At 39.7% G+C, this 144,179-nt stretch overlaps 3 long non-coding RNA genes across 6 annotated transcripts; 1 reads left to right on the forward strand and 2 right to left on the reverse strand.

Moving 5' to 3' along the window:
• Window positions 1-20,005: 20,005 nt before the first annotated feature.
• Window positions 20,006-36,178, reverse strand: LOC123619087 (uncharacterized). Its single transcript, XR_006727625.2, has 3 exons — window positions 35,803-36,178; window positions 24,385-25,658; window positions 20,006-23,390 (listed from the first exon to the last, which is right to left on the reverse strand). It is a non-coding gene; the product is annotated as an uncharacterized LOC123619087 (long non-coding RNA).
• A 14,270-nt stretch (window positions 36,179-50,448) lies between these two features.
• LOC123619077 (uncharacterized) lies at window positions 50,449-116,930 on the forward strand. Of its 2 annotated transcripts, XR_006727612.2 has the most exons (7): window positions 50,449-50,739; window positions 51,204-54,079; window positions 55,745-55,842; window positions 99,134-99,238; window positions 100,656-100,690; window positions 113,922-114,049; window positions 116,724-116,930. It is a non-coding gene; the product is annotated as an uncharacterized LOC123619077 (long non-coding RNA). The 2 variants fall into 2 exon arrangements; XR_006727611.2 differs by lacking the exon at window positions 55,745-55,842.
• On the reverse strand, window positions 54,086-64,831 carry LOC123619076 (uncharacterized). Of its 3 annotated transcripts, none has more exons than XR_012502638.1 (3): window positions 59,131-64,831; window positions 58,803-58,998; window positions 54,086-58,124 (listed from the first exon to the last, which is right to left on the reverse strand). It is a non-coding gene; the product is annotated as an uncharacterized LOC123619076 (long non-coding RNA). The 3 variants fall into 3 exon arrangements; XR_012502636.1 differs by having other exon boundaries at window positions 54,086-58,127; XR_012502637.1 differs by having other exon boundaries at window positions 54,086-57,464; window positions 58,007-58,998.
• Window positions 116,931-144,179: the final 27,249 nt, after the last annotated feature.

The raw sequence follows: 144,179 nt of genomic DNA on the forward strand, positions 1-144,179 counted from the left end.
TCTATCACTCACTTCTAGTCACACCCTGATCTGTTCATTTCTAGGTGCTAAAAATGCATCACTGGGGCATTTTAATACCTGGATAGCAGGGTTTATTTGGAGGGTTTTTTTTGGTTTGATTTTTGCTATTGATATTTTTATATTTCATTGTTATTTAAAATACTGCCTAGGGAGGGGCATGGAGGACAAGTGATAGACTTGCTGTAGAAGTCTGAAGTCTAAAATATTTTTCTGGGGAAGGATAGAGCTCAGTGGTAGAGCACGAGCTTAACATGCATGAGGTCTGGGGTTGAATCCCCAGTACCTCCATTAAAATAAATAAATAAACAAACAAGCCTAATTACCTCCCCTCAATTCAATAACAACTTTAAAAAAAATAAATAATAATAAAAATAATAAAATAAAATAAAATAAATAAAAAATAAATAAAATAAACTATTTTTCTCAGAACTTGCAAAGTTCCACCTGCAGCTGGTGGCTTTTGTTCATCCAGGTCAGGCTCACCTGAGCCGCGCCAGGTCGCCCTCCGCCATCCAACCCCGCGGCGTGTGTGAGCAGCATTCTTGCTGTTCACCAAAGCGGAACTGGAGTTTCTCTTTCCCAGAGTTCTTCTCACTCTCCGTGGCCAGCAGAGCCGCCTTTCTGGATTATGTTGTACACTTTTCCTTGAGAGATAGATGATCTGTTCTTTGATTAGACACCCTGACCTTTTCCGGGGGTTGATCATTGATCTTGATCTGGGCTGGATAGAATGCTCTTGACTCTGAAAAGTTCCTCTCCTGCCAACACCACGGGGAAATTCAATGTCTGTGTCCGCGCAGCGGCCGCAGCAAAATTTCTCCTCAATTAGGATTTCTCTCGTTATTATTTTACTTTTATTAGGCAAGCGGCAGCCTCTGCTTTCCAGCTCTGCCTTTTAGTTACAGTAGTCAATTTTTCAGTGTAACTGGCTGTAATTGTTGGCTTGGAAATTGAACTTTCGTGGGGCTTAGCCATGGTGTGTTCCCACGAAGGGTCTTCTTCATACCTCGCAGACAGATGGGTAATAATGCCATACATTAATACCTCCACATCGGTTTATGTGTGTTTGACCACAGTGCAAGCATAATTATTTTTGCCCAGTAAAAGCTATTAGAGATCTATTTGGTAGGTTTTAAGATCAATAGCTCCTGTGATATTTTTGTAGCAGCCACAGAATAATCAATTGAAGGTCATATAAAGTAAATTACCATCCTCCTATAATGATTCTTTTTTTTCTGGATGAGAGTTGGGTTTTATTATTTCATCAGGAGCCTCTCACGACGCATGCTCTGTCTGTTCAGCAAAGGGAGAGAAAAGTTGAGAGCGTGTTTTGGACATCGTATTAATATCCATTACTCGAATTTATGTTATTGGATGATTGAATGAGTGGGTTCACCCTGGAATTCCTTCAAAAGCCTTTCTTATGGACTCGGTGACGCAGTTAATAACAGTGGGGAGCAAATGGACGGCTTTTGCTGCACGGTGGACGGAGTCACTTTGCAAAAGTCAATCTTTGTAGCTGTCTCTTTAAAGCAAATTTAGAGTTGGTTAAATGTGTTATATCGACAGCGTGACTGAGCTTCTCTCTTCAAACCCTTCTGGGAGAGTGACTGGGGAAAAAAACAGGAGATGGAATCAGGAATGCTGAATACTAATACACTGTCCAGCGGTAGCTCAAGGTGCGACTGAGGTCAAGGTGGAGGGGGCACCTGCTTTCCTGGGGGGCCTCTCCCACCCCCGAGATGCCTAACCTGGATTTTAGACTTGCGGTGCGAGCCGGAGCAATGGCTGAAACTCTATAAAAGATTGCAATTTGCCAACCGGAGGCATGGAATCCCCCAACTGTCTTAAAGGGACCCATTTTTAGAGTTTAGCCTTTCTTTTTGTGGGTGCAATCAGTTGTGCACTGAAAAGCTGCAGCCACAGTTGGATAACCGTGGGCACAACAGGCCACGAGAGGCCTCTTTGCTCCAAATTTTGTACCTGCAACTAATTGCACTTACACAAAATGGGAGTGTTGTAGGAGCTTTTTTAAAAATTGGGGCCAGTAAATTCTCCATGGAGGGAATAGGCAAGGAGAGAGACAATTCCTCACTTTCTTAAAGACAAAGGCAAATAGAGACATCCTTTTCTTCACACACTCCATCTGGTCTGTAGGGTATGGTTTGGGAGCCAAATACCAGGTACCACAACTGCCCTGGTCATTTGGGAAACTAGCTGGGAATGTGGGACATTTTGCAAAAGTACCAGAAATAAATAATCTGTTGAAAAGTACAGTCAGAGGCATATTGGTGAGTTGGAGACCACAACTTTGGTGATGGATTAATGAACTGTTTTAGAATAAATGACAAAAGGCTTTTTTTTGTCCGTTCAAAGAAATGGTTGTATTGCTATTTTCTTTTGCTTTCGGGACAGGTAATGCAGAATTTAAGATTAGTCGTGTCTCTAGATTTTGATCAATTGGTAAATCAGAAGGCATTTTTAAATTTCTACAAATATAGTATATTCGTGTACTTATACATGTATAAATGCATTTATACAAATTATACCTGCTTGTCTTTATATACATATGTGTATGTTTGCACATATATATACACATGTATTTCCTATATACACATATTTTATTTACTTTCTTTACACAAGTACATATACATATACTTCATATACAAGTACATATATTATTTGTTATTTTTATATTGAGCCCCAGGAAAGGGCATTCCCAAGTTCCAGTGACTGAACCTTTGTGGGGGAGCGTCTTGTGGATCTATGTCTCAGGGACCTCGCCCGGCCATCTCTTCTGTGCAATGTAATGACAAGCCAGCTAAGCTTGAAACCAAGATCTTGTTTTCCACTTTTTGCTGATGACCATAAATTAAGCACATATTCTGGAAACTAGAAATCAAGTACAGATCACGTTGGAAATTTCAGACACTCTTCCTACAGAAATAGTTTGAAATGTAATTTCATCTGAATGATCATTTTAATGACCAAACAAACCAGGAACAGGTCTTAGTGGTCCTGACCGTTCCCAGGAAGTTGAGGAGGAACAGTATAGTAGTAGTAGTTAAAAAGTAACAAAATCCAAGATACCACGGAGACTACTCTTGAAGTAAGATAATTAAGGGCCAGGAATGTTCCCTTGTCCCTTTCAATATACCTATTGTCTTCTTATCCCAACTCGGGTGTAAATCACATTTCAGTAGTTTTTCCCATAGAATAATGTCAGAAGGAATTGTTAGGTTTTCCCAGAAGTTTATTTTTTAAAAATTGGCTCTTAATGTCAATATAAAATCCAGCCACAGAGCACTGAGTGAATTTTGATACCAATAATGGCATTTATTTTCACCTAGGAGTGTTGGTCTGGGAATTTAGTCTTCAAGAGCAGAGTTGCCACCAGAAATACAAATTAACCCTCGAGCAGCGTGTTCGGGGCCACCCAATGTGCACCCAGATTGGAACATTCCAGATTGTAGAGCATGCCCTTCATCTTTCCCCATCTCACTTGTCATGACGCCTCATAAAATGAAGCCTCCACCATGGCCCTTTGGAAAATCAAACCTTGCATCTGCCTTTGGTCCTACATTTCAAAAGAGGACGGAACTTGGAGAGGATTCAGAGAAAAGGAATCCAAATGATTTGTGATAAAATATTAAGATGCGTATAGAGAATTGCTTGTTCTACAGAGAAGGAAGGTGGAAGCTGATGAGGGTATGAAATGATCTATGGGGAAACTGCAGGACTGTTTTCCTTCTGAGGTGACAGTAATAACAATCTGGGAAATGGACTTAAGTGAGGAACAGTTCCATCCATACAGAAAAACATCCTCTGAACCATTGAAAGTTAAAAAAAAATTAGCTTTAATAAACAACACAGAGAAGCTACAAAATATCAATCTTTGGAAGTAAAAAAAGACCTTATGCAAATGAGGCATTAAATAAATAAACAACTGTTACTGGAACAGCTGATTGATGATGATAATGGTGACGATCGTGGGTATCACTTCCATCCATGTTTCTGCAAGAACCTCCCTTTCTCTAGTCTCTCTTAGTACCTGCCTTTCCAAACCCCAATCCTCAATTAACTCAACCATCTACCTTCTCCACATCTGTGTCAGGAGCATCCTTTGGCTAATGTGGGCTGGCCATGCCTGGCTCAACTTGGTTTTACTCTAAGAATAAAATCCCAAGCCTCAGATGGGCTTTTACCACTGCCCTGAGGCTCTATTGAGTTTCCCCGCCAAGTTGGATCTCCAAGATGAGAAATAATTCCATGCTTTCTCCTTTCTCCTAGAACTTTCAGTTTCAGCAGAGCTTGCTTCAGAGGTCACTGGGGAAATAGATGCCATCAGGGGAGAATCTCTCATTTCTTACATAATTTTTTTAAACTGAAGTATAGTCAGCTCATAATGTTGCATCCATGTCTAGTATACAGCATAAAGTTTCAATTAGACATATACATACGTATATTCCTTTTTATATTCTTTTTCATTATAGATGACTACAAGATATTGAATATAGTTCCCTGTGCTAGTGGTAGAAATGTGTTGTTGATCTGTTTCATATAGAGTAGTTAGTATCTGCAAATCTTTGAACTCCCAGAAACAGACTCCCAGTTCATTTCTTACATAATTTTAAATATTAAAGCTCACCTATATCTGCCGTGTCTCATCTTCTCCCTTCAAAATTGCAACCCATGAAAGTTGCCTTCTGTTTTCAAAGGGCAGCCTTTTTACCTAGGTTCTGAATCATCCCTTTCAAGGCTTTTGTGGACCTGGGTCCTCTGCTCCCCTGCATTCATCACTTCTTTACTGGATCAGTTTACAAACTCAACAGTGGTTGACCTGAAACAAATAGACCACCAGATAGTTCTCCAGCATAGATGGGTTTATTCAGGATCAGCAGAGAATTGCAATTCGAGGTCTGCAACCATGGCGAGCCACATGCAAGTCCCCACACAGCAAAAGAAGAAGACTTTTATGGAGAGAAGGAAGGTGGGAGGGCTGTAATAAACAGAGTCCCTGGCTTTTCCTTCTTTGCCAGGAGCAAGAGGAGTCATTCTTCTTCCTGTTGGGCTCTGTTATCATCACAGGGCAGGAGGGTGCCCCCTTCTGGTCACCTGACTATTTAATTGAGGTTTCTATTTATTAATTTTTTTGCACAGTGAAAACACCTAAGCAAAAAAGCTAGCAAACAAACTAGCAAAAATCAAGCCCTTATCTTTGGCAAAGGATGATGGTTGATCTCCAGTATCCATTGATTAAAAACCTTGTGCTTCTAGCTGAGCCCATAAACACCTGAAATAGACAGCATCCTCCAGTTACTTGCACCTAGGCATGGCCATATGAATGAGCAAGCAGATGCAGGAAGCAACCTCAGAATGGGAGGACCTGAGCTTTTCATCACTTCCTCCCATGCTGCTTGACGTAGCTATACGGTTGAAGGATCTGGGCCCCTGATGTTTGGGGAGATGCCATTGCAGCCCAGAACTTCTTACTGCCTAATGTAATGGGGGAGAAAAACAGACATCTATCCAGTTTAAGTTGCTGTCGTGGGGTTTTCTATCATTTGGAGCCAAAATGATTGAAGCATTATGCTGTACACTAGAAATTGACACAACATTGTAAATTGACTGTACTTCAATAAATAAATATATATATATTTAAAAAAACACTAAACTTAACAAATACACTAATATTCCTTTGATCCCTCATTTCCCTAAAACAAATGCCATACCCTCATCTCCCCTTCACGTCCAAGTACTTTGAATCATCTATATATACAACTTCTGCATCCTCACTCCCGTCACACCTGCCTCGACGGATTCCGGGATAGCTTCTACCATCATCTTTACAGAAACTCCTTTGTTAGGCTCACGGACCTCCACTTTGCCAATCCTCGTCTTACTCAGAGAGTTGTCCACTCTCTCTTTCTTCAGAGTCTCTTTTTCATAAGATTCTGCATTATCACACTCTGCTGCGTTTTCCTCCACCTTCTGGTCATACTTCTCAGTCTCCTTTGCAAACCTATATTTGGGTTGCCTTCTCCATCACTCCTCCTTTTGTTTCATAGGCATTTCAAATTTAATGTGTCCAAAATGGAACTCTTGATTCTCCACTCCCCAAGTCTGCTCCTACCTCAATCTTTCTCATCTTAGTAAATTCACTAACTAGAATGTGGGTGTCATCTTTGATTCCTCCTCTCTCTACCTCTCTTCAAAACCCAAGTTGCAAAGCAGCTATGGTTGGATCTCTCTCAAGCATAAAAATTACTTGTGTCTGTGTCTGTCCATCTTTACTTGGGTCTTCCTGCCGTATTCAATCTCAGATGAATCTTAAAAAAAAAAAAAAAAAAAAAGAAGCTTACTGTTCTGTTGTCCAAATTTTGCAGTGCATTAATATTACACTAAGAACAGAATCTAAGCTGGTAACACGGATCACATGGCCCTATACAACATCATACCCTCTCACAGGGACTTCATTTTAGTTCTTCAGAGAGACCAAAGTTTACTCTACCTCAGGACCTTTGCACAAGCTGGTCCTAACTACCAGTCTCTCCCATCAGTGGTTCTTTGGTTGGCTCCATCTCCCCCTTCAGGTTTCCTATTAAATGTTATTGCCTCAGCAAACCCCTCCCTGGCCACCTTATTTAAGGAAACACCTATGCACACTAATTATTTATCACTCTTCCTTCTTTAAATCCTTTAGAGCAATAATCATTATTTTTAACTAATACTTTCTGGGGTTTATTGGCCCAATTAATTTTTAAAGATTTTTTTTAAACAGCTTTATGGAAGTATCATTTTTATACTATGGAATTCACCTATTTTAAGCATAAATTCAATGTTTTATATTTTAAGTAAACTTAAAGAGTTGTACAACCATCACCATAATTCAATTTTAGGACATTGCTCTCATGGCCATTTGAAGTCATTCCTCATTCCCACCGCAGTCTCACACAACCACTAATCTGTTTTCTGCCTCTGTAGAATTACCTTTTGTGAATGTTTCATATAAATGGGCTCATAGAACATGCGATCCTTTGTGTCATCCAGCATCATGTTTTCAAAGTCCATTCCTATGTGTTATGACACATACCAGCACTTCATTCCCTTTTTAATGCCAAATACTATTTCATTGTATGGATCTACCACAGTTTGGTTTCCTAGTCACCGGTTGATAGTCATTTAGATTGTTTCTAATTTTGAGCTATTTGTATAACGCAGTATAGTACTTTTTCCTTTTAATAAAACATTGATAACTTGTTAACTGTATGCCTCCTCTCTGAGGCTGTAAGACCTAGAGCAGTGGCTTTGCCTGCCCTGTGGCCACTGTGTGCCTGGTACCCAGAAGATGCCCGCCACAGAGCAGATGCTCAGAATGCACCTGTCTCAATGAGTGAATGCTAATGAACTCCATGTTGATTTTCAAAAATCTCTTAAAGATCAGAGGTCAATTCAGATGATTGGAGAGGATGGGAGAAGGGTGAGTGTCTAATTTTTGGATAGCGTCAGCTCTGGGGGACATAATCTTCGAGATCTGCCTTCCCGTCTCCTGGTTGTACCTCTTATGATGATGCTACGTGTCTGTTTAATTGAAACAAGGATATTTTAAACATGTTGCCGACCTGCCCTGAGTGTCAACTTTTGCAAAGAAAAGCAATTCTCATTACTTCTTTATGAAACCATTAAACAAAATTAGAGAATCTGCAAGTCCACCGAGAGCTGTGGTGATTGTAGCCTGATCCCCAGGGAAGAAAATAGCCAGGAAAAAATGGAGAAGCTGAGGAAAGCAGGCCTCAGCTGGAGCCAGAGAGAAGCCAGAATCAGGCACATGAAGTAATCTAGCAGGTGCCCTAAAGGGTCCTGGGTCCTAAGAGCCAAGAGGATCAGAGAGGGAGGGTTGAGCTATTTTCTCCCCATGGAGACAGAACCAACTCAGTTTTACTGAATAAGTTAACCAGAACTCTAAAAAGAATGTGGCAAATAAATGCATATTCTGTATTTATTGGAGGGAAATAAAACAAAGCAACCCCAAACAATGCAAGTGAACTAGATTTTTTTAAAGTAAATATCATATATAAATAAAAAGTAAGCGAATGAAAAAATTACCTGTAAGATAACACAAACCTGGCTGACCTCAGCCTTTCCTGCTGAAACGCTGAGCATAACAGAAAAGCATCTACTTTTAGGGGAAATTGACTGTAACTCATCTATATTGTCACTAATCAAGTTTCCTCTAGTATATAACAGCTTCACAGGTACATTTTCAAGTATTTTGAAAAATGATCATCCATGGATTAGGATTTTTGAAAATAAATTCACACATACAGGCCAACAGAGAGATGAACCAAAAAGAAGAAATCAGGAAAGGGAATTTCATGGCACTTAAGAGCCCCATCCTCACTTTGGCAAACTGTATTCCAATTTTAGAAACACAAACGAGGAAACTAGTTTAGAGGATGATTATGTGTTGAGGGGTCTGTTTTGCCATCAGAGGCAAGGATGGTTCTGCATGGCTGTCCTCAGCTACTCCGCTCGAAGACACCTTCCTAGAATCGGGAAGTGCGTTTTATGTGTGTAACTGGGTTACTTGCGTTTGGTTACTTCTTAGAACAGTAACTGATGAAGTTCTGTCGCAGCCCTAGTTACAGATGACACCACTGTTTACATTTTTAGGACATGAACTATGCCCTCCTTGCTACCTCTGCTTCCCAGAACCAGGGATACACAGAACAGCAAAATGATAGACATTTAATTTCCAAGGAAATAGCCAGATGAATTTTTGGCATCATCAAATTTCACACTGAATGACCTGAGTCACCAGTTTCTGTTTTTAACTGAGCACCAGGTATTATAATAATCCTAAGAGTGGCAGGTAGATGCTGTCATGAAGCCTTATTTTTATCTCCAGTTGCTTAGTTATAAAAAGGGCTATATTTTGTTTTTATCTTTCAGTATAAATGTATGTATATGTAGGTGCACGTACAGAAAAAACAAAAGCAGTGCAAAAAAATACACTACATTTTGGGGTCCACTTTTTTGTTTGTTTTTCTTTTTCTTTTCAACTTGTAAACTCACTTTCCCCCTCGTCTCTCTGTATGCCCATCAGCCTTCTCCTCCACAGGGAAATAATGTGAATCACCCAGCAATAATCCTTCCATATGTCTTCAAGCACATACATGTTTATACAAATACGCTCCTATGATCCTCTGTGGGTGATATAGAGGGTACGTGTGTGTGTGTGTGTGTGAATGAGTCCTTGTTTTTCCAAAATGGGCTACACTTCCTACATAAGGATTTTCCTACCAGCAATTCTGCGTGGAATTTTGTCTGAGTCAATTGACAAGGTGCTAATTTTTTTTTCTTTTGCATTATACTCCATGGAGTGGATGTACTGAGCTTGAATGTTTTTTCTTTTTTTTTAACCCCTATGAAGAGTGTATATATATATATATATATATATATAAATTTTACATACTGCATAAAAGAGGAAAGTTTTTATTTCTTGGGGTAGACTTTTAAGAATAGGACCGACAAGTGGAAGGATCTATGTGCTTTTAATTTAAAATATACTATCACTGCTTTCCTTAAACACAAAAAGTCTTCACATTTTTACAAACTGTGTATGAATGTACACTTTTCCACATATTCCTGTCTGTAGTAGATAATATAGCTTTTTAAAAAAACGTTTGCCAGCTTGATGACTATGAAGTGATACTTTGCTATTTTGTTAGTTTCGTTGTCCTGCTGCGAAGTGACTTCGACCATCTCTGTATCTGCCCGGTGCCCACCTGGATGGGCTCAGCCTCTGTCTTCTCCCCGCACATGCTCATGCTTCTATTGGGCTGTTTGTCTCTATCTTGACAGTTTCAAAGCGCTCTTGGTATGTATTCCTATTAACCCTTTTTCTCTATTACCTTTGTAATTAAAAGCAGCTTTGTTTCAGAAAGAGGGGCCGAAGATAAAAGGATCTGAAATTCATTCAAAGATGAAAATGCTTAAAAGTTTCTCTCTTGGAAAGATTTGCATTTTAATTGGTATCAAGCCTGAAGAGAGGGAAGATCGTAGAGATGCTTGTAATCATCAAGGAAAGGGTATAAATCAAACCGCCCTGCTGGCTTGATTCACGCTTCTCCCACGAATGTTTAGTTCACACGCACCATGGTTATCCTGCATACACGATCAGGCCCAAAAGCTGAGTAGGCGTTCTGTCCAGGCTGACAGTGGAGAAGGGTCAAAGGCCAAATGCCAGGGGAAGTAGTGTGTAGAGACCTTAACTTTCACGTCTCAGGTGACCATAGTGGACCGTTGGTTTTGCTTTGTTTTGTTCCAATGTTTTAATTGCAGTAAACTACATGTCGCATAAAATTTTAAGGATAGGGTTCAGTTCAGTGGGATTATGTCCATTCATATTGTTGTGCAATCATCACATCATCATCTATCTCCAGAAGTTTTTCATCTTCCCAAACTGAAACTCTGTCCCCATTAAATACTAACGCCCCATTCCCTCCTCCCCCAGCCCCTGGCAACCACCATTCTGCTTTCTGTTTCCATCAGTTTGACTACCCTAAGTACTTCATATAAATGGAATCACACAGCATTTGTCTTCTCTTGTGTGACTGGCTTATTTCACTTAGCATAGTGCCCTCAAAGTTTATCCATGTTGCCACATAAGTCAGAAACTTCTTCCTTTTCAAGGCTGAATAATATTCCATTATAAATAAATGCCACACTTTGTTTATCCATTCATGCATGCATCGATGAACTCTTGGGTTGCTTCCGTGTTTCAGTTATTGTGAATAATGCTGCCATGAACATGAGTGTACACATATCTCCTTAAAACCTTGTTTTCAATTCTTTTGAGTATATATCCAGAAATGGAGTTGCTGGATCATGTGACTATTCTAGTTTTAATTTTTTGAGAAACTGCCATAATGTTTTTCACAGTGATGATGCCATTTTACATTCCTATCAACAGTACACGAGGGCTCCAATTTCTCCACATCTTTGTCAATACGTGTCATTTTCTGGTCTTTTTTTTTTAATATGCTAGTCATCTTCATGGCTGTGAGGTAGTATCCTATTCTGGTTTTGATTTAATTTCCCTAACGATTATATATGCTGAGTATCTTTTCATGTACTTATTGGCCATTTGTGTATCTTCTTTGGAAGGACCTTGGGTTTTGAGGTTGCCCCAGGCTTGATTCTGTACAGGAAGAGGATATGCAGTTCTTCTAGGCACAGAGAAAACAAGTTCTCCAGTATCTTCTGAGCACCCAGAATGTCTAGAAGAAGAGTGGTGATGTTTATCTGCACAAGTTAGAGGTGACAGAGGCAGCCTGATGTCGTGCGGCACCCTCCCCTCCTCCCACCGACTGAATGAAACAGACAAGGACAACGACAGCGGTCCCTGGGCAAATCCTCTCCTCCGTCTCCGTATCATGTGGCCATGGATTCCCAACGTGCGTACTAGTGTGGGCTCCACCACTGGCTGCTTGTATAAACCTGGACAACGTAGACGTGATGCTCTCCTTACAGGATGAGCCTTGATTTGCTTTTCTGTAAAATTAGGAAAATAACCTCCAGGAGCTGCTTGAGCTTTACAGGCCCAAGAGCTGGATGTATATGAAGCTGCTTTGAAATTTATTCCAAACAGTAGAGAAATGGGACTGCTTTGGCAGCTTTTTCAGAGAAAGTCTGATTTCATTCTGTGAGCTGGTAAACCCTGAAGAGTCACCATTCAGTTCCCTTTTTAGAGGGAGGGTAAGATGGCGACTTGAGGCTGGTTCTTCATAAATCTTTATAGATTATTAAAACTTCCTCTTCAGTGAAGACATCCAAGAGACTTAGCCACATGGTAGGATGTCCTACTGCAAGATACGATTCACCACCTAAGGTATTCTGTCATGGCATCTGCTTTCCCCTATTCAAAATTTCAAAAAGCATGGATGAGCTACTGGCCAGTGAAGACATGCCTACATGCGTGAAGATCAGCCTTTTATAGATGAGAATTGAGGCCCCGGGGGTGTGGACAGGCAGGCAGAGCCCACGCCAGACCTGCTAAATATGGCCCACATTCTTCTCTTTACCGCCTCCTCATGGCAGCCAGATGCTTTGTGAACCCAGAGACATTATCTCCACCATTTACATCACATTTAAAAAAAAAGAAAAAGCTTGGAGAATATAAGTAGTAGACATAAAATCTGTTGGTAGGCAAAATATGTTATGAATCACGGCATTTCTCTGCAGAATTTGAGCCAGGAGGCTATTTTGATTTGAACAAGTAATAGAATTCAGGCCAAAATGGCTTCCAGATTTGAACTTCCAAAAAAACAGAGACAGTCCACCACATGGCTTGGCTGACAACAGACAGGGCGATCCCCACGCCTAGGATGAAATGAAACTTCTAGGAAGAATCAAGATCAGCTAGTAACTTTTATCTCTGGAGGGCATGGGAGGAAGAGAGATGAAATAGTGATCATGACAGCATTGTGATCTGTGAGTCATCAAACAATCCCTTTCTCTATGTTCTGTAGATTCTATTGCAGCTGCATAAACTGCACTAGACCCGAGGACAGCCTCCGTACACACACACACACACACACATACACACACACACACACACACACATACACACACACACACACAAACACACATACACACACACACACATACACACACACACATACACACACACACACACATACACACACACATACACACACACACACACATACACACACACACATACATACACACACACATACACACACACACACACACACACATACACACACACACACACACACACACACACACACACAGGATAGAACCGGGGGCCACTTGAAAGGCAAAGTGGTCGTAAACCAGTGTGTTGGAATTTCATCAATATGACATCACTCCCAATGTGACATGGGAGAGCCCACCCTCCATTTCCTCTCCCTCCCTCCCTCACACTCGCCCCCTTTCCTCTTAAAGAGATGATGAAGCTGCCCGCGCAGCCCAGAAGGATAATAAAAATCTGTATCCCTGAAGCTGAATTCAGCCCATTGAACTGCACAAACAGCAATAACCAAAACAAAGCTAGCAGGAAACGTTTGCACACAGCATCTGTTATGATCACATAACCACGAGACAGCTGTTTAATCCCAACTGTTAACATAAGATCATTTGTGTGTTTGAAAAGCAGTCCCATTTGGATTTCCCCCTTTATTTATTTATTTTCTAGCTTTTTCCAAGAGAGAGGCTTTCTCAGCTGGAGGATGCAATTTGTGTCTCTGGGTTTTTCCACTTTCACCCTGGGCTTCCGAAGGAGAGGGGTGGCGTGGTTTTTTTCTAACTGTAAATACTCCGAGGGGAGAGAGGACGGCTGTGTGGTCTCCTCGCTGAGCAGGGCACGGCCCTTTCTCAGCCTTTGGGACCTGCCTTTTGCTCCCCCGGAACATTTATAAACCATTCTGGTCAGATTATGGGAAAAAGGCTCTCACATGAAACGCGTCTGGTGGTCTCAGCCAAATTCTAGTGAGACTTGAGTTTTCTCAGCACCACCCAGGATTGGAACCAATTCCTGAGAAGTTCAGTTCCCAAACCCAATCATTAGGCTCACGATTGCTTTGAAAGGGTCAGGGAAGGAGGTCAGCAGTTTGGGTGGCCTGTCTGAGTGCCACCACTTTGGGCTCCTAAGCAGGACACCTCGATGGCTTGTGACGGTGAGTTTTAAGGTCATACTTTTTCTGTTTTTCCATTTTCATCAAACCTCACAGCCTGAAGGCTCCCCAAATTCTCAGGAGAGAAGATGCATGCTTCATTGTTGAATTGTAGCCAGCCTGTCACCGAAGTGGTTGATGCCAGTTGCAAGCAAGCCAGAGCTGACCACGTGGTCCTGGGGTGAGGGGAGTGGGCCACACAAACATGGATGAGAATGAAGGTTGAAAACTGCCTGAAATTAGCAGTACACAGATCTTTCTTCACTGCCTTCTTTAACCATTTCATTCCAGCGAATCCTCTTCCACTTTGATCCCAACATGATAATAACGCAGGTGGTACCAAGTTTATCTTTCTGAGAAAGCTGAAAGCTAAATTCCTTCTAAAATTTTGAATGCATGGCTTAAATCTGCTTTTTAGGTCAAGTTCATTTCTAGGTCATACAAACCTTGGGGATGGAAGGGACTTTTGACTCCTGTCTCATTTCCTTTTCTTTTTTTCTTCCCATCATTTGAATTTTATGCCTGATGTTGAATTGAACTGAATTGTCAGCTTTTTTGAGTTACAATCAACAAACAGAAGTTACATACATTGAAGGAATACAGCTTCGTATTTTGATACACGGTATTCATTGTGAAGCGATCACCATATGCAAATGGACATTTTTGGTTTTAACTTGTGAAAAATATAAGTTTGGCTAAGAGGAATTTACATCTTTTTGAAAGGAAAAATATCACAAAAACAATTTTTGAATGACTTCTGAACTTCGGAAATCAGAGGTCTCATTCTCTCATGTTGTCCCACAATGTCCGTCCCTGTCCCCTCAAAGAAAAGTGATGGAGACTTCTGCAGTGGTCAGTTTTCTGAGATGCAGTAGGAAAAACAAAAAGGGTCAGTGACGGCAGCATCAAAAAATAGTGACCCTCAATGTTGGAAAAAATTAAATATTTAGGTCAGTCGAGGTGGTGATTTATTCTCATACTTAGATAAAATACTTTTACCTTTAGCTTGACATTCTTTATCAGGCACACACACAAAGTGTGCATCCAGCTGCACGGGGTGGGAGGAAGCTACAGATTTTGAGCCTCCGTCTTAATGTGCAACTTCCCCTACATGAGACAAAATCACCAACATCGTTAATGGGAGAAAATCCTTTATCGACTGATTCATTTCCATGCTTTGTTTCTGCAGCTAGACGGGATATCCTGTAAGGTGGCGAAAAGGGAGGGAAATTTAGTTCTATCCGTTTCTGATTTGCCATTATTACTATTGTTATTTCTACTCTCAAAATGGTATTTTATTTATCTCCTGATTTTCATATATAACATGTATTTGGGGAGTTTTTTCTTTTTTTTCCTTCTCTCCTTTCCCATTCTACCCTAGTTAAAAAATTCCTCTTGGCAGGATTTGGAAGAGTTTATCTTTGCTCCATAAAGAAGTCATTAAATTTAGGAACATTGAAACAGTTATTTTGTACCCCAATTTACTGAATAAAAGCTCTGGTTTATTTTATTTGCTTTAAGTATGGGACCAGTTGGGGAAATAGTTTTGATTGCCTTTAGAAGACGAGGAGCTACCAGGGTGGAGAGAGAAATTCCACTGTCTGAGCAAACGGACAGAAGTTATAAGTATTTCTTAGATGCTCATTAGTCAGCAAAAACCAGGAAATCAATATCCTACTGTTTTGAGGTCACTTCCAGTTACTGCTTTCACAGGAAACAGAAATGAGAGGGAGATGATCTGAGAAAAACTGGAGTCCCTGTTGGACCGTAACTGTTTCACACACCACAAACACCTCACCGGGACGGGACACTTACCCCTGGGGGAAAGAACCAGATAAAGCCGCGGCTGCTCCCAGGAACGTCTGAAACCAGCTGCATTTACTTCTGAAACTTCAGTCTAACACTCAAACTTTTCCGAAAGTATTTTTCTGGGTTATGATTAGGTTTTCTTGCACTCTTGTTAAGTACAGAGTGCTACTTTGCGAGGCAGTAGAGGATTTTCCCATTCCATACACTTCAATGTTCTACAAAACCTAAGACAGATCTTGGCAAGCAACTATTCACAAAATCATGATTTTTACCAGGAAGCACGTTTGAAATGAGGACAGGTAGACAGTAGATTGCTTGACATCGGGGGAGAAATAAACCAATTCTAAATTAACCAAAAGCTTCATTTGGCAAGGTGGATCCTTCCTATGTTAAGTTTTCTTCCTTTTTTGTAGAATGTGACTCCCGGAGTGGCAGCCTTTTCTCAAGTTGTTCATCTGGAATATAAGAAATAAATAAACTAAAAAAAAAAAAAAGAGTAAACAGACAATGGAAGCAGAGGTAAGGATGTGGGCAGTGTGCCAGTAGGAAGTCGTCCTGAGCAGAGCAATCCATCCACTCCTAGAATTTCTCTGTCCGCCTCACCTCCCTCCTGTCCATCCATCTCTCTGTTCTCCCTGGTCTGTGCCCCCATGGTCTACCCAGTTGTGCCACGCCGAGTTCCAGCTTTGCTTTTTCTAATCTACATTTCCCTTCAAGATCAGATCACGGGTCAAAGAGAATTTCTGCTTGCCCATCATCTCCTCCTCTGATTACTGCATATGACATCAATGTTCCTCCGGATTCTTAATAAGGAGATCTACCTAAGAACTTACCCCACATCTTTTCATGTAAGACACAGGGGAAAACTTAGAAGCACCCTCAGAATTTACCTCCCACATATCCTTTGGGAGGCTTGTATCTCAGTTAAGTCTTGGGGGAAAAAGATATTTGCAATCTCTTCTAAATTGTTGAGCGGAAGCCCCTCTTTATTCCCTCTACAAACCACCTCCGTATTCCCTTCCCAACAAAATGCACATACTATGGAGGTAACTGGAGTCTCTGTCCAAGACTGGCTCCTTCCCACAACGGGGAAGGAGCCTTGTATATCTGATCGGACACAACTTGGCACAATATGAAGTGTAGAGGCCAATTCACCTGTTAGAAATATTCCAGGGAACATTGAAATTTGTGTTTTAAATTTGTTAACTAGTTTGTTTGCTGCTGTTTGTTTTTTTTCTTTTTTCTTTTTTTTTTTAAATGAAATTGATAGACTTGATTGGTGATTGGGGCATTAAAAACATAAAGATTTTTTTTGACAGTTGAGTCAAAGCACATTTAATATAAAAAAGGTCTTTTCATTGAGCAAAAAAATACTTCCAGAAAAATAGACTGATGAAGCATTTTATACAACCGAAAAAGAAAACTCAGGCCAGACAATTCCTGATTCTTCATCTTCTCAAACAACTAAAGTGGTAAATTGGGGCGATTATCCCAAACACCTTTCCTTAATTATAGGGAGTTTTCTAGGTAAGCAGCTTCTGGACCTAAAATTTTACAATAATTACCTTAATTGGCACTTTGTTTTGCATGTGAAGACACATCATGGTCACTTATAATTTTGTATCCGAACTCTGTAACCAAACGCATTTAAAAACAGTAATTGATCCAAATGATATTTTAATCCCGCAGCTAACTTTACTTTTTCATCTTACATTTAAAAATGTTTTTTCCCAATTTCTTAGAATGAGCGTGCATTACATTTATAATTTAAAACAAATGGGCATATCAAAAATGATATGAAAAGAGAATACCTTGAATTAATTCTCAGGGTCTCTCGATGTGTGGTCCGGGACAGGAGGGTGTTGCATGCAGCCATCTTTGGGAAACACAACTTGTCACTGAGCCCTTCTGGCTACATGTGGTACCTGACCACTTCCTCTCTTTAAAAACCACATGCTGGTTTTAGGAGCCTTTTCTAGTTCAACACATTCCAAGATCTTATTCAAATGTGTAGGGTTGGTTTCTGTGAACGGGATGCTCACGTAACAGTGAGAGCTGGTCCCTGGTCTGTCCCCTGGGACTGCTTCTCTCCACCTACCAGGCGGCCAGCCTGGTTCTCCTTCCTGTCCTCCCTCGCATGTCTTTAAAGGAAACCAAAAGCAAGAAGAGCAACTCCTCCAAATTACTGTAATTAAGGCAGGCCCTCAGCATCGCCTAGCTCTGGGTTAGGCTTGGCATTATTTCCAGGCTAAAATCACATCTGAAAGATGAAAGTCCTGATCCTCATTTTGCACATGAGTAAAACTGAGGCTCGAACAAGGTCCTCTGTGCCCGAGGTCACATCGTCCAAGGTCACATAGCCCAGAAATGCAGATGTGATGTTTGAATACAGGTCTGCCTGCCTCCCAGACCATCACGTTTGCTGCTCACGTCCCATAAAATCAGTGATGCCGCTGGAATTGCGACCAGAAGGATCCCAGTGAGAACTCAGCTTCCCTGCAGCCCTCCGAAGTAATAAGACTGAAGCTCAACAAACTCTCTCTGGCGCTCATTATTTAAAAAACGAACAACGAAACCTTGAGATCTGGCCAGGCCGGAGAAAAACAGAAACATTTCAAAAATGATTTTCTTCCAGAACTCACTGTGAGGTGGAGCCTTGTACTGTACGTTGTTGTTTTTAGGCAACGGGAAGGAAAACCTAATGGCTGAGATGTTTTTTGGCCAAATGGTTTACATATACCTTTCCATATGCTTCTCACATCAAACCTGTGGAGTCAGTTCCCACTTTAAAGAGAAGGATCAGACGGCTTAAGTCACTTACGCCGGGTCACGTGCTGAGAAGCCACAGACTGAGATTCCAACCCAAGTCCTTCACTCTCTCTTCAGCGTAGTTTCCCAACTTAGCCTATTGTTATTTGGGGCAGGATAATTCTTTGTTGCGTGGGAGTGGGGAGGAGGGCCACCACATGCCGTCGGCATCCCTCTAACCAAATTATGGCAACCAAAAAGAACTGAAAGTGTCTCCAGACACTGCCAAATGTCCCTCGGGACGCAAAAATCACCCCAGTTGAGAACCACTGTTCTCATATTTACGTACATACAAACTGATGCATGAAGAGAAAGAAAAATATTTAAGTGGGCTGGTCTGTGAAACTGATTACATTTCAGGATGATTTTCTGTTGTTGTTGCTCTTGGAGTGAATTAGAGTTTTGAACAATAAAACCCTGAATTTTAAGAGAACGCCACAGTGTCCTCAGTTGAGTTATCCCAGAATATCTCCTAGAATAAGGGGAAAACATGGTAGCTAGGAGATTTCTGATTAGTTAGGTTAAATTGGATAGGAGTTCATGAAAATTCAAAATTTTTCCTCCTAGTTGTCTATCTAACTACAATGAGGAAGGAGTTTTTCATATTTGCCCAATGGGGTCTTCAAGCACTGAATAGAGGCAGTCTTTGGAGAGATTTTGACATATATTTCCCATTTTGGGGTTGAGAAATCAACCACAGAAGACAGACACACTTGGAAAGGCCACAACAGCTGAGCCTATAAAAATATCACCATTGCTCAGCCTAAGGAGATAGCTGATATCCAAGGAGACTCACATCTCACAAAATGGTACGTGGCAGCTTCCTACTCCAAATGAGATGGATGTTTCTAAAGAAAGAGAATATGACCCATAGCCAAGGTGAAAGAAAGCAGAAGCAAATAAAACATGACCTTCAGAACTCTGCAAAAGAGTGTCTCCACCCCACATTATACCCCACTGCCCGATGAGACCTGCTCCCCCCAAGTCAGTCAGAACTGCTGCCTGTATCTTGGCAAAGACTTTGGAGTGCCCGTGTGGTCTTTAAGCATTTCATATCTCCGTGTGGCTGGACTTGTCCATATCAGGCAGGGCTGTGACAGTAAAGAGCCATTCACGTTTCCCCCTGTGACCAATCCCATCAACACTCACATACTGGAAAGACGCCATAAATACTGTTCACTCATTTTGTAGCGTGGAATAAAAGGTCTTTCCAGGAAGTTATTATCAACGGTCTGTAAAGAAAGGGGTCAGAGCTTTGCTTCCTCCCCTAGCTGTGGGAGTCACCCCAGCCTGGCTGGGACAAGTGAAGGGGTTGTGCAAGAAGGAAGCCCTACCCAGTCTGGGGGGGTGGGGGGGCCCAGGGTCCCCCCTCATGACCTGACCAAGATATCTCCATTATCACCAGGTCCTGCAGAAAGTGTACTTGCCGGAAACCCAGGGAAAGGGAGGGAGCGGAGACAAAACTGTTCACCTGCAGAGAAATGTCACAGTGTCCTTCAAACCCAGAACTGGAAGTTCTCAAAACCCCTCCCCACAAAGGAAGACTGCTTCCCCTCTCCCTGGAATGGCCCAGCCTTGTCCCGCCCCTCCCTCCCCCCCTCCCCTCCCCCCTCCCCTCCCCCCACCACCCAGAGCACCAAGACTCCCATTCTGGAAACTTGCTGGCTGAAGAAAAGTTACCTTGGCACTTGTCTTAAGTATTGACTATCTGTCTTGAGGGTGAGGGCTGTAAATTCTCTCGCCTAAGATCCAAGTCGATTTGTTATCAAATCAGGCATTGAGAAGCTGATTCATTGCTATTCAGCGCTTTGCTGATTTATATGCAGAATGTAAAACAGATGCCTTATGTGATACATATTTATGGTGAGTGCTGTTCTAGGAAGATTTATTGCGGATCCCTTTGTCGGGGTTTGCACGAGCAGAGCCATGATTGCTTGTGTTTCCTCTCAGCTGCCAATGCCAAACTCATTAAAAAGAGGTGTGACTATTAATATACATTGTAATCCTGACAGGCTCTAATTTATAACACCCTGGCCGGTTGGAGTATTCTCCTGACTTGAGAGGTGGTGTCTGCATTTCCTTTTCTGGAGCTAAATGGTACAAATAGAGACATATCTTCTCCCTTGGTCCCTCTCTCCTCTCTCTCTCTCTCTCTCTCTCTCAGTTTCTCCCCCTCTCTCTCCCTCTCGCATATCTCTTTGTCTTTTCCAGGCATCTAAGTCAAGTCACAATGTGCTGGAAAAAAAGCCAAATTCTATGTGATCTTTTTTTTTTTCCTTCCAGGTCAAATACGCCAAGGGTTTAGAACAGTGCAGAGCTGTGCTTTAATGCCCTGTAAGCACGTGTTCTTGTCCCCGCTGGCATGCCATCTCTCTAGGCTGAGCTTACAAGGAAGAAGTTTGGAACAGATCACATCAAGCATGCTTGGCAGTGGTCGTGTCCGACTTGAGGCCCCAGAGTTGAGCAGTATAGGTTGTTCTGTGCCTGAGAACTGGAAATCCACTGCCCAAAGGGGACCATCAGGGAGAGACATGTGACTGATAGCATTAATCAGGTGAAGGATGGAGGAAGATACAGTGTTAACTGACAGAGCTGGCAGGGGATCCCAGGCCAATGAGAAACTCTGCACCTGGGAAGCGATTTGACCAGTGGGCTTGGATGGGAGTAGAGTAATGACACGAGACAAACAGCGCCTGGGAAAACAGCTTTTCTTCATCCTAAATTTGAGATAAGTAGTTCCTAGAGAGAGAGAAACAGTGTGTGTAGCCACAGCATTTATCTGAGTGTTGGTCGCCCCTGAAAAGCAACTTAAAGAGATGCTGGGGAAAGTCACCATTTATGAATGTGTTTTTAATGATTCCATGAAAGAAGTTTTGGCTCAAATCGATTGGCTATCAAATCTCAAAAAGCTAGACAGATAGAAATAAGACAATTGGACTACCATCTTCCCCCACGCTCTATAAGCAGGGCTGGGGACATGGTGAGGGGAGTGAAGGCACCAAAAAAATGGATAATCAAGATAAATAATATTTGAATGCAATACGCTCAGAATCAAAATTAATGCAAAAATCCATAAGGAACAAAATATCAAAATGTAAAATAAAGACAAGATCGGTATTACTGAGTTTCCTGTTGCCTCGGGGTCCCATGTGGCTGGTGAAAATCACTGCTGCTCCTTTAGTAATATTTATATTATATTTGTCTAGTAGTATTTATTATTATTTAAAATTGATAGGCCTCACTTACCTCCCCCTCAATCCCAGCTGAGGTGAAGAAAACTTCTTTTAGCTTTCTGTGGCCTGAGCCTAGTCCCTTTCACTTTGTAGGAAACCATTCCAGAATGGATGAGGGCGATGGTGATGGTGATGTGTGGAAAACCCAAGAATGACTTCAAAATGAGGCCACCCTTTACATCTCTTAAAATCCACATAGCCAAGTGTCACCAAAGCATTTCTAAATTGCAGTGGATTTTCTTTGGTAACCAATGAATGGGAATTCAAAAAGATGATGAATTGGGGGAGGGTGTAGCTCAGTGGTAGAGCACATGCTTAGCATGCACGAGGTCCTTGGTTCAATCCCCAGGATGGCCATTAAAATAAGCAAACAAATAAATAAATAAACCTAATTACCTCCCCCCCAAAAAAAGAAAAAAATAAAATAATGGTTTCTTTACGTCCCATTAATTTGTCCAGGCCATCCTGTATTTCTAGAAAGTATCCCTGTGGAAATCACTGAGACATGTTGAATGACTGAAAATGAAATACATATATAATCTGTATGTCATGGACATTTAAAAAAAAGATGTCATCCAAATTCCATGCATCACCTTTGGCCAGAGTTCTAGAAACAGCCACATCAGTGACACCAGGAGACCAATGTCATTTTGGGTTGTTTTCAGACTAAATTCTGCAAGGAGGAGAAAGAAAGTCTGCAATCCTAACACACCACAAAATGTTCTAGGCTTCCTAATATACAAAAAAGAAAAAGAAAAAAAATTGGCATCTGAGATGTCCTAGTATGAATAATTTTTGCCTGTGTGAACAGGGCTGAAAATTTCTTTTTCTAATTAAACTCCCATGAGACCCAAGCCGCCTTGGAGCTAGTCTTAGTCAGAGAACGCTTTTCTCCTCTCCTCCTCCTCTGCCTCCTCCCCTTCCAGTTTGTAGAGAGCTTCCCAGAACCCTACTCAAAATCTCAGCGATGTCAGCAGCCTCTTTCAAACCACATGGAGAGGGTGGGGAGCTGTACAGCAGGAGAAGTGATAAGAAGCGAGCGCTTCCCCGGCTCCCACAGGGTCACGTGCTTCCCTAGAGCAGTTTTTCAAGAACGGAATTAAATTGACATGGTTGTAACCCAGCTGACATGCTTCGCAATAAGAAAAGCCATCCAGTATATTAATTTTTGTTTTGGACCATTCTTTTTGAGTAAAGTGTTTGCCTATCACGGTGAAATAAATAAAATGATAGTCAGGATGCTTCTTCAAAAATGCTATTGATTGTTTGACATCAAAACAGACCCAGCATTATTTCCTGGAGAAAAAAAAAAAATCTTGACTTCACGTCCTTTGAATTCCAGTCCATACACCTTTACAAACCAGGTACTAAACCTGCAGAACCAGTCTGAAAAAAGAAGCGTATCCGAAGGCTCCCCCAACTGCCCAGATACAGCCTGGTGGCAAAAGGGCTCAGGAAAACATGTAGCTGTGACGAGCAGTCAGATATGGGTAAGGAGAAAACCTCTCTCTTTGTCCGAAGGGGTGATCACATGTTGACAGCTGGAATTTACATGGCTCCTTATTCAACAAACTAGCGCCTTCCCTGCATTCCAACATCAGCAGCACAATAGTGGCACAGAAGAAAACTGACACATTACACACGGTCCAGCTGTCCCGTCCACTCTCCGTGGACGCCTCCGCCTCCTCCTCCTCAGTCTTCTCCATCTCTCTCCAACATGAGCTTTCCTTTGTGCAAGACCTAAGCATACAGGCGCGGGGAACGGTCCCTATATTACGAGTGCTTGATGTCACGTTGCTTTCATACGCTCGCCCGCCTGCAGGACATAAACTCTGCATTAAAGATGAAAAATAAATAACCAAACAAAACAAAGCCAGGACAGCATAAAAAACCCGAACAAATCCCTTCGACTTTGTCGTCAGCTCCAAAGGAGCTGGGTGTGATCAGTGTTTCCCAAACCGAAAATCTTGTGCATATCTCAAACGCCCTTTTTTACCTTGGGTGAACGTGGCTTTCTTTATGAACTTGAACACTGAGGAAATGTGACCTGTGGAGTAGCCAGTGCTATAATTAGAATGGTTTTTATTGCCTTTTGTACAAGAATAGTCATCTGAGAAGAAAGGTCAGCTTCAACAATATCTGACAATACACAATGCTTTTTTGGAATATACATGTTTATGTATATATATATATATGTGTGTATGTATATGTGTATGTGTGTGTATATGTATATATATATGTATATATTTCTGATTATTTTGCAACACCATACACTCCTTAGTTAAAAGCTGCCATTAAGAGGACTCAGAATTTTTCCAGGAAGGATTCCGTAATGGAAAAAATGCCTGTTTATAAGTGGTGGAGCTTATTATCCAGGCAAGCACAGCAAAGTGCATGAAAGGTACATGGAATGATCCCGTGGTTTGTAAAACAGTCCATTCAGAATAGTTTTCCTGGGAAAATCCACGTTTTACTGATTATGAAGAAACTCATTAATACTTCCCGCACTACACAAAATCCTTAAAATATGGGAAATTGGGGGGTGGGGGAAGGCTTTATGTATTATGAAGCAGTCATTAAACTTTAATCTCTACCACTAGGGGGCAGAATGAAGTTCTTTTCTAAACTGACGGCTAGGCAATCAACCATCACATCATTGTAACATTGAAGGCACTTCAAAAAGACTCAGATGTTTAACTGTTGTGCTAGTGATCATACATTCATATTGGGCTGCAGGCCAAAAGAGAGAAGAAAAAAAAAAAAAAAGCCAGAGATTTGCAGCTGAAAAGCTATAAAGTGGTGAATTTTACCTTAGAGCAAAACCATCTTCAGTGACAAATTTCAAAGGCCATATGTATGCGATTTTTATGAAAAGCAGACGACCCTAAATTTCTTTGTTTAACTGGAAGCGATCTTCCTCGCAGAACAAGCAGGTTCTTTTCGGCAGTTTCCCTTGTTTATTGCGCTGTTACAAATTTCACTTCCCTTTCTAGTCCTACAATCAGGATTCTAGAAATGCTGTTTAATGCCAAAGGGTATTTCATTAACACTGCCACCTCCAGCGTCTTCAAGGGTATCACCTCAGGCACAACATTGCTGATGGAGAACGTTTAGAGTATTCTGATAAAATAGGTTTTTTTTTTTTTTCCTTTTTCCCTTTTAAATGAAACCCTCCAACCCAACCTTTATTCCAGGCTAAGAGCTCAAACTTCCCAATTAGATTTTGCCCATACAGGATATTAGGAGTACTTCCCCCAAGTGGTTAAAACACTGGAAGTGATCAATCATTAGGATTATGAGCATTATTTCTCACAAATATAGAACTTCGATTCCTAGGACCTGTTCAGAGCATTTGCTTTTTAGACTTGATAGCCAGTTACTTCTAAGACACTCTGGAATATTTACACACCAAAACATAATCCATGGCGGGTTTTCTAAGTTAATAAATGGAAGGAATAGATTCAGGGTGACGGGGCCAAGTCCACCTGTCAGCTAGACACTCAGAGAGTTTGCAAATTCCAATTCCAATACATTTTGTTGTTTTTGAAAAGAAGCGAATGCAGTGCACTTCTTCTTTTCACTAAATTGCGGTCCCAGGAAAGTTGGAAAGGCCCCAGGTGAAGTGTTGGGTTTGGCGTCTCCCCTGCCCCCACCTTGTTTCCAAAGCACGAGACAGTTTTGTAAATAGAGATAGTGCCGAGAGGAATTCCATCTTCCTTTTTCCATCAGGAGTGTTACTTGATACGTATCAATATTTCCTGTCAGCTCCAACAAAGCAAAATCTTGGGCCTTCTGGTCTCTTTAGATGGCTAAATATCGTTTGCTTAAGTCAGCGCGTTCCAGACCTTTTATGTGGCCTGACAGTTGACTGGGAGAAGGCCCACTAACTTTCTTAAAGTGTGCAGTCATCCGTTTGGCGGCCGGCTCCGGGAGTTCCACATGAAATCCTCTTTAGATAAATTCATACTCGCCCAGGGTGATTAGCTTTCCAGCTTGGCTTGTCTTTAAAAGCAGGACCTTCGTGATCAATGTGGGGTCGACGTTGTCTTCGACGCCTTCAGTATTTCTACTGCAGGTTCCAAAGCTGGTGAAGAAAGATACAAGCAAAAAAAAAAAAAAAAAAAAGAAAGAAAGAAAAGAAAAGCAACTTTTTTTTCCCTCCCCAAAGATGACAGGCTGAAATTGACAACCTAATCCTTCAGGCTTGTCTTACTTACTGAAAGGCTCAAATAATGTCAAAAGAACCATCTGATAACAGTCTTCATGCCAAACCTAACAGCTTTATTGCAACAAGAAACTTTCACATTAAATTTCCATGTGTTTTCTCTCCACACTCTTTCTTAACTTCCCTGCCCACCCTCCCTGTGCGTGCATGTGTGCGTGTGTGTGTGTGCGTGTGTGTGTGTGTGTGTGTGTGTGTGTTTCCCCCCACCCCCCAAAGAAAGATAAGGCTTCTCTGCTTCAAAAACCAAGTAGAAACTGCTACAGAGGGCCAGCTGGGATAAAGTCAAATTAGTGGATTATTATTACCTTGGGGACATTGGAAATCGAGTTTGTTATTGGCACTTCCTGTTTCTGTGGGAGTCGTTAATAGCTAAAATTTAAAGGGTGTTGGCCAATCAACAGAATGTTATTTTCTTAAGTGGATAACTGCTATTTGTCTTTTTCTGCTTTGCTCCTGCTGCCACACTACCTGCCACCAGGTTTACCTCTAATTCTAAACTCCCACTTAATTAGAAATAAAGCCAGGCTTCACAGAAGCATAAAGAACGTTTTTCTTCAAATCTAGACTCTCCGACTAAGAGGGCAGGTGGGTGGGTTAGGAGGCTCCGTCTGACTAAGAAATCTTTTAAGAAAATGGTATCAAGTTGTTAAGCATACTTGAAAATACGATAAATACAGGCACTGTAATGTAAATAAGAGCAGCTCATTCTTTGCGTATTCTTTGGATGTTATGGAGAGAATGTTTGCAGTAAAATACAGATCCTTCTGTGCTTACACTTTGTGACATTCTTGCTGGGACAGTCTTACATTTGGAAGCTAAGGGATGCGTTTAAGAATTTTAAAGTCCATGTTTTTTTGTTTGTGTTTCAGTTAAGGATGGGCTTACTTCTCCATGTTCTGAAACCATTTTAAAGAAAAACAAAAACACATATACACACACACAAAAACAGACAAGAATCTTGCAGGGAACTCAGAGTAAAAACAAAAAAAAAAAATTTTTTTCTGTTAAGTAAAATATTTCCCTAAGGTAAGTTACTTTTCCAAGGGAGTTACAGTACATCTCAGTTGAATACATCATACAGTTGAATAGCACCGTTTTTACTAGTCCGATTGATGTTTAGGAAAAAACAGTCTTGAAAATTAGCCTATTGTATAATTATGTGTCTGACTGGAAAAGCAAAGTGTCTCAGTTAAAAATATGGTTTTTTTTTAAAAAAAAAAAAGACTTCACCATTTCCTTCCAAACATTTGTTAATTTAATTGTGTTTACTCTTGGATCTGCATTCTTGGTCAGGTGACTAGACTGATAAAGGACAGACAGGGTTCTAGATTTCCACCTAAAGAAACTCTTATCCAGAGGTTAATCTGCTGGTAACCTTACCTACAAATATATGAGTTAAAAAAATTGGTATTTTTTACTAAGAGCTCTCACAGCATATTCCCTGACTACTTTTGAAAACTGTATCCACAATTTACATCACATCTCTAATAAACTCTGCACGGGGAGCTGCAGAACCTTCCAACAGATTCTGCCCAGTTTGCGTATTTTCTGCATTTCTATATTTAAAACAAATTCCCTACTCACCCACCCCCTCGTTGAATTCAGGGAAACACAAACAACTCATAAGCTTTGCACTGAAACCAGTTTGTTTTGCTTTCCTGCCTAGAATTGCTTTTGAAATTGTTCAGCAGTAAAGAAAAGGCTGTTGGTATTAACTTTAAACGCCAGCTACAAGCATATTGACTTCTTATTTATTCTAGGTTTTATTTTACCCCAAATCAAGGGACAATATATTTATTTATAATGGGTCTATGTCGTATACGGTATGTGAAATATCATATAAGTGATATAAACATATATGATATAAACTCATACGTATATATGAACTAAACCCATTATAAAAAGAACTTAAATTATGCAAAAACTAAAAATTCCAACTTTGGTGTTATGCTATGTCCATTTTGCAGATGGGGAAACTGAGATGAGATTACCGATCATGTGCATTAATATCAAAATCTGCTAGAAGCCTGGGAGTTTTTAACATCAGGAAACATACAAAAATGCCATCATTCCCAGCAAACCGATCCAGGCTGTTTTGTCAAAGGTGTGCCTGGGAGGTAGGGGCTGGAAAAGATAAATGCAAATTAAATCCAGTGGGGTTGGGGTGGAGGGGCATCTCTTCTTGAGGAGCAGGGTGGGAGGGAAATAGTCGTGCCCAAGTGTGTTCCTGTTTTTACAGAAACCCCTTCCGAGGCACCGAACTTGCCTGCTGCTCTGGAGAAACAAGGCGAATTATTTCAGCTCTCTCGGGCTTGGAGAGTGTGTTTGCAGGAGCATGCTCATAGCTGCAGTAATAAACATCTCCAGCTGCAAAAGCTCGGCTAAACAGGCCTGGGCACAAGGGTCCGAATTCCTTTCCTTTGACCATCTGAGATTTCCCCTGCAAAAGGCGAGTCGGGGAGCCGGCCCTGGAAGGGTCCCCGGGCCCCGAGCAGCCCTGCGCTGCTTCCCCAGAAACACGCGCCCTCCCCCCAGCCCGCCTCTCCACTTTTGTTTTATTTACGAATATGTTGCCAGAATTCCAATGAGTTATCTATTCTGTGGCCCCGTCCATTTTCCCACCGAGGCCTTGTCGCCGGCTGACTCAGGGTCCAGTCGCAACAGTGAGAAGAAAAGACGAGAGCCAAAGAATTCTTTTCAACTTTTTTTTTTTAGGTTTCACTCATTTCTCTCTCTGCCTCCCCGCCTGCCTCCTCCTCTCCCTGACTCCCTCCCCCCCGCCAGCCTCCTCCTGCTCCTTTACCCCTTTCTGTTACAAGATCGCTCAAATTGAAGCCCAGGAGGGTCCTATAGGGAATGCATAGGGTCCCTGGGAGAAAAAAGCCCCCAACAAGCTATACACCAGATGTATAACGTTATATGGTCAAACTGGCAAACACAAAAGCCCAAAAAACAAAAGGCGTGAATTAGGGAGAGGCATTCAAAGGCGTGTTTTCAAAACAGCCCGGCCAAGAGCCTGGTTCCCCCTCCTGAGACTAAATGCTTGAAAGAAAAGGTGCTAAAGAAAGAAAGGAAAAGAAAGAAAAAAAAAAAAGCCCATTTTTTCTAATTAGCTGAGGCCTAACAGGCACTGAATTTCGCAACTAGTTTTCATCAAGGGGGTTGTGGCTGGTGCAACTGAAAAAAATATGCTTTTGAAATCTGTGATGGGGGCCTTCCTTCCCTTCACTCCTCCTAGGGCTCTTTTTTTTTTCTCCCTGTCCCTGGCTTTTTGGGTTCTGCCTGGCTTCCTCCATCCACCCCATTTTTCACACCCCTCCCCCAAAGTACAAATATTATTTAGGTTTAAAAAGAGAGCACAAGGGAAAGCCACAATGGTGCTCAGGCTCGCCTTTCTGTCTCTTTGGCAGGGGGCTCTCCGTGCCAGAAACAGTCCCTCTGAGTTGCTATGAACCTCTGTCCAAAGCACGGCCAGCAGCAGAGGAGGGAAAGGTGTCTCTGCAGACCCAGGAGGGGCTGGGTGTGTGTGTGTGTGTGTGTGTGTGTGTGTGTTTTCCGTAAATGCTGGGATTAAGGTGAAAACCTCTCCATCACTGTGAATTTAAGATACTGGGAGGATGCTCTGTCGCTGTGACTTTTTCCCAGTGCAACCAGGCAGGTTTCAAGGCAGCTAGGTGCTATCCCCCAGCCAAGAGTTTGCCCCGGCACCTTGCCAAAGGACACGGGCAGACGATCTGCATTTTTTTCAAATTCTTCCTGAAAGGGGACAAAACGGTGTCATGGCCAGGGACTGAGGGGTCCTCGGCTGCCTGATAAATTACGAACTTGCATTCTTCAATGTCATTTCTCATAAGAAAACACAACAGAACTCGTGGGCCAGAGCTGGTGGGCAGCCTGAGTTTTGCAGGGAGGCAACTTTAATTGCCACGCTGTCTGGCTCGGATGCCTGTGGTCCTGCATGGTGTGTTTTAATAACAAACGCTTGTTTTAATGAATTAGCCTTATTAGGGGCTCCTCATCTTCCTTCATAAAGAGCAGAGCTATTCTGAACTTCTCAATGCAACAGTCTCTGGATATGTTCACACTGAAGGGAGCGTGTGGGATTGCATACCCTCCCCTGTATTTTCATGAGGCATATATATATATATATATATATTTTTTTTTTTCGTGGCAGAAGAGTGAGGGGCAGAAAGGTAAGAAAACTACTGAGCTTGCATGTATGGGCCCTAGACAAACCCCAGACCATCAAAGATGCTTGCAAAATTACTGTGCTAAAAAATGTATTTGCATTTACAGCTGAACAACCAGGATTTTAGTTCGGTCACCTCCTGCTTTTTTTTTTTTTTTTTTTTTTTTGATAAACCCGTGGCCTTGGCTAAAACAGATTCATTAGCTTTGATTAACCTTCTTTAACTAGAGTTAAAAACCCGCTGTAGACAGCTGGGCTACCAACGCAGCTTTAAGATACTTTATCATGTTTAAGACCCAATTACTGTTGCACTGAGTAAGAATAAAACATCACAGTAAACTGTGGAACAAACAGCCACCCTCACGTGCTTGGCAAATAATCATTAATTTATAACAGCAAGTTTCTCATTTCTGTGGTTTTTCTGATGGCTGCACTTAATTCAAGTTGAATACTCTGGAAAGTGATCCTGATGTAAGAAACCAGTTCCCCTGACCCCACTGGCTGTTGACTTATTTTTTTTTTTCCCTTGTCTTACACCTTGAGTTTGGAGTCTCAGAAGGCTCTTTTATAGAGTTTAAACTAAAATAGGAAAAGGGGGAACTAAAGCTAAAATGGAATCTGTGAATCTAAGTCTGGGTGAGAGAGAGGATTAAAGTGTGATGGAAATTCAGAATTTTAGAACAAGTTGTCGATAACTGGAAACACTTTGAATTAGAAAATTTAAATATTAGAGAAACACAGCCTTTGGAAAATCAGCTTTAAGTTATTTAAAAAGTGTTCTTTATACGACACCCACAAACTTTCTAAGAGCTACGGCAAGGTCCATTTTGTGCATGTGGTCTAGAAAGAAACAGAGCGAGAGAGTAACTCTGGCACACAGTGAGTTAATTTTGGACAGGATTTGACTGAAACGGGAATAATGAACAGTGAGATACTGCAGCTTTCAGGCAAAACAGAGTAACAACAATTAAAAAAAGAGAGAGAGGGAAGAGAGGGGGGAAAACAATCTCCAGTCAGTTAACTAACAAGAGCAGTCCAGTGTTTGAAACAGATAAAACAGAGGCCACCAGGAACGATGCCGTGACCGCTGCATCCCGGCTTTGTGCCTGGATGCGGAAAGCGGACAACATTTGTGAGCCAACTGTCTGTGGGTTTCTTCTCATCTGCTTTAAAATATTTGGTTGTGCCGTATTTCCATAATAACCACAACCACACTCTCCCCTCTGAAAACCCCCCACAACAACAGATGTGTGTTCTAAAAGGAAATGGAGACACTGATATAATCAGACACTAGTTAGAGTGCTTTCATACTAAATTCTCCAGCAAATTCACAACAACAACAAAAAAAAAAAAAACACCGCTCAACCACTGATGGAATTAATCTCAGATCCTTGATTATTTGAAGTTCTAGAAGTTTGCATTTTGCATTTTGTTTTTGAATGTATAGTGCTTTATTTATCAAACCGTGGTGTAATTTTCCCTTCAGTTTGAGGATGTGATTGTGAAACAAATAAATTGAAACTTACGGGCCAGTTCTCTCCAAATTTAGTTCCATTATCACTTTAAGAATGCACAGTACTTGATGATACAAAAGGGGTGTCTGTAGCTGGTTATTTAGTTGCTAAATCAGCAATATGTTGGTTCTTTTATTGTTGGGGGTGTGTGTGTGTGTCAGTCTTTCTGTCTGTCTGTGAATATATGACAGCAATACATCTTCCAGATATTTAAGATCTTCTATTTTAAAGTGAGAAAGTAAGAAAGAAGTCTTGCAAAGACTTAAATAAAAAACAATAAAACATTTTAAATAAGGGCATACTTTAAAATAAGTTGGAAAGGGAAAGTAGTGGATTTTTTAAGTATCATATTTTATCAAGAGTACACCTTGATCATAGCTGTGACTTTCTGGTATGTCTCAATTGCATTTAAAGTATATTATGTATCACACATAATACTGGATATTTTAGATCATAAAAGAACGTGAAGTACCTTTGATTGTTTCTGGCAGTAAATAATTTTGGCCACAGTGCAGTAGCCCCTGGGTTTGACTTGGAATAGTTTAATTTAAACTTCTTCCTCCAAACATACTCTTAGAAATATGTCCACACAACTAAACTACAGTTGGGAGAGGAAAGTCGAATTGAGGATCTCTTTGGCTTCTTGCTTCTATAGCTTTCTAACCTTAGAAGCTGGAAACACTTAACCCCAACCTACAGGTCCAGGCCTGAAATGACTCTGGAAATCATCCTGACCTGGGGCAGGGGGGGAATTCAGGGAGCTGTAGACCAGAAGTTCATCAGTCAAGCATGAAGTCCCCTTGGCCACTGGACAGTCTAGTCCTGATTTCTAGAGGCCAGGCTGCAGGCTTATCCCACAGGACAAGCCTTTCACTCTTAGCCTAGTTTAATATACTCCCTCCTGCCCAAGGGCCCAAACTCAACTCATTACCTTGCTTTCTAGATGATGCAGTAAGTCCTCCTGGAGTCTAGCCTGCGTCCCATGCTTAGAGTTCCAAGAAGCTTTGCTGTTCTTACTCGATGCTGTTTGCTGTCTGTCTTGGACCTCTCTCCACACCTGTTCCTAGGCAGCCCTGAAGCCCTCCTTTGCCCTCCTGCTTTGACACAACTCCTTTTGGACCTTTCTAGAGGTCTAAATTGTTTAAAGACCTGCTTCCTCCTAGATCGGCCTCTGATGCTCTGTCAGAACCTGGTTCCAGCCAATTCTGCCCTGGCTGGCCTCTCTCATAACTTTCGGAACTGGGGCGAACTCCTAGCACAGAACATAAAGGAAGATGGAAAGGCAGCATCTGGGATCATCAGTTGTCTCCTTACACACATCCCTTGTCCTAATGACCTCCAGATCCCTGAGGATCTCCTAGATCCTTAGTCCTTCTGTAACTATCCAGTCTCCACTTTGAACACCAGTCATCATGTCCAAAAACTGTGGGAATTTGTCTGCATTCCCAATGTACAATCCCAATGCCAGCCCTGCAGAAAATTTGTATAATCTGTGGCCTCAAACCAGAAGCATCAGCGCACTTTGCACAAATGCAGTAGCTGCCTGCAGCAGTCAGAGAGAGAGAGGTCGGCAGGCGGGCCAATTTCATAAGGAGGCAGTCCCCCGAGTCTGGGGGTTGAGAGTTCATCAGAGGAGGGGGAGAAGCCTATCCTTGGGACTTCTCTGTATAATCAAAGAGATAAGATGCTCAGCATGTGCCCTGTGAAACAGACCATAATGGGTTCCTAACCTGCTGCCTCTTCATTCTTAATGTGGATCAGGCCTTGGAGTTTAGGTAGCAGGCAGTGACATGATAAGACTCACCAAGACGGTGTCAGTGTCTACCTGCCAGAGTAATCGCCTTCTAACAATTGCCCTTTGAACACATCCAGGTGTCACCTTGGATAACTGACAGCTGAGTCATGATGGGAGTGGTGATTTGAATAGAATAGCATCTCCTGGCAAATTTTCATCTTAGAACTTCTAGATCGATGGTTTCCAAGCCTGACTACAATTAGAATCACTTGAGAAATACACACACACGCACACACACAAAGACCAACAAACAAAAATACGTACACGGCCAAGTTCCCCTCACTAACGGGTCCGGTTGAATCGGTCTGAGGTTGGGATCGCTATGGAAACGTGATTGAGAGAGATTCGGGGATTATTAATATTTCTACAAAGCTGAGAGCGGTATTTTACATCTTCAGCCAGCCAAATACGAGCCCAGCTATTGCTCTGCTGAACAACGTAAATCCCAAAAGGATCATCTACTTTCATCACCCCCTAAACTCACTTGTCCGTGCTTTCCCCACCAGTCAGCTGGCAGATGACCTCAGAGTCCCGCCCACCTCCACACGCCCATCTCTCAGGACCCACACTGTATAATTAAGGCACGGGTACAACTTGGTGGGCCTTTAAGGCAAAGGACCCTTTTCTTAAGTCCCAGCTAACCCTTGACTAACTGTCTCCCTGATGTATCCAAATCTGGCTCTTTTCTTTCCAGATCACCGGAGCCCGATTTGTTCCCGGAACACTGCAATCCATCCTGCCCCTCTCCTGTTCCTGTACGGCCTGCCTCTGTTCCTTGAGAAGCTGCGGGAATGTTCGGCTGTAGACACTGCTAGTTATTAGGCCCAGAGTTAGAGGTTAGGAAGTTTTCTGTGAGATGCCAGCTTCAGAAAATATTTCCTGGTCGGGGATCTTCATATGTTTCTTTCCCAATTGCAACATCCCCTGGGGAACAGACCAGCTTTGTCTTCTCTGCGATCAGATTCAACTCCAGTCTGGTGGAACCCTTGACTTCTAGGTCTTGGTAAGTCAGGAAGGCAAGAAAAGCCTTCTTATTCATTAGTGAGCTGTAGATATGATAGTGAAACCTCCCAAGAACTGACAAATTTTCCACTAATTAGCTGTTTAGTATTCCTCCACCCCCTGCAAGTCATTCCCCAATGAGAAGGACAGCCAGCCCTCTGCTTTCAGCAAATTGAGTCTATAGGTCTATAAGAGCCTGAGATTTCTTATAAATTCATAGACTCTGACAATATCTAATAGTGCATGGCACCCTGCCATTTAGATAACACTTTCCATGCATTATCTCATTTAATCTTCACGGAAAGTGGCCGACTCACGACTGATGTACGTAAAAATAAGGAGGGAGGCACAGCACTTAACTACGTAGCATCGTTGAGAGGATGAAATAAGGTGACGTTTAGTGAGGTACCACACACAAGCTCTGTAGACATCTTTTTCATCTTCTCCAGAATGTGCCTGTGGCTTCTATAGAGCCAATCCACACAAAATCGTTGCCACATTATTTATTCTCCTCTCTCTTGGTATGAATAGGGCACAAAGTAGGAAGCTCGGCCAGGTGACCCTTAAGATCTCTCCTAGTCCTTTGTTAGGACTTTTTAAAATCAATGACCTAAGCATAAATTAGAACATTTCTAAATTATTTTTCCCCTGGGAGATTGTATGTTTTTAACTACCTCACAGATCAAAAAATGAACAAACAAACAAAAATGTAATTTGATGCTAGACCTCAGTACAGGGTAGCATTCAAGGGTTCTTCCCTTTGGTTTCAGGTTTTCAGGTGGTTTTCCTGAGCAGGTACACAATCACTGTTCTAGTCCTGGATGTAAATAGTGTACCTTTAAGGTAACCTGTGGTCCATTGTTATTTTGTCTTCTAGAAGAGCATATGAGATCACACGGGTTCATTAAGGTTTCCAAAATTTCTTACGCTCAATGGCTTTTTCACAAAAATGAAGAATTCCAGACTTGCTAACCGGAATTGTGCAACTCCTAACTGCTATGCAGGGAAAAGTGGCCCCTGTGAATGTATGAACACAGTCCACTATGAAGGAAGGGACATACCAATTTCTGGTGTCACCCCAGGACCACATCAGAGAGAGATACAGCCTCACTCCTGCCACCAAAGTTTAAAGTACCAGACTCTTTACTAACTGTAGGCAATTAGTAAGATTCGTCTGAACAGTCATTCATTCATTTAACAAACAGGTAAGCAGCAACCATCATGTGCCCTGTGTTATTTTAGGTGCTGTGGGCACCAAAGGGAATGAAATAGTAAAAAAAAATAAAAATAAAAGTAAAATAAAAAAAAAATTCCTGTTCTTAATGTGAATTTCTAAATTGAATCACTGAGTCTCCCTGTTTTAAGACCTGGAGATGGTGAAATTTTTCAAGAACTAAGGTAGGTGAGAAAAACAGTTTATGATTTTCTGATAGTATCCAAATTCACGATGCTGTTTATATTAGAGTGATGACAGTAAAAATGAATCAAAGGATAAATTTGTACCTCGGAAATCCCGTCGCCAGGACTGATGGTCAGCTCTGGAGTCTGCATGCAGAGACAGCTGTGTACAGACGACAGAGGTAGGACCAGCACGATGTGTATTCAGACACACAGCAGAGAAAGGTCATGCAGGCCCTCTCTGATCTCCCTTTAGTGCCTGGGGAGAAACACCAAGGTTATGGAAGTCAACTTCCAACAGTTCCCCTGGTCTTCTGTTCCATTCCCTAATTTTTGTGAAATGGCATTTAACATTTTGCTTTTGCTTAAAGTCAGGAGATTTTTGGTTGTGCTTTGGTTAATTTTTTTCTAAAATAAGTCTGGCTTTGATCCGGTCAATAAAAGTTGACCACAGAGCAGACAAAAATAAGCGTCTGAAGGTATGGTATGTTTCTCAGACTCTAGAAGTGACTTGAATTAGATTCAAGAAGGCAATGTACTCTTTCTTGTCCTGATATAAACCAACAAATAAACAATTCTAAAAGCCCAGTTCTACAGACATGAGACATCTGGATACTTAAAAAAGGAATCCACATACTTGGCAACGGGTCCAAACTTGGGATCCAAATCTTCTGAAGTTCACACATCACCATTGTGTCAAAATGCTATCCTGTCATGATGTGTCTCCATAATGTCATGTCAACATTGTCTGTTCTGCAGAACATCTCCTTAAAAAGTTGACGACCTAAGAGGAAATGTAGTTTTTATCCCATAAGGCCCCAGAATTTGATCTTATTTGTTCATTATGCACAGAAGGTACTCTATGTAATACGCGGTTCATGATGAGAATGCTTGAAAAGGTCATTGGCTTAGTTCAAATAAACAAAACACATTCTCTATAACATTCTGGCATGCTAGGCAGAGATTTAGAGCAGTGAGAAGACTGTAGAGTGTAATGAAAAAATCAGAAGGCCAGTTTCGTGAGGTTTAGGGTAAGACTATTTTTAGTATACTGAAAAATTGCTGGGGAGAAGGGAGTGGTGTGTAAAATAAAATAAATAAAAACTGGTCACAGAGGTCCAGTTTTCAAATAGGGAGTGATTAATTATTTTAAAAGAAAGTCCCCTTTAAGTCAGCGGTACCCTTTTTCTGTCTAATGGGTAGAAACCCCTGCCATCCTGAGAACTTGGCCCTACTTTTCTCAGTGCAGAGTTTTCCATCACTTCAGTCTTGATGGTAACAGAAGGAGAGAAGAGGCTTTTAATACTTTAGGGAAATTTCCAAAACCCTCATGCTGAGGGAGGAAAAGCACTTAAAATGATCTTTAAGATGTTTTCTTATTTAAAAAGAAAAGTCCTTAAGAATTGTATTCAATAGATTTGTGTTTTATGTTTTTGAAAGACCTACTATGCACTGGGCTCTTTACATATATTTTTAATTAATCCTCCCAATAATTCTAAATCTATATTAAACATAGTATATTCTGCTATAATTATGTGAAAAGCTGGCAGGGGTTAAATAGCTCCCCCGAAGTCAGAATTAAGCCCCAGAACATCCTTTTCTTCAAAGCTCAGTCTTTTGACTACCCATAATGCTTCTTGATAAAGAATGAAAGCGAGGCATCCAGAGATCCCCCCACCCCAAGAAGAATTTCAGACCTTGTAACTGACAACCGACCGAATGGGGACATTAAATTATTTTTCAAGTATGGCTTCACCAGGTGCTGAGTTCATGGACTCGGCAAAGAAATCAGATGTGAAAGGAAAGACTGGGCATGTTTGCAGTGGACTTTAGCTATAGAACTCCTTGAAAAGCTGATGGTTTTCCAGGGCTGGCTGCAAGATTTATGGGGAAGGTCTTGCCTTAAGGACTTGTGAAAGTTCCCTGCAGATATGATAGCACGCTGAGCCAGGAAACCTGCTGCATTCTGTACCCCGTCAAAGGAAAGCCACTGATAAGACTTCATATCACAGTGCGCTGCTTGCTTGCAGTAAGAAGTCAGGCTAGGGTGAGCCTTGGAGACCAAATCAGGGCTCAGAAGGACACACAGTGAGATGTCTTTTCTGGCCTGGAAGAACCGTCCAGCAGGGTGGCTCAGGGGACTGCTTTCAAATGTACACTCCCCTGTGTACATTAGCAGTCAAGGACCTGGGGAATAAAAATGCCAAAGTGAAGATTCCAAGGGTAAGAATAACACCCAGCAGTGACATTATCATTCCAAGCCTCTGTGTATTTATGGTTTTATCTGTGGTTGCAAATGGTGTTCTGAGTGCAAGATGGGTCACAGCTTCCACCGTGGGTGCACAAATCTTACACAAATGTCTGTGGCATCTAATAGAAGTGAAGACTAAGGAAAAAAGAAATCAAAAAAACCTCTCCTGAAGCCTACTGATTACAACTAGACAAAACATCAAGTGAAATGCCAGCTTCAAAGTTTAAAAAGAATGAGTAGTAAGTTTCCAACCTATCTATGATATGGAATAAAAATAACATAAATGTATCAATAGTGAATGTTGATCTATGTTGTATTAATTGGCCTTGACCAAAGATTTTTGCCACATAATACATTGGAGAAAAGCAAACAAATAAACCACTAACAACAATAAAGAAAAAATAAAAGGAAGCTAGAAACACACACACACACATGCATGCACACACCCCAAGTAAAATAATATTTAAAATTTGGGGGAAATATAATTAGACTTACTAAAAAAGTGTTCATGTAGTGGCCTATTACTTTCATAATATGAAGTTGATCTGATGTGTTGAACAACGTAAGGTTTATTTTATTTTCTTAAGCCTTCTCAAATAATGTCAACTTGAAACATACTTGGCTGTGTATAAGATACACATGACATTGACCAGATCAAATATACATTTGGTCATACATTTGCATGTACCATCATGCAGAAGCATATGTTCACTTGTTTCTATTGATGATGCAATTTATAAAATGTTGCCACACCTCTTGTCCCAATGATCTACTCATAAAACATATGAAGTGCTTCTTGTCCAACTTCTCTAGGCAGATTCCAAAAGTATACTGTGTCAACAATGTTCAGTTTGTACCACAGTTAAAAACCTTAGGAGACTATCAAAATGAATCACCTGCATGTGAGTAACTGTTCTCACCATCTTTGTATCCTGGGGTCATGCCTGCCCCATGCAGACCCATGGGTTCCACTAGAGAGCTCCTAAGATAGTGGGTTTGCCATTAGAGAACATGATGATTTATAGGCATCAAGGTGATACTATATGCAGTACCTATCCTGGCATCTGGGAAGCATTCTGCAGGCCCCCCATCTCCCATGCCTTGAGCATCATGGGCCTCATTGAAACCCCTGTGAGGTTTGTTGAAGGATCATGTACATAAGGTGCTCCAATTACGACGGTAGGAGGTGGTGGGCTCAGGACTTGAACCCAGGTCTTGGATCCCGGAATTGAACCTAGGTCTGTTTTATGTTCTCGATGTTAGAAGAGTAAATCCTTCCTTCTATTCAGTGAAGATTTCCAGTCTGCCCATGATTCTTGTGTGCAGGCATTTGAATTAAGAATGGGATAGCATAGAGGGACACACAAAAAATTTAACTATGTGATGTCACTTTGTCATTATCATTTCTCTTCTGCTTTTTAAGCCTGAATTACATTACCCCAAAGAAATAAATGAAATTCAATCAGCTTTTACTACCACTCATTTACTACGTGCAAGGAGCAGCTGCAAAAAAAAAAAAAAAAAAAAAAAAAGTGGCAATCACGAGCTAGTCTACCTGTTTATTGGTTTCAGTCTTGAGCATGTCGTGGTTCCTGAACTTCTTCTGCTTTAATGTGGAAAGAGCAACGAGCTCTCGGGTTGGGGCACTTGTTTTCCAATTTATAACAAGTGGGATCCCAGATGAGAACACCTTAATATTCCTTTTGGAACTGGGTAGCCCTTCTGTTCTTGAGAAGCAATTACATTTTCTTTCTGTGATTTACATGATGGAGAGTGTGTGCATTTTAGCAATTTTGGCCAGTTCATACCAATCCAAAGAGATTTCAGTTGATTTGACTTTCCGCAGTTCATCCTTATCACGAAGACAAATAGCACGGACCCAGAGGTACCAGTCCCGTTTTGCGCTGATGACACAGCACCCACATTTTCCAGAAAATCAGGCTAAAGACATTTTTCAGTCTTACTCCATTTCATCTCCAGTTATGTAGATCCAGCCTGAATGTGCCTAAACCAAATGAGGTGTGATTTCCCTCCCAATAGGGCACAGCGCTTTAAATAACTATAAAGAACGGAGAAAAGTGTGATTTTTGTTTCTAAATCCAGAAAGAAAAAAAAATAATAAGGCAGTAGAGGTGCCTTTCAAATCACTTCTAAAATTGGAGAGTCAGCTGGACAATTCCATGCAGACAGTACTTGATCAACTGTCCAATTTCTTCTGCTGTTTACCATCTAAAAGAATGAATCAATTAAACACTAAGTTAACATAGCTCATGAGGACTGTTTTATAAAAATAATTGTGAACTTTGGAAAATGGACATGCCTAATGAGTATTTATACTATAAAGTTCATATTTGGACACTGTCAGTTTTGTGTTTTTTTTTTCAGTAATTTGAAACATTTAACTTAAACTTCATTTCTCATTTCTGCCCAAACCAGAAAAAATTAAAAATATGATGAAGGCGCAGGAGATTTCCAGCTCACATTTCCGATCTCCAGAGGTTTGAAAAACTTCATCTATCTATTTGAATGTCTTGGTCATGATCCAAACTGAACTTGAACTTTAGATATTTGAGAGTGACCCACCACTGTTTTAAATTGGCCACAGAGAGCCCAATGGACCATTACCTCATTGTTTATTCTTGTAAATTATAAATATTTTTAAAATCCCAAGTTATGAAGTTAGAAGGGACATTTTCTATCTGTCAGCCACTGTCACTTTTTTCTCTCCTGTTTTGGGTGTCGGCCATGTATCTAAAAGTTGAGTTGGTAAAACAATCAGTCGTATTGACAGGATGATGTACTTGACTTAAACCACATTTCTCAGCCCCTTCAGTTCTCAGGAGACAACAGGAAATGTACTTAGCAAATCTCGATGCTAAAGATCTCATTGTTCCAATTATTTAGTTACAGTTTAAGTCAAATCATGACTTCATATGCCCAGTGAAATAAAACATAATGGTCTCAAGGTATGATGGAAAGACAACTAGCATATACATGTCTTCCTCTCTTCCTCTTAGGATATTATTGTTACAGCATAACAATATGACTGGGCTTAATTCCATATATATTATATGCATAAATACTATGGAAGGAGGAGACATATTAAAGTCCTGAAAACAAACAAAATGAAGACATGGCATGTTGTAGTTCCTAAGCTTACTGACTATGTAGCTCAGATTTCTTGGAGCATCTTATAGTAGTAGAGTTGCTTGGGAAAAAATAACCAATGAAGAGGGGATGGTAGGATGCTACAAATTGTAGGGTACCAGATGGATCTTCTGGGGGAGGGCAGCAGGGGATAAAATTAAGAAATTAGGAAGTGAGAGGCCTGAGGAAAAGAAGCAAGGCTTTGAGTTAGAAATAACTAGGTGGAGATAGAAGGGACGTATGAGGGCCAGCAGAGACATGCACTGAAGGAATGAATACTATGGTGTGTAAGCCAGGCGACTACTGTCTTCTCAAGAAATCAGCAGTGAGATATTGTTCAAAGTTTAAGGGAAGCTACTGAGGTATAGGGATGTATTTTGGACTCTACTATGGAACTGTGAGCAAGAAGTAACTGGATGTAATGCCAGTGGAACTATTAGTAAAGCCAGTATCAACATCTGGGATGAGCAGGTAGCTTGAGAGGTGGGATGCAGAAACACAGAGGGTGGTAAGTCCAGGCTGAGAACAAGCACAGGAGTGTAGGAAAACAATAAGGATGCGAGAAACTTGGGGGCCTGACTATGTCTGAATATGGGATGAGGCAAGTGGCAAGTGAAGACAGCCCAGAAAACTAGAAATTGGAGAACAGAGATCTGAATAAGAAATTTGTTCTGTAGCAATGGGGATGGGAAGGAGAAAGGAGATTGTGGTCTGACAGCAGAAGCTCTGAGAGACTGTAGAGGTGGAACAGTTCTGAGAGACATTCATTCACACACTGGGGATGTCCAACATGCCCAAAGGCATAGATAGATAGATAGATAGATAGATAGATAGATAGATAGATAGATAGATAGATAGATATCATGTTATGGTAAGAAATGCATCAGGCACCAGAGAGAGAAAAGTTAATAGGAACGTCCATCATTCACATAGAGACTGGTGGTAGACACAAGGATAGAGAATTTAAATCCAGTGCAGTAAAGAATTTCATAGAGGTATGTTCAGGCTGTAGTTCCTTTGCTTTTACTGCCCGGCCATCATCAGCAAGGTCCATACCTTTCCTGTCTCATGGTTACACCTTCCCCTTCTTCAAACCTACTTCTTCTAGCAAAGCCTTTCTGACAATCCCAACATGGATTTCTTTCTTCTTCTTAGTGACTTAGCCTGTAAGGGTTGGAATCATGCCTTGCTGATTGACTACTCCATTTAGAAATGTCTTTTCCATTAGTAATTTTTTCATAATGATAATAGATACATCCAACTACTTAATAATGCTAAGTCCTTGGATGAACATCATCCCATGGGTTTTCATAACTGCTCTGTGAAATACCCAAAGCAGGTAGGATTGTCTCTACTCTTCATCCAAGAACACAGTGATCTTAGACTGGTTGACACAAAGTTCTGTAATTGATGTGTGAAGACTCAAGAATTCAAGCTAGGTGTGTGAATCCAATACAGAGCTCTTGCCAATTGTTTCTCATGCACTGTGGCAGGGATATGAGATGCCTTAGGGATTGAGGGCACCTGGGATAATCAATTGCCCCAATGCCCAAGTGAACAAATACTTACATTTTTAAGTGCTTGAGTCATTGAAAATATATGCATTTCTCAAAGCATAGACTTATTTAGAAGCATGCATGTCATCTAGAATAAGATAAAAATAGAACAAGGAAGTATGAAATTACAGCCATCAGTCCTGGTTCTCCACCATTTCCTCCACAATCCACATTATTTGACTTTTCTATATTCTATTTTCAAGCAGACAGAAAGTTTCATCTTAACATCAGAGGTAGCAAGGATAAGAACCATAGGAAACAAAACATTCTACAGGATAGCCAAGCTTGGGTGCAGGAAGAGGGAGCTGGAAGTGGACAAAGGAAACTCTACTCCACCTGTATTTCAAGTATGCAAACTTAGAACTTCTTGCCACTCAGACTTAGGAGACACACCATCTCTACCGTTTTTTGGTTTTTGTTTGTTTGTTTGTTTTTCAGTGCAATATACACTAAGTGCAATGTGACCGATCATAAGAATCTAAGAAGAGAAAGAACAACACCTAAGCTGTTTCTAGGCTGCCTCATGACAGAGATTCACCAGGGAAGGAAGACAGGAAGCTACTATTGCCTTAACCTGTTGGTGAAAAACCACAGGGTCATCCTGGATACTTTAAAATCAAGCAAGCTCCGTTCTAGAAGAAACAGATCTTGCCATGTCATAGTTGCCACCGGTTACCTTTGGTTTCGATTTTTAACTCAGTTTTTTTTTTTTAACTCAGTTTTGACAAGCAGAGTAGCTCTATGCATGTCTGCTGGCTGTTTAAGACCCTCTAACCCTGCCTCTGAAGGGTCTCTCTGTCCTGGACCAGATTTGCAGAGATCCAACTAAAAATCACAAACAGCTGGTAAAGTTCAATTATCTCTTTACCAAGTGTTAGAAAGCACATAAAATTTAAATTTCTTCAATCACTAGGCACTCAGAACATTTAAAAGAATCAAATGACAAGAGCCCTGACCTTCAGCATAAGCAGGGGGAGTGGGTGGGGAGGGGAGGGGAGGGAGGGAGCTGCTGGAGATCATGTGACCAATGCAGTGATGGTAAAACATCCACCACCAGGTAAACGAAAGGTTCAGATCTTATCTTTGGGAACTTCATATATTTATGAGTGTTTATTTCATCAAGCCATTACTAGGGACAGAAAAAAGGGAGCTTTTTATGGGTTGAAAAATTCCCACAAGACTCACAAAGTCAGAAATTAGAGATGGAAAGACCATGCTGGGTTACGCGGGGCTAGTTCCTCTTGGCTTGGTCTCCCTGTCTCATCTCCTGCCTGAGTTTTATCCAAACTCGTCTGACTCAAGCAGAGGGAATTCTCCCTCTTCCCTTGAGGTGTTATTTCCCAGCTGGAATATTTTTTCTAATAGCCAATCTGAATTGTTGTCTCATGAATTCATCACAAAATCATGAGATCTAAAAATTCCTTAAACAGTATTCATTTTTTTTCTTTAAATGGAAACATTCAAAAGCTCTGTCAAAAACCTGGGTAACACAGGACAGTGAATAAATAAATAAAATCAAGGCATGTTGTTCTCTCCTGAAGTCCACCAGTGAGAAAGAATTCAGATCTTATTGAGAAGGTGTTATAATGATAAAAATTCACCATCCAAAAGGGGAATAAGGTAAACTTCTTATGGGCACTGGAAACCCCAAAGGAGATCCTCTCTTTAAACTTCCATGATTGGACCATCTGGTGTTCTCAAGAGCATCTTAGTTCTGTTAAGCACCAACAGCTGGAAATGAAGTACAACCAGATCTATTTACACAAGACCTACATGCCGCAAAACCTTACAATCTGAAATGCCCAGAGTCTTCCCGGGATGAACGCAAGAAATCTTGCTAAATAAAAATACCTTTCCTTTAGTACTCTACACCTGTCTCAGATATGATTTTAAAACAACACTAATGCTTTTTTTTTTTTTTTTTTTTACAATTTGAATAATAATGTTTCCTCCTTGAGATAGACTAAAAGGTAAAAGCAATTGGAAAAGTCTTTTAAAAAGGGACTGTTGCTTCGGCTGTTCTAATTATGAAATTTTCAATGGTGGGGTCTTCATTCGGGGTTTTGAAAGCCCGTTAGAAGTTTACCATTTCTCCCTTCTGATGCTGAGTTTTCATCACTTAACACTTTGCTAATGTGATCTGCCTCACTTCTCAGTGCTAGACTTCAGGACAGTGTTAACATGTTTTGATTTCACATATTAACTAACTGTTGTTTCATGGGGGCATTTTGAATCCTTAGGATCTAGGCTTTTGACAAGGTCTTTGAGTTTTCTACTTTTATAAATGAATGCTAGTAGAAAGCTGTACATATTATTTGAGCTCTTCCCTCCCAGAGAAAGTGAGCCCCATGAGTATGTCTCCTAGAGGCTATTACTCAATCAGGAGAAAGATGAAAGATACGAAGAAAATCCACTCGCAACTATTCCATCGTGCGAGGATGGTGTGGACTCTGGGGAGCCGATTATTTAACAGGTAGCAGGAAACAGTAGCTTGGGAACACCAGGGGCTGCAAACCCAGGACCCATGGGACCTTCCAGAGAGACAGATAGCATTTTAACAAAGAAATATAAAAACGAATCCAAATTGTGATGTGAGAGGTTGTCAAGAGATGAGCTGCCATAGAGAACCGACAAGAAGAATGAGAAGGGGGTGAATGCTTCAAGTAGGAAAGTGAGAAAAAGGTCTCAGACGAAGTCCCAACATGAGAAGGATCTAGGCAAGGTGGGTGTGGAGGAGGGACAGTGCAGTCAGTACCTGTACACAAGTCTTGCGGCCGGAAGAACATGGAGGAACTTCCCGTGAAATGGTCAGAAGGTTTTGTGGCCGAAGCCCAGGAAGGGAGGACATGAGAGTGGAGAGTGAGCAAGGGACCCGCACTGGGCTGAGCCTAAAGGACCGATCAGCAGGGCCTGGCCATGGAAGGGAGAAGGGGGTACCAAGGAAGCCCTGCAGGTGTGAGGCTCAAGCAGATGGTGCGTGAAACGGAGGAGCCAGGAGAGACCAGAACAGTGTGTGGGACCTGGGGTTGGGAAGAGTGGAGATGTCCCGTTCAGACCTCTTAAGGCCAAATATAATGTTTTATGAGACATCCACGGCCCTCCTCCTTCACTCCCTCCCAGTTTCGTTGTGCAAGATAGGATGGGGACAAAAACAAATAAGATTCAGTTTCTGGCTTTAAAAAAAACACAATCTCCAGGAGGTGGGTGAGGACACAAACCAGTAGACTAACAAGCACCGTGGTCAAATGGTGAAAACTGGGTGTGAAAGGACCCCACGAACAAGGAGGGAACAGCCACGTTCTCTGGCCTAAGGACTGAAGGGGTTCATGGAAGTAGGAAGGTATGTCTCGATAGCCACTGGAGGGTATAAATCCTGGTATGGGGTTGAGAAAATGGGAAGACTCATTCAATCAGCTGGAAGTGTAGGTGAAAAGACTTGAAGGGGTACAAGAAAAGAACAAGATCAGGACAGTGAAGTAGTTCTGAGGGACCAAACACCGGTGTAGACTACTGAGAAGCCTTGAATGCCATGCTTAGGAGTTTGGTCCTAATCCTGTAAACAAAGGGTTACCCCAATGTGTTCTTTAGGACAGCTACTCTGGCAGCAGCCAGGAGGAAGGCGTGGCTTGGTGGGAGACAAGAGGCAAGATCCATTCACCAGGGGCCAATCTGGGGAAGCCAATCCCTGAACCGTGAGGATGATTCCAGAAGCCATGATACGAACTCCCAGGATCGTGGGCTGTGGTTCCATACTATCTCCATCCTACTCAAGCCAGTGACAGCTGGGACATGCTGTCCTCATGTAGCTATGTAACGCAGAGCTACATGAAGAAGCAACAAGGATGGCTATCTTATGAGTCAACAGTAACTCTGGGCTTAGAAAACAGACTCCCAGCTCCCATTTTCACTTATTGTGTCATAAACCCACTTCTGAAAATTCAGACTCCCCAAAATAAATAGACCAAACACTCTACGAACCTTTATCTCCAGACTAAACCTGCTAACAGAGTCTCGTATTATAGAAGATGATGAATGTGCATTTTCCTAGTAGTCATGCTAACATTCCTCAAATATAAAATACTGTCGCTGTTATAAACTAAAAGAAGCATTTACAGTTTCCTGGAGTTTTTTCTTTTTTTTTTTTTTTTTGAAAGTGCATCAGCAATTACATTTGAATTATAAAGTCAGCTGAGATGTGGGGCCAGACTGAATTCCAAGGCTGAGACAGAGCGGTACATTAAAGGGGCTGGAGCTGGCCAAGCCTGGAAGGAACGGTTCTCGAAAAGGACAAGTTGAGCAAGCTGTTGACAATGACCTTACGACTGAGTATTGTTCTGAGATCCGCTTAAAGAGAAAAAGAAAAGATTCCACAAACCCTAAATCATTTATTAGTTTAGGATATGACTGATTCAGTTCCCAGCCCAGAAACAGAAGTTCAAATTCTGACTCTCTGGGACGTCTGCATTCAAGCAGAGTTCAGTTCCAAGACCAGCAGCGGATCCAAGGAAGGAACAAGATGAATTCCATTGTTACTACAAATTTCAGGGGGGATTACTTCAAAAAGGAAAGAAAGAACACACTGGGGAAAGGAAACTGAAATCAATACACCTGTGGTGATGGATTCAATTGGAAGAAGAAGAAAAGCTCATCGGTGTATCAACAACAAATTCCCTTGCTTTAGGATGATATTTGGAGAGAGCATAAATCTTATGGACGACTCCTATAGTCACAGCCCTGCATTTGGGTTGCTTTATCCAGGAGAAATGATAGATTTTTTCTCCCTGTGAGTTTCTCTTTTGATCCACAACAAACACAGGAAAAACAGCAGCCAACGAAAGGATTGTTAGTTCCTTAAACCAGCTGTATCCGACAGGGGGAGAGCAAAATAATAAGATTGTGAAGGTGGCTTATTTGATGTTCTTGCCATTATTATGTAAATGAACTAAAAGTCTTGTTAATTTTTTAAAACTTATGGCCCCAGCCCACAGCGGAATCTTTCATATTTTGGTTTCAAACTTTGATTTGGAATCCAAGCAACTCTAACAACGACCTGCAGGAACAAATACTGATTTGACCAAAAAATTGCTCCCAACTGTCTTCCTCAGGAGCTCTGCTCGTTTGCTTTAGTAGGTTAAAAACTGTCAGATTTGATGAAGAAATTACAGGTAGCAGATGAGCTCATCCCTTGCACAAGCCCATGAAAACAGCATGACTGGTCGTGTGTGGATTCCGTTTCTTTTAACAGGAAGTCAGGACACTTCTTTAAGCCATGGCTTCACTAGATTCTGGGCGGGAGAGATTGTCAAACTACCTAGAAATCAAGGCTTGCCAATTGAGACAGTTTTGTTTTTTTTTTTTAAATGGAAACTTTTATTTAAGCAGAGGTTCAACCTAGAGAATGTGAAAAAAAGTTGTACCTTTTTTGTAAACAGGCACCCCCTCGCACAAAGCTTCCTGGTATGTGGCATGAGCACCTGGATTCCCCAAAGATGGCTTTGCTCTTCTTGGACTCAATTTGGGAGGTAACTGGGGCAACGTTTGGTGAAAGTTTTATAAAATAGGTCACCTACCACAAGTGAAAGGAGAGAAGTGGCTCAGAGGGTAGCCGGGAGCAAGGATGGATCACGATTCCGACAGGATAGGACTTAGTGATTGTTACACAAGGAAACTGTGTCCAAAGACCCTTTCAAAGGGCTCAAGAAAGAAGTCTTTGTTGGTGCGAGCGATTGAATCTGCCTCCGTTACCTTCTTTTACACATCAGGGTATCCCGTGACACACCCCGCACACCGTTTAAGGGAGGGGGGTGTCATATGACACAACCTAACAAACACAAAGATGTGGGGTTGGTGTCCTGTTCCCAACTCCTGCCCTACTTGGTATGTGGTATCACATACCGCACATCACAGCACACCCCGTTCTCGGCACGGCGGGCGCCCAGGCGTGAGCCTCCAGTTGAATCAATTAGGTACAGTTCTTCGACCAGCTTCAAATCAGCTTCTGTTATTTTTGTTAAGCCGACCTCTATGGCCCCCAGATCTGTGTGTTTATTACCTGATTTCGCTTTTCTCAGCGACACATGAGCCTGGGAAAGTGGGTCCTCCCCAAGCACTTTAATTCTATGCTCTGTCTTTAAGTGAAAAGTCATTTTCCAAACACCCTCCCAATTAGATTGTATAAATGTCTATTTAATAAGGTTATTTTAAAAGCAGAGCGTGATTTTTTTTTTTTTCTGGAAACCAAGTTGAAAAGTGTGTATGTGTTGAACCAAAGGTGTGTCTCGAGATGGGCTTCACACTGTACTGCTTGCAGTTTCCATATTTATTCTCGGAAGAGCAATGATCAGTGGTTAATGATCGACCGTTAATATTGATGTAACCTCTCATTTACTTGTTGGATTACTATTTTGGATGATTTTTTCTCTTCTCTAGCCCCCTCACAGAGTCAGAACATTTAGCCCATTGTTTTGATTAATCATTTTTACGTAAATCGTTTTACGTATGATTAATCGTATTGTGTTGATTAATCGTAAGGAAAGCTAGAGGCCTCATCGTTTTACAAATGCGACGATTTAGTGAGGAGCTCTAGAACCTGTCTCTGAAATCAGACAGCAAGTTGCCTCAGAAGCAGTTAGGATATGCTTTTAAGGAGCCGACTGACCCAATCAAAAACAAAGCATTGGCTTCTTAAGGTAGCTCATAAACTTAGCCTCGGCAATGCCAAGTAATAAAATAATTATCACACAAGAATTTTTATATAATTTCCCACAGAACAACATTTTGAAACAGAATATTTAGGCATTAGTTAAGCAAAACTGCAAGGCAGGGTTCTCACCCCAGGGTCAATCCTGGCCCCAGGGATATTTGACAGCATCTGAAGATATTTTCAGTTGGGACAACTGCGGAGGGGAGACTAGTCCTGGCGCGTGTGTAGTGGGTAGAGTCTAGACTCTCCGGCAAGCATCCTGCAAAAATGCACAGGACACCCCCCGACACACAACAAAGAATTCATTATCTGACCCAACGGGTCGGTCGTGCCAAGGGTGACAAACCCTGTGTTAGCACATTTCAACGGTATTTTCACATTGAAAAGTTAAAAGCCAAAAACTGAAGAGTGAGATATTTAGCAGAGTCAGGCAATTAGTCCTTTAAAGTATTTATTAAAATTTTGACAGTTACCTAACTGGTATCTAGGATACCTCATGTTAAGATTATTTTAGAAGCAAATAATTGTTTATAAAGATTCAGCAAGGGACCCTTCCTGTGGGTCTGTTATTACACGAAGATTTCAGAGGGAGATTGATGGAGGAAAAACTTATCTTGTATTAGAAATTCTGCTCTGACAATAAACTTCCTAAGAATGCAAGTTTTGTTTCTTCTGGAAGATCCTTCAGTTTTTTTTTTTTTCCCCCTAAACTCTTTTTGCCTTTTTATCACAGATGACTTGTAAATAAGTCTGGGGTAAAATGCAGCAGAATTGAGCCACGGAAAGGCATTTCTTTAAGGGTGATCACAAGAATCATTCTTCATTCCGATTCATCCTCTTCCCTTGCAGACTGGAAGCAGTTACAGGGATAAGAGAAAAGCTTAGTCCCAACTCCTCTCACAGTTTGGATTCTTTTTTTAATTTTTTTTTCAGAAGGCCAAAAAGGATATTAATTAAAGCCAGTTACGAGCTGTATTCAGACTTCCCATATTTTTATCCCATTCCAGGAAAAGTTTCTCTCCGAAGACATTTGGTCCAGAGATGGAATGAAAGAATGAAAGACATTTTATTTTCTCTCCTAGATGTTGGCAGTACTTCACTCCTACATGTCTGAGGTTGTTTTCATCTTGCAAAGTACTTTGATATTTGCGAATGTGGCTCCGTGGCTTAAAACAAGAGCAGTGATAAGTCAGACTAATTATTCAGCTTGTATATTAGTGCTTGACAAGAGAGGAAAGAACTTTTTCTTCCTTGATGATGGCTGTAAAAATTAAGAAACCCAGGAGGAACTGAGAGAGCTGTGTTCTTGAGAGCAGACTCCTTTCTTCCACCTAAATCATCACGAATATTCTGCAGCACAGAGATGCTCACCCTTTGGACTTCAGGTCAGAGCAAGCAAATGCAGACTAGGCCTGGTGTCTTCTGTTCGCTTCCCAGCCCTTGAGGGTCTCACTCTCTGGGGCATTGGCCACAAGTCTGAAATAAGATGAGGGCCATCTCCCTCTTTCTGCAATTACTAGTCAAGATGAAATTCTACTAAACTAGACATTCTTGTGATAATTTAGCATGGTCATTATCAGGTCTCACGGAAGCTTGTAATTGAAATTGGGGTGGGGGGAGGCCATCCCATTTCATCTGTTTGAATTTCCGTTGACTATTTGGAAGTTCAGCGAGATTAAACATGATGTCCTGGGGTATAAACCAAGTATGTATGAAGGTATCTGGCCTACAGAATAAAACAATGATGTTCATGTAGGGATGGGGGTAAATAGGCAAGTCATTTACATTTTATTAAATCTACAGTTGCTTTGACATTGATCTGGAGTAACAAGTATGTACTTCTCTTCAGTTCATTCCTTGGAATGGAGCTATTTCCTTTGAAAACTGAATGGGAGACCCTCGAGAGGAAACAGCATGAGGAGGACCATCTGGAAGGGCAGGAAAGAAGATCTGGGGGAAGCTGTCAAAGATCCTCTGGAGATGAGCTTCCTCATTGCAAGTCAACCTCCCGCTTCCAAAGTGTTCAGATTCAGCAATGCAGTGTCCCCCCTCTTCGCCCCCAACCCCCATCCCCATCCCCATCGCCCAGAGGTGCTCTTCTCTTTAGGAAGGTTGGGGGATGAATCAATCAGACCTGAGCAAAGCTGGGACCTCAGCCTGAGACCAGCTCTCCCACTCCCCTGCCATATCAAACCTCTGCTCTGCCAGGAAAGAAACCCCATACGGTCATTCCTCCATCACTGATCCTCTTCAGAAGAGATTACATCCAATTTGGTGACTAAGCAGCGGATATCCAGGTGAGTTTTACTTTCTAATGAATTTCTGCCCAGATTCAGAATATCACATTACACCTTTGCCAAACACTAATACAAATGGCCGGCAAGAAAATGGGCATTCGGGACAACTGCCCCACAAATCCTGTGCCTCAGAGAAAGAGAAGATAATCTGTCATGGATCTACCACACGAATACCTGTCACTCACGCCATCCAGCTGTGACAGTGTTCCCGTGATAGGATTAACAGATGTGCTGGTTGGAATTTAGCCTGTCTCTCTCTCATTCTTAGGTATTTCTAGTTGGGTATTTCCTGTTTTGTTCTCAAGAATGAATAACCCCCTCCTTGGATTATCCTTGATATCCTTCATATAGCAACATGAAAGATGGGTCTCCGAATTTCAATGAAAATCCCAAATGATGACTTTTAGTTTTTTCAACTTTCTCTATTTTCAAAAATCATTCAACAAAGCAACTCATGAGTACGCATACAGGCAGACTGGAGACGCACGATTTCTTTCTCCATGTTTTATTTAGAAGTGGTAAAACAAAAAAGAAAACAGAAAAATAAAAGAGTAGCGAAGTTGAGTGGAAAAAAAGTTAATCACTGGGTAATATTCATTGATTGGAAACTCAGTTCTGCAGGGAAAGAAAAGCAACTGAACCTTCGGAGTGTCAGGTGTTCATTTAACTAACCCCCAATGGAGATTAAATACAAATGAGGAGAGGAAGAACTGGTAGGCGCCAGATGTGGCTGGAAGCTAAGTTTGTTTCTATTTTACTGGAAAGACTGAACTCTCTGCTTTCATGCTGCTACTTCGAGTTGGTTGCAAGTACCATAAGGTCACGTGACAGTCTTGACATCTACGCATTCTACTTCGAAGGATGCATCTCGTAACCCATCTGAGTCCTAACAGAAGGAATCGTATTGAGACCAGGGTCTCTGGGAGCCAGATGTCAACTTTCAACGTATTCTCCAATCACCGGGGGCTTTGTTAAAAGGAAGGTTCTGATTCAGGAGGTCTAGGATGGGGCCCAAGGTTCTGCATGTCTAGCAAGTTCCCAGCTGAGTTCTGGGCTGTTGACCCAGAGCCTACATCTTACGCGGCAGGGGGAACTGTTACTACCTAGAAAGAGGTTTAGGATAAGGGGCCAGACCTTTATTATTAAAAGTAAAACTTGGCTTTCCTAGAGCAGTTCCTACTGTGGATTTCAAAACCATTTAAAATCACTTATACTTAGCGGCTACTATACGCTTCTGGGTGTCCTTCTTCATCAGCAAACTTGGGGTTCTCTATCCACACATAGATCCACTGAAGTCCTCAGCTGTTTCGTTTGGACAGGCTGGTGGCAAAGTCTGAGCTTGTACACAAAGGGCTTATCATCCACAGGGACCTTCCTCTGAGAGCTGTTTTCCCGTCCGGCCCCAGGGTCTGGCCAAAGGGAAGGGAAAGGGCTGAAGAAAGAAGTGGTGGTGCCAGCAAGTGGTAGGGGCCGCGCTTCAAGACTGTGAGTCCGTCTCTCTCTCTCTCACACCAACACACACACACACACACACTCCTGGCTGAAGATCAGATTCCTAATTTCATCACTGCCCTTCAATAAGGATAGAGTAAGTAGTTTGATAAATCTATTGGTTTTGTACACAAAAGCTGCTGGATAAGCAGAGGCTAAGTTATTGCCTATAAAAAAAAAAAATAAATAACAAGGAATTTCTGTACAGGACAATGCCCTTTTCACGTCCTACTGCGAAGTCTGCTGTGTGTCTGTGTGCCCGTGACGGCGAGGCATAGGTCCCACCAGCGTGGGGTTAGGCATATGAAATCAGTGTTAGGCACAGGAGTGCCACGTCTCACAGAACAGATAAAAATCAGGGTGGCTGTCAGCCCTGCACGTTGAGACGAAGAGGCACCTTCGGTGACTTCCTTCGGGGAAGGTTTGTTTTGTGCTGGTGAACTGCTCCCCCTGGTGGATTAGCAATTGATAGGTTTGTGATCCCATCCGGCAGGGAACAAATATGCTTGGGAGAAAGAAACCTGGCTGTTTCAGGTATACAGACAGACCCTCCAGGAAAACAGCTGACTTTCAGAGCACCACAAATAAGCTGAACGCCTCGCGTGGCTGGCCCCTGATGGATTTGGGGTTTCGCTGTCCTGAAAAGTACAAGGGGTTTGCCCCCCCACTCTGTCTGCCTCCCCACATGCATTCTCCTTACTATGACGGTTGTGCTGATTTGAGAGATGCTGAAAACTCTAAGTTCTGCATTTTTTTTCCTCCTCCTTAAAAGAGAATTCTGGACATAGCAAACAACATAGAGCCAGGAGAACATTTTGTTGCGAAATCATTTGTTTCCCTCACTTCCTGTCTGCTTAACTCCCTTCTCTGAGGTGGTCATGTTGATTGTGGTTTATTTATGCCCAGATCCCTTGTTCTACGTGCTCTCAAGATCAAGGTAAGTTCTATGGTTTTCCAATGATCATCTTTCTCCCAATATTATATATTTCGATGGCAAGATAGTTTATGTTGTTGTTTTCTTTAAAGAGGCTTTCTGTGTGCCCCGCCAGGCACAGACAGATTTGGCAGGTCAGGCAGAGATGAAAATCTACTTCAATTCTCTTACTCTTTCGAACATTCTGCAACGAGACACCCTGCAGTCTCAGTCCAAACAGTTTATAAGCTAAATAAGGAGGTATTTTAAATATTTATTTAACAAGACATATTTTAAATAACCTACATATGTAAATAGAGCGTTCTTAGCCTGTCCATTATTGTCAGGTCGATTCTCATGTTCTGATATATAATTAATTACCGGTTTATTCCTCTGTAAACCGAAGCAGGGAATAAATCAGAGATGCCAGGTCACTGATGTCAGCAAAAATCGTAATACCCTCTTGTCACGGGGTCCGTGAAAAGGGAATGGAGACTGGGTAGAATGTGTGGAAGTGTGTACCAAAGTGTATCCAAATGGCACGTTTCTGTCCCAGTTTTGGTTGCTCTTTCTTGATGTCTTGACTTTTTTTCTGTGCTCTACCAGTGGGCATGGAATGCTTATATCTTAGTTTAAAACAAACTCAGAAAGTGTATGCAGTGTGATCTATGCATTTTACAAGGTAGAGTTAACTAAAGTAAATGCGTGCCATGAGCATTTTAAGCAGCGTTATTATATTTAGAAATGAGAACAACACAAATACAACAGTTTTGATAATTTCTAGGTAGTCAAAAGTATGACTATTTTAATGGTTCAGCAAAATCCATACATCCATTTTTAAGTTTTGGGGAAGAAAATACACACATACTTTTTTTCCCCTTTCCACTTATGAGGATCTGTCTTTTACATTTTTCCACAGAAAACTCTAAAAGATGAAAGTGTTGCATTTCAAATTTGTCATGAGTGTAGACAGCTCTCTCTAGGGAAGAAAAATTAGACAAAAAACATGGCATCTTTGTAGATTTACTTTCTGATGATGTCAAATGAGTAATCATCTCAAGTACCACAGCAAATTTTTGGTCTGGGTCAGTGATGAGACAAGCATGTTTCATTTAAACATAATTCACAAGGCTTACCAACAACCCAACTCAAAGTTCCGATTCCCAGTTCAGTGAGCTAGCCTGCCAACATAATTCTAGCCAGTGATTAGCAATATTAATTATCTTGGCCCGTAGCCAAAACATCTGGAAAATTTAGTGTGGAAAATCATTTAAAATAATTCGCTCCTGCCATCATGACAAACCAGCCCATTGGCTAATTGACCTTTTCACTATCACCCGGTTGTTCGGCCACACTTTAAACCATTCTGTATCAAATTTGCATCGGATCCTCTTTGCCATTCTTCATTGGGAAGAAGCATTAAATCCTTGGGAAAATAAACGTCTGAAACAACAAAGTAGACCAAATTTTGTGGTTGACATGATCATCAGATACATTCATAGACGCAGAGTCCATATCTTCATTTATGGTATCATTTTGCTGCCAGGGATGAGCGCCCTTTTTATAGTTAATGGAATAGGTCCAGTGAGATGTAAATTCGTCTTAGCAGCTTCTGAACCAAGTGTTGTTCAGCAGTTACATAATGAGGGAAATTAAAAGGTAAAAATTCCTGGTTCGCCTGTCCTCCAGGTCCCCTTATGAGATGTGCAGCCTCGTGAGATGCCGGGGGCAACGATGACTTCCATGCACAGACAGGACTCAGGGAATTGCTTCTTCAGGGATTTGAGGTGAATTTGTAGATCCACCATAACTAACACATTAGTCTTTTAAAATAAAAATGTTAATTAAGTTTAAGCCTCCACATGGTATGGAAAAAGAGTCTTCTCCTAAAGATGAATGGTGGCAGTGAGATACTCAGACTTCTTAGCAAATATTACTGAGTGATGCCTCTGTTTTTACCCTAGTAAATCAGATGCTCATTTAAAAAATTCTGCTGAAGGTGGAGAACACATACTTTTCTTTACTACACCTGTTATTTACTGATAGTACCCTGGAAATTATATATAAAACAAACATAAGACCTAAAAGGTGGAGAGAAAAGTTAGACTGACCTGGGACCTCAGGACCCTAGGAGGGACACAATGGTGAATTCCTTGATTTTTGTGTTTCCTCATATATGTCTGAGCTGAGAAAGCCAACAACTCAAAAATATTAATAGGGCTAGAAACATCTCAGTTCTATTATACTTATACTAAAAAAAAAATACACAGTAGCTAAGACATGGAAACAACCTAAATGTCCATTTAAGAGAGAACTGGATAAAAAGGTTGTGGCATATTTATACAATGGAATACTACACAGCCATAAAAAATAATAATGCCATTTGAAGCAACAAGGATGGACCTGGAGATGGTCATTCTAAGTGAAGTTAGCCAGAAAGAGAAAGAAAAATACCGTATGGTATCACTCATATTTGGAACCTAAAAAAAAAAAAAAAAAAAGACACAAATGAACAAATTTATGAAACAGAAACAGACTCACAGACATAGAAAATAAACTTACGGTTACCAGAGGGGAAACAGGGTGGGAAGGGATAAATTGGGAGCTCAAGATGTGCAAATACTAACTACTATATATAAATTAGATAAACAACAAGTTGATACCATATAGCGCAGGGAACTATTTTCAATATCTTGTGGTAACCTATAATAAAAAAGAATATGAAAAGGAATATATGTATGTGTGTGTATGCCTGAAACATTATGCTGTACACCAGAAATTGACACATTGTAACTGACTATACATCAATAAGGAAAAAAATTGACTGTGACATTTGAATCTTATATAAGCTTAGATGTATAGTCAGCCTCTCTGAGCTTACCTCCCTTTCGGTTAACTGAACATAATGATACCTGTCTATTTTCTTTCACTAGCTGTAGTCAAGATGTAATGAAAGCAGAATACGAATTTTAAAAGTACTTCCTAACTCTTCAATTTCTACAAGAAAAGTTCTAACATTTGTCAGAGGCTAACTGTATGCCAGGCTTTATGTTAAGTCAAATGTGTTCCTTACTTTATATCTTTATATCAAAGTATGTCTTGTGTGACATTTAAAGAACCACTAGAGAGAAATTCTTATTTTTCATCATATCTTTCTCAGACATTCAAGAATGTTCAAGTCCAGAGTCTACACTCCCAGGACCCTCTAACTCCCCTTTCCTTAAACACACCAAACCAAACTTTCCATCTTGGCCTCACACGCTCCTTTCCCTTCCTTGTTTAGCTGCCACCAACACACAGCCTCTCTGCTCTGCATTTCTTTCTTGGCATTACCTCCATCTCATAGAATCAGTTCACGGGGCTTGGCCTTTTATGCCTCATAGCACTCCCCTGATGGTGTACCTGGGGACTGGAGGAAAACAGAAGAATTTGTAGCTGATGCGTTGATGAATTTTATCACATTTCACTGAATATCACCATTGCATGATGCTATCTTGTGGGCTCCACCTTCAACGCATAGCTCACATCTGACCATATAGTTTGTCACTATATCCAATAAAACCCTCCTAGTCCAATACGACCCCGGACTAGTCCTAGTCTAGTCTTTTTCTATCTTCAGGTCAAGGGCAATAGCCTCCTATTTAGTGTCCCTGCTTCCACACTTGCCCTCCACAGTCATTTCTCAGAGACCAGTAGAAGAGAATGTACATGTAAGACCATGCTGTTTCTGCACTGCGATTTCCCATGCCACTCAGAGTTGAAACAAAAGCCCCTAGCTGGGTTTGATACCACATTTCTTAGCTCAACATTGAATACCCTAGAGAGTTTTTTTTAAAAGCATCAATGGCTGGCCCCCGACCTCCAAGGTTCTACATGATCTAAGGTGGTACCCAGGCTGCAGCCTTCGCATCCTCTCCCTCCCTCACTTGATTTAAATAACTCCAGTGTTACCTTCTCTGACAACTCTAAGCTTCACTCTATTTTCTTTCTCTTCTTCACTTTTCTTCCCAGTACTCTTCACCATCTGCCTTTGTCCCCATTGGCGGATGTGTTTATGGTCTTTCTTCCCCTACTAGAAGACAGAGCTATGAGGTCAGAGAGACTTTACCTATCGTTTATCACTCCACTCCCAGAGACTATAAAAGTGCCTGGCACATAGGAGGCATCAAATAAATAATTTTTAAAATACATTGAATGGATGATGACGAGTTGAGGAAGAGTTTTCACACATTCAGGGAAAGTGGATTGAGAGTGACAATGTGCAACCAGAAATGGCCCAGGAAAGAGGAGGAGGTGGTGAAAAAATTAAAGGACAAGCGTATTGTTCCTTAAGATGGGGAGCCTTAACAATTTTAAACAACTTTCACGGCCCGATTTGTATTTCAGGAACCTCACTCTTATTACATTTTGTGGGGTGAATTCATCCAAACTAGAAATAGCTGTTAGGAGACTCTTCTGATCATAGTGAGACAAGTCCAAAGATATGATACCCTTGAACATGGTAGTGGTGGCAATTATGCCACACGTGGGTTTGTTTCATCTAACTGAGTGACAGACACAACTACAGAATGCTGAATGGCCCCTTGGATTTTAGCCTTTAAAATTCACTACCATTTCCTTGCAAAAGCTTACCTTTGTCTCTCGGGCTCTCTCTCTATTCTGGTTAAACAAATAGAAATTAAGGCAGGCTTAACGAATACAAAGTTAACACATCTCCAGAAACCAAGCAGAGATCATTTAAGCCCACCTGGGTCCTTTTTAGCTGAAGTGTCCTTTCCCACATGTGGTGCGAGTGATCCTGTTGTGTCTTCCTTCATAGCCATGCCTCACAGGTCATTCTCCACCTTTATTGTCCTTGGGTGAAAAAAATGCTGCAAAACCTCTGTGTCTGTTTTAAATTTCTTTATCCATTTGTGCTCCATTGCCTTATACTCTGTTTGAAGCTGGAAATAGAACGAAGGTATGACCTTAGCACAAACTCTAGTCATTAATTTTATTCCTTCCCCCACCCCCAACTGAAAAAAACCCACAATAAATAAGAGATGTTTCATCAAGAAGAGAATCTCCAAACAGACCTCAGCCTCTTACGCTTCCATCTTCTCTAAACTTGCAAACATACTATTAAGTCAAGCCCTTCCCCTCCTCCAATATTACTTTGGTTAAAGAAGTAAATCTAATTAAAGGAGCATGGGAATTGGAAGCTGTTTTGTGTGTTAGGGAAGCTTGGATCTGTATCACTTCCTCCAGTGACTGGGCTTACAAGATGGAAAATTCCTTCGACTGCTGGGCAAAGTACTCTCAATGCTGTTGAAACATCTGGTTTTCTTTGTGTAAAATCTCTTCCACGAGGTGGGCTAAGATTTTTATTCTAATTGAATTTGTAGTTAATTCCAGATAAAGATGAGTTTCTTTTCGCTGATGTTGCTCAAACCAGGGGTCCCTGCTCAGCCAGGCGAAGCCCGTTCTTACTCAAAATTAATCAGAAGAAGTGGTGAGTTGTTGGGCTCAGGGGAGCCTCCACTTGTTTATATTTTTAGGACTGAACGACAATTTCTGATGCGCTGGGTCCCTGACTTGGTCTTTTGAATCCCCTGTGATGGAGATTGAAGGGCAGATGCCTGTGTCTTAAAGGCAGTGTTGTGAACCAATTAAGCAAGGGCATGAATGGACTTTGATTTGAAGATGGCTTACCACCCTCCCTGCCAATGTTGATCCGATCCATTAGGATCCTAAACAATTTTCTTATGATCCTAAACCATCTAAAAGAAATTATGGAGTCAAGCTTTCCTATATTTGTTGCAATATTTTATTTGTTAAACAAATTAATACATGGATGAACGGAAGGAAGAATACAATACAGAACACACGAGTCTCCCAAGGTCTTTGCCACCTGTTTGATAGCCTTCTGCTTTTAACAGTGACCCTTTGGTGCCAATGTTTTTCTACGAGTTCATCTTTTGGATATTCTGAAATAAGGAAGATTTTGAATTGCAATTAGTTTCCTTTTTCAACTGTGATAAGTGAATGGACCCTTATCTTCTCTGTCTCCTATAGAATTTTATTTAGGATGGTACAATAGAAATTAAAACCAGGACCCAGAACTAGAAGCCAGAATAAGAAGCAAACTTTGGCCCTCTACAGCTCATCAGGTAACCTGGATTCTATCCCTGTCCCCGCTTCAGGGTCACTTAACAAAGCCGGCTTCCCTTTTTTTTTCCAGAGGCTTTGGACCTAGAAAAGGGCACTCCTTTTTCTCTCCAGAAGTGGAGAGCAATGTCAATCAAATGCCACGAGCACAGACCTTAAAGTAGCCTTGACATTTTCAAAGTGGCCATTACTGATTAACCCTTGCTAAGCTTTTCCCATTCTTATCACATTTACGACCAAAGTCTAGATTTCAACCCTTCCCCTTGGAGGGCTCTGCCCTCATTCTTCCGGCGGAGTCAGTTGTCTTGTATGTGGACCTCTTATTACCCAGAATGTGAATCTATCTACCAGGGCACTTTTTTATCCACTGCTGACACTTATACACACACTCTCTCCAAAGACTTCTGCTGTTTATCTGAGCAATTCAAAGTTAGAAGAAAGATGACTAATTTATTCCTAAAATTCAGTAGACAGTCAATCAATGATTTTTTTTTTTTTTTTTTTTTTTAAGTAATGAACTCAAATAGTTTTAGAAGACTTAATGGGGGAAATATGCATTTCTCTTATCTGGCCAAAGTTGCAAGCCATCATACGCAATAATGAGAAATGTTGGCTGTGCTAGGCCAAATTAAATACAGGAAGAAGAGAGAGTGCTGTCTCGGAATATGGGGAGGTTGACTCCATTTTTCTCTAATATAAATAATATTGCAATGAACAATCACAGAACTAAATTTTTGAGTGCATCTCTGGTTACATCTGCTATGTTTACTTTATGCTAATGAACTACTGGGCCAAAGGATATTTGCCCATATTCTTTTTAACATTGAGTTTTTCCATATTCTGGTTAACATTGCCTATTGTAATTAAGTACATTAAAAATTAAAGTGAAAGTAACATCTTTTTGTTTTATGTTTTCTATAAATATATATCAAGATTACATATATAAATATTAGATATGTGTATATGTAAGTTTGTATAATACTGGGGAGAATAATTGGCCCCAATTCTTCATCTTATTTATATCCACACTCTCTGCTATATACTTCTGAAGTATTTTTACAGAAGGTAAAGGGTGCTTCCCCTCTCTTAACTTTGGGCTTCACAGTGTAACTTTCTTTGAGACATGTGGCATTAGAAGATACGACGTAAGAGGGACTTAAAATGAGATTTTGTGGCTGATCGTGTTTTCTTGTATTTATGCCATTCTTAAAAGAGTTCACATGGCCCACCTATCCATGAACACATCAAAAATACATATGCATATGGAACAGTTCTCACTGAAAGCTAAGTGGAAACTGGTGGAAAGACTCCTTTACAACCAAGGTTGTAAGAAAGATCTACACAGAATAGGACAGGAAAGAAAGAGAAGCAATCAGATTGGGACCTTGGGTTGGGGGGAGGGGGACTCAGAGGAAAAGGAGGATTACATAAGCAGAGTTTCAGCCGGGGGAGTAAGCAGTTTGAGAGACTTACTGGGTGCCCCCACCCTGGGGTCCAACATATGGAAGACAAGCCCCCTTGGCTGGTTGGACGGCTGCTGGGACTAAGAAGAGAATGATGGGAAACCTAGGCTCCACTGGTGAGGAACACACGCATGTTAACTTTCCCCAACGCGAAGCAGAGAGAGCAGACTGAGAGTGCTCTGGTGGTTGCCTGGTTTCCCACGACCTCCCAGTGCAAGCCCCTGCCTGAGCCACGCAAATGCTGCCCCATCTACTCCACATTCCAGTTCTGCATGGGGCCTAAAGCTGCCATGACCAAGGAGAGAGCTTGGCCATAGGATGCAGAGGTGACTCAGACCTGGGGAGGCACCTGAGTGGGGCAAGGGTGGCCACTGGTGGCACTCAGGCAGTGCATCAGAAGCATCCTGGAACTCTGATGACAGCTGGTCCACCACAGCCCACAACCCAGTTCACAGCCCACGGACTCCAGCTGGCTCCACAACAGGGTGAATGTGGCAGAAGCTGGGGGAGTGATCAGCTGCGAGGGGCGAAGAGGACTGGAACGTGAGGCTGTGATTGAGCAGGCAAAGGCAGCAGTTGCTGGCACCTGCCCAGACAGTGCAATGGAGGAAGCTCAGACCTCTCTCTCTAGCTGAAAAGCTGCAGACCACACTGCATCATGAGCTGACAGTGTGCAAGGGCTCCTCTTGCTTCAGCACTTCTCCCCTCTGGGTCGTGGTTCCCAGTGCTGGGAGAGGGGAATCACACACTTAAAGGGAACAGAGACAGCTTGGAACCAACCCTCAGGGCTTCTGCATCAGCAACTAGGGATCTGCCGCCACCCCTGATGGGTTCATGACAGCCGCTGAGCATAAGAGAAGACGTCCTTCAGCCTTAGCCTCTCCTTCACCAGCCCTGCCTCCTGACAAGGTGATAGCTACGAGCACACCCTGAGGAAAAACATGACTTGTATCCAGGTCAAACCTAGCTCTACATCCAAAGGCACTGGGCAATAGCATTCTGCATAGGGATGCTCCCATTTAAGGACACTCCTAAACTACAGTGATACTTAACTGATTCACTTAAATTCATAGAGATAGAGAAAGCTAAGCAAAATGAGAAAGCAAAGAAACTGGTCTCAACTGAAAGAGTGAGAGAAAGCTTACATCAATGCACAAATTATCCAGACAGGAAGTCAGTAAGTCCACAGTGGTCTTAAATAATACAATAACTATTGGACTTAATAGATATCCACAAGACATTATATCCAAAAACACCATAATACACGTTCAAGCGCACATGAAATGTTTTCTAGGCTAGATCACATGCTAGAACATTAAACAAGCCTCAACAAATTTAAAAGGCTGGAAATTATACCAACCATTTTTTTCTGATCGCAACAGTTTTCTATCATTTATTTATCACAGCTAGGAATTAATTACAGAAAGAAAAATGGGAAAACAGAAACACGTGGAGACTAACTAGCATGCTTCTGAAAAATTAATGGGTCAATGAAGAAATGGAAAGATATCCTGTGTTCTTGGAGTGGAAGAATTAATATTGTTAAAATGTTCAAACTTCTCAAAGCAATCTACATTGAAAAGAAGTGAAAGGGTACAGCTTTGTCTTTTACCTAATTTTAGTGGGAAAGCTTTGATATTCTCACCATTAAGTATGATGTTAAATGTAGGTTTTATGTAAATTATCAGGTTGAGAAAATTTTCCTTTATTCCTAGTTTACTGAAAGTCCCTAATCATGAATGGCTGTTGAATTTTGCCAAAAGCTTTTTCTGCATTTATTTATATGATCATGTGATTTTTCTTTCTAGCCTGTTGATATGATAGATTACAAAACTGATTTTCTGTGTTGAGCTAGTCTTGCATATATAGATTCAATTCCAATTAGTTGTGGTATATAATTCTTTTTATACTTTTTTGGATTCAATCTGGTAATATTTTGCTGAATTTTGCATCTGTGTTCTGCTGTTTCCTTCAAATGTATTTTTCTGACTTTGGTATTAGGGTAATACTGGTCTCATAGAGTGAATTAGAAAGTATAAACTCAGCTCCTATCCTCTGATGAGACTGTAGAAAACTGGTAAAATTTCTTCCTTAATTGGTCAAATTCACCAGTGAACACATCTTGGCACAGTGTTTTCTGTTTTGGAAAGTTATTAATTATCAATTCAATTTCTTTAATAGATGTAGGTCAGATCACCTATTTCTTCTTGAGTGAGTTTTGGTATATTGTGTCTTTTAAGGAATTTATCCATTTAAACTAGATTATCAAACCACTGAGTTTTCAGTTTTCATCATCCATAAATTTATTGGGTTAAGATTCTTATTTAGGAGAACTCTGCTTAACTGAAAAAAATATATAAAACATGATTTGGGTAATTAAGCTGTTATCATGTGGTCATATTTGTGCAATTAAGTTTTCATATTAGATTTTTATCATCTTGTAAGGAGGGCGAGCACAGAGAATGGGAAATGGAACTGTCAAAAATGATGGTGTATGGTAAAAAATTCAGAGCTTGGTATATTAGGCAGTAGGGCCAGTCTGGGGTTGACTTGGGGAATAAAAAGTAACTAGATACCAAGAAGAAGATAGGAAAGGATAAAGCATTAAGAAGATTGGTCCAGCAGGTACTGAAGTCAGGCTTCACTCTTGTGGACGCTGTGGTAGCAAGAAAATGGACTTTTTGAGTTTAAAGTAGAGTGGGTTTCCCAATGGATCTTGAGCAAGTCATAACTTCTCCGGCATTTGTATCCTCATGGGGATATTAATATTACCAATACAGACATCAAGGGGTTGATGAGAAATTCAGATAAGAAAGTATGTTAAGTGATATTCTAAGTCTGATACTGTAAACATCATTCAGTAATATTTTGACGGGATCTATGAAATGAAACAAGAGAGGACAAAGAAAATGTGTATAGATTAACAGTGACTGAATTAGGAAAATCAAATTCCATGAGTTTATCTTCTGACTTCTACTTCCTGATGTAAGGGAAAGCAAAACCTCTGTTATATTTAAGTCCTCATGACACATTTTTGCATGAGGAAGATTATAAACTTGTAATTGAGTCATCGAGTTCTTAGCTTGAGGGAGCCCATCCCACGCACCTGCAATTCCCATTGGCTAACAGAGACCATCCCTTCTTTCTCTTTGATGCGGCAAATTCCCAAGAGCCATGGGTGATTTAGAGACTTCTCTGGAGAAAAACTACTCCTTGAGTAGGAAAGAAGCGTTAATGTTTTTAAATATCCTCTAGCTCCTTAGATTTAGGGAACAACAATTACAACGGCAACAGAATAATTCTAAGTAAAAGAGAATTAAATAAGAATTTCCAAACAGTTTCTTTGTGAAACCAGATGGTAACTGATCATGGATATTTTCTAAATGAGGCATCGGGAGGGACAAATGAGTGGGAATCGATAATCCAGCACTGCCTGTATTCAACCTAGCATCACATTTAGCAGCAAATACAGGGCAGTTAAAAGTCCAGGCAGTCATTACTTCATCTTTACAGATATCTATTTCTTTAAAGGGCTTTCCTTTTGTTATTTTTGACTTTAAAAAGTTAGTGTTTTTCTTTTGAAATAATTGAAGGGAAAGGAAGTCTAAAGAGAGGCTGAGTGACATCCAATATTCCCTAATGCCCTCTTGTTGCTTTAGGTGATTGGTATAGTTAATGAAGGAGGGTCCTGGGTCTATCATCGACCAGGGCCTGACCTGGGGGCGGGAAGGAGTGAGCTGTAACCTGACCGTGCCCAGGTGCGTGCCTGCAGGTCACACACTGGGAAAGCCTGTGGCCCCAGCAATCCTTTCCCAAGTCTGGCCATGCCTTTAACTGTTTCAGGTCTTCTCAAATGTCCACATTCTCTCAAGCTTAGACGATGTCAACATGCTTTGCTCTGGATTAAGATTTTCAAGTTGGAAAAGGAAGTGCATAAGGTTAAGGATCTTATTTAAGGTTGTAAATTCCATGGCAAAGAATAAAACACATCTCTTTGACTGCTAGTCACTCCGCTATATGCACAACACAGTCCATTTACCATGCATACTCTTACTAATCTACACTTACTTGTTGCATAAAAAGAAATGTTTTCTTTTTCCAGAGCATGGTATCATTTTTTTCTTCCTTCCTTCCTTGTTCCCTTTCTCCTTCCTTCCCTCTTTCCCTCCTTTCTTTTTTTCTTTTCTTTCCTTCTTTCTTTTTCTTTCCTTCTCTTTTTCTTTCTCCTTTCTTCTCTCTTTTCTTTTTTTTCCACCATCTATTCATCCACCTGTGTGCCTAACACAGGTAAACCAGTCTTTGTTTTTACTATGTTCCAGAAAACCTGGCCCTTGTGCATCCAGCATGTAGTGCTGAGGATAAAACAATGGCAGATGAACTGTGTCTCTGTGAATTTTCCTGTCCTACAACAGCTGTTTATTGATAGAAAGATCGAACGACTGAATGGATGGGGGAGTCTCCAAATCCATGTATACACACAGAATTTGTGGGAAATTCAAGTGTCTTCTCTATGGACAATCTTATTATTAATTATCCATAAGTCACAAGATATAATGCTTATTGAAAAAACACATAAAAAAACAAATCTTACTTTACATCGACAGAGAATGTGCCATTTTTGGAAAAAAAAAAAGAAAGAAATACCTGCATCTGATTATTTAAGTGGTTTACATATTAAAATTTTTATTTGTAATTCTGTTGATGAAAAGCATTCTGGAACTCATAACACATTTGCCTGAGTTTTTAAATAGAGTCAGCTGACCTTATATTAAAGATGGTTTTCATTCTGAGGTTAATAACCTAGCTCTTTTCCACCCTGTACCTTAAATCCATGGACTGTACTGAGTGACATCTTTTTAAAATGTCATGTGAATGCCCTTAGGAGCCATTAAGGTATAAATACTCATTTAGCCGAAGTCTGCTTGATCTCCAATGAACTGCCCTATGCTAGCACAATCAGAAAAAATCTGGGTTATGTGGTGGCCAGATGTTCTAGCTCCTTTTGTTGAGGGGGTGGGTGTAGATAGAGTGAATGTGGACGTTTGGATCACAAAGCTTGAATTGCAAATTAACCTCCTGCGAATGAAATCTGGGCAAGTTAATTAACTCTTATGACCCTCAATTCATATGTAAAGTGAGAATGAGAAGGAACACTTAACAAAATTGCTGACAACAGGTAAATGCACTCATAAAGGAAATGATCTAGCTTAGCACCTGGAGTCAGTAGGTGCTCAATAAATGAATTCCTTGCCCTTCCCTTTTCTGATGTCAGAACAACTGCTGTTCAGCATCAGCAGAGCTTCCATTCCTGTCATCCCTTCTGCTGCATTCTGCTGTCCTGTTTCTCCCACTGCCTTTCTTTTATCTTTTCTCCTTTCCTGTTGATGGTTGCTTCTGTTTGTCCAGCAAAGAATATTTTCTATAGAAAATAGTGGCCAATTAGAATGTTTTGCTCCTTCTGACCAGTGAACTGATTAACTGGTGCTCCGGATTCTTTCGGCTATGTTTCTGCAAAGGATCTATTTTGACCACCAGGAACGCTTTTGTTATCCTCTCACTCAAAACCCCCACCACTCCCAAACACCTGTACCTGCTCTGTTATTTCAGGATGACATTTTTCCAGATACTGACATCATTAGTTTTTGCCTGCCCACCATCTATTCTTTACTAATCTGGTAGCAGCACCTTGATTTTTCTTTAAAGAAATACCCAGCCATATTGTATACAGTCCAGGAGTAGGGAAGAATCAGTGTCGGTTCTTCCTGCCCAAGAAGTGGGCAGTGGCTACACTCACAGGATTCTCTGTCCCAGAAATTTGAATTTTAGCATAGAGAATGTGTATAGAAAAAGAGAGCTGATTCTTCTGTGGGAAGCACCCAAAAGAGACTGTTTTTCCATTCTTGGGCCATTGACTGACATATCATGGATGTCCTTTCCTACTTTGCTTTGATGGTATTTCAAGAATCTAGTTCTAGTATCTATTGGGTTTTTCATATGCCCTAGTTCTGTCATCTCAAATGAATCCTGACTGCACCAACCAATCAAATAAACATCCCCTTCGTGGCTCAACTTCAGCTCCATGCTCACTTCTGTTCTGTAAATACGACCTGGACGTCATCTACCCTGCATGATATTCACTATGATATTCACTTCAACGAGTCCTAAGCTGATGAAATTTTGCCACTTCATGTTACTCCTAAGCATTGAAAACAGTGATTTAGTCTTTTTACTGGGATTTTGTCTAATGAAATCAGTAATATGTCAATAGAAACCCCTCAATCCCAATGAAAACATCCTATGCGATTATCAGAGTGGATGGGGTGCAAAGTCATGGGATGGAGAAGAGAATTAGCCGTGAGAAGCACGGATACACGCACTACTATGTGTGTCTAGTAACGGCAGGTGTAAGAGGGTGGATTGGGTTCATTGAAAGCATAATCCTTCTCCTGCTCCTGTAAGTAAACATTTAAAAATACAATTAAAAGAGAGAGAGTTAATGTATTGATCCAAGTGTTGGCAAACTAGCCCACAAGCCAAATTTGACCATCTCAATGCATTTACGGATTGCCTATGGCCACTTTTGCACCCCAATGGAGGAAGTGAGTGATCATGGCAGAGACCACATGGCTTGCTGTGTAAAAAAATATTTACTGTATCTGGTAAGATTTTACTTCTATGAGGAACACAAAACACAAAACAAACAAGCATAAAAATACAGAAATAGAGAACAAAACAGGTGGTTGCCAGAAGGGAGAGAGGTGGGGGGGGGGATGAGTGAAATAAGCAAGGGAGATTAAGAGGGGCACACTTTTAGGTATAAAATGAGTAAGATACAAAGATGTAATGTACAGCACAGGGAAGAGGGCCAATGTTCTACAATAACTTTAAATAGAATATACCTACAAAATGTTGAATCACTATGCTGTACACCTGCAACTCATATAATATTGCAAATCAATTATATTTCAATTAAAAAAAGGTATGTTTGCAGCAACTTTCATCACTTGCAAGCATGAGGTCTAGGAATAACAACCAATTCTGCATGAAATTTCTTTGGTTCTATTGTTGCTAACATGATATTTAATGCCATAGTAATAATAATAGTAATAATTAACAATAATAGTTCTCCTTCCTTCTTTTTCTTCCTCTCCCTCATCTTCTTCCTCTTCCTCCTCTTCCTTCTCTCACTCCTCTTTCTCCTTCTGTCTCTTTAGATGGCTTATTTCCCCCTGTGAAAACTTTTAAGACCTTAAAGTTTTGTCTTTGGCACTCTGTAATTTCACATTTATGTGTCCAGTTTTTATTTCGTTTTCATTGCTCGTGTTTGGCCCTTGACAGGCCTCTTCATTTTGAAACTGCCTGTCTCCCTGAGGCCTGCTAAGTCTCTTCTGTTGCTCTGATAATTTCTTCCTACCTCATTTGCTCTGTTCTCTCTTTCTGATACTACTATTAATCAGACATTAAACTTTTGGAGCTCGCTCTCCCATTTCTTATTTTTCCCTCTCACAATTTGTCTCTTTTTCCTCCACTCCACACTCTGAGAGATGCATCATGTTTATTTCTCAATCCATTTTAAAATCATTTTCCCCCTGCAATTGTATCTTAAATTCCTAGAAATTCACTGGTTCACCAATAGTTCATTTTTCATAGTAGCCTGTTCTTGTTTGATGAATATAATATTGTCTCATATTTTTCTAAGAAAAATTATTAAGAGTTCTTATTCCTGTTTTTATCACCAACCCCTCATCCCCTGTTGGAACCCATTCTTAATTCTATTCATTTCGGCCTTTTTTTTTTCTTTTTAATAAATCTCTTTTCTTTCTGCTGAAATATTCCTCAGTTTTCTGGAATTAGATCTGTCCTTATTCAAGAATGTGAAAGGAATAAGTTTGACTTTAAGCTGTGAGCACACAGGTGAGACTTAGTGACTGATGGGCTTTGATGTAGGGTCCTGGGGAAAGAACCACAAAGGCTACAGGAAGAGCTTTTTTATGTAGTCCTAAGCCTTCAGTTCCCAAGTTCTCCCTAGACTGTTTAATTTTTTTTAAAAGAATGATTGTGTAATTTTTTTTTTTTTTTTTTGGCCTGGAGTGAAAACCAGGTTGGCAGTATTTATGCCTGTTGGGTAGAGGGAGAAACTGACTGTTGATCATCACTTAATCCTTCTTTTTCAGGCTCACTTTTTCCTCCTACTCTAATGCCAGAACCTCTCTAAGAGCCTGCCAGCCAGCCTGGCATGGTCCTCAGCATTAGACTCCTCCACACTCATTCTGGGCTGTGTTTTCCCCTTGGCTTCACAATCCATTTCCCATATACTTTTTGCTTCTAGAAATGTGGCAGAATCTCTGGTTCTCTGATGGCCCAGGGTTTTGTAGGCTTATATCTATTTTTAGTCCTTACTATCTTTTACATTCATTTGCTAGGTATTTGGGAAGGAAAGGAGGAAAATCGTATGGTCAATATCCTATCTTGAACTAGAATTTGATCTTCATTTTATAAAACTTCAAGTAGTGCTTTGATTATTTCCCAGTTATTTCCTTTCATGAACAATAATACAAAGTTATCATACTGGAAATAAAGGAGGTAGATGCCAGACTACCTCCTATAAAAGTTGGGCTATATTAGCCTTGATCCACACAGCACTCACCTCTCCCTTTGGCAAAGATATTTCTCCCAGTGTCCTTACTAGAAATTAGATACTGAGAGAAGCTACTTTCAGATCTCTGCTTCTCCAACACTGCACAAATACATCACCTACCCTTCTTCCTCATTCCCTGGAAAAGCTGTTTTAATTGTAATCTATCTAACTTAGGTTTTTTCCATAATCTGTTTAGAAGCTCTTGGCCTTGCCTCTGAGAAGCGGTTGTGGTATGTATCTGCTGACGTCTCAAAGCAGCGTTCATGCTGTGTGAACGGAGAGTGTTCTCTGGTCAATAAAGGGGGAACGGATCTTGGTGTTGGAATTTCAGGCCAGCTGCCCAGGTAACTTCCTCTGAATTCACCTTAACGCCCACTGAGGCAAACTGCTCCGAGCTTGGCTTTTGTCTATTCCCTCTGAATCTGACCCAGCCCATTTTGCATTCTCTGATCTTCAAAGGGCTTTCTTTTTCCTTTTCTTCTTTCTTTTATTTTTTTTTCCTCCCTCCCCCAGTATATTGCTTTGTGAATGTCAAAATAAGATAAGGGATCAAGATTGAGAAACCGTGGACATCTTTCTAATTGGAAAAAAAAAAGAGAGAGAGAGAGAGAGAGAAAGTTTAAGTTTGGTGTTGAGAAGAGGGATCTATCACTAAGTCACCTTGAATTTTTTCTCTTCTTCCCTTCCCTTTGTTCCTTCTCCACCTCTTCCTCACCTGGCCCTACATCCTTTTGCTTTCTCTTCTTTTTTCTTCCTGCTCCTCCTCCTCCTCTTTCTTCTTTGAAATGAACGTCTTCCTGTATCAAAGCCTCAAAAGAGCTGCCCAGGCTGCCGATGAGCAGCTTCAATTCTCAACCCCGCCGGGCTGTACTCTGATGTTATCAGGACCAGCAAAAGTTGATGGCTAAGAGCCAAAGATGTGCGGAACAGATAGGTGTTGAAAACACCCATCTCAGCAGTTTGAACAACCCAGTCAGAGGTATTTAGAGCCAAACCCAGGCAGCTCCACAGAGGAAGCTGACGGAAGATGCTGGAAATTCCCTCATGTGTTGCAAAGAGGCAGAATTCCTCCTTGGGTGGACGCTGATTCTGGACTGAAAGTTCTCTGGAAACATTTAGTGTTTTTCCCTCCTGATGCAGCCACTCTCATATTGGGTCATTATGGATTCAGAGTTGTGGTGTAACTTGAAAGCCAGACATTGCTGAGATGAGCCCAGCCCAAAAGACTCTTGGCAAAGGCATCTGCTTTGTAACTATTTTAGCCTTCTGGGCACCGTGTGCCTTTTGGCATTTAAGTAGGTATTGTCAAAGATAAACAAAGCCAGACACTCGCTAACGTGGTAAGGGCAAACCTTAGTTGGTAATATACCATTGCAATAGGAAAAAAAGGCCAGTGTGACCTGAACTCAACTTCCATTTGCACAGAGGTGACTGGCTGTTTTAAAGGGAAAATGAGGGAGTACGGAGGGGGTAAGTGGGGGTTCACTAGAGTCACGGACATGAAGAATTACAAAAAGTGGGAAGGACGTTGGTCCTTGTGAAACCCCTCTGGGTTTGCTAACTGGCATCTCAGACATTTAGGCTCCTCCCCTCCCACAGAGGTGGGCAGAAAGGGGCCATTTACTCAAGTGCTGGTTGGAACAGAGAGTAAGTTCTTCTGGCAGCCTTGAGTTTTCTCAGGCAGGCACTTTAAGGCGGCTAGGACCATCCTCAAAATGTGACTCTGAGCTGTTAGAAGCAACGTTAATGGGGAGGTTATAGCCCAGTGGTAGAGCGCATGCCTAGCAGGCAGGAGGCCCTGGGCTCAATCGCCCCACACCGTACCTCCATTAAAATAAATGAATAAATAAATAAAAGTGATGTTTGTGTTTTATTCCTTTCTTTACAGACCAAGATCGGGGCCCAGTAGAGGAAGGGCTCTGAAGATGCTGGTGGGTGTTTGGTCAAGGAAAGAATCTTTTTCAGCATGTCAAGTGTATGGTCTGGTTAATGTAGTCAATTAATGCTTAGTGTCAGGATCCTGGCTTCAAATTTCAGGCCACAGATTTAAGGGAAAAAACAGACCTTGTGCAATGTTCTCAGACCAGGTGTGGCTAATATATAGTTGGTCACGAGAACTTTGGAGAGAGAGTAAAGGATTCAGTTTAAACCATGATGAAAAGGACCAAACTCCACTCACAGCAAGGATGCTTTCCTGATATGCAGCCTGTTTATCATGCACAGGCCTTTCCACAGAAGAGGTGTTCCCATCTGTCAAAAAACTGAATAGGAGTTACACCCCAGTACCTTCACAGAACCCACACAAGAAAATAGGTTTGGACAGAAAATAGAGGTGAAGTCTGGGTGTGGCTCCAAGTCCCTCGTATTCATTATTCTTCCCACAAAGAGTTTGCGGTCCAGAGATTAACATTTTACATTTCCATATGCTTGAACATTTTTGAGAGCTATTAAGGACGCCCGTAGAAAATGCGGGTCACACTGTCTGTTTTGACTACACTTGCCAGGCCGTATTTTTGAAACCTCGTTTCTATTTTTGTGAGCTAAAATTTTGCAGGTGGTGAAGTGGTTGATGCAAACATCACAATGTGAATACGAGCCAATTAACCAACAACCGCATTTTATGAGGTTGCAGCCACCTAATTGTTTTGTGTCTGCAGCTAATTATTTCTGGGAGATATTTCTGCATATGGAGAAAGAGTCTGTTGTGATAATTGTACTGCAAAACAAAAGTTCTGCTGTAAGTGCATCGAGGGCAGAGATCACATCTTCTCTACGTCTCAGAAACTTCCGCAAATCGCTCTGGGCCCGTGGATGCTAAATGAATGCGAATTGCTAATGACAACGTTATTCTCAAGTTTGGAAAGCAAATCGAAAAGTTGGGTGCAGTGAAGAATATCCAAGTTATCAAATATTAAAATAATTCTGTGTGGTTGGGATTGCTGTTAACTCACTGACTTCTCTTCCCATAGACTCAAAGAAGTTTTGAGCTGGAAAGAAATAAGGGGGCCGCCTATACCAATAACTTTGGAAACTCTTAAACTCTTAAAATTTGGAACTTATGGCCCAGATAAATTATGTGACCTACCCAAAGACCTGTGATGCTATCAGGTCCCCAAAGTGTATGATGTCTAACCAAGCACCCCCAACAATGGACCCAAAACCTCCCTGATTTCTTCTTTAAAGTATTGGAGTGTTAGAGACAGCACATGTCAACGGAAAGCATGTCTCTTAAACCCACGCAGGCCAGGCCTAAGGGAATGCTGACAAATTAATTTTACAGCAAGAGGCTAAACTCGTTCTTCTAAACTGGTCTGTCCAGAGGAAGCAGTGGGCAAAGCATGCAGTTTTATGCAGATAGATTTTATTTTTGTTATTATTGCAGCTGCTCATTGATATTTTAATGCAAGTTTTTATTGAGCTATGCCCTGAGGCTTTTTTAAAATTGAGGGTTCAATTATTTCTAAAATCTAATAATTAAGTAAATTAATGAGCCTAGTCAGAAATCTGGCAACCTGACTAAGGATTAGACATGAGAAATATTAACAGGAGGGAGATTTTATTATTTTTTCCCTCCTTACAGGAAGATCTTTTAAAATCCTTTAGACTGTGTTTCATGGATGTAAATGAAATCTGACACTGAGATCCACAAACAAGCCAGGGCACAAATTCGAGTTAGAGACAGAGCTCCACAGCAGATGGGGGCGGTCAGGGCAGACCTTGTTATCTAAATTTCCCCCACCTCCCCGCCTTGCCAAAGCAATTTTGAGTTTCAGGAAGTATAGCCTCCAGAAATACAGAAGAATATTACTGTGTTCATGTCCCTTGCCTTAAAGATTGCAATTGATAAGTCATGATGTGTTCAGAAGAAAGTGACCATAACATCTACTCAAAAACCATAAGATGAAGCCAAGTTAGAGGAACTAGGAATTTGGCTTGAGGAAGACTGCTTCCTGGAATGTATTTCTCAGAAAACTTTAAAGGAGAACCGTACAAACTCTGAATGACCCTGGAAAACGCACCTAGAGATTTAGCTTTTGATTCCACACACTCTTCCAAATCATTGCTTTGCTCCTAAGACAATGCCCCAATCCTAACCCTGGATCTGCTGCTTGGTCATCTAAGTTCAGTAAGAGAGATAAGGTTACTTCTCCCTGGTTCTTGAGCCCACAGAATTTCTATTTAAATTTCTGTCTAAACTGGGCTTTATATTTCAATCCCAGCTCCTGAGTTTAGGGTTTGGTCAATTGCAAAGCCCTCCTTCCTCTTACAGGACTGGCCTGACTTCATGTCCTCGTGCTAATCTAACTGCCTGGCCCTCTACACATTATTCATCTCAGGTTTTCCTGAGTTACTTCTCACTCAGCTACTGGATTTCTGTGCTGCTATTCTGCCCAATTCATACATGGAGATGGACGAGATTCGACACACTTATATAGAGTTTTGACACTGTGGTTGTTTATCTGAAGGAATTTTGGTTTTAAAAAGATAGAAAAACTCCAGTGTAGTATTTTTATGTCCTTATCCTCTTTATAGCTTACCACATCTTTTTATGGCATCCCATCATAATGCAGAGATGCAAAAACTGAGATTCTAATGCCTTGGGTGACCTGCCTGAGATCCCGCCACAAGTTAAGGCAGGCTTGGAACATGGATGCTGATCCGATGGCCCATGTTGTTTCCACAATAATCCCCTCTTCTCACTATTTCACACTCCAGATTATGATTCATTTTTATACAAAGACAGTGAAAACTAAAATAGAACTCTTTATGAAGTACGGTCTGGTATAGTCCAGGTGTGTTCATTATTCACACAGGACATAATTATTAAAACCGGTGTTCCAGGACCTTCTAAAGTTTAAAAGCTCTTACAGTCTTTACTTAATTCCTTATTGAACAAAGGGTGTTTTGTCCTGGAGATTCCAGATGAATAAAGCTAATGAAACAGAACATTTTTCCATAAGCAAACCAAATGATGAAACTTGGAAAGAAGGCAAAGTCCTTGAAGTTGGAGTAAAAGAACTAAGAACTATGTTCAGACACACAACAAACAGCATAAGGAAGTGGATGACTGCACAAAGGCTGTCTCCGCAGCTCCATAGTGACACCAGATCCTGTTCTGAATTCAGCTGATTCTTTTGATTCCTATCAGCGTGCTTCAGTGACTGGTGGGTGGGCTGATGTGACTGTTCCGCTGAGAGAGTGGACAACAGTGGACACAGAATGCTTACGCATTCTAGGTAAAGGGGCTCAATCTAGTTGAGAAAAATATCCCAACTGGAAGAGAAAGTTCAATGAAATGAGAAGGTCATGCCCTTCAAGTGAAGAGAAGCTCTACTGGTTGTGTGATTTGGACCATATTGTTTGCTTATTTTTCCCTGAGCCCCGCTGACCCCGTTTGTAAAATAGTTATAATGCTGCTCGTCTCATCGGTTTTGATGGCAAATTAAATAAAATGACATTATGTAAAGTGCCTTGTGTGAAAAGCTGTTCAATAAACAGTTCCTATTTTCTATTCTGCAGGGCACACAAAAAAAATGGATTTTCCACATCAATGTGCACTGGAGAAAACAAACCATAGCGTTTACTTTTTTCCTTGTCGGGATATGAGAAGGACACACCTGCATTAATAGTTTTCAATATTACCTCGTCTCTTTAGTTTTCCTCCTTTCTATGTCATAGATGTCCCTCCTAATGCCATATAGTCCACAGGGAAAAATAATCACCCTGTGGCATTTTTCATATGTGATCTAATGTAGGTGCATAATCAAGATTTGACAAAAGGAGTTGTTATCCAAGAAATCTGGGCAAAAATTATGTGTTTGCTTGGATTACTTAGGTAGTTGTATCAGTGTGCACTTGACAGGTAAAACGGCATTGATTATGTTGGATCAGTGATCACTCGATTTTATTGTTAAAGTATAATGTGGGTGGAGGGAAATTCCTGGTAAGAAATCCATAAGCATTAACTTCTCGTCTCCACTGACCAGAGTTACTCTCGGCTCATAACGCTATGCGTGGTTTTATAAGCAATTTGTAATATAAACACAGCAGACTGTACTTGCGGTTCCATATTTTAGTCAGTGTGGCTCCGTGTTATTTTTTGGATTGGAAGTAACTACTTAAAAAAAAAAATCCCTGTTGTATCATTAAAGACTACAACCAATGTAATTTACCCTTCCTACAAACAATATCAGTGTAAGCAAAAGGCATACTTTTCAGTTGAACATGTCATCTTTGCAAGTAGGAGAGATTACTCTCCCCTAGAATATATTCTCTAACTCCCATTACAAAAAGAGAAAACAGGTTAGAGTTGCATTGGCCACTATTTCATAAACAGAATGTGAAAAGCACTAACTATACAGAAAAGGACAGATAAGTGGGTTTCATTAAAATTAAAAATGTCAGTTTATCAAGCCAAGCTACAGAGTGGGAGAAGATGTAGAAAAACAAATTTGAGAAAAGACTCAATTCTGGAATATAAAAAGAAATATGGAAAAAAGGGGGAGACTAACTTCGTTTATAATTGAATAAAAGACTTAAATTGTTCCTTCACAAAAAGAGGATAAAAAAATAGGAAAATGTGCTCAATAGCTTTAATCAACAGGGAAATACAACTATATCACCATACAACCACAAGAATAGCTAAACCAATCATCCAACCAGCCAGCCAACCAACAAGCATATGACCACGTCAATGAATGGTGAGGACAAGTGATGGATAGTAGGACAGCCTGCAACCAGAGAATTCTCACACGCTGATGGTGAAGGTGTCCATTAGGACAATCACTGTGGGAAACTTTTTTTCAGTAACTACTGTGACTAACCACACACATCCCTCCATGACCTTGCAGTTTTAACCCTAAAAATTCACCCAACAGAAACAAATGTGTTCTCCAAAGGCCAAGATAGTAACAGGATTGTTCATAAAAGCCCCCAAATGAAAATAACCCAAATAACTATCAATAATAGAATAGGCAAAGGGAAGTATGTTCATCCAGCAATTAAGGATAAGAACAAATTGCTGCAAACAACAGCCTGAAAGGATCTCCAAACGTAACGTTGCACAAAAGATGCCAGATTCTGAAAAGTACCTACCATAAAAAAACTTACAGAAAGTTCAAGAACAGGTAAAACTAATCCAGGGGTAATCAGAAGAGTGCTTATTTTTGAGATTTTAATTGTTGAGTTGATTAATAAGAGAGTTTTCTAGAAAGTTAGCCTTGTTCTGTATCTCTGCTTCTCAAATCTTGGTGTGTATATGGCTCTCCTTGGACATCTTGTTGCAATGTAGGTTCTGATTCAGAAGATCTCGATGTGACCTGTTTCTTCATTTCTAACAAGCTCCTAGATCATGCCAAGACTTCCTGTAAGTGGATCGCACTCTAAGAAATCAAATTTGATTTCTCTTTTTCTGAATAGTGGATGCACAGTTTTATTTGTAAAATTTTCATCAAACTACATTATATGGACTTTCTGTATATGTGTTATGCCTCGACTAAAAGGTCTGTATAAAATGAATGCCTCTTGGAATGGAAATCTGGAGTGAAACTGTTAGCTGCATTTTCTAGGTGACAGAGATAGAACTTGGAAACTATAGATTTTGATTGAAAGCCAACAGACACTAGCTTTGAAAAACTCAAGTCAATAGGATCTCTTTTTGGAATTGTATGGAGTGCTTTATAGAACAGGAAGGAGGACCCACAGACCATGGTAGCAAGAAACAGACTCAAGCAGCATCAGGGGAATGGTTATCAGGGACTCAACAGACTTGTCCATGTACCAATGATGGAATAAATGACTTCAAATGTTCTCAGTATTCTGATCGTCTATTTATAGTTCAAAATCCAAGGAGAGTGTGCCCACTTGGCCCAGTATAGATGTACCTGCCCATCCACTAAGGGGGGCAGGGTTCCTGGTTAACACACTCTCATCAGAGTCCATCTACAATGAGTGAACTATTTTTCCAGAAGGCAATTGGTGCATGTCTTCAAAAGATGTTTGAACCTATGCTGAGTAAGCGAAGACAGTGATGTGAAGGACAAGCAAAAGAAAGATTCACTGAAGCTGCCTTCTAACTATTTCTGCGCTCTCTCATTGCTCCAGTAACTTGTCCATGCTTAGTCCCTTCACTGAGCTCAAGTCTGTGATAAAGTGTGTGCTAATGTGTGTGTGTGTGTGTCTGTGTGTGTGTGTGTGTGTGTGTGTGTGGTGGCAACGTAAGAGCAGCCACAGGTCAGCATTCACACAAGACTGTAACATACATGGGATTGCTGCTGCTTACCTGATGCACTCCAGGCCGGTCTAATACTTACAAGTGCAATTCTAGAAAGAGCTTTGGAGACAAAGCACAACATTATCCACACTAGAGATGATAGGAATTCTTCATTATTTCTATGGTTGATTCTAAAGCCAAGTGCTGGATCTGGTGTGTACACGGATTGCTGGTAGCATTCCTGTATTCAGTTCCTCTAGTGGAAGTAGGTTGCTGCTAGAGTAGTGGTGAGTTCCTTAAAACTCTTGGGTAATGATGGAATCTAGCTGTTCCCCCATGCTGTTAGTCGTCCCAGAAGTTATTAATTTATTGTAATGGTCAAATGCCTATTTCCCACCCCTTAGGAAACTCAGAAAAGTGTTTTGGATCCGTTTGGGTGGACAGCACAGCATAGGCATAAGATCATTATCACCCGTGACACATTCAGGTCATGTTTCTTCCACATCTTGTTAGTTTCAATGAACCAGGGACTGCTAATGAATGATTTCCATTGGATAATTTTGCTTTTTCTGTTTCAGGTTGCAAATTGCCTGTCTGGCTTTCATTAGCAGTGCAATGATTTACCCAGGAGGGCTTTGTTTCTTAACTTGATTGGGAAAGGGATGTTGGGAAGGTGGCTATCTTTGTGGGAAAGGAGATTCATTTTTAACCTCATAGTGATTGTCTATGTGTATAGAAGAAGTTTGAGGAGTACGGTTTTCATCTGCAGCCGACCTTATCTCCCTCAAACTGAGTATGGTCTGTGTGAATTGCTGCAAGCGTATTTGCCAGTCAGGCACCAAAGCATCTTATTACTCAGGGCAAATTACTGCCATGAAAGTGAAACTATTTACGTAATACATTGGAAATGTCTAAAACCTCAAAGCGAAGAAAAACTGATTTTTTGAAATGAATTTTGTTTATCTTTTTGTTTGTATATTACTGCTTAATTTCATCCAAGAGACCTCTGCTAGTTAGCTCATTTTGTCATCTTCTTTTTCTTTTTTTCATGATGGTAACAATTTCACAGGTATATCTGATACCCAACAGAACCAAGTTATTTCAACAAGTTGGTAACATATGACATAAACATAGTATAAAATGGTCCCCTTTTTCCCTCTGGATTTATCTTTACTTTTTGCTAACCAATGTCACAATTTTTTTTAAGAGAATTATTTGATAGGATGAAACGATGCATCTTCAAGTTAACTAGCACCTTTACATCTTGACTTCTCACATCAGTGGGTTCATCAACTTCTCAGAAGAGGGAACCCTTGCTAGGTCAGCACTGTCACACTCTGGAATTACCGATCTTCACTGTGATGGAACCCAGTTTAGTTGAGATGTGACATTGTGAGCTTAGTTTTCTTATAACCCTAACGTATTCCCCAGCTAGGGATCATGGCTTTTTTCTGAAATCACTGTTAAAGTCTTATGTCCATTTATTAAATTGGTTAGATTCATCTGTTGTTGAATTGAAAGGTATCAAAATGACAAGTAATGCATTGAAGGTGCTCAGTTGCCTCAGTTAATGCCTGCAAGGGTGCACAGTCTCAGGGTGGTCATGCTGTCATCACCTTAACCTATACAATTTGTTACATCACTAGCTACAGGACCATCTCAGGATGAGGACAGTCAGTGGTTTGGCACACTCAGCAAGGACATGCAGGGACACCAGGGACCCATGGCAGACGACCTCTCCCAACAAATGTAAATCAAGAATATGTAAAAAAAGAAAATAAAATTATTGTCCACATACACTTTAAAAAAGTTACTTTGTAAAATATTTTAAATATCTATAAAACTAATAAACAATACAAATGTAATGAGATATAAATGAATACACTTTTCAGAGAGTTGAACATTTTAATGTGTTTTTAAAAAGTGTAATTAGTTACTATTAAAAATATTTTAAAAATAAAACTATTTTCAGTTCTGCCAGACAATGCCCCTGTGGTTACCAAATTAAAAATAAAGTGGAAACACCCTTTGTGGTAGGGAGAATTCTCTGATGGCCCGCAAGCTTCTTGTCCCATGGTACACATTCCTTTTAAAACCTCTGCTTGGGGAAAAGGTATAGCTCAGTGGTAGAGTGCACGCCAAGCAGGAATGAGGTCTTGGGTTCAATCCCCAGTACAGCCATTAAAATAAATAAATAAACCTAATTACTTCCCCTCACCTAAATAAATAAATTAAATAACTAAAAAAATAAAATCTCCTTCTGCTTAATTGTGGGCAGACGGGTGGTGAATATGATGGGATATCACACCCATGATCATGTTATATAGCAAAAGAGACTTTACAAATGCAATTAAGGTCCCTAATCAGTTGAACTTGAGTCTCTTCAAATGGGGATTATACTGGGCAGGGCCAATCTAAACCTAATTGTATGACAAGGTGCAGTAGTAGACATTCTCCTGCTGGCCTTAAAGAAAGGAGTCACTAAGAGTCCCAGAGCCACAATGAATTGAATTGCCAACAACCAGAATAAGCTAAGAAAAGTCCCTGGACTCCAGATGAGAATGAACCCAGTCTTAGCTGACACCTTGATTTCAGCTTTGCTTGATCCTCAGCAGAGAACTCAGGTAAGGCCTAGCCAGATTTCTGACTTAACAGAAATGAAGTAATAAATGGGGATTGCTTGAAGTTACTAACTTTGTGGTTGCTTTTGCCGAAGCAGCAATCTTGATGCCTACTAGAACTAAAACTGCATACCCAAAATGTACTTAATCATAGCTCGCCTACATCTTCTGTGCAATCCTTTTGACAAGGTGCAAAGTAGAGTGTTCATCTAAATTTATCCACCATTTCTTACCAATAAAGAGTAATTACCAGATACATATTACTATATATAAAACAGATAAACAAGGACCTACTGTATAGCACAGGGAACTTTATCCAACAGCTTCTAATGACATGTAATAGAAAAGAATCTAAATATATATATTTATGTATGTATATCTGAATTGCTTTGCTGTACACCTGAAACTAACATTGTAAATCAACTTCACTTCAATTAAAAACAAAGTTAAAAAAAAAAAAAAGAGTAATTGCCACTTCCTACCCTTAAATGTGGATGCCTACCCTACTTTGCTTACTGTTGAAAAGATTACACAGAAAATGTAGGAAAGAGGAAAGCTCCTAGTACAGTGCCTGGAATGGGAGGAATGGTCTGGAAATGGTCCCTCTTTTTATGGAGCCAAGACCTGATTAATGACCATGGATAAAGCCTCTCAGAGCTTTTATACACTGTGACTGTCAGTTAACTCTCAGTTCTTATGAACCAGAAGAAGAACAAGCAACCTGTTTGGGCATCCACGCCTGAGTTCAGCAGCCGACACTGTGTGGGAGCTCTTACACCATCACCCTGGACCTCTCCTCATTGAGAAATTGGTGGAACAAAAAGAAAAAAGGGCTTCCATTATTGTTCCTCAGGGTGTCCCCATTAGGATATTCTCATATGACCAAAGGATGTTGCAGAAGAAACTTCAAGATGGCTGTAAAGGCAATACCTTGCCATCATACATAAACTTTATTTAATGGTCTATAACATTTCCATGACTAAATAGGGTGACAAGCAGGGTGACATGTGGGGCGGGGGAACGGAAGGACATTCTTGGAAATATCTAAGCTTTAGGCTTTTCAAGTGAGGAGTGGGAAAAAATGGCAGTGACAGAAAAACTGCATTTATTGCACTGGACAAGTGGCTAAAAAAATCTCTCTGCCAGGGGAAAAGAGATGATTTCCACCTAGGGCAATTCAAGCAATAGGATTACATTGTTTTTTGTTGTGGTGATGGTTATGGAAAGTTGTTTTTGCCCATAGATGTGAAAAAAATAGCCCACATCACCTTCTGACTTATTCTTTTGCAAGAATCATTGGTTTCGGAAAATGCTGGTCCCCACAACTGAATGAGGCAGAGCAGGGTTCATAGTGTATTTTGCATATAAGTCCTGCTGATAACACTGCAAAAGACATCGCATGGAAGGAAGAGGATGTTTGATTTATCTAAATTCTCTTAAAATTTCTTAGCCCCTTGTATTACAAACATTAGAGAAGTTTTTGAATTTTTTTCTCCTGAGGCATGTATGGGAAGGAATGGAGGTGAGAGGGGGTCATCTTGATAGAGTAAGAGTTGGCTTTACTGTCTATGTTTCTCGTGATTATATTTTATTTCAAACTTTCAGAAATTTTAGAAATATTCCTAAATGCATGGACCTTTCCAGAATTCTTCTACCACTAGTACATTTGTTAGTTACATAACTTACAGGGCACCTGCCTCCTTGCCCACGCACACTAGGGACAGTGAGAAATAAATGTTATTTTGCGTTTAGTGTCACTTTTTTTTTCAGCTGCATCTTGTTACCTTGATCTAGGCGGAAAGAAAACATTTCTTACTGAAGTCGCCAATCCGTGAATTTTGCCATTCTTTTCTTCCAACTCTATTAAAGTGTGTGATTTACATGTAGTCAATATCCCCCGACACGTGAGCATGAATATTCTCTGGTTTTAGTTTTCTGTGAGCGTGTATGTGTATGTAAAACGCATAGCAGCATCTATCTGAAGGGTTAAGTGCCCTCCCACACTGTTTTGTTCAGTGCTCTAAGCTTTAAGACAAATCTCTCTTTGTTTTTCATCTTTAATATCCCATTCCAAGCTCACTAGGGAAGAGAGGCTAGGACTTCACAGAACTCACTTTGTCTCAGCTAGAGCTATAACACAAACAAGACATACAACAAACATTTCATGCTTGATCTTTTCTTCATCCTTCAGAAGACACCTGCCCGGGGGGCTTGCGGCTAATGGGCTGCAGAAGGCACAGGTCATTGTTCAAATCCAGTAGCCCCCATGTGATGTCTAGTCCAAGATCAGCGATTCCAGAATAGTTCACTTGTCTGGGTCAGCTTACCACACAGCTTTTTTTCAGGACTTGAAAGTCTCCTCACCGCCCCCTCCCTGCCTCCTGCCTCCATTGCCTTTTAAGATAGAAAGAAAGAGTGACCCTTGTGGGTTAGACAACCCTACATCAAGGTGAATTCTTGATAACCAGCTCTGGTCCCCCTTATACCTTGTAAACATGCTAATTAAAAGGAGCTTGGTTTTGAAGATCAAGGGAGAAAGGATTCTGAAACCAGGACCCACATTCTGGATCATAACGGTCTCCATTTACCTCCTGAATTTTTTGCTGGCCCCCTTCAGAGAGTCAGCTGGAGTCGGAGTGTCAGGACATGGAACCTCTCAACATCTAGACTTTTAAAAATTGTCTTCAATACCAAAATACAACTCGTGTCACAGAAAGCCTGAAGAGTGACTTCCCCTCTTTACCCAAGATGTTTCAGCACCGTAATAACCACAAGACGCTCGGTGTTGTCTCATTCCCTTATCCACGATGTCACTCTCACTGAGAGTCTTCTCCTAGGAAAACTTTGCCTCTTTTCCACTTTAGTAAAGAGTGTGTTTTTTTGCAAGCTGTATAAAATACAAATACATAGTTCCTGGTGGATGAGCTCACGCTTGCATATCTCTGTGCTTGGGCGCATAGCCAACTTGCCATATTCCCACCAAGGTCCTTCTTGACAGCCCTCTCGAAACATGTAAAGTGGGCTGCTAAGTTCCTGCTTCCCAGATATCTATAGGTATTAGCAGAGCAGATTTTCCTGGATTTCAAAAGTAGCATTAAAAAAATCCATATAAACTACCCATTTAGAAAAATTCATGAATTTTATGCATTTATTTCTCTAATCCTTTTTTTTTAAATCAGGACTATGATATGACCAAGTGAAATTAATGACCAAGGTCAAGGGGGAAAGAGATAGGGCTTGTGGGGATCTAACGTATTTATTAATGTTGACGAGTTAATTTGGCCCTGAGTTTCCTATTGGCCAGGAAAAAGGAAACAAGAGAGGGCAGTTCATGGTTCCCAACCTGAAAGTGCCTCAGAATCTCTTGGAGTACTTTTAACTAATGAGATTCCTGGGACCTGCCCCGAGACCTGCTCAGCCAACATCTCCAGGAGGGAATCCAACATGTCTGCTTTTTCTAAACATCTCCAGGTGAATCTAATGTTCAGCTGGTTTTGGAAATCACTGGGCTAAATGACTTGCTTTTTTTTTTCCATTAAGAATATGGTATCAATTCCTAAAGAGAAGCAGAATATTCTGGAACTTAGATCTCCTTTTTGATAACTCAGCTGATTCATTTCATAGAGCCCAAAGTGATAGATGGCAAAATTTATTCAGCAATATGCTTATATGTTAAGTTTCATAAAATGTGTTTTCAGATCTCTTTTTTTAACTTATTTGATACATTTTATTTACACTTCTGCCATTACAATGTGCCTCTAATATATGTGACATTTCTAACAGCAAAAAAACCAAAATGATCTGAGTTTAGCACAGGGAACTATCTTCAATATTTTGTAATAACCTTTAATGAAAAAGAATATGAAAATATGTATATATATGCATGACTGAGACATCATGCTGTACACCAGAAATGGACACATTGTAACTGACTGTATTTCAATTAAAAAAAAACAGAAAAAAATGGAAACAAAAGTGATCTGAAGTTGAGCTAATTAAACCAAATTATAGATGAGAAAAATAACTTTACATGCATAACACCAGTAAGATTTAGAAGCCTACGTGGTAATATGCGGGTTTTCTGAATAAAGACTGTTTTCAGGATAATTCGAGTATTTTTCAGACTCCAAAGAGTTATCCCATTTATATATTAGTTGTTCATGGGGAGAAAAATCCTAAAAGGTCAATTATCTGAAGGCAAATTTCATAATCATCATAAATGTACACCCTACTACAGCAGTAAAACATGAACACAGTAAGACATCAACTAACATGAAAGGCCCCATACTCTTTCTTCCAAAGTAGCTTCTCTCACCGAGTCCACCCCTCCAAAGGCAGTCATGTTTATCCTTCTCTGTTCTTAGTCCTTCTAGTGCTACTTTATAACTATAACAAATGATAGAAATGTTTGGCTTGTCAATGTTGGACATTAATGATTAATGATTGACTTTCACTAGGAGAGAAGATACAACGCACTCAAAATATCTCAATTCCCTACCCCATCAACATTTGACAGGTAGATCAAGATACTATTTTTACTTCTCTGGATGGTTATTTTGTAATTCAAAATGACATCTTTTAAAAGTCTCTTTCGTGTTTTATTTTTTGTTGAAGCATCTCTTTGCTCCCCTCTGTATAACATGGGGATTCTGAAGCCCCTGACTTTCCTTCCCGTGTTCCTCCCACAGACCTCACCCATCTCCTCTTTCACATTTCAGCACAGAAAAATCACTTCCAGACTATATTAAAATCTTTCAAGTGTTGTCATCTGGTTGATTCTAACTTTTGCAAACCTAATAGACGTTATAACTATAGAAACATTGGCCATTGCAGAATCAATATGGTGCTGTATTTATATTTTCTTTTTACTGACTCACTTTTATGGTAACCAAGCAAGTGAAGAATAATTCCCCTAATTTCCAGATTAAACATCTTCTTTCTGCTTAAACCCCTTCTGTATAACATGCTCCTAATCACACCATTTTAGGATTTGTTTCGTAATAGTCCCAAGATATTCTTTGTACCACCTTGTTCGCCATTTTTAAGTATGTAATTACATTTTTGTTTAATTTTTTTAAAGATGCCTTTTCACCTTTTCATTCATATGTCCCACTTTTGTATCCTTTCTATTTACTATTTAGTATTCATTCTTTTCTTTATCAAGGGACCTGTTGATTTCCTATTTTATTTTTGTCCAGTTTTTTTTTTTTTTTTAAGGCAGGTCTCATCCAGGAAATTATACTTAGCTAATTCTCCTGGGATCTTGCCACCATTTCTTTTATCACATGTCCTCCTCCTCTTTTTTGATATTAATTCTCATGCTCCTGAAGTATATCAAGTAATATTGTCAACAATACAAGGAAAGTAAACATTTTAAAACCTTAAAATCTGAAAAAATATCTATATTTTCTAAATCTTGTACTCCATACAAAGTTGAGGTTCTGAATGAACTGGATAGTTTTTAAGAAAAATACAATGCTAAATTTCTTCCTGTTTTTGAGAAAAATATGATGTTAAATTTCTTCCTGTAAATACAAAGCATTTTTTCCACTAGCAATGAAGGAAAATGACAGATGTGTTAAAGTAATATTGCCCAATAAACCTCAGTGTCCAAATGATTTTATAGATACATTCCTTAAATAATTCAAGGACAAAACAATTCTGATGCTCTTAATTAATTTAGGACATGGGAAAAAAGGAAAATATCCAAATTATTTTTATAGACCCAACATAACATTAACATCCTAAACTCACAAACCTAGAAGTAGATACATTTTACTTTTGAATACTCATACAGGATCTTAATGAATTACTAGCAAATAAAATTCAGCTGGCCATTAAAGAATGAAATATTCTAACCAAGTGGAGTTTATCTATAAAGGCCTCAGAATAGAACATCTTTTCATAAAATATGTCATAGCCAAAGGACAAAGGAGAACATTATTTATGAACATCTCAATGGATGTGGGAAAACATTTGCCTACCTTCATCATCCATTTTTGATTAAAATTGATTTTAATAAAATAGGAATAAATTATATAATATTATCTATAAAGAAATAATTGTAACTTTATATATAAGTAAAGGAAACACATACATTATATATATATTATATATAGGTATATATCCATAGAACTAGATAAGTGAAAGAAAGAGTAGTAAGTATAATAGGAATATGAGAATAAAATTATAATTATTTTCACATGATATCTTACATACCTAGAAATCTTAGGGGAAGCATCAGAAATTATTACAAATAAGACATTTCAGTAATGAGGTCAGTTACAAAACTAACAATAAAGATGACATGTTTTTCTATATAGAGTCAATTTTGAAAATATAATGGAAGGAAACAAAGGTTCTAAAGCAGGAGTCAGCAAACTTTGTAAGTAAAAGTTCACATGGTCAGTATCTCCAGCTTTGCAGGTCGTATGATCTCTGTTATAACTACTCAACTCTAAGCAGCCATGCATGGTATGTAAATGAATGGGCGTGGCTCTAAGCAGCCATGGATGGTGTGTCAATGAATGGGCGTGGCTGTGTTCTATTATTTAGAAAAACAGGCAACCCCTGATCTAAAATAACCAGGCAGAAATGCCCAAGCACTTTAACAAGAAACACTAATAACTCATTTAAACAAAACTGAAACTCTTAAGGGGAAAAAAGAAAGTCATTTTGTGTCCCTTTGTAGTAGGATTCAATACTATAATGGTGCCAATTTTCCCAAATTAATTTGTAAATTGGATATAATCCTTTTAAAATATCAACCAAAGTTCATCTAGGGCCCAATAGAGAAATGAAGAAAGGATAGGAAAGGATAGCAAATTAACAAAAAAAGAACCATATTCGTAAAAAAAGATCTTGGTGGAAGTACAAATCAATGCGGCCTGCTTGAATTTGTAAAAAGCGTGGTCCTTTGACTGAACAATTCTGCTGAATAGAAATTCACCTACTGATGTGTCTGCGGGTGTTTTCCAATAATTGTACTGTTTGTACTGTTTGACTCTTCTAACCGTCGTCACCTGTTAATTGATTTATATTGTTAACTTGGTCAGGGTCATTTAGGAAGACTATGAAAAGCTATCTTATTTATTTTTATACTTACCTCTCTTATTTTGTTAAAGCATTAATAAACGTTCTATTTGGTTCTACCATCCAAGAGAGCATTAGCATACTCTGGAAATGGTTGGTAAAGTCACTTTTGGCCTTCCCTGAAACTCAAATACCTGAACTTCCTTTGCAATGAAAACACTAAACAAAACCTACCATTAATGAGCTCAGAAAGGTGAAATTCTAAACTCGCTATTAGAACTACGTTGCTCAACCTGTGTACTGCTGCCACCGGAGCACTGTACCTCTCCTTCCGTATTAATACACGTTGTAATGGGAAAAAAAGCCTTCCATTTTACATTGAGTTTGAGAATGTGTCTTATCCGAATCTGTTTAATAAGAAATCACTTTCTTCTCCCTTCATGAAGAGTTTGGGAAATACAATCTTAGAGAAATTAAAAGTTATGCCAGGGTTCCTTGGGAGGAAGGTTCTGAACTATATGTAGTTTAGTTGTTTAATTATTAATATTATTATTCTTTTTATTGTTATTTAAGTGCCGAGGGTCAAAATGTAATAGATGTCTCTAGATGTCTCTGACAGTCTGTTCCTTTTTTTCCCCTTTGTTTACAAAAGCTGGGAGGTGGTGAGAAAAGGTGTTTCTGACATTAGTAATTCTTGAATGCCGTATTATACGCTTCTGCACATTTTTCCATGAATTAAAACAAACAAACAAAACAAAATCCTCCTGGTTCTAAAGGGCAGAAAACAGTAAGAGTTGATGAGAGCCAGGGGTGATGTTACAGGAAAAACAATAGCTGTTTTTGTATAGACATCTTCTCCACAGCCCAGAAATGAACAGTTTGGCAGGGAAGAAAAAAAAAGAGATTAACTTTCTTCTGCAAACACATTCAAATATTTGCCTTCTATCTGCCTGGCATAATGAGGAGATGAAAACTGGCGTGTCTTTCACCGCACATCGCAGCGTTTCCGTGTCAGGAATTTTGGGGTGTCCGTGGGGGTTGTGGGGTGGCGTGGAAGACCTGGCAGGGCGAGCGCCAGCTTGGAGTGAAGAGGCTGCACGCTGGACTCTCCGAGCCTTACCCCCCACACCCCGCTCTGCCTCTGACTTTCACATCACCTCTCTTCCTGGGGTGGCCCCCACCCTCCCCGTGCCCAGCCCGCCACCCCTACCAACCCCCACCCTCCCCCCGCGTCTTACTGTATTTTTTCACAGTTTCTGAAAATGCAATGGAGAATAAAAAAGTGGTGAGACCTGCCGCCAGCATCTATGCCCTCCAGTTCTAAACTGACAAAAATGTCAAGAAACTGACAGTAAAATATGCGAAGAGAAAGCCCTGCAAATAGGAACAAACCCCGGACTGGCGCTTTCAGCACTCTGTGTCACGGTTTTCAAACAGAAGGAGCAATTGCGGGCTTTGTTATCTCTGACGTCGCTTGTTAAACTGCACGCTATGCAAATGATGTATAAAGATCAGCGAAGGCGGAGCTACGGAAGGCGGCCTGAGGCGAGGCCGCAAGCGAACGGACAGACGGACTCCGCGCAGGGCTGATGGGGGCACCTCTGGCCTCACCCGTGGAAGGAGAATGGCTCCACCTCTGCGGGCGGGCGCGTAACAGGGCTGGGAGGGAGAGCCGCTCTGCCCCCGCGAGTCCCGCAAACACCGCTGAGAAGTCGAAATACACATCTATTTCACTCGCCAACCCTTGTCGGATTACCTGGTCAATTTCCCTGAACACGTTCAGGATTTATTCACTATGAGTGTAAATGGTTCCAAGAACATTGCCTTCCTGAAACGAAAAGAGCACCTTTGAGAGGTTGTGAACAACGACTGTCACTGTTTTCTGAGCTCCTGATGCAGGCTCGGTTGTCCGTGGATCACCTAAGGTATTCTGTGCTACTGTCCTACAAGTTAACTTTTTGGCTTTTTTGTTTTTTTTCCTCATATGAGGGAGGAGGAAACTTGACGCTAGGCCAGAAGTACCTTCTCAAAGTCACAAAGTTGTTAGTTGACAAAACTTGGATTTCAGTCTACAATATCTGATCCCAGATGGCCCTCTAGCCTCAATGCTCTGTCCCTGAGAGAAAGCAGTTTACTCAAGTTCATCAACGAATATGCTTATGAGCCCGTTATTTTAAATAGTGCGCACAACTTGAGGCATGCTATAAGCAAGAGCTACAGGTATTCTGTATTTATACATTTAAAACGACATTAACCCTTTCCCTTCTAAAACAAATTGAGAAGATCCTTAAATGTTCTTTATTTCTTTATCTTTGAACAAATTGAGCAACCAAGGCATGTAAGAATGAAATGTCCTGCTTGGTTTACATTAATAACCACAGCATCTTGTAAAAGTAGGAAGAAGCATTCACATAAAATGACTTCATCAAAGCAGACTTGGGTTACTCCCTTAAGACATCAGATATCATGGATATGTTTATAACTAATGGTTTTAAAGTGCAGTTGAGGTGCCCTACTTAGCTTGAGGTATGCACAACTTAATTGCACATAAAATTGTCAACTCATGCCTTTAAAAAAAAAAAAAAAAAGGAGAGAGAGAGAAAAAAAAAAAAAAGAGGAGCAAGTGAAAAAGCACACAGAACTCAATTGCCCTTGAAATTTGCAGGCAACATTTGCCACAGGCAATTAATCTGCACACGGGAAAAAGGGAGCCCTCTGTAATCTTCTGTGACTTATTCAAGGCACCCAGCAGGTGACTGGCAAAGCCAAGAGTAGAACCCAGGGAGTGTGGTTCCATCTCCTCTTCTGACCAACAGGCAACCTTCCCTCTCTGGACAGGCAGTGGGACCATCTGCACACGTTCCACTCCAATCACAGTTGTAAAGAGAGCCATAAAACTGCCACTGGAATCCAAATGTCATATCAGTGGAAATGTCTAAAGCCAATAACGACTCCAGTGATAACCCCTTAATGTTCACAGAGGTCCCAGAGGGAAGCTGAGACACAGCTTCTCCTTCAAGATGGCCACAGTGGGCTTGGGTCAAAGCCAGAACCCGCCCCAGAACCTCTCACGGGGCTCTTCCATAAATTTTATTATTACTTTAAAAGCAGATTGTGGGGAAGAAAGAATAACAGCTTTAATTCAATTTACATATGAATAGAAGAATATGTGCAGGTATTAGAAATGAACTTCTAGATAAACATGAGCTGCGGAACAAAGACGCCCTGATTAGAAGACTTCGTGTCAGGGGTCAACGCTCTCGTTTCCCTTAGCTCTGGTTCAAAGTGTTCTCAAGAGGCTGTGATCACCTCCCTGAAAACTTCTTTAAAACATTATTTTCTGCAGTTCTACTTTTTTCCTCACTGAAATGATTCCATTTGCATTTTACACAGGTAGAAGATATGAATTTATTTTAAGTGAGACATACAAATGTAAATAGCTTTTATTTTGGAGTTAAGCCTCTTCCATCTTCGTGTGGGCCATCGGTGGTGAACAAAACCAGGATTTTTAACCAAATATAATGAATATAACTGTATGTATTCTTTATATTGGTCACATCTCATCTCACTGATTGGTGTCTTTTGAAAACAAAAAATAAAAGCAAAAAAAAAAAAAAAAAACCAAAAAAAAAAAAACACCCAAAAAACCACAGGAACGTCTTTCTATGTATCTTACCTTGGAGGAAAGGAAATTAATACATTTGTATTTCTGCCTACCCAGAAATCTAAATCCCTGGGTTTTTTTGTTTTTTGTGTTTTGTTTTTTTTTTTTTTTTGCTAGAAATAGAAAAATTAATTTATAGTGAGAAACATTTTGAATTCTCACTTTCTGTCTGTACCAGAAACTATAAATACTGGAAAGTTGATTTACAATGAATACATTGAGGAAGTCTCATTGTGGAGCAGAAAGACCCACATTGTTTACCAATCTCAGCATTCTTTTGGCCAAAATCTTGTGCATCTCATTTTGAGTGTTAGTCTGTTCGCAGGTTTACCGGTTAGTTTCTTTCTTTAACTACTTTTCTTTCCAAAATTCACAGTTGTTAACGGAATCTCTGTTTCCCACATCAAGTGCTAGTTATTGAAGTTGGTAACTTTCTGGAAATGAGGATGCCATTCTGAAACTGTGTTTGCAATTTTCATAAAGCAAGAGAAGCATTCTGTTCTTTCAACACATATCCAGTATGTTACAGGGTCTTAGCTGAGTTTCACTAATCCTTTGAAAATCTTTTTTCTTATAGTCAATTCCTTATTTTCCTTGGTAGTATGTGCATGGTATGATTTAAGTGGAAATTGAAAACCATATGTATTAGATTTTTATTTATAGGCCTATATTTACTCAGGCCAGATAGGAGAACCAGGAGACCCTAGGGAAAAGTGAGAGAAAAATAAATAAAAATAAAAATCTAATTCCCCTTCTGGCTGTGTTTCCTTAAATGGTATTAACTAATCAGAGATCCCATTATTTTAAGTTGACCTGATAAACTTTTTAGAAGTTAACAGCACAGCTTTGACCTGATACAGACGGAGTTTCGGGGGGGGGGGGGGCACATGCTTTTGTGGAAGGTCAAACTCTCCAACCTGTAGCTTCCTCTGTTTTAGAGGTAGATTTGCATAGTACTAATTTCTAGGTTTGTATGACCACATACAACGTATAACACCGTTGAGTAGAATCTCCTTACATGTCGTATACAATATGGTTATTATTAGCAGTAGTACTGGTGGTAGTCATAGAGATACTCAGCCTTACACGCACACACACTCAGAAACGCTGAAAATCAATGGCCAAAAATCTAGCCCAGGACGGTCTGTCCTGGAAGTCCAGTCTATCGCCCAGATTCGTGAGTAGGCGCCCTGTGTTTTCCTCTCTTGCACAGTTCCCACGTCTTCCCTAACTTGACCTGTTTAACACACTTGCATGAATTTCTTTTCCTCTTACTTGAATCATGATCAGTTTCTGCTATTTGCATCCCAAGAGGCCCGACTGCTGCAGATGAGAAAACCTAGATATTTTATTTCTCTCCCTGAAATCACCATATTCTTCATATGAAGTTGATTCGGGATATATGGTCACTTCAGGGGCAGAATACGACTCTGAAATAGTTAACACAGCTTGCATTCGCTAGAGAAATATAACTCACTGCGTTTGTGTGGTAGAGCCTTCTGGTCAGTTCAGTCCGATGACCAGTCAAGTTGGTGGAACAAAATCAGCTAAATTGGTCGTTCGACTGCCTTGATCATTCATGTCAGTCTTAGAAGTATGATCCCTTGAAACTCTTCGGTCACATCTGTGTAGAGCCATGTCCCAGCACTGACTGCATGGATTATGTAAGAAATGATAGAGCTAGTATTAAAAAGTGATTTTCTTTTTTTGGTATTTTTATCTTTAATCTAATAATCTAGAGTTTAAAAATAACAGAAGACTAAAGTATTTAGACTTGATGTTATTACTATGTAAGCTTAAAATTGTTTAAGGAATATGCCTTAATGAGGAGAATAAAGCATTGAATATCTATGTGAAAATCTGGATTGAAACTGCCTATTCTGTCACACGGGAACAAAACCACTTCCACTGAAGTAGGTGACATCCTCTGAAGCAGTTTTTTCATCTGTAGACAGTAGGACTTGGCTTAGGTACCCCATAGGCTATAATAAGCATCAAATGAACACAGATCTTAATTAGTGTTTACTGAATAAATGGATAAACCTTGGACATGAATATAGTATTTTGTAAATCGGAAAGCACTTCACAAACTGTGATCAAGCTATGTGCCCATCAATTCTTTTACCCTTTTCTAGTGGGTCTGTTTTCCCATTAGCAAGATTAATGTTCCCTCTTCTTCCTACAGTCTCCTTTTCCCTCTTGTACCCCTGTTGTCTCCCATTTTCAAAAATCTAAAGTTTCTGCCTCACGCTACATTGAGAAAGTAAAAGCCAACATGCAGTTCCACATGTTGAAAATCTTACTTTCATCTGTACTCACCTATACCTTTTCATTTCCTATTAGAAATGAGGAAATCTTTCATATCTGAAAGGCTAAATCCTTAGCTTGTGCTGCAGACCCCATCTCCTCTCGCTTTCAGATGGTAATTTATCCTTGGACTGCTCCTTAACCCTGATGCTGACACTCTGGTTCCTAACCCTACATCTGTGCTTTCTCTGTTTTCTTTGCAGGCTTATTTCCTCTATAGCTAAAAGTTTGGCATTTCTTAGGCTCAGATCTAGCTGATCTGAGATCACATCCTTTTCTTCTCTCCCTAAATGATCTCTGCTATTCTTACAGTTTCAAAGATCATCTGTGTCTTTCAGGGTGATCATCTTATCTGAATCTCAGATCTGTTGACTTAAATTCCTTCGGGACATCCAAAATGTACCCCTCTCCCCAACAAATGCAGAAATCTGTTTCTCTCATTTTCTGAACTTCTGTAAAATCACCTTCATTCGCCATTTCTGAAAACTCTCTCACCCCATATATCATCAATTCCTGTTCTTTCTTCCTCAAAAACAGGTCACAAGACTGTTCATTTGTCTCCATCTCCATTCTTCCTCTGAATCCAAGTCACCAGTGTCTCAATTCTTTAGATTATCACAAAAGTAATAAACCTGCCTCTCCTTGTTACAAATACTGGCTGCTTCCAATCTATTCTTCACAAGTCAACACAAGTGATATTTTAACAGCCTCTTCCTGTACTTAGAATAAAATCAGAACTACGTATCAACCATGGTCAACAAAGCTTTATTCATCTGGCAGAATCTTGGTCTCTCACCCATCTTTGGCCACTTTTTCTGTTGCTTGTCACATTCCATCAGTGACTTTTCAAACTCTTGAGGGCACCAAGGACATTCTTGCTTCAGGACCTCTGAGCTATTCCCTATGTCTGGAGGACACTCCTTTAATTTTTGCCTGGCTCAATCCTTATTTCCATTGTATCTCAGCTTAAATATCTTCACCTCTTCACCTAAGACTATACTTTCATCCTTCCTTTAAAGAGAACTGTACCCTTGCTTTCTTCATAGCACTTATAAAACTCATAATTCTATTTTTACTTGTGTATTTATTGTCCATCGTTTCAACTAGACTGTAAACAGAAAGTTATGTTTCATACCCATTTTATTCTCCAGTGTATATTTGTGGCACAACTCTGTCTCTAGCACATTTTCATTCATTCATTCACTTGACAAATAATAGCCAGCTCCTATATAATGGTCAATTGCTAATGCTAACTTTTTCTTTTTTTTTTGTTTTTGCCAGAAATGCTGGAATTTATTTATGATTCCATGTTTCAACCATTTTAAGTACATGTGCTAAAGATTTCTTTTGAAGATAAGATTTAGCAACTATATTAAAGGTATTTTTGTATGGACCTCATTACAGGGTATTTAAATAGTCCCATAGCCTCTTTTTTGTTGCCTTAGGATGTACAGAAAGTGTAAGTGGATGGACTCTTTGAAGAAAATGAATCTTCCAAGCTTATCAGATTCTTTATTTCATCAATGAATAGGATTGTCCATGCCAGAAATTTGAAGTGTGAACAATTTTCAGATGTTCTTTTATCTTTTTAACCTGCTTCCTAATTTGTCATTTCAAGAATGGATGTCCTAACTCTACTGATGAAAGAGAACTTGCATAGCCCCATAAACTCAATGAGCCATTAAATAGGTGACAATAATCTTGATAGAAGTTTGGAATATTTAATTAGTGCAAAAAATACTCTTAGCCAGCATGCTCAATTACTTCCATGGATACTCCCCAAAATATCAACCAACTATTTTGCATGTCCCTGAAATGCTTTGGAAGACATTTAAGACTCAAAAAGGAGGTAATAATTCATCTATTAATTGAGGCTTTGACATGCTTATGCATGTCCAGTAATAAAGTTTCAAAGTGAATTCAGTTTAGATCCTTGAGATATTTTTAAAGGTGACATTTTTATCCTTAAGGTTACATGACAGTAACTGAGAGACTATGAAAACCACTAGGCGAGGGAAAGGAACTACATTGTCTGATGTGCCCAATCCTGTCCTAATTTTTTTTTTTTTTTGCACATTACATGCATTGGCCAACACCAGTAAAACAAAAACAAGAAATTCATAATCTTGTAAGTCATAATCATGATGGAAAAAACAACTCTTCAGAGTTGGTCTTTTAGCACACGAACAAATGCTTAGAAGAGATTATACAATGGAGAACAGGTAATAGAAAGGAAAAAGTGGGGGAGGAAGGAGTGGATGCTTTAAGAAAGGGAACACATGAGCATTTGACTTATTTTTAAAAGACGTGACTTGGTAGTTTGTATCTGCTAATCCCAAACTCCACAACAAGGACCTACAATGTAGCACAGGGAACTATATTCAATATCTGTTAATAACCTATAGTGAAAAAGAATATGAAATGAATATTGCTTCTACTTTTTCCTCTCATACATAGGAAATTTGTTTTTTTTAATTTTTTATTGATTTATAATCATTTTACAATGTTGTGTCAAATTCCCGTGTAGAGCACAATTTTTCAGTTATAAATGAACATATATATATTCATTGTCACATTTTTTTCTCTGTGAGCTACCATAAGATCTTGTGTATATTTCCCTGGGCTATACAGTATAATCTTGTGTATCTATTCTACAATTTTGAAATCCCGTCTATCCCTTCCCACCCTCTGCCCCCTTGGCAACCACAAGTTTGTATTCTATGTCTATGAGTCTATTTCTGTTTTGTATTTATGCTTTGTTTTTGTTGTTTTTGTTTTTTGTTTCTTTTTTTAGATTCCACATATGAGCAATCTCATATGGTATTTTTCTTTCTCTTTCTGGCTTACTTCACTTAGAATGACATTCTCCAGGTGCTTCCATGTTGCTGCAAATGGCGTTACGTTGTTGGTTTTTATGGCTGAGTAGTATTCCATTGTATAAATATATCACATCTTCTTTATCCAGTCATCTGTTGATGGACATTTAGGCTGTTTCCATGTCTTGGCTGTTGTAAATAGTGCTGCTATGAATATTGGGGTGCAGATGTCATCCTGAAGTAGGGTTCCTTCTTGATATACACCCAGGAGTGGGATTCCTGGGTCATATGGTAAGTCTATTCCTAGTCTTTTGAGGAATCCCCATACTGTTGAAAATAGGTTTTTTTACGTGGGTTTTTTATTACTACTGTAAAGAAAGTTTTAGAAGTATAAATACTAGGTTAATGAATATGAAAATATATTTTTAAAAGAAACAATGCATGTTGCTGGATTACATAGCAATCAGTAAAGAACATATGCATTTATTTTTAAATACTGTAACTTTACAAATGTCAATGGAATATAACTTAATGTCAAAAACTGTATTAAGACTGAGTTTAAAAATGTGTTAACAGTTTCAACTAATCATATTTTTGTGGTTATGCTGGTATTGCTATTATGAGACAGGTTTGGGAGTAATGTGGGATAAAGAAGTTAAGTAATGATACTCTATTCCAAAAATGCTATAGTTCTGAATTTGAGAAGGAAGTATTAGTGTAAACTCATAATACATTTTGAATTGTAAAAATAAAACATACTCTTAGTTGTGTCCACTAAAAAGATCTAGAAACAATAATCAACCCAGTAACAATGAGCACTTCGAGCTCTCAGATTGTGGTGTCAAGTAGAATTACTCACCCAAAGGAACCAATCTCCTTAAAGAAATGGCTGACTTTATGACTAGGTCAAGGACTAGATAAGATTATCCTAGAACATCCTGTCATACCAGATAACAAGGAAACTACCAAAGACTACCAGGCTTGTGTCCAAAGGACTCAGGAACCAATGTGAAAATATTCCTTTTGCAAAAGATTGATAAATATGAGTATTACTAAGAATAACTACACTAAATATAAGTACATAAAATATGTTTCAATTTTTGAGTTCATAATGATGCTACATGAAGTCATCATTGCAACATGTGAGAGAACCATCTCATTATTTGAAAACTGGTTAGTAAAGGGAATGAATCACTTATATTGCCTTTCCAATAAGAACTCTCCCACCAAGATTCTCCAATATTAGATTATGGGAAATGATTACTTATGGAGGTACTCCAGCTAATAAGTGAAGAAAGAAATGACAGAATATTTCCAAATCACAACTCATAATGAATTTATCATTCTAGATATTAAGAATTTGGGGCTGATAACATTAAAAAAGAATAGAGTATTACACAGTATGTAGCTTCTGATGGCAGAATAAAAAATCTAATATGAAATAGAGAAGATAGAAAGGAGGGAAGAAATAAAGAAAGAAAGAGAGGAAAGAAGGAAGGGAGGGAGGAAAGAAGGGTAGGGTAGGGAAGGGAAGAAAAGAAAAAAAGAAAAGAATGAAATAGGAAGGAAGGAACAAACCTGAATTTGGTCAAGACCCCAGTTCCAGCCTCCAACCTCCAATTTACAGGGAATACAGAGAACAGAGAAAAGTGCTGAACTCTACAACAAGTATGCAATTAGAAACATTCACATTTCTGGAAAATGTAATAGTGATTTCTTCCTGAAATTTCAAGGGGAAAAGGAGGCAGGAAGAGAGATATGAGCAGTGAACATCAACCATTCTCTATGTGTTGACTTTATTTGAATCTTTATTTAAAACATTAAAGTCCAAATGGTTAAAAATGTTGTTATTATGATATTTATGAAATAATGTAACATTTTAACACTATCTGAATATTTGATAATGTTAAGATATTATTTTAAAACCATTTTAGGATATGATAAGTGTAATGCTTATGTCAAATATCATCCTTGTCTACTAAAGATACATACTGAAATGTTTATGGTTGAAAAAATACAATGTCTAGGATTGGCTTAAAAGTTAAATGGGAGGTGTGAATCGGGTGGGAGTGAGGCTGTATCGGAGAAGGTAATTGGTAGATGATTTGTAAAGCTGAGTGATGAGAACCCAGCAGTTTATTATTACTATATTGTCTACTTTTTGTGTTTGAAAAATAGGAGTTTAAACATATGACTTAGTAATGTGGAGGTAAATCAAGAAGAAAAAGGTGCAAAACGTTGAGTGGATGCTTCCGGAAAAAGAAATGAGGGTAATGAGAAACGGTAAGTTAGGAAGCTACTATTTTTTATTACTATAATATAGTATGACATAATAATATACTACTATTTTATCAGTGATTTTTGATTTATAAAAAATATGTGCATACATTTGCCAAAAGTGGAAATAAATATGATAAAAATTAAAACATGTTTTTTGACTTACCAATACTAATTCTAACAATTTATCTGGCAGAAAACTTTATATAAGGAATATAATTTAACAAAGTGTCCAGAGTATATAAATATGTTCTTTAAGGCATGGTTGTAAGAATAAGTAATTGGAAACAAAGAATGGCCATGATTAGGAGATTTGTCTAATGTTATCCTAGATTGTGGAATCCCAGAATACACTGTTAAATGAAAAAAATAAAATAAAATAAAGTCCTTACAGAAAATAAGATAATATATTGTATATAACAATACATAATCATCCACTTTCGTTTTTTATAGTGGTAATACTCTGCAACAAATCTATTTACTTTTAAAGAACTGCAAATTTTATCTGATAGATATATACACTCTATTTTGAGGTATTGTTGTAGTAACTATTCTTATCAGTGGTTTTAAGGACTAGATTTTGAGCTCTCAGCGGGCAAGGCTTGTGAACACTTGGTGTCTCATTTGGCTCTCTTTAGAATATTGATGCAAATAAATATATAAACGATTTTGGTAAATGTGTTGAAAAAATAGGTGTTTGTTAACAATTGCTATTTATTGACAGAGTATTAAAAACTTCTGATTTTATGTACTTCTTTTCTCCCTTTTTACATAAGAATCATTTATGTTTTTAATAATCAGAGAGAGCAAGGTAAAGAAAAAATCGAAATGGCAAAATACAAGACAAATCTTAAATATGTGGTAGCTTTCAGCACCATCTAGAACCAAAATACTTCCACCATGACAATATTCATTAAACCACTAGTTTTTTCTTGACCAAAATGTGAGTAAAATGTATAACTTCCTATGAAGTTACTTCCGGTTCAATGTCAAATAGCAACTGATCGCACAATGGAGTGTTTACTTATTTCCTTCCCATGTTATTATTTACAGAACCAGCACAAAGTAGTTTGTTGCTGACTAGAAAGGAAATTCCATCCAGTGGTTTCTCAGAATGACTTTTATTTTGATGGATATTTTTTAATGAACCTAATTTATGTGAAGGTTGTTCTGTTCAAAGAAAAGTTCACAAAAATATCACGCATGATTGATCTCAAGACTGCGCCTCGATCCAAAGACAACATACAACAGCAGTCAAATATACATTTTATGGGCTTTTGTCTGTTTTGCAATAACACCGGAAAACATTCTTTAATTAAAATTTAAAACCGTAACTGATTAATTTTCTGCGTAAACAATCCGTGTAAACATGAAATGTCAGCATTTTAAGGCTGTGTGAGTATAAATTTTACTTTCCCCACAGAGGCATTCCGGAAAGGACTCTGGCACAAGCAGAAGGTGAGAATGTGACCTGGGGGAGAAGGGTTTTGAGCCCTAACACATTGTGTAGCCCCACTCCTGTCCGCTTCCCAGTCAGGGACCTGGGAAAATGTACTAAGCTGTGTGATCCTGTTGGCAAAGGCCTGGTCATCGCTCACTCCATAGCTCTTTAGTTACTAGCTGTAAATTGCCAAAGGGTTCCAGAAGCCCCTTTCAGTAACTGGACCTGCTGCTGCCTCATTGGTGCAAAAGAGGACACAGTCCCTGGAATTTGGCCATTGACACAACTGTGCAGATTTTAGACAGAGCGCTCCCATTTGGTCTCTGTTGTTAAACATGATCCCCGATTTTTCCAGGAGTCAGAAAGCAACCTCACTTCCCCTTGGCAACTTTATGAGTTTTTTTCTTTCTTAAAAATATAGAGGCAAAGTATAAAAATGTTACTTAAACTAGTCTTGAATGACTTTTCAAGGAAATGTGGAAATACATTTCCAGGAAAAATGGGGGCATATGTTCAAAGTGAAATGTGTAGATGCATATAAAACTTTAAGTAAAATGCTCGTAATCAAGTTATTTTTATTAGACATTTATAGACTTGCCAATAATCAATTTACAGTGACCTGAGTTCTTCCAGAGACTAGAAAAAGAATCAGAATTAAAGTCCTCTGAGGTGACAAGCTTGGGTCTGCATTTCCAATACAGCTCATCTCTTTTGTATAAATTTTACACCCTTTGCTTACTTATCTAGACTCTTCCTTCAAGACAAATATCCACTTGGGGGGAGAGTAAAGGATGAACCACTCAAAGTAAATACTGGCACACTCTTGAACCCTATGAACTTAGTTCATTTGTAATTATGTATCAACACTTTCTAAGTTTCCATACAAATTGATCATATTTTTGGTACTATAGAAAGAAGAAAAAATATGAAATTTTCCCCAAGGGAAAGAAACTTTACTCTTTTGCCATGTCTCCCAAACAGTACATATCACTTAAAACTGTGCATGTGTTCGTGAAGAGATTTATTAGTCAATTCCTCCATCATGTTCATGGGCAAAGTGTTTTATTCAATGCCTGATTAAGGTACCAAATGGTATAGAAGATAAAGATTTTGCATCTCCTTCATGAAGGATACAGAAAACAAAAAATTGCACACCTGTAAGTTCTGCATATAAATAGCAGATAAAACACATTTAAAGAGTACCTAGTAAAGCAGATCTATGAATTGTACCTCATGTAAGTTCAATTTCCCCGTGCCATTGAGAGATGGCGGAACTGACATTTCAGGAGTTCAGAGAACTTGGCATAGGAAACAGACACGAAATGCTCAGGGTTGGGATTTAGAATGTGAACTGAAGTGTGAACTTTAAGCCCAAGTACTTCCTACCATAGCATGTTGCCAATGGTAGTTGGAATCAGTCAGGCAAAGGAATGGCGTGTGTTTTAATCCAAAGCTAGCGGAAAATCAGACGTGGACCTTCAAGGGAAAGAAAATGCAGCAACCTAGGAAGTTAGGACAGGGGGCACGGTTAGAGGTCATTTTGTTGGGTTTGAAGGAATGGAGGTGAAAAGGGGGTGGGGCCCATTGGGGTTTGACCTTCTACTGGGCAGTGAAATAGTTGGGTATGTGGCAATTTCTAATCTATTTGTGTTCCTTTTCAAAGATCCCTAAGACTGGGTTTTTAGCCTAGAGGTCATTTTTTTTTTTTTTTGGAACTCCTGTAAGATACTTAGGAAGCCATGCCTTATTGCTTTAATTCATATGCCTGTAAGTCTGTCTTGTGGGGGAAAGTGGGCTTTTAGGAGAGTAACCAGGAACATGAGATGAAATCCTCTGATGTCTAAATTTCCAAGTCTTTCCTTGACATAAAGCGAATATCCCAATGCCTAAAATGCTTACTTACTCTTTACTGTGAAACCAGAAATATATCTGTGCATCCTGTAATTCTTTGACCAATAGGTACACCGCTCCACACCAATGTGGTTTCTTGGTGATCCAACGAAAATACCACTGGAAAACTACATTACAGGTCACCCTTTGCCTTGTTCCTATTTAGAACAGTAAGGGGTTCCTAATTAAATCGAACTTCCCCATCACTCAGGACGTTACCAAAAAATTGAAAGCCTTATGCTGACAATGAGCTCGGGGATCTTCCCAGAGACCATGGTGAATGGCTGCTTTAACAGCGCCTAAACCTTGTTTCGTGATAGTCATTCATTAAACAAATGATTTTGAGAATCATCTCTCCCACAAGACAAAGAGATCGTTGTTGTCACGTGCATTTTTCTGATGAGGAGATGAACTACGTAGAAATAATATAATCCTAATCTCAGCCAGTCAGATGGGTCGTTTTCATGGATGTATTTGAAATTGCTGGAATACACACGTGGGATTTGGGCTGGAAATGTGGCCATCCTCTGTCTGACCAGCAACCCGTACGTGTTCAGTTCTTTTTCAAGGAGGTGATACAATACGGAGCTAGAGCTGGATTTTTACACTGGCTTCCACCATTTTCTAAGCACGTGATCTTGGATAAATCATGTAACCTCTCTAAATTGCAGGTTCCTTGTCTGTAAAATTAGAAAACATAATAGAACCTCCTTCAGAGGGCTGTTGCGAGGATTAAATGAAATAACACATATAAAGTGTTTTAACACAGCAACTGGCATATTTATGACTCAATAAATGTTAGTCCTTGCTAGTTGTCGGCGTTGGGATTACTCCTTTCCAAGTTCCCGAAACACTGTGTCTTTTTACACTCGTGTGTGCAGCAGTGTGCTTTGTGCCTTGTGCCTTGTCCACAACTGACACCCCAGGACCTCCCACCCCAATAAATGCTAGTGGAATTATTTAATATGTCCTCTATTAAACTCTGGGACCATGGGACAGGCATCAAGATATAAGAGCTGGGATTTTGTTCCAGTCTCACTTTGTTCCTACAAATATCCCCCAACCCTCCCCCCGTCGCCCCCGAGCCACGGGCACACACACAGCATCATATTTCTTTCTGTTGAGCTGGAAGGGGTGTTCATGTCGATAAGAAACCTTCCTCCCACCCCACTTCGTCTGCCCTGCACTTAGGAACCAAGGTTGAGTTCAAACAAGGGTCAGGGAGATAAAAGCTTAAGTCTTAACCACCAATTCACTAGTCTGGTGCCTAAAACTTCCGTCATTTATTTATGGCCATCGGAAAGGCTCGGCCGGGTCCTGTGTCATGCAGGCTGTAGGCAGAAGGCCCTGCCGTTTATTATCTCCCCTTCGGTTGGGAAACAGAGCAGGCGGATGCCATTTCCCCAGGACGGGCTGCCCTGCTCGTGGGCTGAAGTCTGAAAGGAAAGAGAGAGAAGTTCCTTTGCTCTTTATGGGCTCTTTTGTTTTTCATCAAGAGGCCAAGTACAGACATTTTGAAGTAATTGTCAAAGTCAGAGCACATGCAGGCAGATGGGGGAGAAGCCAGCTAGCCGCGGAGAACGAGGACAAACACCCAGGGTTGAGGCTTCCAGACTGAGAGAGATTTACTGCAGCCGCTGCAGAAACTATTTGTTAGGGAGGAGAAGATAAACAGGAGGTGCCGTTAGAGCCAGTGGTCATGTGGAAGGTGCTAGAAACATTCCAGGGCAAGAGCCAGGGCCCAGACACAGCGCCGGCTGGTTGCCGTCGACTTAGGTCCTCTGGGCTCCAAACTTTCATCCGCAGTGCAGTTCTGTGCATGGACTTTATTAAATGTTAGTGCAAGGGACTGCCAGCCAGGAACCCAAAAAGAACAATTGCACAACAGATTTGAACTAAGACGCCTGTCCTGAGGCAGCCAAAGCAAACCCGGGATGGCACCAGCCAGGCAAGCCGGGGCAAGAAATGGCACCTTTGGGGTCCCTGAATTGGCTGTGAAGCTCGCAGGGGTCTGAGCAGTGCTGTATCCCTCCTGTTACAGATCCCCCAAGCTGTCTCTACCCCCCCATCCTCCACTTTGGCAAAGCAAGCACCATCAGAAACGTCAGATGAGGGCTTGTCGCCGTAATGATCCCACGGTGATGAATAAAAATGGCCCTGCAGCAGATTTGTGAATCGAATTGCCTTTCTGGATGGCGGGCTGCCGGGGCCAGGGTTGCCACTCCCGTAACCCGGACGAGTGTGTCTGTGCGTGTGCGTGTGCGTGTGCATGTGTGTGTGTGTGTGTGAGCTGCTCACGTTCAAACTTCTAGCAATCATGAGCCCACAGGGTTAAGCCTAGAAGGCTAACATGATATTTTCCCTGCCTTTGATGACACACGAAAATAAAGCACGTCTCATTTTGTAGCAGAACATTGCGTCTGTGAAGCCAACGTACATGTGGTTACTATTTGCAGAATTTGGCATTTTCTATGAATAGTATAAAACAGGCATTGGATGGGCTGTCATGTTTTGACAGGGTTGTCCTTTTTTTCCAGAATGCCACTTTCCCCACCCCCTACCCCCTCATATTTGAGCAGCAACCCTCCTGCATTTTTTTTTCCAGTGGACTAAGAACACTGATGAATAATGAATTAAAAGCTGGACAGGGTCAGGGGTTTAAGGCGCAAGGAAGCAATCACCCTGAAGAGAGTGACCCCCCTAAGGGGAGGCAAGTCCCTGTTATGACTGTTGGTCGGACTGTCTCCAGACGGGGCCTCACCCGGCCCCAGAAATGGGAGCGAGGTCAGGGACCAGATTAGTTAACACTGTGAAGTGGGAGTTTAAAGCTGTTTTGTTTATAACAAGCTAATCAGCCTGACAGCGAAGGACCCCAGCTCTTCTCCCTGCTCCATAGAGTTGATGCCTTCCAAGCTGTCTGGGCCTCTGTTTTCAGATCCGCTCAATTCGGCCCCTTTCTTCTGTCCACAAACTTGACAGAAATGAAGGCGACAATGAGAAATAATTTTACCTCTTCACCGTGACACACATCCATCAGCTTCAGCCCCAGGGGGTAAGCCTGGGTGTGAGGTTTCCACGTCTCAGGGAGAGATGGAGTTTGCTGTGTTTAACCTGTAAACCGTGATTAAACCCGCATCACACAGACACACAGACACGCAGACACGCAGATGGAGGAAGCCCTCTTTTCACCTCCCAAGACTTCGATCTTCGGGTTTCATCCCCAGTCTGGTGCGTGTTAAATTTTTCTTTCAAAAGAGGATTTGACTCTCTCCCTTTCTTGTCTCTCTTTTTCTTTTGTTCAACATGTGCCACTGTGTCCTTTGTTTTTGGGGGGACCAAAAGCCAGAGTGAGCACCTGTTGAAACAGCTTTTCTGACCAGTCCTTCAGTTTTCCATCAGAAACATCTCCCCGAGGACACTGTCTTCTGTGTGAGCAGAAACAATTGATCTGGCATTGGGGAAAAAAATAGCTCCTACATGGATTTTGAACAAGCCACAGTTTCCTGATTGAACAATTTTATCTTGCATATTTAAAAGAACAATGTAATTATCCTCAAAACTGAAAACGATTGTCAAGATGTCTGTGTTTGGCTTGGAATCACGACAGTGTCAATCCAGTCATAGAATTTCTCAGCGCAGTAATAAGAATATCAAACAGGCCATGCACTGTATTATCATTTCATTGTTATTTACATTTGCCTGGACTCAATTCAGAGTCTCGGGGACCTCTCATTCTCAGGGCATTTTTACCTATTACATCAGCTCATTCTACCAGGAATCTGGAGATGAGCCTTTTCCTAAAACAAAATGAGGTTCTAAGGGGAGGGTGTAGCTCAGTGGTAGAGCACGTGCTTAGCATGCACCAGGTCCTGGGTTCAATCCCCTGTACCTCCATTTAAAAATAAATAAATAAACAAATTTAATCCCCCCCTGAAAAGAAATATTTTAAAAAAATGTTTTAAAAGAATATGAAAATGAATATATGTATGTTCATGTATGACTGAAGCATTGTGTTGTACACCAGAAATTGACACAACACTGTAAACTGACTATATTTGAACAAATATATACATATTAAAAAAAGAAAAAAGTCTAAATTTTAAAAAATGGGGTTCTAGAATTAAATTCTTTGATGTCATTGTTTATCTTTGGTTTGTATGGAGGTCATCACTAATTATTATAATTATTATTAATCAAAGTTAATATTTAGTCATTTATTTTTCATGAGACATATTGAGCAACTAATACATGATAAACATTACCCTGCAAGTCCCAGGTATAAGAAGAAAATTTTTAAAAAATGTCTGTCATCAAATTCCTCACGATATGAGTGATAAAATAATAGTCACATAATCTACTATGAAATATATTTTTATCTATGCAATATTCTTATACTTTATAATTATGCATTGTGTAAATATAAATTTGGTTTTCTATTTTCAGGGAAAACTGAATAGCATGAAGAATTATCATCATACATTTATCTATTGGTGGAATATTGCCAGACATTCCTCAGGATTGTGCAGTTTAGTCATTATAATAACTAGGAAAGATCATTTGAATATGGGAAGGAGAGTGTTGAGAGACTTTGACATACAACTGTCTTATTCAAATTGTCAATTATGTAGCACTCAACCTCACATTTGACAAAAGAAAGCATAACAGAAGTTCTTCACCTAGGAGCTTAAATGCTAGGGTTCAAAATGAGCAGGTCATTCATTCAACCACAAATAAATGTTAATAGATAAATATCTTGTATTGGGGAAATAGAACTGAAGAAAACTGTTCCTTTCCTTGTACGTACAGAGACTATAGACTAGTGAAGAAAGACATTGTACAAAAAAAACACATAATTAAATATTGAACAAAATGCTATTAAGGGAAAAAAATAGGATTCTATGAAAGAGTAAACCAATAAAATCATGTGGTTTGAGGTGAAGAACAAGGGACAGCCTCCCTAAGGAATTGGTGTAAGGTCTGAGAGTTGACGATGAAGTCAGGCAAAGAATACCAGGAAGAGTATGCTTGACGGAGGAACAACATGTACAAAAGCCCCGAGAAGAAAAAGAGCAGCTGTATTTCAGAAACTGAACCATGCAATGTGCTGGGAATGCAGTAAACAAGGGGAGAATGGTACAAAATGAGCTTAAAGAGGTACATGTTGAAGGACCCTGTGAGTCAAGCATATTAGTCAGGGTTGGCTAAGCTCTGCTGCAATAACACATAAATCCGAAATCTCAATGGCACAGCAAGATAAAAGTTTATGCTAGCTTACACACCTCCCCATCTGATGTGGTGGTGGTGGTGATGATGGATGGAGAACTGACTTCTGCTCTGCATGGTTGGGGGGGGGCTGGAGTGAAGGGAGGTGCACAGAGAAGGTGCACATGCTTTTAATTGCCTTGACCTACAAGAGGCACTTCTCACTTGAACATAATTCCATTGATGAGAACCGTTCACATTGTCCCACCAGAATGCAAATGGGTTTGGAATTGCCTTTCAGTTGTATTCCCGGTACAAATAAATTATTTGGCAAAGCTCTGTCCCATCTCTATTCAGAATAACATGTAAAGGAAGGGACTTTGCACTTTATCCCAAAAGCTATTAAACAGGATTGTAACATAGTCCAACTTCAATTTTTATGTGATTCTTCTAATATCAGGGTGAATAATAGAATAGAGGGGGTTCCATCTAGCCTCTGAGTAAACTTGGGAACTAGACATTTTTTTCTTTTAGAAACAACTTATTCTTCTGTCTCATCCTCTTTTTGTGTAAAACTAAAACTTTTAGCTTACTTTGCTTGGGAATCCCACAGAGGAAAAAGTAATCTTTATTGAAATTGAGTCCACACTTTAAAAAGATAACAAATGAGAAGAAAAAAGAGAACTTTACCGAGATTGAGTCAGGAAACACAATAAACTAATTTTAGAGCTCCATGAAAGATAAAGGTTTAAAATATATGAGCAAAGAATAAAACATCACAGTGAAAAGCAATGCTAGCAGACAAAATGTGACACACAAAACAAGAACAAAATAGAATTACAATTGTAAAATAGTCTTTAGAATAAAACTTTTAAGAGCAGTCAATAGAGTTAAATAGCAAGTTAGACATATGTAAAAAAATGCATTAGTGACTTTATTGGAAGATACTTACCAAAATCCAACATACAAATGAAGAGATGGCAAATGGGAAGATGAGATCACATTATATGGAGGAGAGAATGCGAGAGCCAAACAGGAGAATGGAGGAAAGGGTATTCTGAACAGCTAAGGCTTTGCCATTATACAAAGGACTTGTTCCTCACACTTAAGAAGCATGAGACTGAAACATAAGAAATTTAAAAAGAGTATCATGGCGAACATGTAGTCAAACTTTAAGCCACTAGTGAAACAAAATCTTGAAGCAACCATTGAGAATAAGCAAATTAGCTACAAATGCATACCTAACCACTAAATTTACCCTAAACTTTTCACAAGAGTAAGAGAGGACATAAGACATTGAAATAATAATTTCATAATATGAGGGAAAATAACCATAGACCTCAAATTTTATTTTCAGTTAAAGAAATCCTTCTAGGGTGAGGACACAATGAAATCATCTTGTTGAAAGTCTTAAAGAGTTTTCCACTTATAAAAGCTTACTGAAAGAAGAAAATTAACCAAAAAATACAGAAATGATTATGAATAATTTGGGGAGGGTATGAACATATTCTGGAGCTACACACTGATGATGATGTATTAAACATTTTAATAATCCTCCACAAATCTCATTATTTCTCATTTTAATGTGTCATATTGAAACACAGCTATATATTCTTATTTCTCTTTTTATTTCCTTACTTCAGAATAGCTGTTGAACTTCTATCTGTCAAGGTATGTGTAGCTAGAAAATGAAAAAGAATAAAAATGTACAAAAGACATGTTCTTGAACTATGTGGGAAAGGAAAGATAAACGTTTTAAGGAACCCTAAAACCCATTCTTTTTATTACATTTATTATAACTGAATAACCCTTCTAAATTCCTCATGTTACCTTTGCTGTTTTTATACACTGAGATTTGTAATGCTGCACACACCTATGGTTTATGGAAAGGTGTATATGTGTGCACTTGTGTGTGTTTTACTCATATTTGGGAGTGAGTGCTTTGGGTTTAATAGGGCTATTATAGAAAACATTGTGATGTTAATTAAATATTAATTCAATACGATATAGCATTCTTCCCATCTCTTCCATCCCTTGGCAACCTCTTTTCCATTCTTCCTTCTTACTAACTACTTTCCACAGGCTAAAACTTTGCCCAAGATTTTACCATATTAATAACCAACCCCACCAACTTGCGTACCTTCCTGGTTCCCACCATCTCTTTCTCCTTCCCTTCACCAAGAAGCCTTTCAAAAACTGACCAGTTAGCCGTTAATATCTCTATTTCAAATTTTCTTTTTCTCTAAATGGCTACTGTCACAGGTTTTTTTTTTTTTCATTTATGTAATTTATTTTCCCATCACCATCCCTTTAAAACTGCCTTAGCCAGCTCATCAATTACATCCTAATTTCCAAACACAGTGGTTTCATCTTACCACCATCTTGCTCAGATGTTAGAGTACTTAGCATTATTGAACCCTCTATTCCTCTTGGAGTTCCTAGCCTGAGCTTAGAGCCATTATACTGTCTAACTCTCCTTTAATCCCATTGGCCATTTCTTCCTAGTCATTACTCCTGACTCTCCTCTTCCTCAGATCCTCCTCCTCCCCAGCCCCACCTCACCTCTCTGTTAATTGATGGACTCATCTTCTGAGTCTGGTGTACATTCAGCACAGCCTGGAATTACTTAGCCAATTTGACGGCTGGGAAGCTTACAGTCCGATCCCTTGTAAACATCTTCACTGGCTTGGCAAGACCCGAGGACATCAATTCCCCTGTAAAACCCCATAGTCCAGAAGGCATTTTGGTGGGGAGGAAAAGGAGGCCAAGGAGAACAGAGACACAGTTCAAACCTCCTTCATTACAAGTCTCTCCTCCAAGGGCTGAGACTGTGAATCACCAGCCATTTAATTCCCACTGCCACGTGGGAGGGTGAGCAGGGTGAATCAGCCATTAAGATGAGTAACTCTCAAGGGAAACAAGTATCTACCATGAGAGAGTCAGCCTTCAACTTAAAGACATTTTTTTGATTGGTTAAAGCATTGGATGCCCTGAAATGCTATCTTTTTCTGTTGTCTTTCTCTATTACCTAAAAAAAAAAAAGAGTTTGATTTTATATTTGAAACTCATTCCCTCTTATTTCTCAGGAAAACAGTTTTGTAACTTTACTCAGTAAGATTCTGTGTAAACTAGAGGAATATCAATACCTTCAGAAGAGCTAAATCTTTAGGTTTAAGCCTCTCTCTGGTGTGGTCTTCATACGAAGAGTCTTTACATAGTTAGCAGAGGGTCAGCCAAAGTGACTGTCGGTCAACATGTATACATGCTCTCAATTGGTTAAACATAAAGGAAGGTGTAGGAGTATGCCATGGGGACAAAAGTGCCCCAGAGGAAACATCTGATTACTTCTGAAGTGGAAACATTAAGTGTCCTGGGGAACAGATACTTCTGGATGCTCATGCAAAATCCACTCCCATTTTCCTTCTTAATGACAGAATCTCTATTTTGTTGGGGGGTCAGGGTGGGTGGGCATCAATGTGATCGGATCAAAATCACATTTCTAGAGATGCTAGATCCCTAATGGTGACCACAGGAAGGGCACTTCTGCGTATTTCTGGAAAAGTTTTGCTTCCCTATTATTATAAGTGCCACTCACCCTCTTGTTTCTAACTCCTTTCTACCGTCTGAATTACAGTCAAGATGGCTGCAGTTGTAGCTGCCTTCACATGCCTGGTCATGGTGGGAAACCGGAAAAGCATGTCCCTCAACTAGCTCTGGACAGTTTACCTCCGAATAAACCTCTATCTTGTCTAACCTCTGGTTATCTGGCTAATCTGTTGTACGCAGCTGAACCCAAATCCTAAGTGACGTAGTTTTCAATGAGATGAGTCAAAGTGGAAAAACCAAGACTTGAGGTATTCAGGCTCCTGGTTCATCTTGCAAGTTTGCCATTTACTAGCTTGAGACCTAGGGCAAGACATTGAAGCTTCGGAACCTCAGTTTTCTCATCTGTGCATTGGGGCTTACAATACAGAACTCACTTCCCGAGGCTGTTACAAAGATGAAGTGAGTTAATGAATAGCTTTCTGCAGATGGGAATTAAAATTATAAATTCATAATAATAGAAAGTTTTGGAAGTGCTCTCCAGTGTAACATACATCCAGAAGATTCCATTTAAAGGTGGAATCAGGCTATTTCTAACCCAGTCCATTTGTTTTATGCACTGCCAGCAATATCACTGTAGCGGAAAACATATTTCATGGTGTGCTGGGTGGTTGAAGTAGCACTTAGACACATGTGCACTAATTCCAGGTCAGCAAGAAAGATCCAAAGCACCCTGACAAGACCCAAACTGACCCCTTTTAACTCTTGAGTGAAATGTTATTTGTGTCACCCAAGAAATCACTGAAAATGAAACTAAATCTCAAAGACGAATAAAAATACGAGGGAAGGGAAAAAGCTCTCTTTGGGCTGCGCTGCAACCTTCTAAATTTTAGTTACTGGTTTTAATAAGTATGTAGGGCATTAGATGTGTTTTCCATTTCCCCATAAACTCAATATTATGACCTATTCAAACACACATCCTAATTTGTCTTTTTCGGCTACTTTCTTTCCCCTTTTAGGATTGTGAGGATATTTTTATGGAATTTCCAAGATCCCAAGCATATCTTTAACATAAGGTAATCATACTAGGCCATGTGCTGGGACAGGAATAGGGAGTGTGGGGACTTCTTTTGGTTCCAGGGAACACAGGTTTATCTGAGTGACTTCAGGAGCAGGGGGAGAGAGAGGTGGTTGCTCAGAGAGACAGAAATAGGAAAGCAGGCTGAAACGGCCACGTTCTTAAAGGAACTGTCTCTTCTGGATTCCACACACTCTTCCTTGCCTGTCTCCCTTCGAAGGTTTCGTTTCCTTTCTCCATCAAATAATCTCCTTTGCAACAGAATAGAAATACCAACCCCAGAGCTTTGTGACCCTGACTCTGAATCTCTTCAGCAGGATAGTTACTATTATCATCCATATCATGGTTTAAAGTTTACTAAATTTTTACACCCACTTTTTCATTCTTCAAAGTGTACCTTCTCTGGCTCTTCACTGAAATTCACCATGGTTCTACTCTACATTAGTACATCATCTGTGAAGATTCAAACTCTTCATGGAAATTAATATCTCAAAAAAAAAGTCATAACTCTTGCACAAGATATCTGTTTAAAATGTACCATTCATGTTCATGCCACAAAGAAGTCTCATGCCTTCTGCAATGTTCTTTCATCTACTGACATTGCCATCAACCATTGCTTTTGATATTTACTCAAGTTATGGCCAAAGTACCAGATTGCTTAAAGATTGTGGACTTTGTGACTCAAACAATTGAACAGAGACTGGACGGCCCCCTTTGATTCAGCGGCCACATGTCAGCACTTCCTGTCCGTCCTGGAACGCTGCACCTTTCTCTGCATCACCCACATCCTGCCCTTTTCCTGACTTGGGAGGTATGACTTCCGTCAGTCTCTTTGGGGAATGAGTTGCCATTCTCCTGTTGATGTCTGTTTGCTTATCAACCTCTCAGGGAGGTTTCTGTTAAATAGTCAGGAGGAAACACTGGTCCATAAAGCATGTGTGCCCATTCTTTGGTGGCCAAATGGTCAGTGGAGCTTCACAAGATGTCCTAAATATCAGTGATAATCAAGCTGTTTAAGGTTGCAAAGCAGAGAGATGGCAGGAATGTATTGCAGCCAATAGAAAAAGACAAACAAACACACACACACACATACAAACCAACGATAGGACTTTAGGAGAGAAGAATGTATTTTTAAAGTCAGCAGTAGATTCAGTTAAGTCTTCATCTATATACAAAGATTTAGGGGGAAATAAACCCGGGATTTGCATTTCAGTTGCAAAATATTAGTATTTTATCACTCCTGCATCTCCTTTTTCATGTTGAAAAATAGCCTAAATATCCAATACATGAAAATGAATGCATTTCCTCATCATATTTGTAAGACTACAGAGGTAAACCAGTGGCATGACAAATAAAATGACGCCACGTGTTTTATCCTCCAGAAGGAAGATTATACTGTCATTTTTCTTAAAATTACAAGAAAAATATGCCCTCCCCCCAAAAAATTATTTTTGTAAGAACTGAGGTTAGATGGAAAGAAATCATGGTGAAGGACAAACCATTATGTGATTACTTCAACTCTTCTGTGTTTTCAGGTCTCCGTCAAGAACATTTATCACCATTCAGCAGCCAGACAAAAAAGCACGGCTTAAGACTCCCTACAACTCTAGAATATGTTCTTTCAGTCATTCCCCTTTAAAAGAAGTGATGAAAAAACATCAAGGTAAGAATGCATCAAATTACACTACGAGGGCTAAGTAGAAAAGCCTTCATAATGAATCCTGAAACCCTAAATTAAGCCCTCCAAATGAAAAGCTCGTATGTTTATCTTTTGTGACACAATTTTGTCAATATAAGGAAAAAAATCTTTTTCCTCATGACCTCTCTAAGTGGGGTGACTCTTCTTGGTGGTCCAGTGGCCAATTTGGGATTATCTTCTTGGAGGAAGTCACTGAATTGGGTGGAAGTGACCACTACAGAGTCACACTATCCAAATCCATGGGGATGTCAGTACTGATGACTATCTTGGGTGATTCTTTAGTCCAGTTTCCAACATAAATCTTGTAAATATTTTCTCCATGCTGTCAAATAAGAGTCATGCGCCTCCAAGAGTGTGGCTTGGCAGAGGACGGTTTTTCACTTAGACATGCCGGAGTTTGGTTTCTGATTCTTCATCTATAATCATATGGACTCAATCAAGTTACTTCCCCTCCAAAAGCCTCAGTGTCCTTTCACAAAAGGGGGTGATAAAGCCCCTCATTGGCAGTGCTGTTCTGAGACTGAATCACAGGACCTGGAACATAGAAGGGGCTCAGTTAATGGTATTATTATCGAAAGACTATCAGCGAGCTGTGGGTCTACAAATGTTGGCGGGAATGGAAGGGGATTGTCAAATTGGAAAGCCATCATTCACATGCAGGAGCTGAAGAGACTGGAGGATGAGGAAGAGGGTAGGGTCAAAAGTAGACCAAAGTTTTCAAGCTTCAGTGGTAATTCAGGGATGTTCTTGCCACTGAAACAAAACAAAAACAAAAACAAAAGCAAAAACAAAAACAAAAACAAAAACAAAAAGCAAAACAACCCAAAACAAAACAAAAAAACTAACAAACAAAAAACCTAAGTACCTAATTACATAAGTAAATAAAATGGTAGGATTTGTGAGGGGACAGTAGTGGGCTGTCATGTTTTAGCCATTCACTCCGTCTTTACCCTCCTCCTCTCCTACAAGGAAAGTTGCTTATGTCTTGACCCAAGCTCCCGCTCTCACCTACTCCTGTTATCACCCCTTCCTTCGAGCGTCCCTTCTCCCTCCATGCTCCTTGGCTCCCCTTCTCGGCTGACAAGACTCATACGTGTCTTCATTTACGCACAAGTCTTTGCGTGGAGGAAAGTTCATTTGGTTCTTCAAAAGTAGCTACCCTGTTTTCTTTTTCACTGAAGGTTTCTAGCTGCCTTTTTTTTTTTTTTTAATCCACCACGTCTTCATTATCCAACCACATCTTAACTCCCTGCATCTAATTTCTACTCTCATGACTAATCCAAAAATGTACTCCCTCAAAGTTCCCCCAAGTGACTTCCTTTTCCTCAGATTCATGTCTTTTGTTAATCTATAATTCTCCGCGGTGGACCTCTTTGATGTGGAACATATTTAATACAACCGTCTTCTTAAAATTTTTCCCTCAGAGTTAACTCTATATTCATCAGTATTTCCCCCTCCAATTTTACTTTTTAGCTCAGTTAAACATTTTTTATTAGTTATGTGGCTAAGGGGATGTTCTACAGTCCAAAACACTTTATTTCTGTTTTCTTTGACCTAGAAATTTAGGCTTCTCTAAGACTGAATTTTCCTACCTATTAAAATGGGGTTAATTATCATACATATATGTATACAGTTGTGGGGATTAAATAAAACAATCTCCATCACAGGGATTGACCCAGAAAAACTGTCTCTAAATGTTGCTAGTATTGCTATTGTTCTCTTTTATTATATTATGAAAGGTTCTGCAGAATTCCTTGCTTAGGATCAGGACCACTTGTCACTACCATGTTACAATTTTACCTATTTTGGTGGACAGCTAGCACTAATAAATCGATTATAATCTTTTCTCTGAGGCAATGCTTGCAATATTGTCTGAAAGATGCTATGACAGAATGGGTAATAGCTAAAATTTTCTAGTTAATTTTCCTTTGTTTAGAGATCATGATCACTTGTTCTTTTCGTCATCCATCTCCTCGGACAGATTAGGAAGAATAAAGCTTGCCCTTCTCCGTGCCAAATAAGGCAAAGTGATAATGCTTATTGATTACCCCTGCTACGGAACCTCAAGTAGCACCCTGGAGAAAGTAATCAAAAAAGTCAGATGAGCCTCACCCAGGTTGAAATGGGTACCTGGTTGGCTTCAGGTGAACCTGACTCATTTTCCTGAGCTCCCAACCAGGAACAGTGGTTGTTGCTCATCAGCTGTGGCTCTTGGGATCATTTAGAAGACAGAAAATTCACAGGTCCAAGTTGAATGTGCCAGAGGCAGTAGGGATAATGTCTAGATTTTGCTTAACATTGCTTTGGAGAGGTGGGGGCAGAGACTGTGAGATCTGTTGATTTTGTCTCTCTGAGGGATATATCATATGCAAATAAAAAAAATATGTCCAAAAAAATCGCCTAGGTTAGATAAAGGGGGTGTCCCAAAATAGGTAGACTCAGCGCACATCCTCAAAGTTCTCATTTGATTTCAAATGTCTTCAAATATCCCCTTATTAAAACAACTCCTCAAACCTTTTTTGTAAAGAGGTGGGTTTATCATGACAGCCTCTTTCCTATGGAGATCATCTCGCACACGTTGCTCCTTGAGTGTCTCATCGTCTTCGCTGACTCGGCGTCTTCCTCTCCTTTCCTCCAGATGGACCAGGTCTATAAAGAAGGACATCGTTGTGGCCTTCAGTCCTCCAGTCTTGACACCACACAGACACCATCAGCAATTCCTTTTCCTTCCTTCCCCCCAAAAAAAGTTTTGTAAGAACTGAGGTTAGAGGAAAAGAAATCATTGTGAAAGACAAACCATTATGTGTGTGAATGTCACTGCAATAAATAACCATCTTACTAATCACTATCCACATTTGATGTAGTCATTGCTTTTCTAATGTGTTTCCTGCATTCTGCTACGGGAGAAGCAGCGAACAGATAACACAATTTCCCAGCCATCATAGGTTTTATAAACTGTCTGGAAAGTAAGTCATAATCAAAGCAATGAGATGATGATAAAAAACAGACTATCGGAAGATGGTACCATTGTCACATGAGACGTGTGTGTTTACTTTGCCTCCTGGTTTTTGTAGATAGCTTTGGACCCTGGGAAAGTCATTTGGTTTCCCTTAGGTTACAGAAGATGACTGAATGGGATAGCCTCTAGGATTTCTCCCAGGCCAAAAAAGATGGGGAGATTTTAAAGACAGAATTGAATGGTGCAGATTCTACACAACATCGAAAGCAATACCCAAGAATATGTGAGTGACAGTCATCTCTAGGAGATGCTTCAAAAAAGGGCTGAGGGAATGGAAATCACCCCTAGCCTAGAAGGCTGGGTTGGAAGGGTTGCCATTGTCAAGGGATATGTATGTGAAGAGAATTCCAAAATATCATTACTCCTGAACGAATATAATGAAGTAAATTTTCTGTAAAACATAAGTAAATATATTCTTTAATTATAGCTAAGTCATTCACAGATTATGTTTTATCTGAGTCATCAAAAGATGCGTTCTTCCCCATAACTGAGACCCGGACACGTACAAATTCTAGGTAGTGATAATAAGATCATTAGCCATGCCACAAAATGCAGGTTGTATTTATCATTACGACAGTTACATTTCATCGCATTTAAATGGAAGTTCTCAGTTGTGGATTTCGTCCTGGTTATACACACACCAGCAATACTGATGTCGTGAACTGAAGCTGGGATGAGTAAGATTTAGGGGTGAAAGCTTGGGTAGGCTTAATCTTTCCTACTAATTGTATATTACCAACCTCAAATCCATGGGTTATTTAATTCTCAATATAAATCACACAAAACAAACTGCCCCCTAAACAATCATTACACTAATGCCTTAAATAGGGATTTTCTCAGCCTCCCGAGAGTAGGTGCATTATTTCTAAGGAGAGTGAAAATGTCTGATGAATCATCATGGCTTTGCAGCCCCATGATTGTTGTGCAAGCCTGCATTCTCCATTCCCATGTGACAGAGCAGAGGGCCTGGATTTGCTTCTTCACTAACAAATATTCTTTGAAAGGTGCTCTCCTTTTCGCATTTCATCTGGTATGTAAATTACCCAAGCGCAAAGCTGCTTGTCTGGGAGGGTTTTACAACCCTTCGTTGTTTATACGTGTCACTGATGAGTTTCTCCTTTGCTGCTCGGCATGTTAGGTATGTTATTTATTTGGGGAAAAAAAATCCCACCTCCAGTTTAAGGCACCCCTGCCTTCTTCTGTCTCCAGCTGGAGGAAGGGAGTAAGGGGGTGGGGGATGGTGGAAGGTAGGAAGTCAACTGAGCCCTTTTCTCCTTTAGAGAGTCCCTTCCTGTCAGAAGGACGTCGCATCTGTCATTTGAATGATCAAAAAGGGGGAATTAGCAGCTTGGAGTTTGGAGAGGATGAGTTTCCACACTTCCAAGCCCAGAAAGTTCATGATTACCCGTGGCCCTTTTTAGAACAAGCTTCTCCCACCCCTAAAGACTGCTCTGCACACGTTCACCTATGACACAAACAGACTGGGAGGGAGGGGTCTTGAAAGGAGCTGCCTCAGCCATTTCTTCTAGCTCGTGGGGTGCTGTGGCTGCAGGGACACCTTCCAGAAAAGCAAGCAGAGATTTTTGTCCCTTTTCACACCTTCTTCAGCAAATTTCTGTGGCAGAATATTTGGGAATGGGAACAAGTACAAATGCAAAAAAAAAAAAAAAGTGTTTATGAATAATGGAACATTTCAAATCCATCTGGTTTCTGAGACATTTTTTTAGTTTCTCACTGCAGCCAATTATATAGCATGCTTGAGTGAGAACTGGTTCTATCCCGAGGCTCATTCTGCTCTCAAATTTCTACATTGATAGTTGCTACCAACCTCTGAGGTTAGTAGCCATATGGTAGTCCAATATGGTACTTTATATGCTACTTGTTATACAGTAGGCGATATGCTAGTGAACATAAATTCACTTTGTAGTAGACGCCATCAAAGGGGGACCTGGGGTAGGGAAACTGGAGGGCCTTCCCAGATTTTGGCAGTACACAATAGGTTTTCTTTTTAGTTTTAGGATGCTGGAGAATTATTTCCATGACCCTTCCTTTTATTGCCTGTGTCTACCCAGTGTGTCCCTGAATATATGACAAAAAGCCTACGAGAAAGATAGGGGGGGAAATGTTTTGATTTTGGGAAAAGGCATTGCCTTCATGCCATCCTTCCTAAAGCTTGCACTTTGAAACTTTTTTGTTATAGACTATCTCAATTTCTAAATGTATTTTTCAATTTATATATTTCAGTATATAAAAGTAGAGATAATAGAATACAGAACCTCCATAGTGTCAGTAGATATTCTCAAGGAATAAGACTCTATTAAAAAAAAAAATAAACTTAATATCATCACTCTAAAATGTTACATCAGTCATTTTTTAATCATTAAACATCCACTCAGTTTACAGAGTTATGAAGACTTTCCTGCTCTCTAAGCTTCCTTTATGTCTGGATGGTTCACGAGCAATTCCCCTTTTTATACATGAGGAAATGAAGCTCTGAAAAGATAAATCAGATGCTCAAAGGCACATGGCAAGCAAGAAGGGAGGCGCTCAACCCCAAATCTCTGCCATCTAAGTAGGATATATCCGTGGCTTTGCTTCCCTCCTTCATTACTAAGCTCTCTGGATGCAGCCTCAACTTAAAAGAAGCAGGACCAGTGCAGACAAGGCCAAAGTCAACACTGAAGTTTAAACAATATTCAGCTGGCTCCATGTCAGTAAAACAAGAACTGCAGGAGAGATATGAATTTGCATTTAATACATACAATGCATTTATACTCACGGTAGGTGCGCACAAAGCTTACTACATCTCAGGTAGGAAACTCTAGGTTTAGCAGTCCTTCTTCAAATGTCTGTGGCCTTTTCTGACTTGTTTCCTCCTTGTTGCCACTAAATTACAAATTCCATGTTTTGAAAGTTATTGTAGCCTTCCCAGTGGCAAACACAGCCCTGTATGTGCGGAAGGACTGAATAAATACTCTCTAAATGAAAGAACATAGGAAAAAAATCACTTATTAGTATGGTAAACTCTACCTCCATTAAAATTTTAGTTAACATTTGTCTAAAATTTTACTCGAAACTGCCCATAATGGAGTATATAATGCTTGGAATAGCTCCCCAAGCTAAACTTAACACACACGATAAAAATGTTATAAAATGTCTAATAGTGTATCCCCAGCCCCAGATGGCGTATCTGCGTAGCTGGGATTTTCCGCGTGCCTGTACTCTCTGACCTTGGCACAGATCATCTCGATTTGCTTTAGTTAATTATGTGGTTGACCGTGGCAGGTTCACCACGAGGACCTGAATGATTTTCAATGGCTGTAGACTTTCACTTCTTAGTCAGTTACTAACTTTTAAGCAGCGTGAGATTATTTACCCACAACTTTATGAATCATGGGACAGACTTTTAACTCAACTGTATTACAGCATCTATGTTCTCTGATTTTAAGTTCGTAGTGGGTTTAATTTCTTTTGGATTGACTGGGTACCGGATACTTGACTTGTGCAGTGGAGATTTGCCTTTTCATTAGAAGGGATTTATGCTATTTTTCTTATTTCAAAATTAAGGAAACCAAGATTGGTGGTGATTGATTGAATCAGAGGGACCTCCGTGGGTGAGATGGACCTCACGCCAGTTTCTCTGGCTTCTTAAGTCAGTTATCCCCCTCTTCAGTAACTTCCACATCGCCTGACCCTGGAATCACTGGGCGCTTGTTAAACAGGCAGCTCTCCTGTTTCTCCTCTGGAACAGATTTATCAGTCAAGGATGAGGGCAGCTATGCTCCCTAATATTTAAAAGTGAGTTTGATCTTGAAAAGAGTGATTTGATGGGACCACCCTAATACCTTCTTAACTGTGATTTTACATGTAAAATGTCTGGTATAGAGACCAGCACATAATAACTCTCTCAAATGGGGAGTGTTTATAATTCTGTGTAAATGCTAATTCCCCTCCTGGCCTCAGTTTTAGAGGCAGGCAAAAGGAGCTACACAGAAAAGAGGGAATGGCTTCCCACCTCCTTCTAACCTTTTAAGACAAGTCTGTCCAGAGACCATCTGTTTGCCAGGGATGTGCTATTGCTCCTTATGAGTGAATGTCGGCACAACCCCTCAGTGGAGCAGCCTCCCCAAGTTTCATTCATGTAACACTCAATCACTCTAACATTAGTAAAATTTGTTAAGACTTTCCTGCTTGGTATTTGTGGAAATTGATGGGGAAAAAAAAAAAGGAGGAACAAATAGCTCTGGGCAAAACCAGGCATCTGAGAACAGATGGCGTGTGAGCCTCTACCACTGAGCATGGCTGACAAACCGTAACAGTGACCTGTTCTGATGCACAACTACTGGGAGTTTAGTGGGTGAGAATTCCCAGCAAAGCCAAAAACGTCCCTGGTGACCTTGACTTCACTTTGCAATCGCACCACCAAACGCATCTTTACTGATAGCATAATGCGATAGCAACATGAAGTAAAAAGTCCCTTTTAATAAAAAGACTACCAGAAATATATGGTCCCATCATGCTATGGGGAGAAGTTGTAGAAATTCAAAGTTTTCAAGCAGATCTGCAGTGACCCAGAGAGTGTTCAAGTATTTGTCTCACCTCCAAAAGCATTTTCACAAATTTGGGAAAGTGGGGAATCACCTAGTGACTGTGGATTCAGCCTCCATCCTATGTCTGCTGCCACTCCCTCTCCCCCACTAAAAGTACAAAATAAGTGAAAAACAGCAAAAAGAAACCCTTTAACAAGGCCACATAGCTCTCTTAAATCAAGGGTTCAATTACTTTTCCAGTATCCTACTGGAAACCTGAAAGTCATCAATTACCAGTAATATCCATTCTATTTCCATGTTGCCCTTTGATTCTATGTGCCTCTCTTACGCTGTCTCTCAAATGCGTGCCTTTCTCTCTTCCTCATTGTCAGTCACATTTCCAATTCATATCTACAGCTTTTCAAACCTGGAGCACTGTGACAGCCTCCCATCTGGTCTCTTTGTCTTATATCTAGTGATCACACACTGCAACTGTGAGAATACCTTAAGAACTCCCCTTTCCTGACCCCAGGTAGGTGTTCGAGGACTCTGCCATCAGCACCACTCCCTTAGATAAGTAATTCTTATTTATTCCCATACATACTATATTCTAACTATTTCTGCTGTATTAATTCCCATACAATTTTTATCTTGCCAAGAAACTTAATGGCTCAGTGTCCCTATGTTTCACTGTCTGGCTTCAGAAATTGCCATTGATCTGACCAGTATGGCTTCAGTCATTTAGTCATTCAATACCTGTTTATTCAATCTGCCATGGGAAAGGTGCTGGACTCAGTGCTGGGAATCCAACAATGGGCAAAACAATGTCCCGCCCCCTGTGGAGCTTATGTTCTAGTGGAAGGAGACAGACAATAAATGAATAAGTAGACATGGAAACAACCTAAATGTCCATCAATAGATGACTGGATAAAGAAGTTGCAGTATATTTATACAATGGAATACTACTGGGCCATAAAAAGAATAAAATAATGCCATTTGTAGCAACATGGATGGACCTAGAGATCATCACTCTAAGTGAAATAAGTCAGAAAGAAAAAGAAAAATACCATATTATATCACTCATTTGTGGTATCTAAAAACAAACAAAAAGGACACTATGAACTCATCTACAAACATAAACAGACTCTCAGACATAGTAAACAATCTTATGGTTACCGGGGAAAGGGAGTGGGAGGTGATAAATTTGGGAGTTTGAGATTTACAAATGTTAGCCACTATATATAAAAATAGATTTTTTTAAAAAGTTTCTTCTGTGTAGTGCAGGGAACTATGTTCAATATCTTGTAATAACCTTTAATGGAAAAAATGTATGAAAATGAATATATGCATGTACATGCATGATGGGGATACAGTGCTGTACACCAGAGATTGACACGTTGTAATTGACTGTACTTCAATTTAAAAATGAATAAGTAAAATACATGTAGTATATCAGATTACAATAACTGTGACAGAGGCAAATAGATTAGGGAAAGAGGACAGAGAAAGTCACGCATTGATGTGGAGTTGCCATGTCTAAAAGGAGAGTAAAAAGAGTTGAATGAGATGGAAGAGAATGTAAGATGAAAATGAGTAAAACATTTGGGGAAGGAAAATGTATGGGGAGAACATATGCAATGCACAGCCTTGGTGTAAAAGCAGGTCACGTGATTCTTATATTTAGCAGGAAGACCAGGGTAGCCGGAAGTGCAGGGAAAGAAAGTGATGAGAGTAGAAGATGTTGTTGGAAAGATAACAGAAGACCAGGTCATTTAGAGCCTTGAAGGCCATTGTAAGGACTCAGGCTGTGCTGAAAGGGAGATAGAAAGCCATCACTGGCAGATGCCAAGCAAAAATGTAACATGGGTCCTTTGGTGCTCCATTCATAGTAGACTGAAGGGGAAAAAGGCTCTAAGAAGATGATGCAGTTAGGAGTCAATGACAGTAACCAGGTGATGATAATGATGATTTATACCAAGTGGGTAGTGTTAGCTGGTGAAAAGCAATGGAATTCTAGGTCTAGGTGTATTTAAAGTATTGCACTAAAAGAAATTTTTGATAGATTGGAAGGAGAGGAGTTGAGGATAGTGAACTAAAGCTATAGAATGATGACATTACCACTTGCTGAAAGCAGATTTGGGGGAAGAATATCAGAAAGTCGGCTTTGGTTATGGGAAGTTTGGAAAACTTACTGGATATTCAAATGAATGTGCTGAATGGGCAGCTGGATATACAAGTAAGGAGCTGAGGCAATAGTCTGAAGCCTAATTTGGGAGTCATTGGCAAATTCTCTTCTAATGGTATCTGTTTCCCTAGTGAACTAGAAATAAGGGTTATCACCTGGGAGTGGAAATGAAAAAGGGTGAGTTGGGAATTTGAAGAAGAAGGAACAATCATTGACATGGTCATCCAGTCGAGCAATCAAGTTGGTGGACCAGTGGTATGTGCTGTGATTTCCTCTCGGTGACTTGTGTTGATGATTGTGTTTTCTCTTTCACCCTTGTGAGTGCAGGTACCAAGCAGGCAGAGGTCAACTTAACAACTTCTGAGACTTCTACGCCAGAAGGACTATTCACTCCCATGGCCTCTTGTGAATGGATGCTCCCTCTCTTCTCAGATCCCTTGTGTTCCTCTTTCCTAAATACCTTTTTATTTCTTCTGAGCTTTGCTATTTAAATCATATTTATTTTTTAAAGCCCCTCTTACATCCTATCTCCTTCCTACAATCATCTATAGACTCCACCTAACATTTTCTTATATCATGTTTGGTCTACAGTCTATGCCATGTATTCCAAAGGTTGATTTAATCATTCATGGCAGAGTAATAGAGTGGAAGTAAAAAATAACTAGAATTAAAATTTGGTTCTGTTACATGTCACCTGAGAGATCTAGGAAATTCACTTCAAGTCTTTGAACTTCAGTGTATTTTTTTAAAAGACGGGAACAAATGTAATAATCCTATTTCACAAAGTTGTAAGAATTCGATGACAACAGTTATCTGAAAACAGCTGATAAGTTATACAATGCTAAATAAATGGGAGATGGTATGCATGCTCCTGTTTCATATTTTTCACAAATTGCAACAACAAATTTAGTTTTTCTTCCTGAAGTAGATTTTTCAGGTCCTTAGAAGCGAGGTTTACACATCTATTTTTATCCCTTACTGCAACCTGCACACTGTCTTGCACACAGTGAAAATTCAATAAAAGTAAAATTGTTAAATCAAGTTTAAGTAAAAATAAATCAGTCATTATAACAATCAATTAGTTAATAAAAATGAGCACACTTTTATTTTTTTGAACACACTTTTAATAAAGGAATTTTATCCATAAAGGATCAAAATGTACAACCAGAATATGGTCCACATCAAGATTATTTATCGATTTATTTTTTAATTGGAATATAGTTGATTTACAATATGGTATTAGTTGCAGGTATACAGCAAAGTGATTCAGTTATATATACACATACATTTGCAGATTATTTTCCCTAATAGGTTATTACAAGATATTGAATATAGTTCCCTGTGGTATGGTAAATCTTTGTTGTTTATCTATTTTATATCTAGTAGTTTGTATCTCTTAATCCCAAACTCCTAATTTATCCCTCCCTCTTCTTTCCCCTTTGGTAACCATACAGTTGTTTTCTATATCTGTGAGTCTGTTTCTGTTTTGTGAATAGATTCATTTGCATCATTTTTCAGATTCCACATATAAGAGATGTCATATATTTGTCTCTGTCTGACTCACATCACTTAGTATGATATTCTCTAAGATAATTGACCAAGATTCTTTTAATTCAAGACTGTCAGATTTAGCAAATACAAATAAAGGATGTCGAGCTTAATTTGAATTTTAGATACATAAAAATAATTTTTAGTATAAGTAAGTCTCATGCAATATTTAGGATATACTTAAACTAAAACATTTCTTTTGATCTAAATTCATATTTAACTAGATGTTAATTCAAATACTGTAGCAAAACTAAAAAAAATAGTTATTGTCTATCTGAAACTCAGATGTAACTAGGGATCCTCCATTTTATCTGTCAACCCTATAAAGTTGGTCACAAATTAAAAGAATCCAACTCAAAGTCGATTAGATAAAAAAAGAGGAATTTCATCAACCATTTGTTCCACTGAAGGGAGGGCAAGGAGTACCACTGGGCCTCCTGGTCAGCAGGGTTTGGTGCTCAGACATTATCAGATATTTTGCTATTATTCACCTTTGCTTTTCTCTGAGTGAGCATCATTACCTCCAGTGTCTCATTCTGCCAGACACTTCAGGCCATCACCAAAGGAAAAACCTTTTTAAATCAGTTTAAAATCACAGAATCCTAGACAGAGTCTACGCTGATCGCCCAGGCCCATGTCACCCACACGGCCCCCAGACTGTGACTTATTTCCACACCTAGACCAATATAATGACCGTGGAAGTGCACTGACCATGGCACATTTTCAGATCACATATTTGAAAAGGGAAGGAGACGAAGTTTCTCCAAGGTAAGGAGGAGGAGATTTCCCAAAGAAAGAGAAACTCAGAACAGACAAAATAATTAGTTTCACTTTAACTAGAAATCTAAACAAATGGATTTTTATTTCAGCATTCTTAAACTGACTTTACTTTCCTGAATTCTGAATGGCAGCCTCGTGAAAGTCTGGGTGATCCCCTCTGTTGTGACATGTCTGTAGAGGCGTAGCTCCATATTCTTGGGTGACTTCCTTGAAAATCCTGAATTAATTTTGGAATAATGTCATATGACTTTAGAGTCAAATCTTCTCTCAAGCACAGGCTCCCATGCTTGTGTTTTTCTTTTGCTTTGATAGAGGCATCCCACATGAAATACAGGGGAGCCATGGTTCCTAGTTTAGCAAGGCAGGGTGCAGCTTTTTTTCTCAAGCTTGAATAGCTGGTACTTGATAATCTGCAAATAGGTCCTGGAAACTGCGCAAATCTGAGCGACCAGTTCATAATTTCATCTCCTAAGGAAGCTAGCCAGGCATTTTAGAATGGAATGCATGCATAACCCAGGCTCTAAATTGAAAATGAGCATGTTTTAAACAAGTCCAGTGGAAAGGAATTAACGGTAGAACTAAAAACACCATATGCTTATAACAGGAAAAGTCGCTCAGAGCAATATGCTATAATGATGCAATTGAGTAAAGAGCCAATTGCATGGGGACAAAAGCTAAGATGGTGAATAAGTTAAGCTTGTAACTTATGCTGCCTCATTAAATGGATACATCAGCAGCAAGGGGACTCTTGTTGTCTTTTATTTACATTAGGGAAGAAAAATATCTCTGGCTGGGCTTCTGCTTCAAGCAATGATGAACTAGGCAATTTGGATTGGTAAGGATAATCAGAAAAGCCAGTTACATATTCTCTTTGAAGGTGCAAGATGACTAACAGGACTCTGAAAATGACTAGACCAGGATACAAGAGGGGTGGAGCAGAGGTCCAGTGACAGTGAGTCTAGATTTAGGGTCACTTTTCCCCTGGGGAGTGTTGCTATTCAGTACCTTTATTTGAGAGGATGAAGGACTCATCAGGGATTTTAGCCATCCCGGGATTAGAGTCTGGAACCCAGTAAAGGGGGCCCAGATGCAAATCTCATTTAAGCTGAGCCACAGAAAAGTTTTAGTTTAGGGAAAGAGTGAAGTGGAAGTAGACAGGGAGATGGACACTCAGAGACTACAGCTCAGCTTTGAATTTTCTCAATCAGCACGTTGGATGAAGAGAATTCCAGATTGCTAATGCTTCCAATAACTGGAAATAACTACAAATGACATCTGGAGAAAGATACATCATTCTAGGCTTTGTTTTATTTCTACTAACAATTTTGAAAGTATAATTTATATTACAACTTATAAGAAAATAAAGTAATATGAGGAAAAAAAAACAAAAGAAATTTCAGACATTACACAAAGCTTCTTAAGGGCTTCAGATACTAGAGCTATCAAGCACAGAACTTAAATAAACACACTTACTGTATTCCAGGAGATGGAATCATAATCCAGAGATCAAGGGAAAAAAAATCAAAATGAGAATTTTAACAAGTATCTGGAACTGAGTGATAAGAACAAGTATGACACCTTAACTTTTGGGAGACAGCTAAAGCCGTGCTTAAAGGAAAACGTATAGCTTTAAGTGGACATCTTCAGAAATAAGGATGGTTGAAAAGTAATAATCTTAAAATCCATCTCAGGTTAGAAAGAGAACAATACACTAAATTCAAAAGAAGTACAAAAAATGAAACAATAAATATGAGTAAAAATTAATGAAATCAAAAATAAATACATAATAGAGAGGATTCTTGAAGTAAAAAGATTTTTATCATAAAAAATCATAAAATTCTTGTAGTTTTGATAACTTTGATAAAGAAATATATGTGAAGGAATAAATAACTTATGTCAGGGCCATCTCTACTGAGCTGATGGAATTTAAAGAAAAAAATATATATAGAAGAAATCTATGTGAATAAATTTGAAATTTTAGATGACATGGAAAAAGTCCTAGAAAAATTCTATTTAGCAAAACAAATAAAAAATAAATAGAAAAGCTGATCAATGATTTAAAATACTTGCCTCAATAAAAACTCTAGGTAGTTTTGCCAACCAATTCCACAAAGCTTTAAGAAAAGTTGAAAATCTCACACAAAATATTCCAGAGAATAAATGAAGAAAGAATAATCTTTAATTTGTTTTATGAGACCAGCATAACCTTGATATCATAATCTGAAACAACATTAAGTAAATAAAGAATTATAGTCTAATTATGTCACACATTAATATAGATTAAAAAACCATTAAATAAAAATTAGAAAATATGTGACCACCTTGTAGTTATTCCAAGAGTGCAAGATTAGTTTGACATTTAAAATATAAAATTATTGTTCTTTACTGCATTAGTAGAATAAATTTTTTAAATGATAGGAGCATTTTGATACATGAAAAACTGCATCTGATAAAGATCAATATCTTTCTTAATAATTTTTTTAAATAGCAGCATGATATAAATAGAAAGAAATTTATTTTCTGTAATAATGTATGTCAGAACTCACATCAAAAGCATATTTGAATGTGAAATATTCCAAGTTGTCCTTTTGAGACTGGAAACAGTAACAATAGAAATATGCTTCCTATGGGTACTAGCCAAAGAAATGAACAAGAAAATTAAATCAAAGACCTGAAGATTGGATAAGAGTAAATAAAACTGTTATTATTATTACAGTTTATATTACATATAAAATTCAAGAGACTCAGCAAATACATTTTGATAAATAAATGCAATACATAAATAAGTGAGTTTGGCAAGGTTATTTGATACATATTAACAAAGAATCTATTTTCATCTCTATCTACCAACAAAAATTCATCAAATTATCAAATGATCTGTGTTTATCATATATAAAGAACTCCTATAAATCAATAAGAAGAAAAAGACAATCAAATAGACAAATGGACACAAGACCCAGGAAAGCACTTCATAAAAGATATACCCAAATGAATAATAAAGCTCAATATCATCACTTACAACAGAAACAAAATTAAAACCACAAAGTGATACCACAAAATGTGCATCAGACTGTCTAAATTAAAAAAAAACACTTTGTGAAACATTCATACACTACTGCCAGGAGTGTAAACTGGTCACAGCTACTTTGGAGAACTATTTAGCATTTTTTTCTAATGTTGAAGGTATGCATAGTCAAATATATATCAAGAGATGGATACAAGAAATTTCATAGATGCACCATTTTTAATAGACCTAAATCAAAAGTAAACAAGTGTCCATCAGTAACAGAATGAGCAAATAACTTATGATCATGTAATAGTGGAAGACACAAGGAGAAAGTTAATGAACTACAGCTACCCACAAAACCTGGATGAATCTCCCAAATGTAATGTGGTTAAAGAAGCCAGACACAAAAGAATAAAGTTTACACAAAGTTCAGAAACAGGCAAAACTCAACTGTCAGGTTTAGGGATGCATACGTAGGTGTTCATGTTGAGGAGAACAAAGATAAAATTCCTTTAAAAGTCACGAAGGGAGTGATTTGAGGGGAAAGAAAGGTGCTGTGATTGGGAAGGACTTTGCGATGAGCAAGATTTGGGGGAGCATTCTAAATTTTTCAGTGCCTGCTAATTACACATGAGTGCTTTTATAATTACTCTATAATACCTCATTGAGCTCTTCTGTATTGTGCCATTGACACTTTTTTTGTATGTACGTTTTATAACTACAGTAATTAAAGCATATAAGGAAAAATAATTGAGACTATCAAGGGCCTTGAGGTTTTAACTCCACCTCGGGTTGCCTAAAGATCACAGGGCAGATCTGTACAGCTGTCTCCTCCACCCACGTTCTTCTTGGAGAAAAAGAATTTCCCTCCTCTTTGAACTCTCAGAAACCTGATAGCATCTAGTCTCTCCCTCGCTTTTCTTCCTGAAATCTGACTTAGTTATCTAGTGTTCTGTGAACATGGATTGCTGCTTAAAAATTCCTTTTTTCTTGTAGGAGATGTCAAAATATGGGGGGGTTGGTGCATGATACCTTATTTAAACTGCTTGTGTGTCTTCTACAATGTAACAGAGCCACCCGCTACCGACTGAAAAGGACCAAACTGACTTAAGATTCCAATTTTTGGAGATGACGCCTTCAGGCCAAAAGATGCCCAACACAATTTCTAAAACACGGAAAACCATACTTTCAATGTCACCTAGAGGCTATAATTCTTCGTGTTTGATGTTAGGCTAGCTTAATTAATACACACATATTCTCGGGTTTTCTACACATTGGAATTTGGAGAAAGCCACGTTCAGAGGATAATCACCCAATACTATACCCCTGGTCCATTGTCATGCAGACTGGGAAATAAGCAACAGAGACAACCTGTGGGGAGGATTATATATCGGATGCCTTTTACAACATTCACAGGTTCACTGTGTAATGACATGACTGGTTCCACAGATCTTGGAATCTTAAAGTTTTGAGAAAGATACAAAAACAAGTATTTTATGGGTACTGTACATATCAAATAACCATAGCAACCATCATAGAAAGATCATAGGATTCAGAAAATCAGGGTTCAGATTCTGGCCCTGCTTCCTTCTGGTATCTGGTCCAGGACCCTTTTTCCTCTGAGTCTTAAATTCTCCTTAAATTCATCAGTGATGGTGGCCACTGGGAAAGATAATTCAAGTTTAAGTGTCCAGCTGTTTTTTGGGACATAGAGTATATTGTAGGTGCTCAGTAAATTCAGACTGAACATTCATAACAAGGTCAAAAACAATCAATGCAGTACCTTGGGGGGATAATGTAAAGGAAAGCAACAATATTTAAAAACATACCTCAAGTGATGTCTGATACCTAATTTGGTGAAATTTATTTTCCTTTTCTCAAACTGCAAAGGAGGAAAATTAGAAATGGAATGCACACTGCTGTAGCATGGAGATCATTCTTCTCAAGTCCCTTCAAGACTTCTTTTCCTGACCAGTTGTCAGTGCCAGTGTTCCAGAGGGTTCCGGAGACAACCCTCTCATCCTCCAATGATGCAGTGCTCTCTGCTTCCTCTCACAGACCCTCCCTGCTTGAGTCTCCCTCTCCATACCGGTCACATCCAAACCCACATCTTCAGCACCATTGCCCCTCCTGCGCTCCAAATCCAGAAAGTCATAAAACAGATTCGTCCTGCATTCAGTCTGCAGAGAGCTTCCTTTTTTTTTTTTTGAAAGGAATATTTTAATGGAGTTGAGAATGCTTCAGTGTTGCATTTTGACAGCACCCTTCAGCCTGTGCTATATATATCCCAGAAGCCAGTCAACCAGAGGTCACCTGGAAGGTTTCTCGGCTTCCTCTGGCGCTTTGAGGAATTGAGTTCACCTAGAGTTATGATTGGTTCTGAGCCTCAGGCAGTAAATGTGTAGCTGTCTACGTAGACATCTATTTTAGCTCCTCGGTTACTGCCATGACAATCTCCTGTATGTGCAGTGGGACCCTTGCTACTGTAATAATCCTGTCATACACAAGTTTTAATTCACTTAATTATTTAGAAAGTCAGTTTCCCATCAGAGAGAAGGGTATCAGTAAGTTTCACTGAAAGTGTAATTAAACACATGGTATCCTAGCTTCTTAAAGACTTAATTCACTTGATGTAGATTTGTACTCCAGTCCCCCAAAATAATTTATATCCAAATCATTGGTGTTTCCCTGGAAAATAGTGATGGAAAAAAATGTTTATCATTTCTGTCCCAGTCACTCATTTATTAAAAAATATTTATGGAGGCTCCAGACACTAGGCTAGTCACCAAGAATCTCTAAATACATAAAAGCTCAACTGACTACAAGAACTTAATCTAGTGTTGTGGATTGGGGCAATGAAGGGAAAAAGAGGAATATTATAAGAAATTGTGTGGTTTATAATAAACATATTTATCTCCCTTTGCCCAAATCTTTTGAGAATCTGTTCTACGTGTTTCCATTTTCCCCTTACTCTTCACATCTCTACAAATTGTCTTTGGCCCCCACTCTCCTCTAAAAATGTTCCAGCCAAGTCCACCAATGACTTATTTACTTCTAAAACTTATGTGGATGCTTACTGATCCTCAATTTTACATTATTTCCGTGAAATGTACCACCCTTGACTTCACCTTTTTCTTGAATTGCTCTTTTTCCTTGTTTTTTATGGTAATTAATTCCTCCCCCACCCCGGTTTTCCTCTCTGCCTAGTTCTTCTTAGTCCCTACCCAAATCATAATCGTTACACTTCTTCTGTGTACCAACCTCAGCCCTTTTCTCTTCCCATGCTACACACACTTCCTAAGTGGTCTTATCCATCAGTTATCAACTCTGTGGTGGCTGCTCTCCGACATCCATCGGCAGTCTTGATGTCTTTGTGAAGGGAAACCCACCGTACAAGTATCCACCTCTCAGTTGTCTCAGATGAATGTCTTACAGGCAACCTAACTCAACACCCAAGCCAGACTCGGTATTTTCTTCCCCAAAGTGGTTCTTTCTACAGAGATCCCTGTCTCAACCAAGGTTATCACTGCCTCCCAAGTTCTCAGGACAGAAACTTGTGTATCAATCCTTTGTGTTTACATTTATCTGGCCCCTGTGCCTGGATCGTCAACCATCTCTGTTGACTTTATCTCCTAATAACTGACAACTCTCTCTACTTTTCTGCATTCCCATAACCATTTGCTGAATTCAGGTCTCTATTAGTGTCACCTGTAAGACACAGCTTCCATTGTCTTTCTAATAAACTGTAAATTCTTAACTTAATCCTGTATGAACTGATTTCTACTTAGTTGTCCAGTCTGTTTCTTGAATCAGTTCTTGCTATTAAATTCCACACATCAATTTGTTCTACTTGGAATTTTTCTCCAAATAGGTCCCTTCACTTCTGAAAAGAGAAAGCACTGTGAATTCCTTTTTTATACTAAGAAAGCTTTTTCTGCCTTCTCCCTTTTCCTACTCACTGGGACCGAACTCTTTTTCTGACCCCTAGAAGGGTCATGGCCTTAACCCCACAAGGAAGATGCTCTTCTTACATGCCCTGATCTTGAGCTACCTACTTACAGAGAGTTTACCATTACTCCCATGACTTCTCTCCCTGGAGTGCCTAAACTCTGTCTTGGTCTTGATTCTATTGCGAGCTCTAACATGTGCCTAAAACTTTTCAAATTTGTGTTATATAGTGAATGAATCAAAGTGTGTCCAAAATATCGCTGGGAGCACAGAGGACAGAGTCGTTCATTTAGCCTTGGGAAGGACTAAAGGGATCATAATGGAAATATTAGAGTTAGGTCTTGAAAGTGTGTGAAGAATGATACAAAACTGTGTGTCTGTCATAGAACAAGAAACCTCGGCTCTGTTTATCCTCATAATGTAAGCAAGAAAAATGCACCTCCTTCCACCATTCTCACCACCCTTCTATTTGAAGTGGTCTTTCCTGGGATGATGCTCAAATTAGATGTTAATCAGCATGGGTCACCACATCAAACACATTGACCCTCACTGTGGAAGAGAGCGACATAATGGGGAAGGGTGTCCACTCTCCAGACCAAGACTTTGTCAGCTGACAAAGTCAGCTGCACATAAGAGATGCAGTTAAGATTATCTCAGGGTGTACATTTAATCAGCAGAGGTCAGAGAACTAAGATGGGCTGGGGAAGCCATGAAGCTCAGGACAGAGGATTCTTGGACGGTGGCTGCTCAATCATGTGGACATGTCGCCTCCAGTTCTTGTGTTATAAAACCAGCGGGCCTGGGGCTGCCTTTGGATTCCAGCCCCTTGAAGTGATAAACATGCTGTTTGCCTGAGATTTGCCCCAGGAGATAAACATTTCCGATGGATCTTTCTGACAAAGCCCAAAAAGCTAATAATCGCCATGTCAGGCAAAGGAAAAAAAAAAGTGAAAACGAATTCAGTGGGATCCCTTATGAAAGAGGGAAAAAGAGCAAAAGATGATTCACAACTGGAAGTATGAATTGTCAGAGCTCTTTGAGGGTCTTTTGAAGAAGCACATCCGCCAGGTTATAAATAATGACAACAGACAGTAATTTGCATGGATTAGGGTTGTTAACATTTATCAATTTCTGCATTTTAAAATACTCCCAAATTCTTGATGAGGAGTGTCTCTTTGTAGTGAAGGATTGATAGTGGGAGTAAAAGAATCTGATGAATTTAAAACTCAGATGAGAGAAAGCAAAGCCGTCCAGATCTAAACTGAGATACCATTAGGAGTTCCCATAAATCAAACCATGTTTATAGTAAGGATACAGTTGAATTACCATCTGGACTTTTTAACCTCGACATTTATTTCCGAATCATTCCCTAATATTGGAAGTAAACTTAACCCTTCCTTTCATCTCTAGGGTTTGCCTTAATGCCAGTTTTCTGTGAGAAATGATCTGACTTTTGATGAGGACAGAATGTCACGTGTGGCATGAGGTTGGAAGAACCAGAGTAATTCTTGCATAACATTAAGTTATAAAAGAAAGAAAACATACTTAGCTTTAAAACCACATCAGCTGAGAAGAATTTAAAGTGAAATCAGTAGGTGGAAAGAAATGAAAAATCTGTATTCCAACTGCTTAAGTTTGGGGCATAAGTTTGGGGCATATAGAGGAGATTCACGCATATAATTAAATTGATTTAAAAAAATTCTAAATAGCTATAAACAGGGTTGAGACAAATAGAAAGAAATCCACGTGGATTTTCCGAAGCTCTAGTTAAACGGATAAATAATTTTAATCAAGTCACTTATACCTAGAACCTTTTTGGGCTCTAATTTTTCTTTTTAGTTTTCTATTGCCAGTGTTTAGAGTGACAGAAAGAGAAAGCCCAAATTCCTATGGAAAGACCTCTTTTCTTTTTAATTTCTAGATTTTAAGACTTTGCAAGACAACCCTTATGATCTGTGCTAATTATTCAGCAATTCATAGTGTGCAGAGTACGAGTCAGGTGCCTCAAGTGGAAAAAGAAGGGACTTGGGGTGTGGACGGGGGCAGTGACGGTGGGAGGCTAAAGGCTGGACAGCAGGTAGCATGCTTGCCCTGCCTCGGAAGAGATCCGAGGTATCTCAATCCCGTTTGAAACAAATGTGAAACCAAATGATAGAAAAGCATCTTACTGCTTATTGAGAGAGCCATTATTATACCTAATAATCAATAGCTGTTGCTTTAAGGACAAAGACTTCTATGATTGAGGGGACATTTATAAAATACAAGGTCATAGAATGTAAAGGCAGAATACAGACACGGGAAACAGAAAAACATCAGTTCAAGTTTCAGCTGTCCTTTATTGGTAGAACAAAGTTGGGCAAATTTCTTAAATTCTCTTGAGTCAAAATTTGTGTTATCCATAAAATGATGATACCCATAAAATAGCTACTTGGCAGTTATAATAGAAAGCCTAAATGGAAAAACAATATAGATAATTCCTTGGGTTGGTGGGTGATAGCTGTTACTGTCTATGTAAATGAAACATTTTTTTAATGTGTTTTTTACTATAACATAGGGAAATGGTTGGATGGATTTTTACCAAACTCATAGGGGGTATGTCTTAAAATAGAACCTATGTGGCATGTGTGAAATCCACATTTGAGGGGCTTAAATGACCCCCAGAAAAATGAAGAAATGACAGACGAGAACACCTCTGGTTTCAGATGTGACCCTCAGACTCTAAGGCAGAATGGCCTGAAGCCCAAAGAGAAGGTTCCAACATGCATTTGAGTGACTTTCCAACCAGTATGTGCAATGTTCCAGGGTAGTCAGCAGGTTTACCATTGGTAAATGATTTTCGTATCAACCCCAGGGGACAGTGGATAGGTGGTGATTTAACCCAACCAAGTACAGAAGTTTTCCATTTACTTTACCACACAACTGGGAAGATTACTAAGGAGAAAAAGGATTTCTTTTCCCCTAGCATGTTAACCCCAGAATTTCCGCACTGTGGATTTACAGCATCTTACTTTCTGACCCCTTTAAAAAAAAAAAAAAATTGAGTTCCAGAAATGCTGGCACTTAAGATGCTAGGGTGGAAATTAGAACTTCTTCCCTTGCCGAGAAGGGGTTCCTCTTACGGCATTTGGTCTGGATATTGTTTGGGCAAGATGACTGGCCCATGTGTAACTGACCGGTTGGAAAACAATCTGAAATTAATGCAGAATTCTGAATCCAATTCACGTCTGATTGGAGTCAAATTTTAGGAGCGAAGAAAATCATTTCAGACCTGGGATCTTTGAAATTTAGCGTATCCTCTTCAAACATGATTCAGCTCTGATCTCATAATTAACATCTTTCTCAAAAGTTCAGCATTTCTAGTGCCAGGAGTAGCAAAATGTGTGCTCTTCAGAAAAATGCATCCTCTTCCTGGATAGCTGTCTGTCTCTGTCTCTGTCTCTTTCCCTGTCTCTGTCTGTGTCTGTCTCTCTTTCCCATTTTCAGATTTTAAAGGCGACTGTAATTTATGGGTTAGGGTGTGTTTCTTCTGATTTTATATGTAAACTGGCTCACTTGTCACCACCAACTGTATTCTGTCAGTGCCATTTATAATAATTGTGAACATTTAAGTGACAAGAAATTTGGTCCAAAATAGAAACTCTCTATTAAAGATACTTAATTGAGGAAAAGTCTGCTTAATTGACTCCATTTTGTTTTGAAGTTTCTTGTTTCCTTTCCTCTTCCTCATAAATAAGAAAAAAATTGGCTCGGAAGCTTGGCTCATGAGACTGTGAAGAGAGTTTATCCCACACGGAACTCAGCACACGCTGATCTGGGAATCTGTTTTGTCTGAGGACTTTCTTTAGATTTCTTAACTGCTTTCAGAGTTGCCTTGATAAGTTTCTTTGTGTCACTGTCTCTTTCATTTTTGAGTTGAAGGTTTTTCACCCAGCCCTTATTATAGACGACCTAACATTTCACTCTGGGGCTAATGCCAGAATCCTTTTCCTTTAGTTCCTGGCAAGGTTACTGCCATTTCCTATCTCTCTTCTTCCTGAATTTACCTAAACTGAAGTTCCAGGCTTTTGTTGAAATGCTTTTCTCCCTTCCGCTCTTGTGTGCCCTGCGTCACATTATCTGCAAAAGGTTGCAACCGACTTCCCTTCACTGTGGACACAGGAAAGGGAAATGGAGAGGAGAGAAGTTACTGATCTGTTTCTGGAGGTCAAGGGTGTGGGGAGGGTGAATGTACATTTCTCAATAGCTTTCACTGCAGTGTGTGCTTTCCTTTGTTAACCAGCCCTTGCTATTGTGTTGGGAAGCCTTTTAATAACAGCCAGCAGAATTGACTAAATGGCAATATCACGATAAAAAGGACCCGGTAAGAAAAACCGTGTGTGCCCAAATGCCTGGACATCCACATAGCAAACACCCAGCCGTCTCTGGAGGATGTAATGAGCCTGTGACTTTTCTCATCCATCATAGAAAGTATCAGCTTTATTATATTTAACCCTAATATCTCATTAAAACTATTTTCATCACTTTACAAGTGAGAAAACTGACATGCTGCTGTAATAGACAAGCACACACAGCTGATACGGAAACCAAACTTTCAGTCTAGGACCACTTTTCTCCATCCCCAGGGCAGTGAGATTATCTTCTGCATTTAAATGATTCTTTTTTTTTTTTTTTTTTTGGTGCCACAGAATGATTAATATTAGCATATTTCCATTCCTCCAACCCAGAGATCCTAGGACAACGGCTCTCAAGGTGCCTGCAGTTCTTTCGTTTGCAACCCTTGTCTCTTCTAGACCTTAATTCCTGTAATTAGACTCCTCTGCTCCCCCATCTCTGCAGAGCTGATGGTAGCCCTGTGGCTCTTCCTTGCAGTTTATGATGATTTCAAACGCGGCCTCGGAGTCACATAGCGGGGGGGGACCGCTGCTCCGAGCTGGTCTCAGGAATCAGGACTGTGACGCCTGGCATGGTTCGAGGACAAAGCATGTTCAACACCACCGCCCAGCCGATCCGGTGAACTTGAGCTTTTCAAGACAATTAAGAGGATGCTGTGGAAAGTGCAAGAACAGATTAATGAATACACAAACGCCTTTGATTTATTATTATCACTCCTAAGTGTCAGAATTAGTGGAATAACACATCAAAGGTAGTATTCGCCTTAAGGAGGGAGGGCTCAGTAAACACAAGTGGTGGCGAGAAAGACATCAGACACTGGGAAGGGGTGTCATAACCAACCCCAGCGTTTGCTCCAGGTTAGAAGAAGCAATCCTTCACTCAGAGCGTTCCCTGTGGCCAAGTCCAAACATTGGGGACATAGTTAAAGAGGAAAAAAAAAAAAGAACAAAAAGGTAAGAGGGTATGAGGGACTGAGTTCCATAAATGGAGAATTCAGTGAGGACACAGGCAAGTCATCTTTTGCATTTACTTAGAGGTAAAATGTTGTCTTCTCCGATGCTCAATTCAAGTGAAAGTATTTTATGGAGGGAAATAATGTGACAGCTGGAGGGTAAGTGGATAGCCGGGAGGAGCCTGCAGGCCTTCCGGTTCCTGGTCCAGTCCAGCGGCTCTTCCTTCTCATCCAGGGCCACACCCCAGACTGTAGGCTGAGGCTTCCAAATAAAGTAAAGCCAAGCAAAACACGCAACCCTTTCTGCAGCCTTAATCAAAGCAACCCAAGGGGGCGTTCCAGAGACATTAACCAGATTATTGCCTAAGGGCTATATTTTCAAGTCAATGAGGATCACAAAACACATTTTGATCCAACCAGAGGTTCTTATAAGAAATGGAAGAGAAAACATTTTAAGTGTATATATACTTGAAACATTTAAAAATACTTTGCCCCCCAAAACTCAATCATTAGGGTAGCAGAGAGCTTATACGTATCGATTTTTTTATCTTTTACTCTTCACCTTTTTATGTTACACCTGTGAAATAAAATTCATATTTCATGGCAAGACAAGAAAAATTCAAACCTAGAAAATTCTTCTCTGCCCTTTGGCCTCCTCTGTCCCCACACTGTGCATTGTGTGTCTGCACTATACAGGGACCAATCCTCCCTGGGCAACAGGGGTACCTGCTCAGCCACACAGAGCATCATTCTCTCCTCGCATCAATGGCACAGCTTCTTAAAAGCTAGCATTCCTCCTTGATCTTGTAAGAGGTCACATGACTCAGCAGGATGCCGATTAGATCTGGGTTATGTAAACTGTCAATAATGTGTCATTGGATGTACAGCCCCCTGTCCCCAAAATCTTACATAACTGTATCTTCATTGCTAACTGGCAGAACAGTTCTTAGTGCTTTCTGAGCTGCTTTTCCCTAGTTATAATCCTCAAATTTGGCTCGGATGAAAATTTTCCATTTCTTTCTTAGATCGACTGATTGATTTCTCCTCCACAAACCCTTAACTGTCTTTCTTATTGAACAAACAAAACAAAAAACAAAAGCAAAGGTTTTCCTTTTACTTCAGAGTCAATATATACCCACTTTAGAAAATTTGGAAAATACACAAACATCTCAAAACTAAAAGGAAAAGGCAAACATACCTGTACTTTGCAGTGTTTGCATGGCAAGTGGAGTAAACAAGAGTCTGTGTGAGCTTGATTCGTACAGACACAGGTCTAACCCCAGCTCTGCCCACCCGTGTCAGTGGGTCTCCAGGAGAATCATTTAGTGCCTTTATGCCTTGTTATCTCCAGTACAATATGGAGTTCTTAAGAGTATCTATATCGTAGACTTGTCTGAGGAGATCAAAAGATGCGTTAAGTGTCTGGCCATGGCAACACCTGGAAGGTTTTATCGAGCACAAACTCTTTTCCAGACGGTGGGTTCAACTTCATACACAGACTATCGAGTTATCATTGGAGGAACTGAGATTTGATTCTCCCACCCGGAACCAGAAGAAAATAATTATTGGCTACAATTATTGCCAATATTCTTCCCAGAGACGATTCTCAAAGTTGAGGTCACAATATATGTATAACTTTTTTATATGTAATATAGTATTGTAGCATAAATCCTCCCATTTATAAACACTCCAATATTTGTGGCATCTGAGCAACACTCCAATATAGTATATTACATAGATTACTTACATCATGTTCAATCACTTAATTTTATATTCTTAATTATAAATAAAACTGAAGAGAGCATTTTTTGTTTGTCAACTTTTTGAGGCATTTTAGGTTTTCACTTACCGAGAATGAAATTACTGGATCAACACTTAGGTACATTTGTAAGGTGCAGATTGCATATTGATGTAAATTCTTTTCACTTTGTGGACTTGATAATTTTACCCTCTTGATATGGAAGTAGATTTAATAGAAATTCATAACTCTGCCTCCAGCTTAAACAGTAGGTCCTCGTATTGTTAAATAGTCCAAACCTAATAATCCCCAATTTACCATCGGTAAGCCAGTCAGTGCTTAGAACGCTGAGTGCATTTTATCGTAACAGTGGGGTTTGCATATGCATAGCAGTTAAGGCCAAAAAAGCTCACTTAGCACAGAACACTTTATAACAGAAGTGCTTGCCAGTTGTTCTCAAAAACTAGATATTGGTAAAAAATATATATATATCATGGAAAAGTAAACTTATTGACATATAGTCAGTTTACAATGTTGTGTTAATTTCCGGTCTACAGAAATAGTGACTCAGTTATAATATATAATTCATATATATATTTATTTTCATATTCTTTTTCATTATTACAAAGTACAGAATATAGTTCCCTGTCCTATACAGTAGGACCTTGTTGTTTATCTCTTTTATACATAGTAGTTAATATTTGCAAATCCAGAACTCCCGGTTTATGCCTCCACCCCACCCCTTTTCCCCGCTGGTAACCACAAGTTTGTTTTCTATGTCTGTGGGTGGATTCAACATTTTTTTTTAATGGCACCTGGCCTCTGTAACAAAATCTCTGCTTCCTCGAGCTCACCTGCCCACCAGAGAGTCAAGGTTCCTGTGCCTGATACCAGGTGTATCTGGTGGGCTCATTAGCGTCGGGCTTCTGGAAGGCACGGTGAGGGCTGGTTCTGAGTTAGTAATGAAGCCTGGAGAAGGCCATTGTAGGGGGTCCTGGCTGTGAGGCTGCATGTGACGTTTTAAGAAGTCTGGGAGGCATCTTCAACACCTTCCTCTGCCTTGTTTCACACGTTTGGTCAACTTGGATCTGGTTTCTCCCTTCAGTATCTCCCTCAAATCTCTTTCTCACAAGCACATTCCACTTTTACTTTTTAACTCTGACTGTCATCACCTTGACAGCATTTAGAAAGCCAACAAACGCAGTGATCTGCAAAGATTCATCTGAGGGTAAGGCTGGGACTGCTTGTGTGGACACTAAAACGGATTATGAAAAAGATCATTTAAAGTCCTTGTGAGCTGCAGTGACATTCTTTAAAATCATGTGCTTTGTGTTTTTCAGCAGATGAGGGTGCTTTTAAGTTCGGTGGCACAAGGACAGTCCCCAAGGTTGGCCTTTGGTCGGTCCTCTTACTTATAGTTACTTACTCTTTCCTTTTGAAAAAAAAATCTATGTCTTCTAATGTTTATACATTAGGTTTAAAATTTGCCTAATATTTGATTCAATGATTGTATCAGATTTGCTATAAATTTACCTATATTTCAAATCTTAGCTGTTTTTTTTTTCTAATTTTGACCTGTTATAAACAACACTAAGGCAGATATATTTGTAGATATAACATAAGAATATTTATGATTATTTCCTTGGGGCAAATTTCTGGAGAGAAAAATTGTGAGTCAATGGGTCTACAAGATGTCTTCCAAAAAAATCATACCAAGGTGCATTGCTACCAATGAATAGCCTTTGATCATCCGTATGCATAATACATATACACATGCACACACATAAACACATACGTCAACATATAAGCCAATGAGTAGCATATATATATGCTCATACACATGGGCTTTTATGTGGTTTTTATTTTAATTTTTTTAGTACTAAAGAAATCGAACTTTTATAGCTTTCAAATGTTTCACTAGGAAAAAAGAAACATTTAAAAATCCTGGCTATTATAACAATAAATGTTCCAGGTGAAATTTAGACTATTTTATTAAATTCCTAGTCTTAATCATTCTAGGGTTTTAATTGGAATTGTACTATCTTTACGAATTATCGAGTGGACAACTGACATGTATTTAACATATGGCGTCTCTATCAGAGCATTCCACATTTCACATTTTATTAAAATCTTTTTAAGTGCCAGTCAGGAAAAATTTTGTGATTTTACTTGAACGGATCCTACACAGGTTTATTGCTACGTGTATTCCCAGACAATTTACAATCTTGACTTTATAGCAAATAATAGATGTTTAAGCTATTACAGTCTAACTGGTATTGTTGCTCAATAAGCAAGTGTTTATTTCATTATCTTGACCTTATACCTGGTCATTTTACAGAATTCTCTTATTAATTCCAGTCATTTTTTTTCCAGTTAACTCTCTTGGATTTTCCAGCTAAGGACAGTCATTACAGATGGTAACAAAACAATTATGTTTTCTTATTTCATGTACATATGCATTTTTTTCTTGCCATGTTGCATTTGCTAGCATTTTAAGAACGTTACAAATAACAGTGATAGTTAGAATTTCTTCTTCCTGATGTTAATGGGAATGTGTGGTGTGGTTTACAGTTAGGCATAATATTAGCTACTTGTTTTATTTTATCAAGATGTATTATAATCACATTAAAGAAATATTATTCAATTGGCAAAGTTTTTGAAAGTCTTATTTTAAATATATGTTAAACTCTTTCCAATGCCTTCTGACAGATTTTGAAATGAATAGATGGCATTTCCTCCTTGATATACTGATGATATAGCTTATTAATTGATTTCTTCACATTGAATGCTCATCATTCTAATAGAATAAACTTTACTTTATTATGGAATATTATTTACTGCCCATAAACTGCTGACCTGTATTCTTTAATTATATAACATTGATTTCCACTTAGAGTGAGAGTAATTTGTTTTGGTGCTGGGGGTTGTCACCTCACAATAACTGTAAAACTTTCTATGTTTTTCTAATCTTTGGAAAGTAGCATAAGAAATATTTATTTCTCAAGGTGTGTGAAAGACTTACATGTAATACTATCGAGGCTTTGTGCCTTTTGTTGGAGATGCAGTGCACATTATTAGATGCTGTATTTTGATAGACTTTAAAATTTCTTCCCAAGTTGTTGGTCAGAAAGTTTTCTGCCTATTCTCAAGTCAATTTGTGCATTTTAGTTTCCTTGTAGAAAACCATTTATTTTAACAAAACATTCAAATTTATCAGCACTGAGTTGAATTTTTTTTTCATAAATGGTCTATTGATTCTTTCATAGGTAAAACATTTTAAAAATTTTTATGTGGATTTTCAGTCTTTCTTCTTAGTAATAGAGAGCTTGTCAAGAAACTATTCTCAGATTGAACTAATCTTTTGAAAGAACCATTTCAGATCAATCAATTTTTACTGCTCTTCTAATTTATTAATGAATGCTTCATCTTTCTTATCTCCCCCTTTAGATTCTATGTATTATTCTTCTTGATTCAGTTGTATCTGTGTTTTATTTATCATTTAAAACATTTTTGTGTTTAATGAAGACAAATAACTTTGGATTTTTCTCTGTCTGTTCAATGTGGTCCTCTTACCTACAAACATAACTTTCAAGCCTGGAGATTAATATTCTATTTAAACCCCCTCCCATTGCATTTTTCCCCTTTATGATGAACTGGCTCCACACCACTTTATCCTCTCCAGTTTGACTTCCTTTCCTAAATGTGGGGAGAGGGTGAGTTTGAAGAAGATGGCTGTGGGATTATTATGATCACTTTGAACATATAAAGTGTTGGTCAGAATCTTTTATTTCTCCTGTTGTTAAATGTCTTTGGCTTTTAAACATGAGCAATGAATTCCAGAAATAAAGGACTCAGGTTCTGGACCTCTGGAGAAGAGCTACCTCACCAGTTTCTATTCCTTTAATTGGACTCTATTCTTGACTTCACTTTCGCAAGTTTGCTGCCTTCCTTTTCCCCATCCAAGAATTAAACCATAAACACAATTTAGAGCTACCA

This window comes from Camelus bactrianus, chromosome 27, assembly GCF_048773025.1.
Source record: "Camelus bactrianus isolate YW-2024 breed Bactrian camel chromosome 27, ASM4877302v1, whole genome shotgun sequence".
Classification (NCBI taxonomy): domain Eukaryota; kingdom Metazoa; phylum Chordata; class Mammalia; order Artiodactyla; family Camelidae; genus Camelus; species Camelus bactrianus.